General features: G+C 39.8%; 1 protein-coding gene across 6 annotated transcripts; it reads right to left on the bottom strand.

The window, feature by feature from the left end:
- Positions 1-1,734: 1,734 nt before the first annotated feature.
- Positions 1,735-110,452, bottom strand: GRM3 (glutamate metabotropic receptor 3). Of its 6 annotated transcripts, none has more exons than XM_052681025.1 (7): positions 109,720-110,452; positions 83,815-83,912; positions 48,126-48,729; positions 35,175-36,030; positions 13,702-14,768; positions 7,002-7,176; positions 1,735-2,277 (listed from the first exon to the last, which is right to left on the bottom strand). In XM_052681025.1, the coding sequence occupies exons 3-7, from the start codon at positions 48,621-48,623 to the stop codon at positions 2,204-2,206; spliced, it is 2,670 nt and encodes an 889-aa protein (XP_052536985.1). In that variant the 5' UTR covers positions 48,624-48,729; positions 83,815-83,912; positions 109,720-110,452; the 3' UTR covers positions 1,735-2,203. The 6 variants fall into 6 exon arrangements, with proteins under 6 accessions (XP_052536985.1, XP_052536987.1, XP_052536986.1 ...); XM_052681027.1 differs by lacking the exon at positions 83,815-83,912 and adding an exon at positions 71,237-71,345; XM_052681026.1 differs by lacking the exon at positions 109,720-110,452 and adding an exon at positions 108,849-109,178.
- Positions 110,453-121,896: the final 11,444 nt, after the last annotated feature.

Raw genomic sequence — 121,896 nt, 5'->3', positions numbered from 1 at the left:
ACTTTGTGATCTGAGAAAGCTTGTTCAGGGATATTTATCTTGCTTAGGGATATTTATCTCAGTCTTAAGTAGCAGTCCAAGATAAATCAGGGGACTCTCCACCAAATACAAAGGGAGTGGAGGTAGACTATCTCATACACAGCTCTATATTGCAGATAGTGAATGTTAGATGATGCAGATCTGACTCTGCTTGTTGCTTTCCATACAAATTGATTAGAAATTCTCTCTGGCTTGGGCATTTTTAAGATATTCATAAAGATAATGTTGATTACATTACATTAATATTACAGTCAGATACTCTGACCTTTTGGCATACTATAAACAGTTTCTTAGCACACAAAAGAGCTTACAAAAGTCGCATGAACATCACCGCCCAATCGGAGATGCTTTAAGGGGTCTTGATTGAGAAAGCCAGTGTGCCAAACCATGACCCCTGTGTCACGTATGTGTCATGTAGGAACCAAGCCTGAAGCACTTGGCACTTTGGAGCTTGTGGAGAGAAAGAAGCTGACTCTGTGGGCTGTGCAGTGTCTGTTCTGGGCAAGTCACAGAGATTTGGGTACTGACCAGCTCAATGATGCAGAACCTGAAGGTGTGTAGACATCAAAAGATCTTCAGTGGTGAACACATGGATCTGAAATAAAAAAATAAATTAATCTACCTACGGGCAGGGATTTTAAGAATCTCTTTCATTTTTGCATTCAAAACAACTGCTTTCTTCACCAGTTCAGCCCTAACAACCTGCGCCTTTCCAGAAGTGTGTAAAAGCATCTGAGATTGGCCTTGAGAGAACTTCTGCATCTAACAGCACATATCTCTAGTATCTGCCTTTCAAGCCTCAGTGGTGTTGCCTTTGAAGTCAGTTTTGCTATTGACCTCAGCAGGAATGAGATCAACGGGAACAAGCCCTTAGGTAAATATGCCCAGGCGCATTAATCAAAGGTGTATTTGTTTCCTTAATGTCTTATTGGACTGGAAAAATTGACCATTTCAGATTGTTCCAACTGACTGAGGGTGGCTCTCAGAGAGCAGTTATAAAATCAGGTATTTTGCAGTGGTCAGAGTAGCTGCTATGTGTGTATTGAATTGTTTGATTTGAATGCAAAGGTCACCCCAGAGACAGGTGTAAATGTCTCCTGGATTGCTCTTTTGTTATGTTTTTAGCTTCTGTGTCTCTGTGGTGCTCCAATTCCTCTTACAGCACTGGTGATAGGGAACCAGCTTTGTTTTGGCTGGAGGTATAAAACAGTCTGGGCTAATTTTCTGACACATCTTCTTCTATCTCTTTGCCAACACAATCTAAAATGTCTTAGCTTTTTATAGGCTACCAGTCTACAGTGCACATGGCAGGTTTAAATCATGCCAAATGGGTGAACCTGTGATCAAAGTTTTGTTGCTAATGTCTCATTGAGATGCAATTAGACTTTTTCACATTTGAAAATTATCCTGCATTTTATTAACAAGAGAAGCACTTGAAATGCTTTAATAACATGCCTATTTTTTTCAGTGAGAGGGAATTTATACTTGGCCCTGATAAAGCATTCATCAGAATCACCTGTTTTGTGACATGGATTTTGTAACATAGGTACACTCCCATACATGTGTATGTGTGAACATACACAAACTATTCATGCAGGCTTTTTACCCTTTATACCTGCCCTGGTGTTAAAGGAAAAACTATCAAAGATATAATGACCTTGAGGGAGGAACAAACAAAAATGAAACCATGCTGGAAAACTTTTATCTTTTTATTATTGGTGCCTTTACATTAATACTGCTGTTTTGTGCTGAGAAAACCAGTCTGTTACATGTAAGGTAACTGTAATATACAACATAGAAATGCAGTCTAAGTTAATTACAACAAGGAACTACAAAAAATATCGTAGGAAAGAAGTCACCTAACATTGCAACTGTGCTTGCAACAAATCATTCCCTTACTTTAGGACTATGCACATTGTGAACCATGGGTATTTACATGTCCCTTATGACCATTAACAACAGAAGGGCTAAAATCAGTCTAAAAAGTTCCAGAACGTCACTATATACTGTACAATCCTCAAAAATAATTTATTACACTGTTTCTAAAAAAAGGTACTAGTTTTCTTTTGTTTTCTTTTGTTTTCTGGTGTTTTCCGAAGTGCACAACATGTGCAAAATGTTGCCTAACAGTCTAAAAACTCAAGAACTGAACCGCATGTCACAATCACAGAGATGAGGTGGTGGAGTCCAGGACTTCCCTTCCATTGCAGACCGTTGGTACATACATACTGGCAGATGCTGAAAGAGAAAGAGGGGAATATCAATTGATGTCACGAGGGACAGAAAGTCACAGCAACACACAGGATTAGAATTTGGATGATCTCAACCATGTCACCCAATTTAACCAAGATGCCCTATGGAAAAGTGAGGACAGGTGACACCAGCAGTGGAGCTGGTGGAGGAGTGCTAGCACCTCTACAAGTCATTGCAGATCTGAGGCTGAGACCTCCTGGAGGAACCTGATTTCTATTTGCTGAGTGTTATGAGGGGTTGGGATGAGTAAGCGTGTCTATGAAGTGCCTGAATAAAATGCATTTTGGGGAGGATTTTGGACCATTGGGCCTCACATAATAGCATTTTGCAAGGTAGCGTGAGCCAACGTAGCTGGAGTGGAACAAAGATGCCTTTGTGGGGTAAAAAGTGAACCTTTGGGTTTTTCATTCATAATTGGCAGAAAATTGTAAGGTCTGATCCCACAAGCTTCCAAGTATTTGGAATAGCCATTCCTGAAATAAAACATATACAATTTTAAATCCAGGTGATAATCTACCTCTTAGGACTGTTTGCTAATCTGATTTTTAATGAAAAAAAAATAAGAAATGATGTGTATATTGGACAGAATGATGAAACATTTAAATAACTGAATTTTAAAGCAAAATTATCTGTCACCCAATCCCAGATTATTTCCTGGCCATAATCCCCTGGATTTCTGGGAGCTCTGGACCAGGATTCAGTAGGTAGGTGCAGATTCTGTTACCCTTATCTGCATTGCCTAATATTTTATTCAACAAGTTTTCATTGCTTCAATGATACGACAATTGAATCTGAGTATCACAGTTTGCTTCTAAATGTGTTTGTGTTTTCACTGTAAGAGATATTACCATTCTGCCAAAGCCTTGTGGTTTTTAATTTAAAAGCAAGCTAGTTTATCCATCTTTGTAAAAATTATCCACTGAGCATCAACAATGTGTTTTCCAATACTCCGTGACATCTCTGCTTACAGCACCATAAAGCAGCTTTTTTGAAAGACACATTAGGTTAATGATAACAGTGACCCAGAGAAATGTGATGCCTTCATCAAAGAAAACACACAGCAAGCAATGACTTGGTAAACCCAATCATCCACTGTAAAAAGCAATTTATGCAGCTGACAAGGGCATGCTCAGCCTTCCAAAACTGGTGCTGGCTGCAGTCCCTGTTGCAAACTGGTCTCTAAATACTCTCAGCATCATGTTCAAAATTGATCATTATTTCTTCAGATCAGTTACTATTTGCTTTCTTTTTTTTTTTTTTTTTTTCATTAGCTCATTAAATATCTCATCTGGAAAATACAGCTATTTTAACAAGATGAATATAGAGGCACACCTGGATTAACCTGCTACCCCAGGAAGGGGTAATGCAGAAGAATCTAAAGTGAACTATTGCTATGAGTTAGGTAGATGGAGTTTCATCTTTCACAACCAATATACATGCTGAAATCTGATATTTTAAAGTGGAAAGGCTTCAAGTCTATGATTTTATGAAGATTAACTGTCAGGTTCTACATTCAGTTTTCAGCTGGTTAATATTCTGGCAGTACATTGATCTGAAGGTTTTATTATCAGTTTTTGTATTACCACTTACTGTTAGCAAATAGAAAAATCAGTACTGCTTGGGAGACTTGTTTTGAATCCTTGTTCTTCTGCAGTATGGCTACGGGCATTTTGCTTTCGTGAGAATCACACACCCAGAACATTTTCAGCATCTGGGGTTCTTTGAAGTCCAACCCACTGAAGGGTATGAATAGCTTGAATACGACTGGATCAGGAGGATGCCAGAGAGTTGGACAAGAGGAATCTGGTGGTAGCTGAGGAGTGAATGGCTTTGCCTTTGGGGTTCCCAGGCTCCCTCCTCAGCAATTACTTGTCTTGTAGTGCCGGGAGGCAGTGTTCACACTGAGAATCCAGCTCTCAGTACTCTCAGAACAAAAGCTTTGACTTCCCCCTACAAAGCTGAGCAATGCTCTGCACTGGCACTGGACAGCTCTGAGTTTCTCTGTGTCATAAAGCAGCAGCCTGAAAGGCTGCTGGACCTCCTAGAGACACCTCAGCTCCATTTCGCCATGCACACCTGCATAGGCAGGCAGACTCAAACTTGTGTGAAAAACTTTCTCTACTCATGCTCACAGGAAGACAGATGTGAGTTAATGATGTATAAAAGCCATAGTTTGGAGTTAGGGCTGGGCAAAAAAAAAGTACTGAGAGAGAAAATTAACCAGCTTGGCTGTAAACAGTTCTTTTTCTGACCCCAATAGAGGACACCTGGAGGAGCTCATGTCTGTGTGCAGCACTCCATGTGGACAGCACTTGAGAGAATGACATTCTGTAAAAATAAGCTAGAAGAGAATAAAAGCTCAGCCCAAGTCATGCAGGTGCTTAAATCAGCCCTGAGCAATCTGGGAAGCTGTATAAGTGCTGATCTCCTGCCTTATGAGAACATCTCTGCCATGCCCATAGAGCACACCCCACGAAAATGGGACAAACATCTCAACAGGTGAAGCAGCAATCTGCCAAAGGTGAATTTTTAGACCCAAACAAATAAGTATGGAAACAAGAATGTCGTCTACCAAGGTAGACATATATCCTGCTTCTCTTCAGCTTTGAAGCTCTGATCTGTATTCTCCTATAGTCCAAACTTCAGCTGTTCTGTGATCAAAGCTTGGTACTTTTAAATCATGTTCCCTCACTCAGCAGCATTCACTTCTACTGCATTCTGCAGTTTGCAGCAAGACGTGGAGCTGGATTCAGGTAACTGCATTTGGTTTAATTAGCTCTAAATTTGACTACACTGATGATTATATGACTCACTAGATCAACCCTCCCTCCATGTCATTGTGATACACATTTAGATCTTACAATTAATAATCTCCAAGAGTGGTTGTGAGATATTTTTGTTTTTCTCTCAGTGCTTGGCCAGTTTTCATGACTGGCGAAAACACTATCGGCACAAAAAGAAAACCAAGCTGACAGCTCTGGGACTGGTGAAAGGAATATTTTAGATTTCTTTTCTTTTTTTTAATAGATGCAGTATGGTTATTGATATTCTCTCCCTGTCTTGCAGCCATTGAGGGAATGTACCACATGATAAAGTGGGTGCAGATAGAAGTGGGCTTGTAGCAGTTTAAAAAAAAGAGAATGTATTTAAATCATTTACAAACAAATGGAAGGGTGAGGAGGAAGGTTTTGCTGTGATTGACAGTGAGCTCTCGGTGTTATTTTTCTAAAATAATCTTCGTAAAAAGAAACAATGCTTTTGTTCCATTGTACTGCATGGGACTTTTACTCTTTCTTCTGTGTCCTTTCTGCATCTCATTGCAGTCCAAAAAGATCCCAAAGATGAGCATATTCAGTTTGGTGTAAGCAGGAAAAGTAAATGACTGAGGCCACCCTTCTAAACTACAAAGTAGCAAGATGTTTGTAAGGCTTGATTTTTGTTTCCCTTAACTCCTTAAAGACATTCCTAAATTTGAAGAGGTAGACTTTTGATCGAAAGGTATGCACTGAGGATGTCTTTCAGTTGCATACAGGCACACACCCACAATGTATTTATCATCCAGCCATTATAATAAAAAAAAATCAGTCCTGTACAGAAGTATCCATGAATCAAAATGGTTTCTGTGTTAGCTGATTTAATAGTAAGAAGCAATTAAAAAAATAAATAAATAAAAGGAAAGATTACCTTTACAAAATTCATAAGGGACAAAAAAATCATGAGACTTACCATTTTGTCAAAGGGCGAAGCTTCTAAAAGTTATAGAGAAACCACAGATTTTGGAAACCCAGCCCCTTTGAGAGTGCTCTGCACTTTGGACACTTAGGGTCATCTTATCTCTCTTCATCTAAGTGTTCCAAAATAGCAAACAGTTTTGATTTCTGGAGTGTGCTCTGCAGCTCCCTTTTCCTCTCTTTTGTATTCGTTGTCTTTCTCTACCTGTAGCTTGTATTTCAATTAGCTTCCAGGTTAGACTCTGTTGGCAGAGCTTTGTGAACAAGGTGCTGTGTGTTCCCGTCGTTGCTTAGTTAAGCTTGACAAACAAAACACTACAGGTGACCTTTTTTTTTTTTCCCTTTTAATCCCCCAAAAAATCTTTGAGCACCTCACCCAGAAAATGAGCAGCAGCCATCTAACAAAATCACAGATGTGATTCTGCTTGGGATGAAGAGAATGACAATGCAGAGAAGGCAGAGCAAGTGAGCTGTGCTTGCCACACAGCACTGTGTCGTTCCTGCTTTCAAAGAGTATTGCTCACACTCTGCATACAGAAATGGTTTATAGCATTCTCTCTGTGTGTTTGCTGTAGAACTGAGCTTTTTCTTTATAACTGGCAATGAGATAGAGCCGCATTTTGGCCCAGGTCCTGCCAGTGTGTCTGTTTGACAGGAGTACTCCACAGCAATCTGTTGCTGCACTGCTGTCAGAGTGACAGCAAGTGGAGGGTCCTCCTTGCTTTGTGCTGAACAAGCTGGAGCCTGCTGCAAGCTTTCTGCTGGCTTAAATGAGCTCCAGAGCAGGCTCTGACCTCATTCCCATGGGAGGAGAATGAGTTTTTTCCTCTAGTCACAAACGATGTGATGCTTCCATATCAGCCCAGCCTACAAAAGGGCTTTTTTTTTGCTGGTTAAAAAAAACCAGCTTTGCCTTTATTTATCCAAATAAACTGCATCCCCACGCCCTTATAACAAGGCAGCAGTTTTGCTACTTACACTGGGAGTATGTGGTCCCAGTTCCACTGACACTGAACCTGTTGAGATGGAGTCTGTGAGTGACCACGTTCTTCTGGGGTTGGAAGAGGATGATGTGCACCTTGGGTGCGAAGAGGCAGCCCAGCACCACGAAGCCGCTCAGACTCACGGAGATGCACATAGTGGTGGTCTGCACCTGGAAGAGAGCAGGTGCAAAGTGCTGTGTTTTTGTATGGAATCTCTGAAATTCAGAATGTCAGAAGCATCATAATATAACAGTAGGAACCACAATCCTGGGCTGCACTGATGCTAGTGGGCTTGAACATCTGTCTCATTCCTACCTTGTTGTATGGTTGTATGAAAGGTGTGTTATGTTGGTGGTACACTCTGTTTCTCTGCATATCACAGAACTGTAGAATCACAGAATGGCTTGGGTTGGAAGGGACCTCAAAGATAACCTAGTTCCAACCCCCCTGCCATGGTCAAGCATGAGATCATGCTGCTCTGATCATTTCTGTGGCCCTCCTCTAGATCTTCTCCAAAAGCTCCACACCTTTCCTGAGCTGGGGCCCTCTGACCTGGATGCAGTACTCCAGACGGAGCCTCGTAAGGGCAGAGAAGAGAGGGACAATCCCCTCCCTCTCCCTGTTGGCCACCTCTGTTTTGATGCAGTCCAGAATACTGTTTGCCTTCTTGTCTGCAAAAACACACTGCTGGCTCATGTTAAGTTTTTCATCTACCAGGATCCCTAAGCCCTTCTCAACGGGACTGCTCCCAAGAGATTATTCTCCCAGTCTTGGAATTGTCCCGATCCAGGTGCAACCTTGAACTTGGCCTCATTAAACCTCATTGGTTTTATATTGGTTCACCTTTTGATTTTGTCAAGGTCCCTCTGGATGGCATCCCATCCTTCTGCCATATCAGGGTGTTGTCAAGGGGTATTTGACTGAGTATGATCTCTCTCTGCTTAACACAGGAATGAGAATGCTCTGTTTCTCTCACCCCTCATATACTTGATTCCTAAATTGGTCAGGAAGTCCTCTGTAATGCAGCAGCTGAGCAAAGCTGGCTACAGTGGAAACCAGGCTGTGTGTAGTGTGCTTTACATTGCAATTAATGCCTTAAAGCTTCCATGTGAAAACAAGTTTAGCCTCCAGCTTCAACTCTAATCAGAGAACTTTAGCAATCTCGTGCAGAGGCATAGCTGTTATTTTGAGTAAACACAGCAGCTGGTGACATTTGTCAGATTGACCCTGAAAAGTGCCCTGACTTTGAGATAGAAGGACTGAGAAATAAATTGTTTGGAAGTACAGGATTTTGGATTCATTGCCTTGGGCAATTTGTTAGTGCAGCTTTGCTGTCAATCTATCTTTCTCTTAGTTCACTCATGTAATTAGGCACCAGTTTACTGGCTCATTTTCAGTTTATTTTCTTCCAAGCAGGTTCCTTAATTAAGATGTTGAATTAAAGTGCCTTAAACTCTACTACTTAATTTAAATGATCATACATCCATGACTCGTTTTGCCTTAGATGCACTCCTGCAGTCCTTGGAGATCAGCCTTCTACCATGGAAATGCTTCTCACATCTCCTTGTCAGAAATAGTTATTGCAAAATGAAAATCGGAATAAGGAATGGACTTTGTCTCTTTACATATCCTCAGAGTGCCACGTGCTTTGTCAACTGTAAGAATAATTAAGGTGACCATATAACTGGTAATCACTCTTTACCAAAGGTGGATGCAACAACTTTTGACACTTGACATCACTATGACCAGTTTAACACCCAGACTTTTCCCATGTTACCTGCATTTCTTGAGGTGATCAAGTGAAGAAAAAAAAAAATTCCTTAAATGTGCTAGGTATTAGAGCTGCTGTGAATTTGTCTGTGCTTATTTAGTCACAACAGGTTTCATTTTATCTTTGATTCTAGAGAACTCCTATTTGAAATCAGTGTGGACCTCTGTGTGAAAATTAACAGTATCAGAGAAGTCTGTATTATCCAGAAGCTCTCCTTTAAATATTTGACAGTGCAATTAAGAGATACAGCTACCAAACACAGCAGTTTCTGGGCTCTGCTTCAAGATCTAGACTATCTGGGAACTAGTTTTTGGATTGCTAGAGGACTCAAGGGGAGTCTCAGAGGAACATCAGGTTGCCCTGCTGCTGCTGGGAAAAGGATTGCTGTTAGGAGGCTGTGACTTCTAGGAATCTACTTCCCCAACCTGATTGTCTTCCAGGAAGAAATAAATGGCATTGTGGATCATGTGTGAGTAGCTGATATTTGACACTGCCTCTCATAACTTCGTCATTGACAAGCTGATGAAGTAAGAATGAGAGAAATGTACAATAAAGGTGAACTGAAGATTATCTGGACTACTTGTTCATATTCATTTTAGATAATCTTTCAGTTTTGTGCTCCTCACTAAGAGAAAGATACTGAGGTCCTGGAGTGTGACTAAAGAAGGGCAGTGAAGCAGAAGTCTTACTGGGAGTGACTGAGGGAACTGGGACTGTTCAGTCTGAAGAAGATGAGACTCAAGGGAGACCTTAGAGCTCTCTACAGTCACCCAAAGGGTGATTGTGGCAAAGTGGGGATCAATCTCCTCTCCCATGTAACTATTGATAGGACGAGAAGGAATGGGATCAAGTTGTGCCAGGGGAGGTTCAAGTTGTATATTAGGAAGACTTTGTACTAAGGAAGAGTGTTGAAGTATTGAAACAGGCTGCCCAAGGTGGTGCTGGAGTCACTGTCCCTGAGGATGTTCGAGTAGAAGATAGATGTCACACTGAGTGACATGATTTAGTGGACATGGTGGTGATGGTTTGATGTTTGGAGATGATGATGCTAGTGCTCTTTCCAACCTTAATGATTCTATGAATCTATGCAAAGGCCGTAAAGATGATGAAAGGTCTGGAGGAACTGTCATATGAGGAGATTCTGGGTTGCTCAGGGCAGAGAAAAAAAGGCCAAAATGGATATCAGGTGTATATGTACCTCATGATGGGAGAAAGAAAGAGGGAGCCAGACCCTTCCCACTAGAGCCCAGTGACAGGACACTGGCAGAAAATGATAAACAGGGCATTGTTTATATATAAGAAAACCATGAAGATAGTCACACTGGCACAGATTCCCCAGAGAGATTGTGGAGTCTTCACCCTTTGAAATATTCAACACCCCACAGGACACAGTCTTGAGCAGTCTGCTACAAGGGTAATACTGCCTTAAGCAAAGTTGAGTTAGACAATCCACAGACACTGGAGCCTATGGAAAAATGTGGGCCTTCCTTCCTTCCTTCCTTCCTTCCTTCCTTCCTTCCTTCCTTCCTTCCTTCCTTCCTTCCTTCCTTCCTTCCTTCCTTCCTTCCTTCCTTCCTTCCTTCCTTCCTTCCTTCCTTCCTTCCTTCCTTCCTTCCTTCCTTCCTTCCTTCCTTCCTTCCTTCCTTCCTTCCTTCCTTCCTTCCTTCCTTCCTTCCTTCCTTCCTTCCTTCCTTCCTTCCTTCCTTCCTTCCTTCCTTCCTTCCTTCCTTCCTTCCTTCCTTCCTTCCTTCCTTCCTTCCTTCCTTCCTTCCTTCCTTCCTTCCTTCCTTCCTTCCTTCCTTCCTTCCTTCCTTCCTTCCTTCCTTCCTTCCTTCCTTCCTTCCTTCCTTCCTTCCTTCCTTCCTTCCTTCCTTCCTTCCTTCCTTCCTTCCTTCCTTCCTTCCTTCCCTCCTTTTTTTTTTTTTCAGGAGGGAGAATCCTAGAAATTAGTCCCTAATAATAAAATCTCAAGCTGATCAACACTTTTTTTTTTTACTGCTACTTTATGTTTCTAAGATAGGTCATTAGTGATGCCACCAGTGTTGGAATACATGAGGATGGCACAAGTTGATGTCACAGGTTTTCATGTGACACTGCATGGAAACTAAATATAGGCTTTTCAAAAGAACACCAAAATTGTAGACATATACGATGGGATTTTCAAAAACCTGCTAACGTTATGAAAGTGTCAAAAAAGTGTCAAAATCTTTTTCTGTCCACTGAATAGGACTCAGATTGGCTTATATGGAGCTTTTTATTCAAATTAAATGCTCACAGTTGCTCTGAAAATCGCCCTCAAGAGATGAGGTTTAAAATGTTACTTGAGCAATCAAGTCATGTCCCTCTTGGCCATTAGTGCCTGTGCTGCCCTGTGGTGTGACAGTATGAACCAGTATTACTCTCCTTTGTGTATGGCTTCCTGATTACTTTGAATGTCAGGAGCTTTTCCCCAGGGCCTGCCTTAAGCTTTTCCTTCATTAGCTTTGAGCCATTACTCGCCATTCTAACTTCCCCTGAGACTGAATAATTCTTTTCTTTTTGTTGCCTTGAAATTATTTGTAGTCTGCGATCACGTCTCCTTGGGTTTGCACTTGTCTAGACTAAATATATTTAGCTCTTTTACTGTCACTCTCCATGTCCTATTGTGTCGTTTGTTATCTATTCTTGTTTTCTCAAGGTTTTCAGTACCTTTTCTATGCTGAGAGAACTGGTCCAGGATGGTCACACTAGAAGCATGTTAAGTGGTATTATTAGATGTCCAGTTTTCCATGCTAAATCTTAAGCATAGTACTGCTGATAATACCACCCTAAGTCTTCTATCTTTCTTCTGGGCAGAAAGTTGAACTAATTCAGTACAATTTACTGTAAGGGCCAACTCCAGCAAGCACTTCTCACATCATAATAACTGTGAGATTTCCAGTTGAGTAGACCAGTCTTTTTCTGAGATAATTTTCTTTGGTCTAGAAATACAATTTTATTTAATCTGAATCTTTTCAAAATTGTGTGACAATTAAATCAATTTACTATTTTTAAGGTTATTTACTAATGTTGACCAATATTTTCTGCTCAGTGATATACTTACCTTCTACAAAATGGAGAGAGAATAAATTGTTCTATATTAAAACATAACATCTGTTGGAAAGAAAAAAAAAAAAGGAGACTAATTGCTTCAGTTTTTAATTTAAGGCCTACCTCTACCAAATAACTCTGTGACTCATGCATGCTCATGATCATGCTCATGATCTACTATTTTGTTGTTGTTGTTAAGACTATAGCTTCATATACTGATGTACTAGTGTGAATACACCTCTGTCCTGGGGAAGATCATGGAGCAGAAACTCCTGGAAGCTATGCTAAAGCATGTGGAAGAGGCAGAGGGGATACAAAATAAGCAGCATGGCTTCAGCAAAGGCAGGCCCCACCGGAACAACCTAGTGGCCTTCTTTGATGGCAAAACTGCATTAATAGATAGGGGAAGAGCCACTAATATCATCTGTCTGGACTTCAGTAAGGTCTTTAACACAGTACCCCATATTATTTTTATCTCTAAATTGGGACAGTATGATTTGGTGGGTGGACTGGATGGATATGGATGGGTGGATATGTGAGTAACTGGTTGCAAGATTGTATCTAGAGAGAAATCATCAATACATAAATGTCTGGATGGAGATCATTGATGAGTGACGTCCCTTTGGAGTCAGTACTAGGATTGATGTTCTTTAACATCTTCATCAATGACACTGACAGCAGGGTTGGGTGCACCCTCATTAAGTTTGCAGATGACACCAGACTGTGTGGTATGGTCAACATGCCCAAGGGATGGGGTGGCATCCAGGGGGACCTAGACAGATTTGAGCAGTGGGCCCAGGTAAACATCACAAGGCTCAACAAATCCAAGTGCAAGGTCTTGCACTTGGGTTGTGGCAACATCCACTATCAGTACAAACTGGGGAATGTAAGGATGGAGCACAGCTCTGCTGAAAAGGACTTGGTGAGACTGGTGGATGGCAAGCTGGACATGAACCAGCAGTGTGCCGTTGCAACCCAGAAAGCCAACTGTATCCTGGGCTGCATCAGAAGAAATGTGGCCAGCAGGGTGAGGGGGTGATCTTGCTCCTCTACTTTGTACTGGTGCAACCTCACCTGGAGTGCTGCATCCAGATGAGGAGTCATCAGTATAGGAGAGATGTGGACCTGTTGGAGCACGTCCAGAGGAGGGCTTGATTCAAGTGATTGCACGCCTCTTCTACAAGGATGGGCTGAGAGAGCTGGGGTTGTTCAGCCTGGAGAAGAGAAGGCTGCAAGGAGATCTGAGAGTGGCCTTTCAGTATCTAAAGGAGGGCTGTAAGAAAGAAGGGGACAGACTCTTTGTCAGGATCTGGTGTGATAGGACAAGAAGAAATTATTTCAAAACAAAAGAGGGGAGATTTAGAAGAGATATAAGGAGAAAGTCTTTTACAGTGAGGGAGATAAGGCATTGGAGCAGGTTGCCCATGGATGTAGATTGTCTGTAGATGGTCTGTCTGTCCCTGGAAACAAACAGGGCTCTGAGCAACATATAGCTGTAGATGTCCCTGTTCATTGCAGAAGAGTTGGACTATGTGATGTTCAATGGTGTCTTCTGACTCAAACAATTCCATAATTCTATGCTTCTAGTACTTAATCTGTGTGCTTTGCCCCTATCACAGTGAGGTTGACAGTACTAATCCCTTACACCTTCAGCTATACCTTCACAGTTCAAATTGAGAACATCTTTCTTAGAAATGAACTAAAATAAGCTAATAAGCTTAGTTGGACGTTAACATTGAAACAGTTTGTGAGGGATCCAGGTGACAAAGGAAGTGAGAGAAGCTTTTAGTGAATGATGACAGGGTTCTTTAAATTGATGCACATGATTTATGGAAATATATATCCAAAGACTTACTCTGTAGTCACTGGATGTCACATAAAATATGGGGAGAAAGGCCAGCCAAATGATGCACGTTGTGTACATTGTGAAACCGATAAACTTGGCCTCGTTGAAGTTCTCTGGGCATTTCCTTGTTTTGAAGGCATACACAGTACATAAGACTACGAGGATTACATCATATGTTAAGGAGATTAACATACTGGAATCTTTAACATTGCATTTCAATATGACAGTCTCTCTCTTCTCAGGAAGAGTGTACCTCCTGGTGCCAGGGGCCTCCAAGATGAGCCACACGGACACCATCACAATCTGTACCAAAATGAGACTCAGGCATATGAAGACCTGAGAGCTGGGGCTGATGAACTTAGGCCTTTGAGCACCGTTCTTTACGCCATCAAATATTCTAGCTATGCAGTTTGTTTTTGTCAGGAGGGCAGAATAGCAGACAGCAAAGGAACTTCCTAGCCCCAAACGACGCAAGGTGCAGATAGCTGGAGAAGGCTTGGCTATGAAGAAGAATGTCATGCTGTAAGACAGGAAGACCCCAAAGAGCAATATGTAGCATAGTTCACGGCCAGAGGCTTTAACTAGGGGAGTATTGTTGTGCTTGATAAACACTGCAATGACCAAAAAAGTACAAATAAAGCCCATGCATGCAATGGTAACAGGACCTATTGCCCAAGCATCTTCCCACTTGATGTAGTCTTCTGGTAGGTCATAGCAGCCAGTCAGATCAGCCGTGGGCCATTTTCCTGGCCCACAGTCTACACAAGTAAATTCATCAGCCAGGTACTCGTATGTTTCACAGGGAATACAAATCCAACAGCAGACATCTCCTGGTTGCATATTCTTCATCTCATTGGGAGCACAGGGGTCACTGCACTGGGAGACAGGGATAGAGCTCTTCGACCAGTGGATGGAGTCTACCTCAAGTGACAGGGTTTCTGCCCAGTGACCAACCTTCACGTAGGAGTATCTGTCTCCAGTGTATTGGAAATTAAATACATTGTAACGACCTATCCCATCTCCATAGGCATCAAACTTGACTGTGCTGTCAGCCACATTGGGAGGATTGAATGGAGCTGTGAAAAAAACAGAAATAGAGATTTTATTATCAGAACAGAAGATGACCTTATTAACCCTTTGGGAAGAACAGCCTTCTGACAGTTTATACAGTCCAACTCAAGTGTCAACAGGTAAGTCAAGATGTCTGTATCTGTCCGAGATATTTTTGCCTTGTTCAGAGGTGGAAGACCAAAAGGGCTAAAATAATTTCCCTTTACTGAATGAGAAATAGTTGTAAATGTGGAGAGCTGTGTTACCAGTATCCTTATCTTTTTACTCCAGGTACTAACAAATTCTTTCCTGTTTTCTCACAATGTGTATAATTGTGAATTTTCACATTCTTTCTGGGAAGAAAGAGTTCCACTATTAACTCAGAGTTTTTTGACGAAATTCAACTATTGTAAAATAAGAAAAAATTAATTGTCAGATCCATACATACATCAGTGTTTGGTCCAACAGTCTGGAAGTAAGCTGAGTAGAGGATCCATTTTTATGATAATAAAGTAAGTCTGAGGTTCTCAACAATTCGTATTATATCTTCTTAATATCTTCCTGTGTTTTAGGAATTTAAGAAACCCTACTGCTTTGCTTCAGTTTTCCCATTTTTTGATCATTTTTAAAATCTGGTCTGATCTTCCTAGAATGTGCTGCTTTGGTCTTATATCTTGTTTGGGGAATAGATGAAAAAATCGCAAGCTGGATCTGTGACCTTCTGTGGGAAATCAATATTGTAACACTTCCAAATGATAAGCTCTAGAGAGTTTTTGTTTTCCCTCCACCCGAGGTTCATGCAGGGAATGAAGAATTATTAAAAATGTGGGAGGAAATTGCATTTACTATGTGCTATGTGATTTATTGGTCATTTGCTATAGCATCAAAGGTGAATGTCTTAAAAGGCGGAAAGAAAATTTTTTCCTTTTTTTTTTTAACATTGATGAGCAATAAAGGTGATTTCATTCCCCGTGTCTTTGGTTACAGAAGTGGTTCCATTGTCATTGCTGGAATAAATCTTTTCCCCTGCATCTATGCCCATGCTGTGCTTGAGCACCAGCAATATTGTATAAGGATGTAATATATTCTTCCACTTCAACTTCCAGATACTCTAGATTTGTTGCAGTAGATTTATTTTATTTATTATTCTATAAAGCACTGAGGCCAAATTCTTGCACCTGTTTTTTGTTGTTGTTGTTGTTGTTTTGTTTTTGTTTTTTCCTGCAGAGCACATTGCAGCACTTCCACTAAGGTCAGCAAAAGGAACAGTAATTTTGGCACAGAAGCACTGCTTGGAGGGTTGATGCACAACCTGAACCTCTGCAGGAACTAGACCTGAAAGCACATTTCTTCCTCAACCTTTTTCTTACCTTAGGGCAAAGCAGGAAGATAATTTAGTTCTACATATAGTCTATCCTGGTTTTGAGCCAAGACTCTGTTCTTATCTCTGCCCTCTGCTGTGTTTTGCCCCCTTACCTGCATCAATTACAGTGGTAGACAGCCTTGGTTTGAAGGATTACAAGTCTGTGTGGACAAGAAATGAATATTTTTTCCCCCTTTTTTCTTCAGTCTTGGCATCTAGTTGTGCTACAGTCCCATCCAACAAGACCTCTGAGATCACAGAAATTAAGGGTAATGTAAGCCCTCCAAATGGCCAGTCCTCCTGGACATAGCATGCTCTAAATTAAACAAGTAGCTAGATTAAAAATATAGGCCAACAAGAAGAATACTAAGCAGCTCCCTTTCACTCCCTCTTCCTTCTCATACATAGGCACGCAAGCTCTCTCAGCCAGAAACAGCATTAAAATGAAATCATAATGCAGCACTTAACAGTTCTCCAGTACTGTGTTGTCATCACCAGTGTCTTATTTCATTATTCATAACACTTACATAGATTGTAGAAGTTGTTAATATAGCAGCCCAGTTTGACGATCCAATTTATTCACTTTAGTGTTGTACAGGCCAAGTTCTGAGGTGTGATGACAACTTGTGACGTCTACTGGGACCAGTGGTAAACAAGACAACTTGCAAACTGGTTGCAAGGCTTAATCTTCTGTCATGTGCATAACTTCAAGTACATAAGTACCCCAGTGGAAATGAAATGAGGGTCAGAAATATCATCATTTTGCAGGAAAGAATTCCCTCTATGTAGCATGAGTAGCATAGTTCTAATAGAGTATTTATCATTTACATAGAACAAATTATTTGCCTCGGACTTTGCAGCTAAGTCCAGATGGCAAATAAGGTAATCTCATATAGAGTTAGCTCGAAACTTATGTGTATATTTCCTTCCACGAGGCTGTTCCCACACTACAAATATGACAGAAAGGTTTTTGTCAATTTGTTTTAAATCAACCACAGCTTGTAGTCGGAAACATCCAATTTTAGTGGTTGCTGACGGAGGAAAATAAATGGCACCCTTTCAAATGGAGAGGATGAAGTCATTTAGACAAACAATGATGTATTAAATTATACTATGGTGAGCCAAAGCATACAGATGAGCCCAGTGGGTGGCAGCAATTAATATAAATACTGATCAAAATACAAAATCGCTGATGCATTTTAACACATATTTATCAATATACTTTAGACTCTGTAGCATCACTCCCAAAAATCAGGTTTTCGGAAAAGGTGATCTAATGATAATAATGAATATAAGATGCTTAGAGCCAAGTACACAGCATCATAAGAAAAGAAGGCATTATTTTCTAGAGTAAAAAGAATATTATTTGCCTATTGGCAGATGATTTTCCCAGAGATGAAATGTCAAATTCATGTCAAAGAACTCTGAGAATTTTGCCATAGTTAAATTTCAGTTTTGTGAGTACACATATTCACACTGGATATTAGGAAGAATATTTATTCTCAGAAAGAGGGGTAAGGCATAGGCATAGGCTGGTTAGGGCGGTGGTGGAGTCACTGTCTCTGGAGATGTTTAAGGAAAGGGTAGATGTAGTACTTAGGGATATGATTTAGTGGGTTATAGTTGGTGGATAGTTGGACTAAATGATCTAAGAGGTCTTTTCCAACCTTAATAATTCTCTGATTCTCTGGTTCTATAATATGGTCATTAAAACAGGTATTTCTGGCAGGCCTTTTTCAGAGTTGTGGCTGCACTGTTTTGGATTCTTCCCTCAGGAGATGAGAGACAAGACTCTCTAGGTCTACCTGTGTTATATGAATAGCTATATGAACGACAATGCATACTTCATCTCCTCTGAGCTGTGTCTTTGACTCTTTTCCTCTCCTTGCACTTCATGAAGTGAACTGTAATACGCAAAACAGTTATCTGAAATTCCATAAAATAAGGAAAAGGAAAAGAAAGGGTAATTAAAAATTATTTAAACCAGCAATGATTTGCACTCCAGCTTGCAGCAGTTTAGCAAGGAAAATACAAGAGCAGTGCCATCTAAAAGTGGAGGACAAACTCCTCTTGGTTCAAATAACAAAAGAAAGACTGCAGCTTTATGACTATTTTAGTATCAGGAATAGATAAGCAGATAGCACAATTTTCATGTAGTGAGTTATGTAATTTTGTTTCTGTCTTCTTACAGTGGGATCATCTTTTCTAACAATCACATAAGTCACTAGTATAAAGCTATTATATTTTTTCTTATATGCAGTTAGAAATAGGTGAGTTGCTTTATCATTTTTTTGTATCAGTGCTATGCAACTCTTGGTGATATGAAAGTATTCAGAAGGAAGTTTCTGAAAGGAAGATTAGTTTAATTATTGATCAAAAGCTTTATTTTAAACAGTGGTATAAGAAATCCTTTTTGAAATCATTTGAATCCACACATTGTGTCTGTTAGGAGAAAAATACTTAGAATCATAGAATCGTAGAATCATGCAATCACTAAGGTTGGAAAAGACCACTAAGATCATCCAGTCCAATAATCATCAAGCCCTCACCATGACCAATAACCATGTCCCTGAGTGCAACATCTACACCTTTCTTGAACACCTCCAGAGACATTGACTCCATTACCACCTTGGGCAGCCTGTGCCAATGCCTCACCACTCTTTCTGAGAAGAAAGGCTTCCAAATATCCAACCTGAACCTCCCCTAGCAAAACTTGAGGCTGTTCCCTCTCATCCTATCACTGCTACCTGGAAGCAGAATCTGACCCCACCTCGCCACAGCCTCCTTTCAGGCAGTTGTAGAGAGAAGTAAGGTCTCCCCTGAGCCCCTTCTCCAGACTGAACAATCCCAGTTTCCTCAGCCACTCCCCATCAGACTCGTGCTCCAGACCCTTCTCAGCTTTGCTGTGTTCTCTGAACACTCTCCAGAGCCTCCATGTCTTTCACGGCATATGCGCAGCCTTACCACTTCAGGATCTTTTAGACAGAGGTGAATAGATGTAGAAAGCAAAGTGGTTTAAATCCTATTTAGGCAGAGGGAAACTTTTAAAAGACAGGGAGAAAATGAGCATCATCTTACCAGACTAGGAATTAGATAGTTTTATTCGCCAGCAATGTCTTTCGGCCTGTTTCACGTACACAGCCTTGCATGTGCCTGGCACGGATCTGAGTGTATAGGTGTTATCTGATAGAAAACAACATCTGTAACACTTCCTGGAGGCAACAGTGACGTGCATGCCCACATCTGAGAACATCTTTCATACTCCTTAAAACATGTATCTGTGCTGTGCTAGCAGCATGCATTCTCTCAAAGCAAGGTGCAGATCAGAGGCATTGTTCACTAGCCATTTTTCACTAGAGGTTCATTAGGAGGTAATTCATTAGTATCAAGGCTTGATGAAGGCTTGGCAGCTAGTGAAGCTGTGGGATTTCATGAGGTAGAGAAAGGAATGTGAAAAGGAATATTGCGTGCCTTAAAGATTTTTGGCCAATAGCCTGTAAGGAGATCATTGTGTTTTAAAAGAAACACAAGAGGGAAGGATGAGAGTTACTGCAAAGTTCAGTAAAACCTCTTTGGTCACGCTAGATGGTGCTGCAAAAACTCTGAACTTCTGATATAAGAAAAAGAAGCTATTTGTTTATGTAATGGAAAAATATAGGTTTTTTTTTCAGTGCTCCACGCTCCTTCTTGTTACGTATCCTGAGCAATGCCTTATTACAGCACTGTAAGGAAGAGCTGAGATAATAATATAAGAACAGGATATGTTGTGGTTTCCCAACAGACTCATCTACGTGTATGATGCCTTGTTTTGAAAAGTATCACAAAGAACCCTGAGAATTCACATATATTTTCATTTTCTTTTCATCCTATTTTTTAGCAAGATGCTCTTTGCTGAGGTCCAAGTGACTTATTTCTGCTTGGTTGAACATTCAGATCAAGTTATGGAGACCTGATCCATCCACTCTTGTTTCTCTCTCAGTAGAATGTTGATGGTTTCATACTTGATTGGCAGGAAGGACACTGAAATTTGACAATTTGAAAGTTAGTATAAGGAATGCTTGCAATGAAGTGTTTCTGGATTGCACCTCTCCACAATTAGTAACTAGTAAATGGACTTAAATTATCACACAGACAAGTAATCACTAATAAGCTCTGCACCATCATTTCTGGATGTGCTTGGGTTGTATGTAACACTGATTCTTCTCTTTCAAAAAATATGCACAAACATTTGAATAACTTATCTGTTGGCTCAGTTTGACTTGGAAACATCTTAGACAGGATGGAGAAGTGTACTACATGAAAATGTATAGCAACATGGGCAATGTAAGGATATTTTGTGTGGGAGAGTTGTGGGATTGCATCTGGTTACAACCATCCCTGATTAGTTTTTTGTAAATCTGATTTTTTCCTATCTATGTCTATGCATTTTCCATTTAACTCTCTATGGTTCCTCTTCCAGGTTAGAATATCACTTGCTATGGGGAATCTTAAGACCTTATATACCCTCAGGATTAGCAGTAGTCAGGCATGGAAAAGTTTCTCCAGGACTAGCTGCAAAGGTACTCCATGCAGCTATCTGGTTAGGCATACAACAATCCAGTCCTACAAAAAAGTGACATTTCTAGGGTTCATCTTAAAGTAAGATAGATAGATCAGCTGAACTTTACCTGTGTTTTTGTTTTGGCCAACCGTAATGAGAGTAACTAGCTCAGATACATCTAATAAAATAAACGAAGGGTATAAAAGATTTGAGAATTTTATTCATTCTGCCATTTTTCTCAGTTTAACTGAGTGAAAAATTTCTTGCCTACCTACCTGCCTTACAAAACACTTGCCCTGAGAATAAAGTTTTGCAGTTTTAGGTGTGTACTGCTCCCTTGCTTGTGTAGCTCTTAGACGTGTGTGGGAATCTTAAGGTTTGGAGAAAATAAGTTAGATTCTAAGCTACAAACATTCATCAAGGGGATGTAATTTTCATTAGAAATTCATTCTTTCTTTTAGGTAAATGAAGAGAATTGAAAGGGGACTTCTAATTTATCAAAGACTTTTGATTTTGAAAGCAAAAAGATGTGCATATTTTTCAACCATTGTATTTTACTATTAAAATTTACAAAAAATAATCCCCTGAAATGAAGAAGATTTCTTGAAGTTCTTTGGTAAAATTGCATTAGAAAATACCTAACCATTTATGCAAAAGTATTCAAGCTTTTTATTCCCTCTTTTTTCTTTTTTTTTTCCTCATGTCTATTTGGTTGATAATTGATATGAATGAACTGTGAGATTCCAATGTAGCAATGCCTTTCAACTGATGCCACTCTTTTAATTTAAGATTACCCACGTTAGGAAATGGCTGGCACAAGACACAAAATGCATGCAAGGTAGTTTATACTAGCAATCAACTTGTAATTGCAAAGGAAATTAAACTGTAACTTTAAACAGCCTAACTCCTCCCGTAGGCCAATTAGTTATTTCGTAGACATAAGCAAAGATAACGCAATCCTATTATGAAGAATTACGGCCAATGTTATGGTGACAGTACAAAAGCTTGGGAGCTGGAACTGTAAATTCTGGGTTGGCCTGAAGAGCCAGATGAGTTTCCTGGTGAGTTGTCTGGCATTTGCTAGACCATTAACATTTGGGGGTCAGGCTTTCCCTGCTCCGGAGCTGTATGAAGGACATTCTCATTTAACCTCGGCAACAGGAACCTGAGCCATACCTTAAACATCGATTCATCTCTGATGTAGCTGAGGCTACATTTAATTTTTTGTTGTGTTTTTTAAATTCACTTCCTTTTGGACTAAGAGAGGGACTACATTAAGTCACAGGAACACAAATCTAGCTTGTTTTGGAGGCACCATTTCATGATGTGTTGCATCCCCCAGATTGCATATAGTAGCTGATGGCTAAGGAAATGTTGAATAGCTAGCAAATTCTTTTGTCGTTCTTCCTTTTGGCCTAAAGGAAACATGAATAGATTAAGTTTTTTTAAGATATTAAAGGATGTTGGTTAAAACATCCTCTCCTCTGTGGGGATTTGAGGATTAGAGAGGTGTTTCCAGACAGTGCTCTGAATAATTCAGTTAGATCGTTCGCCCTTAGAGATCAGAACCAAATGAACCTTGAAATAGACCCTCTGGCAGTTATTTCCTAATTGGCAAGATATGAAGACACTCCCAGTTCAGGTGAGCTGACAAAGATTTAACTGTATAATATAATAGCATTTAGTAGTAACACTGTAGATGTGATGGTCTAGGATTAAACAAATTCCAAGCTTGTAGACAAGGCTTTTTATTAGACCAGTCTATAGATGGAAGAAGTGCAAGAAGAACAAGCTTTCAGGTACAAGGCCATTTCATTTGGTCACTGGAAAATTTGCTCAATAATTTTGACCTTCAAATGTTTTGAAGGAACAGCTCTGCTTGGTTTTCAGTATATCAGATTTTTATTTCCTTCTGGAAACAGTCTCACTTTGCAAAGAGCCTCATTACTATCCATTTGCAGAGCGATCGCTGAGAGGTTTTTTTTTTTTTTCTTCTTTAAAGATATGTAGTTTGGAAACAGAAGGCCCTGATGAAGATGCAAGACAAGATACAAAAAAGATGTATTATGCCAATTTTTTTTCCCAGCTATGTCGGCAGTTTAATAAAGGTATTGATTTTTTCTATGAATCCCATGACTCTATGCTGTTATTTTTGTTAAGAAGCTGCTGCAAACTCTCAGCAATCACCCTAAAAATTACTAATCATGAGGAAATTTGACAAGTGAAATTGTATTTCCAATAGGAGAAGAAAGCAATGAAGTAGTGAATTCTAAGGAAACCATCTTTTTGAAATAACCAAAGCTGAAATTTATAGAACCTTTTGTGGAGATAAAGGCATCATAGGATTGTTCAAAGTTTGAATAAAGAAATAATACTGTAATGAAACACACATTGCAATCTTTAGCTTAGGCACATTATGCAGCTCAGTTATAGCATTTCATATAATGTTGATGGATGACAAAGAAAACTTGGAGTTCAGCTGAAAGCATAAATGTTCCATGCATTTTATTTTATAAGATTCTGCAGAGGAGCATTTTTCTCTGTGAATACAATATGCATGCGAAAAAAGTGGCTGATATTTATTTAACTTAAATTTTGCCAGGGCATCTATTCTAGGCTTGTACATTTCTTACAGAACTCCTGTACTGTGTGAAGAAATAGGTTAAAGAAGCTGGCAGTGTTGAATTTTGGCCAGTGTGAAGAAATCATCAAAGTAGTACTTTCAGATAGTCCCCTGCATACATTAAGTGTGACAGCCTTTGTAAAAGGTTGAGTCTGGATTATTCTTTTTCCTCATGTCCATACAATAATACAATAGCTAGAAATGTATATCTACTAAAATGGCTCGTTAAGTCAATATTCAATAAAGTATATCTTATGAATGACCAAATGCTGAGTCAATCAATCCAGATGTGAAAGTGGTTTCTCCCAACAACAAATTTCAGTAAGGAGATAGTGAGATGAAGGGTAAGAACACTCCTCTTTTTGTTTTTTTTCCCACACATATCACACACCAGCTACAAGAGCAGCACATCACCTCTCCCAGCATCCTCATTGTTCACTGGAGCGCGTTATTCTGCAACATGCACGCTGCATGTCCTATTAATACTTGCAAATTCTTCTGCTTTCAGGTGGAAAAGATAAAACTGGGAGCACAAAATAATTTTTGCTCATGTTTTGCTCCAATGAATCAGTTCAGCAACAGCAGCAGCAATCACTGGACCTCAGGGAAAGATGTGAAAAGAAATGTTGATTTGTTTGCCTGTTTAAAGGTTGAAGCAGAGACTCATTGATAGGCTCAGACTGATAAAGTATTTCAGAGATCTAGAAGGCTCACTAACAGTACTGCCTCAAATCCTCTTCTGACTTTTATAAAGTGCCCTTAGGATGATTTAAAAAAAAATCTTTCAGTTACTACACCGTTTATTAGCCTTGATGCATTAATTCATATACACATGCAAATGCAATAGGAGTTTAACATACTTATTTCAGAACTTTTTTTGTAACAAATCCTGACAGCGTCATACCTGTCTTATTTGGCACCATCAGGTGGAGGTCTGTCATTGTCCAGTGGGCCTATGTACTGAACTGGCGTCAAGATCTCAGTGCAGAGATCAGCTGCTCCACCACTTAGAACCATGCACAAATATTATGGAAAAAATCAACTTTTGGAGACTCTATAGGTAAAATTTACTTGGTGCCATGTTTTTTATTTTCAAGAACATTAGGATCACAGGATATATAGTTACTTATGTCTTTGCTGCCTAGACTGGCAGAGGCCAGCAAGTCCACCTAATACACTTGTGCATATGAACAAATATTTTCTCATGTTCTGTAGTAAATTCAAGACCAACTGTGAAATGTAAAGAATCACAAATAAAGTATTCCCAAAGGAAGAGAGTAGGTGAGATCTGTAGCTGAAGCAGAGAAAGATGCTTGAGGCTCTAGATATACAAGCACACACAAAGAGTCAGTTACTGATCACTAAATGAATTCAACCTTGGAAACAAGAGAAGAGAAGGCACAATCAAGGGAGAGAAGTACATTTATACAGCATATGCAAAACATCCTGTGTATGGTGAAATGATAAAGGAGATAATGAGTAGTTACAAGGACTTTAATGGCTTCTGCAAGAAAGGGAACAAAAGAAAGATGGAGAAAAGAAATACTCTCTCCTGTGGCTGTCTCCTGGCCATGGGTGCTGTAACTGATCAGTGCTGCTACCATAACATTATGAGATTATCCCCCCTCTTCTGTAGAAAAAAGATTACTGCCTTTTGATTTATTGTTCACTACATTCTGCTAATGTGAAATCAACAATAATTCATCAAGTAACTTTAATTAGGTGTAAAAACAGTGAGTTTTTTTGAGAGTATATGTGCGTGTATGCACGTGTGTGTGCTTTTTCTGATCCAACCTTCCCATACAGGAGTGTGGTTGATGATGTGGCACCGTATTGAAGAAATACTGATGCACCTATTACAAATCACAGTCCATCCTTAAAATCCATATGCTCTCAGCCATGGCATTACACAGAATTTCTGTGACAAACACTTTAAGTGTAAGGACTTTCTTCAAGTCTGTGTTTCACCCAGTTTTCTCATTCTGATAGTTTCCCCGTTTCCACTCAGCACAGAGCTTTTCCTCCTCTGGCTAAAATTAATGCATTTTCTTAGTCAAGCCTTGTATTTCGGCCACAGAAGTGGCAACTATTTCATACGTACAAAGGAATTGCTGTATTAGCTTATTCTCTCGTGTACTAAATTGTCAGGAATCTGTGTAACAGCAAACAGGAACATGTTCTTCATGAAACTTCTACTGAGCAGAAAAAGGATTGCACATTCAAATTTAGTGACAGTTCCGAAGTACTTTTGAATTACTCCTATAGGAAAAGTGATAAATATATGTGTGCCATTAGACCAGAAGAGGTACGGTAGATAATTCATGTATTGGCAAGTAGGAAGATGGACTTGTAATGACAAAAGTAAAACTGTAGGAGATGAAAAGTGAATGCAAGACTGAGGGGCTTGGCACTTTGGAGCACCTCTGCTTTCTTTTTGTTGAGTATTGGCAGCCATCATTCTCAATACCACCACTCAGCTCTATGTTGTTCTTACGGGCTTAAGTGTAAGGGAGTTCTGCTACGCAGACCCTACAGTCCAACTTAAAGATTTTAGTAATATTTTATGATTCATATACTTCAATTTTAAAGACTTATATTTAGAGAAATCATCATTGTGACTTGCAACTGAACCTCTTTATGTCCCAGTGGTGGGCAGCTGAATGGCTTCTAACTGCTGCTGCATGGAGCAAAAAGTGAGAAAGCAAATCAAAGGATATCTCCTGTGACTGAGACATGCTCTAGGCAGAGTTCTGTGGACAGTTTTTTATAAGTTTCTCTGATTCTGATATCCCTGTTCGTGAATGTGTGTGCTCTTCCTGCTGCCTCGGAGAATTTTAACATTCTTTGTATTCATTTTGTATTCATCCTCAGACAAAATATGTTTTCATGGCAGGAAGAAAGGAACACAAGGAAATGACTCACCCAGATAACAGCATTGAAATATCTTTTTACATTATATCCTGTATCTGCTAACAAAATAGCCATAAATATTGCAGTGATGCCAAAGCAGACATTCTCTGAAATGTTTTTAGAGGTGTTTAGAAATTTGGATCTAACAGATGAGGAAGAGAAAGAATGTCACCCTTGAACACATTTCTCTGCCAAGTTCATCCAGTTTGCAGCTGATGGGAGTTACGTAGAAGGTCAATTTGTGAAGAGTGCTCTTACAGAGTTTTTTTGGAAGGTATACTTTGGTTTGGATCTGCAAATCCTTGGCTCAGCCATTGTTTCTGCACTGGGAGTTAGAAATAAGCAGCATCAAAGTTGAAGGCAACAGAAGAAAGCTGAAATAGGTTCACATGCTCATCTGGACCGCAGTTTAACAGGGCCAAATACAGCAGTCATCTTGTGGCAGATTTGCTTGGAAATGTGTTATATAATGATTTAGAGTTCAAGATCTGCATCTACATTTCTTCACTGGAGTGGGCTGAAGGCTGTGTCATGTTAGTGCAGCTATACTGGTTTGGTATGAGATCCCATTAAGTCAGTGTTAGCCTGAGAATATCTTTGCAATGTGCTTTCTGTGAAGAAAATGTCTTCAGGAATGAAATGATACGAAGGAGAAAAAATATTTTTCTATGCAAGATGCTTTCAATGTTACCTTTCTAGCATAACTATTAGCTGCCAAGAGAAAGAGAGATTTGGTAAAAAATTATGTAGCATTGTGTTATTTTTGGAACTAGCTATTTGAGTGTATGATTTCTGTGGGTTTTTTTCTTTGTTTGGTTGGTCGGTTGCTTCTTTTTTGCATTTCCTTTTGCAAAAAGCATTTTCTCTGAGAAGTCCCGGACACACCTGGATTGCATAGAAGGCTGTTTATTTTCCCATTATGTCGCACTGTCCTGTTGCATCCCTATGCAAAGTACTGTGTCCTTGTCCTCATCCTTATTAATACTGAGTACAGCCTCTCACCATGTGCATGAGACTAACTAAGAATACCTCTGGAACTGCTCTGTAGAAATTAAGAGAACAGAACATGGTCATTCTGTTGGCTTTTCAGAGCCAAATTAGATATTAAAATGTGAGAAGAAGGAATCCTGAACAAGACTCTTTCCTCACATGATATCTTGCCCTTCAAGGTGACAAAAATTAGCAGCTTTCCAGTTGCATGTATATTCTTGCATAGGTCAAACTGTGTGAACAATAAGAATGGAATTCTATGGTATTTCCAGAGCTGTCCCCTGTAGAGACTCATGGGACAGGAAAATGAGTGTGCTTGGCTGGGGGATGAAGAAGCTGCCTGCATCCTCCTGCCCCTCCAAGCGCTTTGACTGTGCCCAGGTGTTTGGGATTCACATGACATTTGTCAGTGGAACAAAAGATGAAATAATAACTATTATAAAACTAACAGTAGGCAAACACAGAAAGTCTGTGATTTAGAGAAATTAGGTTACCGAGCCTTCTGTCTCTCAAATATGTGATCTGAATGAAAATCGTTGCTCAGTTTTTAAATCATGTGTTGCTCCATAAACATGATGTCTAATCTTATCCTCATTTATACACCCCCGTGGCACTGTGTGATATATAGATTTGTGAGAGGTCTAGAGGCTACTTCATTAATATGAATGAAGCTGGCTAGAAGTCAGATGCAAGGCAGTACAACAAGTTGCCCAAAGAAGTTGTGGATGCCCCATCCCTGGTGCACATGACCAGACTGGATGGGTCTCTGGGCAGCCTGAACTGATGGGGAGCAACCAGCCCACAGCAGGGGACTTGGGACCGGCCTTAAGGGCCTTAAGATCCCTTCCAACCCAAGCCATTATATGATTCTAGGAGTCTATGATTTGGTGGCTGTTTATGTTCAGTTTTTTCATAGAGAAACTGAAGTGATTGTATGAATAACAGATTAGAAGAAAAAAAAGAAATGAAGAACTGCTTGTTATTTTAGGGATGTGAAGGCACTTTCACCTAAGTATGCTGTTGTAAGGATTTAGAGGCCAATCTGTATGGTGGTTTCTGCAGGCTTTCCAGAAATGGCAGCTAGCTGGGAGAAGGTCAAATCTAACATTCTTCCAGAGTCTTCCTGGAAAGTTATTTCTTCTTTGTGTCTTGCTAAAGCTGCATTTCACTTCTTGTTCATGGAAGCTCAGTGCCCAGAATGGTGACAACAGGCAGAAATACTTTGTGCTTGAATCAGCAGGGAAGTAATAGTCAGCAGAATTCAGCCTCTGCTGTTGGAGCTCAGCTGAGCTCATCTCAGGAGGTGAGAATGGAATTCAACCTCTGCCCCTGCACTCTCAGGCCAATTAGTGTAATTAGTACCAAATAAAAGCATGAAAAAGAAGTGTTTTATGATGATCTCTGACTAGATAATAGCTCCCATTAATAGGTAGGTTACTGGCCTACCATCATGGCAAGAGAAGTTACAATAAAAATTTTATTTGGATCAGAGAGCAGATCACATTATTTGCCGCTATGATATCTAAAACCTAAGCTAGAGGATAAAATGGTTCCATATCAAAATGGTGGTTTTTTTTAAAAATAATTTCAGCCCATTTACATCTGTTAAGCCCTGAGCAATTTGATCTGATCTTGCAAGTTACCCTGCTTTGAGAGAGAGTCTGAGCTAAAGACCTCCAGATATCTCTTCTGACTTGATTTATTGTTCAACTATATCACTCTAAAAACTATGGGTCTATAATATACACTTATAATTAGATATGCATGTATCATAGAATCATTAAGGTAGAAAAGACCACTAAGATCGTATAGTCCTACCACTGAATCACAGAATGGCTTAAGTTGGAGGGATTCTTAAAGATTATCTAGTTTCAACACCCGTGTCATGGGCAGGGCTGCCAGCCATTAGATCAGGCCATCCATCACTACTCATCCACACCATGCCCACTGAACCATATCCCTCAGTGCCACACCTGTCCTTTTCTTGAGCACCTCCATGGAAAAGAGTCATAGAATCTTTAAGGTTGGAAAGATAAGTGTGTATCCATGTATATAAACAAAATCCGTACATATGTGAATATATAAACATATTAAAAGACTTAGGAAGAGCTAAGCAAAAGAGTTCTGCACAGATACCTCTCGGAGTCATGAAGTTTCTGCAGAGAAAGACACTGCAGATCCACAAGAGCAGCTACATATGCAGTGTGGCAGTTGGAGGAGGGAAACAGCAGATAGGGATATCGGAAAACCATCTTGATATCTGTCAAAATCTCACTAGAACTCCATGCATATGTACCAATCTAACTCTAATGTAGAGAAAAGTATGGGAAAATTCTCTATGTTCAACTGCTCTTTTACTCTGAAACAGCACATCTCAAATATGCTTTTAGAGACTTCCCTTGGATGCTTTCAAGTTTTTAAATGCTATGACACCTTTGTGGTCCCACAAGGTGGGAGAAAAGGCAGTAATTTTTCTTGCAAATCCTAGACAACATTTCACATATATTTTTAATGAGTATCTTGGGGAATTCACATTATTTTTGCTTTGATTTATTGACCTCAAATCCGTCATGTATTATACTTTGAAAACTTTTATGATTCAGAAGGAATTGGATGCTTTTTCCTATGAACAATTCATCTTCAAGTGTAAGTGTTGATTTGGTTTATATTACATACAAGCATCACAGGGAAGTTCAGCAGGACCTTACAGCTGACAGAGTGCAAAGAAGATCTGACCTGATGAGCAGAAGCTCCCTGGGGAAGAAGACAGCGGGTCTGTCTGCTGCACGGCCTGGGATATCAGATCTAGCTTTATTCTGCATGTCTACCAACGGGTATTCTGTGCTGTAAATTTATATCTGGCCTTTGAAGTTTCTGCATCTGTACTCTGCTGGTGACAGCACTCACATCATTTGTTCATGCCAGCCTTGTAGGACACTGAGCTATAGAGTGGACCATTTACAGGAAATATTTATGACTAAATACCAGAGCAGGGACCTTGCAGTGCCCTTGTGCTCAGAACTGAAGTGACATCAGCCTGTTACAGAACATAAATTTTTAAGCTCTTTCCTACATAGGTGGGATGCATATTGCAGAAATGGCCTGTGAATGTATTTTCCCACTGCAGCAGTGTGCAAGAGAACATGTGAAGGCAAGTTCACATTTTATTTTCATACTATATGGATGCTGACTGAGGCAGAGAAAGAAAAATTAACCACACAAAGGAATGTAGGGCCAGATGGCAATAAAAATGGTGTCATAAAATCCAGTGGATGAAAGGTAACAAATCAGACCTGAAATTTTCAACCTCTTTTTCATATCAAATGATCATTCTGTTCACCCACAGGACAGAATTTTGCCGAATATGAGCAATGATGTAGACTTTAGACTGATGATGTAGACTTTACTACAGCAGCAGAGCAGCATGATTAACATAATATGGGGAGGAACATAGAGTAATACAATCACTAAGATTGGAAATTATCTCTAAGATCATCTAGTCCAATCACCAACTCATCCCCACTATGCCCATTAACCATGTCTCTCTGAGCCACATCTACATGTTTCTTGAATGCCTCCAGGGTTGGTGACTCCACCACCTCCCCGGGCAGGCTGTTCCAATGCCTCTCCACTCTTTTTGAAAAGAAATCCTTCCTAACATGCAACTTGAACCTCCCCTGGCACAACTTGAGGCCATTGCCTCTTGTCCTATTACTGTCACCTAGGAAAAGAGCCTGATGGACTCTCCTTTAGCTGTGGAGGATGAAATAAGTAGGACAAGACACTGAATGCTATAAATGTGGGTGTTGCCTAAAATTGGTACCAATCTGTTGTTGTAGTTCTTTTCTGTTTGATCCCAGTGGCTTAAAGGAGTTGAAACATTTAGCACTGGTTGCTGTACTGACATCTCTATCTGTCAGAGAAGGTGGGCTTCTGGATATGTGGAACTTTGCCTTCTGCTGGGGCCAGTCCCCAGATTCACACCTTCCTTGAGAGTCCGCTCTGAGTTTATTCCTCACTGTCTTCTATGGAGCTCTTTGCTTTAGTCTGACACTGTTGTAGTGGCAATAAAAGCTAACAGCCTCTTGAACCACTGTCTCCTTATCAGCAGAATAGCATCACGATTCGTAACGTCAAATGCTGCACTTGTGTTTGTTCTCAGGAAGGAACAAAGAGCACAGGAAGGCCAAGTGGATGAACCAGCATATAACTCCTTGAAAGCCCAAACAAGCACTGAGATGGTGTGGCTATATTTACTTGTTGGCCGGTCTTTGTATTCTCAGATCTTGCTGCTGGAACTGGGTACTGGGAATAAACAGCTTTCCCTTAGAGAAAAGATTCAGGATAACACATTTGTCATCTACATCTTATTGACTTGTAAGAGAAATATGTTCTCTGTGTATGTCGCAGAAAATAAGGAAGGAAATTTCAACTTGCTTGCATGCCACTGCATTCAGTTATTTCAGTTTAAGGAACAGGGAGAAATAAGTAACCCCCCAGAGGTGTTTATGAAGTACCTGTCACACAGCATGTCAGTAGCAGCAGTGGCACGGGAGTGCACAAATCCTGACCAGTCCTCTTCTCCAACCATGCTATCAGCTGGTGCCTGAGTATTTCCCTACAGATCCCATTACTGCTGTGCCTGGGAGGCTTACCTCAGGCTTTTAGCCAAACAGCAGGTGAGAATCTCAGTTGCTCAGCTCCTTCTGTTGTCAACTGAAAGAGATATAGGGGCAAATCATATCTCACGTGGTCTGAATTGCCCTTTGTGAGTGCTGATCCCCTCCATTAACTATAATTGATGAATGGCTGAAACTAATTAACACATATAAGGTAAATGTCTACAATTGCACAATGTCACACTAATCACATAATCGAATCCTGTCATTTGCCCAAACTGGTGTGTTTGAATGTATTGGGAAGATGGGAGAACACGTTCAGGGCCATTTGTCAGATGTTTTCATGGTAAGTTGCAAGATGCTATCTTCTGCATGTTTATGCATGCAAAGCTCAGCTATCTATGCCTTTCAGCACTGAAGGCATCTCTTAAATAACCATTTGTGTGTGTGAGCAAACATGGTTGTCACTTTTGTTTATTGCCTAATTCTTTCATTGAGTGTGTATCGCTATCTAATGCTAAAGAAGTGAGAGGTCAAGGGGAAAAGATTTCAAACCAAAAGAGGACAGGTTTGCACTGGATATAAGGAAAATATTCTCAATGATAAGGGTGGTGAGGCACTGGAAATGGGTGCTGAGAAGTGGTTGGTGCTCTATCCCTGGAGGAACTCAAGGTCAGGCTGGATGGAGCTCTGAGCAACCTGATATAGCTGTGGTACCTCTGTTCATTGCAGGGAGTTGAGCTAGATGATCTTTAAAGGTCTCTTCCAACTCAAACCGTTTATGATTCTAAATGAGAAAAATCAGTCTGACTTGACTGTAGGGTAGCTAATGGGCTGGTGGCATCCATGCTATCCTCACTCTGGACTGAGTATGTGTTCTCAGTTTTGGAGCTGGAAATATGAAAGCATGGTTGATCAAATGTTTGTTGCATTAGCAACACACCCAGAGAATTTCTTCAATCAGAAAATAGCAAAAATGAGTCCTTGGTCCTGTGCAAATCAATGACAAAATTTGTATGTATTAAAATTTCACGTTATTGAAAAGAAGTCATAGGAGACTTGCTGATTCTTTCACTACTTAAAAATCACTCATCTGATTTCAAAGGCTGCAGACAGTACAAGTGTGAATTAACATCATAATGGGAGAACTGATAACAAGGCAACCAGGGATGAGCAAATCATGCTGTAAACTACCAATAATACATATGGAACAAAGCCTTTGGAAAAGAACTCTCCATGATTTCTAACAATTTAAACTGGAAATCAACTGAAAGCAGGGTTCTTCAGAGTTTGAAAGACTTACTCACTGACTTTTAAAACAGCTCATTCGATTCTAAAAAGCTATCCTTTTTAAAAGTTGCAAAATGACAGGCTTTGAATGTTTTTTTTTTTTCAGCTTGGCAGCTTCAATTTCTAATTCTTAAGTATAAACTATTTCAGTCATCATGACAGTGAAATTTTCTGTCTGTATCTAAATTATTTCTTTTCCTGGAGTTTTGGTCAAATAAAAAAGTAGATATCTTGGCTTTACATCTAAATGCTGAGTGGGAAAAAGTTTGAGTGCTTAAAAATATATGCACGACAGAAAAATTTTTGGGAATCAACCAATGGAGCTAAGAATAGTTAATAATGGACTGGAGAATGTATGTACTTAAATCCAGAAAAATCAGATTATGTTTTCAAATTATTGATGTTCAAGTTATTGAATTGAATGAATGCACTGGGTGAGTACATTGGGGTAGGTTGTTACTGTCCTAAGTAACCTCAAGATAGTCAGATATCTTTGGGGATCAATGTAACCAAAATATTTTCTATGTTCTAAGTGTGATATGGAGAGGGAGGAGACATGGTGATTATTTCTAATTTTCCATGGCTCTAATGATGAAAAGACTTTTATGCTGTTTTCTGTGAGACACAAAATTAATAGATAAATCAAATACAATTACAGCACTTCATGTGATATATGTACGTTGACTATACCTCCATATATGAGATGGTATGTGACTGTTCTCACTGACGTAGCAGTCTTTAGGAGGAGACAAAACAACATAACATACACAAACATCATGTGGCTCTGGTCACGTGTGTTGCTTCATCTGAAGTGCATGCAACACTCAAATGAGAGTTTTAAAACATATCAAATTCCAGCTGCTCTCTCTGAGAACATTATTATTCCTTATGATTGAACCTATATTACCAGAGCATGTCTAAGCTCATGCCCTTTCCTGAATCACCTCCTGTGGAATAAGGTAAGATGCAGGAAATGACCAGTCCCTTCTGCCCTTCCTTGATTTCTGTGGTAAAGAAATCAAGGCATGTGGGATTCATGAAGCCTGGAATACTCTAAACAAATCAACTAGTAAGATGCTGGGAGGCCATAGCACCTTATAGTGAATGAAACACTGAGTTCCAATTTGACAGTTTCACATAATTTCTAATATTACTGTTGTACTTTTACTGATGGTCTCTTGAGATTGACCATGTTGTATGATGTGTATTTGCCCTTCTATACCTCTTGGAGCTAGTTCTCACAGAAAGCACCGTGTGATGTTCCCTTACTAGCAGTTCGTCAGGCATATATCAGTTTAATAATACATAGAAATGCAAGCTCAAAGAAAATGCTTCAGCAGAAAATTGGGCACATAACAATTAGAGGGCATGATGCTTGTGACCTACTTAGCCTTGTATGGTGTAACATTAAAAGCAAACATAAACCCAGTCATTTGTGATGGCCAAAGCACAGACCTGTCTTATGCTGCACAACCAGTCCTTGTGAGATTTGCTTTTATCATTACCAGATCACCCACTCTATGACTCTTTTGTGCACATTTAATCTAACTTTTGTACTTGGTCATAAAGTTTGAAGACCTTTAGCACAGATTATAACTCTGTCCCACAAATTTAGATATTTTTTACCTATCTGATTTTAGAGCAGGAATCGCTGTTTTACTGTTTCAAAGGCATTGGACATTGTTTAGGGTCCAAATACTAGAAGGCCAACTCTTGGCATAGTCGCAGTGGCAACTGCCTAATGTAGCAAGTGGTGAAATGATCACTGACCCTGAGACATGCCCAGCAAAAGCCAAACTGGCTATGAATGAAATGGAGACTGGTGTCCAGAAGTGTATGGGATGGATGGTAACATTTGCAAGACAACTGTTGCCACCTCCATCTCATCCTATTGCTGAAAACAACACCAACCTGATTTATATTTTTCAGGTTCTCATCGTGCTTTCTTCCTGTGACAAGAGTAGCCTTCCTTAAATATAACCCTTGTTTGAACCCTAATTAGTAGCTAATAGGGAATTTAGCTTGCTGTTACTGTGACCAATGAATATTTCGTTAATTACAGTGATGTTGTGTGTGCACTGAAAGCAAAGTTATTACCTGTAAAGTTTACTTTCAGGAGATAATCTTTGTACAGCTTCTTGCCATCCAGATGTTTCATAGCATCACACAGTTTGGTGGTGTTTGGACACAGAGTCCGCTGCATTTTATGCAAAGCATGGGCCATCGCATACACAGCATTCACAACAAACATGATCTTGGATTCTTGCTCATAATTGGAACTGTTGATGGTGAAGTGCTTGTCACAAGTTTTTTTGTGGGGCTTTCGATTCTGGAGATTACACTGGAATTTTTGCTCCCAAAAGTCCTTGAACCAGGGGTTTCGTCTGTTATTGTATGGACTGAGGCTTTGGAAATACCTGTCAAACTCTTTAACTGGATGGGAAGCAAGCTCCAAGGTTATTGCCCCAGAGGCTATATGCTCATTACCTTTGACAATACTCTCTTGTGCTCCCCATCCATCACTGGCAATCCAGGTGAAGGAAACATTAAAGCGATTGGCAGCTGCAATGAGCTCCCGAGAGTCATCGCCTCGCATGAACAGCACCACCACTCTGGCATTGGGTTTCTGCAGCAACTCTCTGATCACACCATCATAGGACTTTCTGATGTTGGATCGTCCCACTTTCTCAGAGGTGGCAATGCAGATGTTGCGGAGGCGAGCTTCCTGCTCAAAGGCTTCAATCCCCGTCTCCCCATAGTCTCCTTCTGAAGCAACCGTTGACACGTAAGTCCAGTTGAAGAACCGTAAGATTTCAGCCATGGCTTTTGCTTGGTAGAAGTCAGGGGGCACTGTCCTTGCAAAATAGTCATAACGGGATTTGTCACTCAGCTTGGCACTGGTGGAGGCATAACTTATCTGGGGGATCTGGAAGAGTCTGAGCAAATTTGCCACCTGCAATAAAAGAGAATAAAATATTTTTAAAGGATGATATCTATATAAATATATAGGGGAAGTAATAAGTAGTGATTTTTAATAAGACGTGTTCGGACAATCAAAGGTTAAGAATGTTGATAGAGGATACTGGTAATATTCTCTTGTGACTGCAGTATACTGCACATGTGCTAAATATCTGTTCTGCTGTCCAGCTGTCTCCTCAAAATCCTTTTTGGGCTGCATCTGCAACAGAACCTTTATTTCTGTCAAGTTGAGTTTGTTTAAACCAACAGAGAATTAAATAAAAATGGCTGATAAAATTCTGTCTCAGCTTATGCTCCTTACTAAGGTGTGGAGTTTTGCATGTCACCTGTTCAGAGCTGTGATTCTTCTTCTCCAAAAATCAAGGCAGTTGATGAACAGATACACTTAGAAAATATGCAAATTTCTGATTTATGTAAATATCATGGATACATATGTACAGACTTCTTTCACAACACTTTCTGACCTCGTTTATTCACATATTGAGTCACTGCCTCTCCTACTTTTTACTTTTTAAACAGTCTTCTGAGCTGTTCTGACTGTAGTCCTTATGCGATGGCAAATTTGTTGTGGGCTAGTTCTCCTCTTGTGATGCACTATGTAATATTGAAAGTAACACTTCCAATTTTATGATGCTCGCCTACCATGACAGAAGCAGATGTCTGTGATATGGAAGTAGAGGTTGAATCTTCCTACCAAAATTCCATCGCATTTTGTTGTGTGTGACAAATGACAGCAGAGGAGTGGTCTGACAAAATGGTATCTGACATGGAAGTGTGGAAGAAGCAAAGATGTGTCACTGAGTTCCTCCATGTGGAAAAAATTGCACCCACTGACATTCACTGACACTTGCTGAATGTTTACGGAGTCCAAACAGTAGATATGAGCACAGTGAGGTGGTGGATTGTTTGTTTCAGCACTGGTGACAGTGACACAAAAGACAACTCATGTTCTGGATGCCCATGCATGGCTGTCATACCACAAAATGAAGAGCATCTTGATCAGCTCATCTATGCAAATCAGTGGAATATGACCGGAGAACTGTGTACAGAGTTGAATATTAGCTTCAATGCACTGGGAATGGTGGTGGCAACATTGGAATATTGCAAAGTTTGTGCCAGATGATTCCCTTCAATACTCACACAGGAACAGGAAGAACACTGTACACAACTTTGTCAGGACTTATTGAAACAGTATGAAGCTGAAAGGGACAGTTTATTGGATCACATCATTATTGATGACGAGGTATAGTGTCACCCTATGAGCTGAGCCAGACTAAAGATGGCAGTCCAAAGAATGACAGCATGACAGTTCCTCAACAAAGAATAAGTTAAAGATGCAGCCCTCAGTGGCTGAAGTGATTTGCACTGCTTTTGGAATAGGAAAGGAGTGATCATTCTGGATTTGCTGGAACCTGAATGAACCATCCACTCTGACCACTACATCGCAATACTGACTAAGATGAAGTCTCAAAATCCCAGAGTCAGACCAGAGAAGAAGACCGTCTTTCTATTGCAACACGATAACTCCAGATCCCATACCAGTTTGAAGACCATAGGACACATTGCCAATCCTATCTCGACTGTCCTACCACACCCACTGTATAGTCTGGATTTAATGTTTTCTAGCTTCTATCTGTTTGGTCCCATGATAGATGGGCTGAATGGGGAACATCTTCCTAGCAACAGTGGGTCACCTTCACTGGTGCAGATTTTTGTGAGTGTGGCATGCAGTCTTTCGTTCATCACAGGAGAAAATGCATAGCTAATGGTGGCAACTAAGTTAAAAAATAATATTTTATAGCTGAGAATTTTCTCTACTGAATAGTGTTATTGTGCTCTTTGTAGATGTTGTTGTTTCCATAGAAATAAATAGGAGGCATTACTTTTGGAGCAACCTCCATAGAACAAGGCAAATTTTAAAAAATAAGTTGTCAGTAGCAAAACAGACAGCTCAGTAAAAATAGCCTAAATAATTTTTTTGCTTTCTGGTGTCCCCTATCTCTTGAGATTTTATAGATGTAAATTTTATTTTAAGATAACATTGCAGAAGTCAACTTCCTGCTGTAGTTCAGACTCCCACTGCAAACTGGTGTTTTCCAGATCAGAATCTGCTGCCTAACCATATGTGCACAGTGACTTTCACAACCCCCTGAGCTGTCTGAAACATGGGACCTAGGGAGACCTTGTCCTTGCCCCTCCTGGGGCAGTAGCAAGAAGCAGGCTCAGGTCTGTAGGTGTCTGTGGCCGGGTTGCTGATCCATGCCACAGTAAAATAGATATCTGAGAGAGCTTTTCTTTCGCTTAAACTAATATAAAGCCTTGTCTACTCTGCTTGGATAGTTTATTCTCAAGGGAAGCATGGGATATTGCCCTGTGGTGTTGCCTGAGGATGTAGGCCCATGTGGGAAATGCTGTGGCTAAATAAGTTATTGTCCTTCAGGTAACATCTGACACAGTCTTAACAACCTTGCTGGACGCTAACATGCAATTAACTGCCTTATACTGCAACAAAGGGATTTAATTTTTGTTGTGGACATTTAAAATAACAGATATAAAGCAATTGGGTTGGGCCAAGAGGCTTGTTTTTTTCCACCAGTGTGCAATGGATGGTCTGAGTATTGTCTAGCCTCTGTGAGTCGTAACTTTTGATTATGTGCCCATATATTCAGATGCTCATATGTCCTCACTCAAAAAGAGCACTTTGATTTGGTGATAAGAATGTCCTCTGTGCAGCTATTCAAGAGCATTTATTGCAGAACTGTGTGGTCTGGCATTGCTATTCTTGTTTCAGCTTATCCTAGCAGGAATTATTTTGTTTTAACTAGACCATAATAAGAATATATACACAGATTGTTATGCATTTTTCCCCCAAATTGGCCAATTTTGTACATAAAGTAATGTTATTCAGTGTGTAGTCAAGCCTTCACAGAAAGATAGTCCTAAGAAATACAGCATGTTATTTATTTATTCATTTCTATTAGTTTAAGCAGCAAAGCTATTTATATACAGGGAAACAGAACTACTGCCTCATTTCATAAGCTGTCTTGCACCCCAGAGGTCACTTTTCTAGCAATTCTGCTTCCTGTGTTACAGGGACAGGAAAACTTCTCTAATGAAATGCTCTTTGCTGTAAAGCTCTTCAGTGATGTCCAGATGGTAGATTTTTCATGGAAGAAAACAAACAAAGAATAAAAGAAAAGTCTGACTATTCGTAGAAGATGGTGACCCAGTGATTCCCAAGAGCTGTGACTGATGATGGAGGTCAAGGATGCCATATCTGTTATTAATTCAAATCAAGAAACTACTCTGGGAATTTTGAAGTTGCAATATTCCGACACTTTGATTTTAAGGACTAATTTTTCAAAGGAGCTCTGGCTAGTTCCAGAATAGTCCTGATTTTTAAAGCTCTTTCTGTGCTGACCTGAACATCTGATTCTGCAAATCAGGTCTTGACAGAATGAACAGCGAGATCAAAGTGCAGGCAACAGATTCAGAAGGAAGCTGATATTCTAAGGCTATGTTATGTTCTACAGTGTTCCAGTGTTGTGCTCTGCTGTGTTTAACTGTAGTACAGGACAGTGTAATATGAACCTGGGTTATGCATACTGTAGTACCAAGTTTGCACCACCTGAGGCTGCCTTGGGATGTGCACTATAGCTCGGAACTGCAGTGTAGATATAACGTTAGCTAAGTGAAATAATCTGTTTTGGCAAAGCTCCAGGCAGCAGTTTAAACAAGACATAGGGCATGCAATTAGAGGCTGAAATTGATATGTTGGCACTTAAATTGCGGTAGTAGCCTGTTTTTTTGGTTTTGTTTGTTGAAACTGATGGGTTTTGCACCTTTGAAAATGAAGCTGGATAGTCTTGTTGCAATCCCAAAGCAACAGCTTTGCACAGTTTGCTGTGAACAAAGCATGCCAGCTTCCAGAGTGACAGGAAAACTTTATCTGCCATCATGCTGCTGGATTTATTAGCATGGAGACTTTCCTGTGCTGAAGTGTCCAATGCATGTGAAAAACTGGTTGCTCTCACTCCATTGTCATAAGAAGCTGCCCAACATGAGCAGGGCAGAAAGTCCCATATGTGCCATATCTCTTGGCAGGAGCAGACAGCTATAGAGCTACAACTGTAAGGACCCAGCTCTGCCCTTGTTTAATCTCTGTATTGCTACTGCTCCATTCTGAGACCCTGTACATCAGGGATCATACAAATACTTGTGGGAAATGGGCAGTCTTGTTTATAACACTGAAAATGTCTTTGTAATTACTACATGCAAGGAGCAGTGGATTAGGAGCAGCTCTCAAGCACAAGAATTTGGCTTCCCATTGTGTTTCTGGCCATTCACTAGTCCTGATGATAGGATCAGGTAGGTAAGATCTGTGTGTATCAGAAACCCTGGTCTGTCTTTTAATTTATTGAAGGAGATTTACGAAGTCCCATCAAACATTTTGTCTATCACATGTAGAATTTTTTTTTTTTCCTGGTAATAGGATTTATTTCATTTTTTTAATTTGAAATTTTCCTTCTTCTTAGACTGTTTTAACGTGTATATGACCGGGGAACACAGGAAACACTTTGGAAAAAGAAAAATCTCTGAAGTGCTAGCACAGAAAATGTTTCTTCACAAGCATGTATCACACACTGGTTGGACAGAGGAGGTCACTTGTTAGATCGCAGTGCTCTCCACTTCTGAAACATTTTCCATGTGAGAATCTCATGATACTTAGCAAGATTTAATAAATCTAATTTCACAAAGCTCCTTTGAGACAGACAAGTACTGCTGATGTTGTTTCAAACGGATTGCAAATTAGGCTGCTGAGCAGAATGGGAGTGAGGTACAGGTAGATAGTGACTACTGAGAGACTGAAGGAATCACCATTTCACTAAGCGTCGGTCTGTCAGACTCATGGGCTCTACCATAACTTTGGCTGTTGTCTTGGCTTTCTGTAGGCTCAAGGTCATGTCTCTTACTTTGGGAACAGTTTGATCCATCCACATCAATACTTTCTAAACACTGCTAAAATCTCTCATTGTCCAATTTCTTTCTTGCGTTAACCATGGGCCAACATGCTGTAACAATCTATGACACTAAGGGAGGGAATGCCAGAAGCTGAAAGATGAAGGAGCTACAACTTGATGCAGTCTTTCCAATCTCTCAGAACTAGGTAGAGGATAGACAAGATGCCAGTAGCATAACAGTCCGAGAACTCACCCTGGTGAGTCCTTAACCAGCAGCTCAGCTTGGCCATTTTATCACTTACATGATTTATCACTTACACATGATTTGAAACTATTTGAGATGGGCAGGTTTCAGTGATGCAAATGTAGCCACCTAACTCAGAAAATATGTAAGTCCAGATTCTGATATGTTTTCAATAACAAATTAAAAGATTAAGTGCTATACTGATATTTGACTTGAAATGCCTCTATCAGTCTAGAACATCTTCTCTACAGTCTCCATCTAAAACTGGATATCACAGTGGTCTGGAATAGTATAAAAGGCACTATGAAATACAAACTTTATATGGGGGTCTTGTCACAACCTACAGAAGAAAATATTTAGATTCATCAGTAGCGCTGATATCCCTGTCCTTTTAATCATTAAGGGTTAATAGCCAGAAACTGAGCCAGAAGCAACCAACTTATTTAGGAGCGCCATCCCAACTTGTATTTGTGTGTAATCTGATTCATTACAGGACAGAAGCAATAGTTTTTATTCAGATTTCTCTATTTTTGATACTAAGAGATCTGTTTTCCAGTGCTAGTTTTTTTGTTTTCTAGCAAAATTCCTTCCAAAAAAAGAGATAACACATAAAATAAAACAAACATGAAATCCAATTTCTTTTTTTTTTTTCAGTTAACAGGAAACAGGAAAACTGTTTGTCTAGCTCTTCTGAATATTATGGCAACAAAGATAGAGAATTATAACTGAATATTTGCAGTGGACTCAATATGTGTCACATCTAGAGAAGCAGCGTTTGAACAGTGAAATAATTGCATCTATGAGAAGAACACTAGATATTGGCAACACTGACAGAATAATGTGTAGGACTTCTATGGACAACCCAGGAATATCTTTCTATATGCTTGTCCTGTGTAATCAAAAATAAGGCAAGGACATGCAGAGAGATGGTTTTCTCTGTGCAAATAATTGCTTGGAAATTGTTGTTCTTTCTGTACAATGAGCTGTCACGTATGCACTCTGCCTATGTGCAGCATTAGCTGTTGAAGTGATGTAAGCTTAGCACTAAGCTGGCACTCTGAGGAGAGAGTCTTGCAGAAGACCTTGATCTGGGCAAGACAGGTATTTGATTATGATTCTACTTAGAGACCTTGTAAACCTGACTATGAGTGACGCATGTCACATTTACAGATAATGATTGCCTTTGAGAAAAGCCTGATGGTTCAAAAAACACTAAAGGCTGGTGGTTCAAAAAGGATAAATGCAACCCTGGAGTCAGAAGTGAATACTGTTATTTGAGACGCATCATCTGTTGCATAAGTCCTACTAAGAAGGAGCAGAATGAGAGTTGGTGACACCAAGATGTCCTTAATGCATTCCTGTTCAGTTTCTCCTGCAGTTACATCATCCTTCCTCACATGGAAAACTGAAGGGCTCCCTTTTTACCTGAAAGTTCAGGTTTACACATTTCCACTTGCAATAGGAGAAAATGCTCACACAGAAAGAAAATAAACAAAAACAAATGAAAAACCAACCAACCAACCAACTGACCAACCAAGACTGCAGAGGAATGAATTAGCTTGTGATTTTCTAGGAAGCCATGGAGAGGAAGGTACCTACATTTATTTGGAACCGTTAGGGAACACACGTCTGGTGTAGTCTAGGCACTTTGAAAATCTCAACCCAGTGGACGCTCATTTTCTGAACGTGGAACAGAAACACTTAAAGGAGCAAACAACAAGAATCTGGCTGGGGGATAGAGGAAGGAGAGAAAGGACCAAGATAAAAGAGGGCAGAAGTTTGAAGGAAACGCCAAAAAGTTAGAAAGTGAATATATAACTTAAGTATTAGTGGCAGGTGGCCCACCTCACAGAATAGATCTTTTAGTAAGGATTTAGCCTTACAAGCGCAAAATCACCTCAGGCTATTGCACAGTTCAATGCAAAGCTATTCTGCACAGCACAAATGGCAGATGTGTAGCGTAGTCGTAGATGACCCCAGCAGCCTCTAGCACATGACCTGCCCATATCCTTATTGAGTCCATATGCAGGGAGACTGGACTCCTTACATTATAAGATTATTTCCTGCATTTAGTTTTTCCAATGCATTATTTTCCATATTGTGAAAATCACATGCTGTTCTCTGAGTTCTCTGGTTGGTGGACGGTTTATTCCTGAAGAAACAAAACAAGGGTGGTTTGTTTCACGTTCCAGGAGTCCCTGACAGAACAGTGTGGCTAAAGAGAAATGATAGCCAGGGAAATATAGCTAGTAAATGAGTACATAGTCTGAATTTACCACCAGATGGTCACTCACTTTGGAGAGAGACTTTATCTGTTTTGATAACAGTAATTTAACTTTAAATCTTCTCTTGTGGTTGTTGCTAGTTTACTTGAGACACAACAAGGATTCACAGGAAGACAGCTGGGCAGTGGTTTGCACTCTGACATTTTTTTCTGGACGAATCTTTAAATGGGAAATAACCTCTGTGACTGTGATTTGGAGGTCTTGTGCGTCAAGATCAGAAAGGAAACTTCCCGAAGGGCTGAAGCCCTGTATAAATAGGAAGGCAGTGGATGCACAGTTACAAGGCCCTAAAGGAATGTCTTAAGGATTTTACAAGTGCTGGCTGTAGGGAGTGCAGCCTGATCTTCACTTTGAGAAGACAAGACCAGGTTGTAGAAACAGAGTATTGTGTGTGGCCAAATCTAGGACTCGAGTACTCATATTGCTGCTTACACATGCATACTCCCCACAGAGCTGACCTGAGTATTTTAAACATGGCATATGGATTATCTGTGCAGGTGCTCCCCTATGCAAACAAACAATGCTTTTTTTCTCATCCTTTTTTACAATGTCATTGAACATCCCTAAAGAAAATAAGTCTGAAATTTCTGTTGTCAGATAGGAGATGTGAATAATTGGACTTGATTAAAAAACTATTTTAAAGCAAAATTAAGTTCTCCGAACTTTAGAGAATGTACCTTCTGATCCCAGAATCAGCTCGACTCAGATATTTTTACTGGGAAAAAAGCTTTTTTACATGAGCCTTTTCAACAACTGAGAAGCCTGGCTTGGGTTTTGAGGGATCAAATGCTGTGCAGATTGGGCTCAGCGCTAATTTAAACACATCATCTAAAAACTAATTATCCAGATCGTCATTAACGATAATAGCCTAGTCTGACCAGAAAATAATTAAGCATTCTGCATTCTCTTGTTTTTCTCTCTGCAAAAAGTGCCTATTGCGCATACCGACTCAGTGGGGAAGGTGTTCATTGCTGATTTACCAATAAATTCTTTTTTCCTTGGTGAAAGGATAATGAAAGAAACAGAAATCAGACAGCAGGAGCATCATGAAGTGATTTTGCAGACAGCTGTCCAGACAGAAATCTGGTGAGGGAAGGTGAAAGAGGTGAAGAGAAGGTTTTGAAATACAATGACAAATTCATTGTATTGCAAAAAAATAGGAAAAAAATAGGAAAAAAAAAAAAAACCAAAGAAAAATAACAGAAATAATTTCTTGTCTGAAGAGCTCAGCACGGTATATTTTCAAGCTGAAAAGATGTGCAGTGGACTCTAAGATGCTTACAGCTCTTGAGCAAATGAGAAGTACTCGAGAGGGCTACAATGGAAAGCACTCAGCACCCTGAGGACAGCCTGGAAGTGGGGGAGCAGGGAGGGCTGAGTCTCATGCTGCACCTTCTAGATGGAGAGTTCTCATGTTTGATAGGGGAGTGATGGCAGCTGCTGTTGAAGCTGCGGTATAGAGGTGACAGTCAGAAAATGTGATAGTCTTCTGGCATACTATCAAAAGATTTGTTTTTAGTGCTCTGAAGTTCTTATATCTTCAGGCTTGAGTCTGCAGTACCTGCTCCTTTTGATAGGGATTTTTTCTTTCGAAACAGAAGTCATGACTGGCTATCTTAACAACATGAGCAGCATTATTAAATCTTTTCTAGGTAGTTTGAGTTCTAGAGGAAAGCTAGAAGAGATAGACTGGAGAAGAGCCAACCTAATCGATGTCAAGGTGAAGTAATCTACTAAATAGTTCTTTTCTAGCTGGAAACTTTGGCATACTGAGTGATTTGTGGACCTATTTATTTTTCTGAAAAGATATGCAAGAAAGATATTATGTTTGAACAACTATTGGCAACTACACAAAGCAAAGCATAGCATAGGTGTTTCTGTTAGATATTGCTGTTGTTTCATCCTTCTTAATAAGTTTCAAAAATTGGGTGATATACAGGTATGCATTGCTGTTTTTCATGCGAACTGAATGAGACAGTCTCTTATTAAGACTTCTGATTTACATGTGACAGCTGTTCCAAACCCAAGCTTTTGGAATATGAGACATTGGTACATATATAATGTATTCAATGTGCATCGCATCCAATCTGCCACTTCAGATATGGATTTAATCTTACATCAGTGAGCACCAGGGACTGGCTTCAAAGAGACAGACTGACAGATGTTGTGTAAGAAGTCCCAGGACATTTTAAGAGTGTGGTGTGACCGCCTCAGAGCTTCTGGGAGGGAAGCTCTCTTCCATTCCCTCAATGGTAAATATTTCTATAGAGATGCCTTTTAGGCTACTTTATGTCTTTTTGACACTGTTGAATTTGGGGTGGACTGAGAAATACAGTCAGATGCAAGGTACAGTGAAGCCACTGCCATCTCTATACCTATGGGATCATGCAAGCTTATTATGTTTCTTCTTCAGAATTTTTTACCAGCCTTGAGATACTTGCATTCCTGGGAATTGATAAACCAAGGATGATATCTATACAGAATATCCTGGCTTTTCCTAGTCACTTCTTCTGTTGATTTAGTTTTAACATCCACAACAGCCTGCAATTTGCTGTTTCTTTTCATGTACCCTAGTCTGATTATGAGAGACATTGAATAATGATGAATTCTGTGTTACTCAAGATTTTGTAGCCACCATTTCTCTTCTTCACCTATTTCTTTTCCAGCCCTGGCTCTTTGCTCTTGAAGCAATCATACCTATGTAACTGCTGACATACATTCCTGACATCCAAGCTGACCCACAGTGGGACAAAACCACTCCTACTGAAAAGAGGCTGAGCTTTTTCTCTGCAAAAATGGTTCTCTTACAGCTAAACATCTTCCTACTTACTGCCTCTTGTCTATGAATACACAGACAAGCCATGCACTGGATCAAAAAAATGGGAAAAAAAGTGGTGTATGTTGAGATGCTCCTTCTGTAGTTATGCATATTCTATGGAAACAGGACATACTCTCAGGCTGATGTGAATTAATGCCTTGAAAACAGAAGCAGCCAATTGCTTAATGTAATTCTCACTGAAACAAACACTGAGAGAAACATTGTCCTGGTTATGAAAGAGGTAAATCCTTGAGCTTTCTGTCACTGCTGAGATGGCCTGTAGCACTGAAGAATGCTTTTTCTTCTTTGACACTTATATAGTAATCAGGTCTTGTACACAGACTGTGAAGTCATATTTCTCATAGTAGCCCAGTGGTCAATTTCTCTTGTGCCCTTTAGTCATAAGGTTTGTTGCCTTTCAAAACCCACAGGTGGCATTCAGAAAAAAAAATAGCTGCAGGGCTTAGCCTATATGAATCTGAGCTTAAGCCATCATTCAAGACGGCTATGAGTTATTTGGTCTGGCTTATTTAATTTAATCAAAAATAATCAGTTATATGTTGATTTGACATTGTCAGTGAAACTAGAGGATATTTTTGCTTGTGACTAGCAATCACTGGCAGGGGTGGGGAACTTTAGAATATCTGTGTCTTCGCTGCCATACAAATTCCTGGGCTGGAGAGCAGAGATGCAGAGTAAATGGGGGCATATGTATTCTTTGTGTTTATTCAGTGGAACAAAATGCCAAAGAGTTTAAGCTTTATCATGGGTTTCTAAAAAAATTGGAAGAACAGGGGCAAGAAGAATCAACATTCATTGCAATTAGCTACTGGAGACCGAGGACAAACATGAGAAGGAAGCATAATTTGAAGGATATGTGGATCATTTATTCCACCTGCAACCTTACACCGTTCCAAGACATTAAATACCCTCCAACACCCTACTAAGAATCTATTTGTGATGAATATTATATAAACCAAAAGCTAAAGATGCAGTGTGCCGGAATAAGGGAGCAAAAGGTACTGAGGACATCTGTCTTCTGTGCTGGACTTCTGAAGTGCTTGCACTGCATTCTGTCAGGCAACATTTCCTGGTAAAATTTATCTTAATATGAACAATATATGAAAACAAAAGCAAAGAGAGTAAATTTTGGAACCCATTCAGAAACTGCTGTCTGTAAGCGATATTTGAGAATTTGTTCATTGAAGTCAGCAGAATAATTTTTACTGGCTTCAGCGTGCTTAATTAGATGCTAAATTCTTGTAATCCTTTGGGTCAGGTGCAATTTTAGTTTCTGGCAATATGTCATTTTCACTTTTTTTCAGCCTGGAAGTAAAATAAGGATTTCTTCTTTTATTTTACATCTCTATTGTTTACATAACAAATAGCACATAAACTTGGCATGTTGAGCATATATATATATATTCAGAAATATAGGCAGCATAATTTATTATTGATCTGAAAGTAGAGATCTGAAGATAGGTTTATAAAAATGTCATGAAATCTACAGTTCAAAATAAACACTAAGACTTTTGGAAACTTCAGCTGCCCTCAGGATACACCATGACTAGAGGAAATGAGCAGCAGAACTAAAGCAAGTGTTTTAAAGAATGAATAAAACTAATACAAAAAAAAACTACACAGTAGACCCACCCGTAGAATCAATTGATTAATCTAAGTCTTGATTTTTGTCCATCCCATATGAGCAGAATTTGCTTAACAGGAACTGCATTCTCATCTGATGGAGCTACAGTGACTTACCTGTATGGAGACGCTGCTATAGGAACCACCTATAACTCCTGCGATGAGTAATGGTAAATTCTCTTGAATGGCATATGAGCCATCTGGGCACATATATTCTGTTTCATCCACTTTAGTTAAAGATGCCCTGACAAACTCCAAAGACTGTTCTAAGGCATATGTATCCCTGGAACATGTGTCCAAGATGTGAACTCCAAGTTTAATTCCTGGCAGCAAATAGTTGTCTCTGTTGATTTCATCAATGGCAAACAACATGGCCTCCAAGCGCTGGATGCCTCGATCTTCATTGATTCTCCCACATTCTTCTATCCCAGTGCCTTTTTCATTGATTGGGAATAAGCCCCCTAAGACCAGGTCTCCTTCTATCTTAATTTCTTTCCTTACAAAGCTGTGGTCACTTAGGGAAAGGAAAACTCCTTTGGAAAACAAAGCTAGCGCAAGGACTTGCAATCTGGTGAACATCTTCACTGGTCCTGCTTTAGCAGCTCTAAGAAACATTGGTGGGAGCAAAAGTGCTCTTCATTCCTTCTGATCCATTGCCAAAACTGAAGTGTTGTCCCACAAGTCAGTGAAGAACGAGCAAGTAAGACTTTCCGCTGGATTTCTAAAGAAGAGATGAAAATAATTAGAAAAGGCAGAAGTGAGTTGTTACAAAGATTCATCAATAAAACATTTGAAAACAGTGTTAAGGGAATATGGACAGTATGGGTAATAAGAAATATATTTGTCTTGTGCTCTGATAGATTACCTTATTCCATTTGCTCCATAACTGATTACAGACTAAGCATTTCCTATGACAGCTGTGTGAAGGCCACAGACATGCAGGGTGATATACCTTATGTTGACTACCATTCAGCAACTTTTTACATTTTACAAAGAGAGAAAGCACTGTGGTTTTTTTTTTTTTTTTTTCTTTTCTTTTCTCATAGTATCTTTCATTTTCTTTTTTTTTTTTTTTTCTCATAGCATCTTTTATTCTCATAGCATTCCATGATCTCTCTATTCTGGACTCAGTCTTATGTGTTATCATTCACTGCATCTCCAGCTGCTTCTAGCCTTCCCTTAGTAAGCTTTTTTCTTTTTGTTGATTGCACCCTACTTAAAATTCCTTCAGCTATAACTCTACCACTGAGTTTTCTCCTTGCTGGCAGCTTTTGCTGAACCCACCACTTGGCCTTCACTTGGCCTACACATCCGAAGTCTCTTGCTGAAGTCTACCTACCCTGCCTTCCTTTAGTGGACTGCTCACCCGTTGCGAGCAACGGGAGTATGGAAGAAATCCATTGTGGTTTCAAGTCTATTTTTTTGCTGAGCATGTTGTTTGAAACACAGGAAGTGCCTATTTAAACAGGTGAGAAACAAGGGCTGTGTCTGTATTGAAAAAGTAAACAAGGCCATACCACACCAGTTATCCCTGCACAGATTAGACTCAGATCAACTAACGGTCTTTTAAAAATGCCTGGGCAAGTGATGACCAGGAACTTTTCTCAGTAGATGATTTGGTTGTGCCCATAGAGGCTTGGTCATTTTGTACTGGTTTGTCTCATCAACACAGAATGACCTGTGGTCCAATTTAGTTATTAGCATAGCCGTTCTGCATGGCACTTTACTAAGTGACCTACCAAACATATTTATTTTGTCGAAGGCCTAGAAACTGAACCTGGATCTCCCTATGCCTTAATCACAAAATCATCCCTCCTTGAGGCACAAAAGGTTCTCTTCCAAACAAATTAAGTCAAAAAAGGGAGAAAAAAATGAGATGAAAGAGAAAAAGGAGAGACATGACAAGGAGGAATCTTGTACTTGATGCCTGCTTAGGGCATGGAAATGCCTACAGCTGGACTTGCTCTCTTTATTGTTAATCACAGTTCAATGCTCAGATCACAGAGAGAGCAGAGCAATGACATATTTACATGATTTTGCTCTCTCTAAGATCAAAATATTCTCTGATGAGCTTAAAAAGAGAAAAATCCTGCTTCTAAGTGGTAATTATGATAATTTTGTGACCCATACACAATGTCTACCTATGGAGTACAGATACATGATTTATTTGTGGGCTCCCTGTCAATATCTTTTGAAAGATGTCAAAGCTGTTGCTTTGATCTCCAGCTTCTCATATAAATCAAGTGTGATCATATTCAAATAAATTAGTTTAATAATTTATTTCTGTATATACCTTTTTCTTAACAGAATATATATTATTGTAAGATTTGTAGGGTTATTAATAATTCAGAAATACTTACCACAAAGGAATTGAAATAAGCAACAATTAAGTTTTAACAGTGAATGATGGATGAGCAAGCTTACTTCGAGGCAGTTGTTTATTATGGTACAATTTCAATGTTGCTGCACCAAACTGTGCAAAATGATAGTATTTTATTCATATTTACACCTACATTGTTCTCTCATAAATCAGTAATGTGACATAAGAACAGTTAAAGATCTTTTACTCCAAACCTAGTAATACTTGTGTAGACTGAGCTGCAGGCTGTCTCAGAAGAACTTTCCATTCAGAAATAAGTGATTAATGGAAAACAAGCTTTCATTCCTCAGTGACCTACATAAGCCAGTCTGCTGATCGCATGTGGTCAATTAACCAGTTTCAGAAAAGACTTTTTATGTGTAATGTTAGGAGGAGTAATGAAGTAATTGTTCAGCAGTCATTTCTATTTCAGACTAAGTGCTATAATTTGCCAAATAATACTCAAATGTATGTAGGACATAAAATTATTGAAAACATCCAATTGAAAATAATTACCAGACAAAAGGGCAGCATTTTTCACATACATTTTTTTGTATGATTAATAATTCAATAGGTCTGTCTTCCACAGTCATTAATACAATGCATGGATAAAAACAGACCTTTGGAATCTGTTAGCTTGATTTCATACAATATCCATTCTATTTGCTTTTGTAGCTTCTGTCATCACTATATCTTGGAAACTGTTCTTGTATTTACACTTACAACACTTATAAAACATTCTTCTCTGTTTTGCACTTGGACAAAAAGAAGCACAGAAAGATAAAATGAGATTCTTAGAAGAATCTAAGTCCAGATTTTTACAGAATCATAGAATTATAGGAAGGACCCTCTGGACATCATCGAGTCTAATCCCCTCTAAAGCAGGTTCCCTACAGCTGGTCACACTGAAAGATTTCCAGAGGAGTCGAGTATTTCCAGATGTGATTCCACAGCGTCTCTGGGCAGCCTGTTCCAGTGCTCCGTTACTGTAAAGAAGTTCTTTCTTGTGTTAGTATGGAACTTTCAGACACATTCTAGTGGCACTCACTTATGCAACCAGTGTTAGAAAAGGGCTTCACTTCTCTTCAGATATTGAAGAACATGGTTTTGGCAGTGCCTTGAACAGCTTGGTTCTCTTGTGGAGCTCTGAGCTCTTCACAGAGGTAAACCAGAGTTAAGCCAGGGACTTTCATAGTTGTTTCTTTAATCTGGAAGAATCTTTGATAGCAAAACAAAATTTTCTATCTTGAAACTGGGGTTTTCTCTGGAGGTGCTCTTGGCTAGATTAGATGGGGCCTTGGGCAATTTGATCTAGTGCCTGATTTGGTGGTTGGCAACACTGCCCAGTGTGGGAAACAGATGATCGTTGAAGTCCTTTACAACTCAAGACATTCTATGACACTATGAAACCATAGGAAGACACTACATGCAGCATTCTGCTTTCCAGGAAAACACAGTCATCCCATCCTATGTGTTCAGATTCTTCATTTATATACACGAGACAGTTAAAAGAACACTGCACTAGTCACCAAATATAATTATCTTTCTGAAGTCTCAGAAGTCTGTACCCTGCTGCCCACTTAGTTGTGTTGCCAAAGAGCAGGTCAGGGAGTGGAAGCTGTAGTGTGAAGGCTGATTGGGCTGGGGAGCTTCTCCCTGGTGTTCTAATGGAGTGATGCTTCCAGGATGAACAGCTTCTCAGCAGTTTGTGAAGCAGATCAGGGTGGCTGGTGAGTAGCATCACTATGGTGACACAGAACAGACAGCTTGACGTGAAGAAGGGAGGATATTTTAAAGCAGCTCGCAAAGATGGGCTAGCATCACAGTTTCTCTCCTGTTCTTGCTGTTGTGCTCCTCCCACATGCTTTCTATGCAGCTTACATAATTCACAAATATCTATAGGGACATTTTGTACGTATTCCAGGCTAATACAGAACATGTTCCTCCCCTAAACCATTGTGAAGGTAGCACCCTGGGTCAACCTTTGCTATTTCCTAACAGAAGGAATTTCGCTATGCTGACCATTGCATTTTGTCTTTGCAATAATTCTCTCTTAAAACCACAGAATCACAGAATCACTAAGATTGGAAAAGACCACTATGATCCTCTAGTCTAATCATCAACCCAACCCCTCCATGCCCACTAACTATGTTTCTCAGTGCCACATCTGCCCTTTCCTTGAGTACCTCCAGAGCCGGTGACTCCACCACCTCCCTGGGCAGCCTGTGCCAATGCCTCACCACTCTTTCTGAGATGAATTTTTTGCTAATATCCAACCGTGTTTCTAGGAAGGTGGATTAACATTTCAGAAAGAAGCATTTGTTGATCAAACTACAATTCCCTCATTTTTCATTTATGTTTAATATTTTAACTCTGGCCATAGACAGGGCTATATTTTTCTAGGGGTTCTGTTAATATAAAAAATATTAAAACTATATACAGCCATATTGAGTTTGGATCCCTGGTGGAAACAGATGTAAAGACTAGGCATAGAAGTGATCCAAGCATCAAAATGAAAAATAAACAGAAACAAGCACAAAGAGAACAGTTTCAATGTCTGGATCAGAAAGCTTCTGTCAGCACTTCCCTGTGTGAATTCAGCCAGCAGCACTCTGTTTGTGAACTACTTTTCCTGGGCAGGCTGCCTTTGGAGCTCCTTCTTTTTCCACCAAAGGTCCACAGGGGAGAGTGACATCTGCTCTTGGAGGACACTGTCAGAACTTCCTTCAGAAAAATCAACTCACTTGTGTTAAGACAGCAGCTGTGCAGCTTTTTGTTGAAAAGACCCTTCTCCATTGGTTTGAAAAAATTTTTTATTATTTTTTACACAACATTTCAGTGCTTGTAAAAAGTTGACTGCACAGTTCAGTACATGTACATGTTCGTAGTCTTTCCCTCAAAACAGCAAGAATCAGGAAAAAAAAACGATGTCCGGGTTATCCAAATTCAGTGTTCCACTCCTATCATCTACAAAATAAAACATCTTTCATGGCTTTCTTCCAGAGTTATATGCATATGATAGCTCTGGTCTACAGCAGGCTTTTTGCTTTCAGCTCACAGAATAGAATCACCTCTGCTATTGGTTCAGAAGTGAATTCTTGTTAGGCTTGAGGTGTCACTGCAATCTCTTTTTTTGAGTGTCAAACTCTGAAAAGAAGTGCAATTGCATGTTCCATTTAGCCTGATGACTTGTAAGTAGAGTACAATCACAGATCAATGAGAAATTTGCTGACACCTTCCACCATATCAACACTGATGTCTGGCATTAGCAGTCTATCTAACAGCAGTAGACTTTCCAATTTTCCACTTACGACGTTGAGGATGGAATGAGAAACTTCATTGATTGCTGAGGCACCTGAGATCTCCTAGTAGGTTCCAAAGCCAATAGCTAACTAGCAAATGGGACAGTGTACATGGACAAGCTAAAACTATGAAGGGTTTATTTATTTTCTTTTCCTTATTCTCTACCTCTTGCTATCCTAAATTCTCTTACATTCCCCCCCCCTCCCCACCCCTCCCTTTCCTCTCTGCAGCATTTTGCAAGGCTTATCTGTTTATCCATCTTCATGAGAAAAGATGCAACAGGAGCTGACGTGGGTGCCGGAGAAGATTATGTTTAGCTTTATTGTGGGTGGCTCCCTCTTGGCAGTCATGATTTTTACTGCATTATTTGGGACTATAATGTGATATTGTAATGCTGGAGCCATATGCCAACTCACTATCACCTACCACCCTTAATAAACTTACTTTGAAGGCAAACTGCCCTCAGCGGAAAGTCACAGGGGAGATTCCCCATGCCTGTGCTCTTGATCCACATTATAGCATTGAAGCTAGTGATTCCTTCAATATCTGTCTCCAAGGGCACCCCAACTGAGATATATATCTTTCCCTGAGCCCTTGCTGTGCCTTATGAATTTTATCTAGAGAAGTACGTTTCTAAAACAATTCCAATTTTGACTCGAAATTCTCTTTCATTTTAAAGACTGACACAAATTAAATGCCAGGATGTCTTTCTCTCAGAGATCATGGATAACTTACACAGCAGCATTGCTCATCCAACATATTTGGCACATTTATATGTGCTCTGCCAGAACATGACCTTAATGTCTGATGAGAACTGCACTGAAAGATGTCTCACATCATCAGAAAAGAGTGATGGACAAGCCTGAGTCTCCTTACCAATTATAATTAGAGGTGTCATTACCTCTGGAAAAGAAATATCTCTAAGGGAATCCAAGCCTTACAGTGACAGGTATTTACCATGTACACAAATTGCTCACATTTTGATTCTGACTGGTTAAAAGTCTGTAGGTTGTAGAAGCATTGCCATTCTATTGGAAAAACCAAACAAGTTTTGGGGATGATTTCAATATAGAGTGACATACAATGCAAGACATAAAATGTTCATGTAGAGGGAAACCATTCATCTTAAAATACAAACTTCAATTATATTGGAGGAAAAAGAAAAAAAGAAATCAGAACACTGCATTACTGTTTGTACTCTGTTAACATCAATGAGAGATGCTTTATGTTTTCTACAATGTCAACATAAAACAGATGTCCAGACCCTGCCTCAGAGATGCATGGCATTTTCATCCCGTTTCAAAAATAGAACTTAAAATATTCAGTGCACGGGAAAACAAATGTCTCTGACATGATATTCTTGAAGTTTCTAGATATTAAAGGATTCTGTAGATTGCAGCAGGACCTATTAATTTAGCCCAGCAAAGAACAAGGAGACATCGAAAATTACAATACATTATTGTGATGTGAAAATATGAGTCTTTACTTCTTGTTAAATCAAGTGAATGTTTTTGGCGTTGGCTGAGTCCTTCAATAACAAATTTGGTCTCAGAAGTTGGAGCAGACTCTGAGAGCTAAAGATCTAGATTAGGCAGTGCAGTCTCTTAACTCATCTGAGTTTCTTCAGTACTTTGACAATAAGTATATTTATGTATATGAGAAAGGCCAGCCATGAGCCTGAGGCTCTGCACCATCTGGACAATTTGTGGTGTAATGATCTTGGTGTAATGCAGAGTTAGACCTCTGCATGTCCCACCATCTTCCCAACTGTCTTTTTTTGGATTGAACTGAATCCTACTGCTTTTTATCCATCTGCTTATTTCTTCCAGGCATTGGTGACAGCTGAAAGCACATCAGCAAAGACAGCAATGAACAGACAAGTGCTATCTGCTTATTGATTGTGTCCTTTTCAACTTTAGTCTCAATACATCCTATGTGGTCCTGGAAAAACACTGAAAAGGAAAAGAGGGAATATAGGGCTCTGGGGACAATGGAGCAGCTGATTTATGTGACCTGTGGATGTCACAGCATTGTTCCTGTTAGGTAGTCCAGAGACACCATTGCCATGCAAAGGTCAACAATGCTGAAGGCTGGATAAGAGACGTAAGGGCATAAATGTAGGGTCATTTCAAAGCGAACCATGGAATATTCAGTATCAAGTTCTTACATGTAGCCAAGTGGAGCTTTAACGCTTGTGCTTAATGCAAGTAAGTCTTAACTCGGTGAAGTTAGTTTCTGCCTAAGTGTAGTCCCTAACAGATATCAGCATATTTAGCCTTTGGACAAATGCTAAGCCTTTTTTTCTTACTTGATTCTTAAGCATCAGATTTTTCCACCCTCACAAAGCTCTGTTTTGTGCTCATAACCACTTTTCAGCTCTCAGGGTTTTTCAAGAACTCGGATCTCTCCATGAGTCCGTGCTCTAGCCGAGCATTCTTGGCTCCCACCAAATGGTATTGGTTCTGGCTGCCAGATTCACTCTCATTGCTCCTCTGCCAAGATATTTCCATCACATTGTCGTAACGGGGCCAAAACATGGCTGAACCTCTGTATATGTGGAGGGCAGAGTGTCCTTTCTCATTATAGCTGATGTTGAGATTCAATTTGGCTGCTAACACAGCCAGAGTTAGTCTTGTAGAGAAGTTGTGCATACCCTTTCTCTTCTGCATCTACAAAAAGGATGACTTTTGCTGTCACCTAAGCTGTTCCATTGGGAATTAATCTTGGCTGAAAGCCTCAGGTAACTGCATTCAAATATGTTCCAGTACCCCTCCATATCACCAGCCAGTTTAGGAGAAACTTTCCTGGAACAGCAAAGGGGAAGGCCAGCAATAGGTAAAGCCCCCTCCTTGGATCCTTCTCACCCACCCATGGCTTGTTTACAAGCCAGCTAAAAGCCTTTCAAGGTTGGTGGTCTCATTTCTTCCTGGTCTGAGATGTATTTCCTTGCTTACCACAGCAGAGCTAAACACTCAGCTGGGGATTTTCCAAGCTGAGATGGTTTCTCTCATTTGTCAAATGAGGCAACATTTCTCCTTCTGACATTTACACCAGAAGCTCTTTGGAGGGGGAGCTGTTGCCTTACCCCTGGCTGTTCAGTGCTGCACTCTATCTCATAACAGCCAGCCATTTATTGATGAATTAAATCTGCCTAACTTGCATACTTAGCAGATGGCAACCTTTGACCTCCCTCTAGAGAATCTCCTGATTGTTCTGACCCAGGGATCTAGTAAGAAATGCATGCAATGTCAATGGCCATGAAAATCCTTCTAATGAAAACTCAGATACTTGCTATAGGAGGACTAACTTAGGTGGCAGAATGAGATAGGGGCTAAGTGAGTAGGGTCACACTGGTCATGCATGCTTTGTTATATATTGTACGTTTTATGTCTCGTTATATTCTTGATAATAACAAAGACTACCAGAAGAGGATCAAAATGGGGAAAGATGCTGTTTAGGTTTGTAAAGAAAGGAAAGAACTGAAGTGTTTAACTATGAATTGTAGCATTTCATTGCTGATATATTTTTTTTACAACATAAAAGGATTAAAAATGTAACAACAGTAGTGTCTCTCTAAATGATCCCTTCCCCCTCATACGGAGACACCAGAGCCCAGACTGGTAACTCTTCCATCACAGGAATGTTGCCTCCAGGCTACAGCATTCATTGAAGTGTGAAATCACAATTAACAGAGCAAGTGTTTTGTAAGAGAGCAGAGACTGCTGCAAATTACATCCTGCTATTAGCTGATTTTAGAACAACATTGTTGAACAGCTTCATGATTACTGGGCTGTGGCGTGTATTAAAAAACCATTAATAAAACGTAATTGATTGTGAATTGTTCTTGCTGCGTTTATAGTTTTAATCGTAAATGTCACAGAAGTTTACTGGAAACAAAAGCTGCCTTCAGTTATTGATGGGAACTGGATTGTTCTAAAAAAATTTAGATAACCTGATTTGCAGCTGCTGTAGATCAGTAAACTGCTGCAACCCATGTGTTCTGCTGACTTCAGAGTTCCTCTTCATGTTTTTGTTCTCCAGTCAGCAAAGAAAGGTGTGAGACTGCCTTGTCTCTGCCAGAAAGTACCTCTGGGAGCTTGATGGAAACAATATCCTCAGTGTCTCAGACCTGCCATTCACTCGGCTTGCCCTTAGAAGCAGGTATTGTCACTAAGAGGGAACAGGGCCTGGCGGTTTCCAATTACTGAGGAGCAAGCAACAATACAGACATATACTTAGAAAATATTCACTTTTCTTTCCCTCTTTCTAGCCCAAATTATTTTCAATCCTCAAATCATGTTCTCTTACATGAAGACAATATTTAATTCTGATCTGTGACCCCGTCTTGGCTCATGGGTGGACACGTTGTACCACTCTAGGTTTATGGCTACATTTTTCAAATTTGGGCGCCCTGACATGAATATAAGGGTTTATAAAAGACCATTCACAGTCAGTTTAATATGGGACTTTGACAGAATTCGGGTCCCAGCCAGATGCAAACTGTCTGCTCTCCTGTACCACTTAATGCTGCTCACGCTCAGGTTGAGAACCCCCAACCACATAACTCCAGGCATTGCCTGAACTTGCTGATTAAGTGAGAGGGAAACCTAACTCCACTTATTAGCAGCCTTGGTCAGAAGGAGATAGAACTGAGCCAAAATCCCCAGAAAAACGTGCTTAGATATGTGGACTGCACTTTGCCTTATCTGTTTTCTACGGATATTAAAACCCAATGATTTTCATGAGTTTTCTGATTTCACAGAGAGGTGGGATAAAGAGAGAAATAAAAGCTTGGAGTTCTGACTGTGAACACCAGAAGTGCTAGCTGGAGGAGTGCAGAAAAATCTTAGAAGATGACCTAAAATGCAGTAATAAAATATATGCATTATTTATCGAATTTTTTGCACCCTCTGCCTTGGCAAATATTCTAATGTAAACAAGGAGTGGATTGCTGAAAAGCATTTCCTGCAAAAGAGGTAGCAGTAAGAGGTTTTATATATAAATATATAGATATATTTATATATACAAATAATTCTGTGAAAGCCAATATTTCATGTTTCCGGCAAGTTATATCCCTTAAAGAAAGCAACAAATGGGCTTCATGCTGACAGAGGGAGTGACTTGTACAAGTATAGATCTAAATATAAGTCACCACGCAGCTCATTTCTTTTTTTGACACAGATCTTTGTAGACGAAGGTGAATCCTGGAGCAAACATCTCCAGACTGCATTGAGCTGCTCCTCATCTCCTCTATCCGTCCCTCAGACCTTTTGTAATCTGCTTGTTTGATTCCTTTCATGCAGGCCCACAGCAGTGTGTATACATGCACACATGTTTTTATGTGAAAAGCCGAAACCTGATATCCCCAACACACCCACTACTTTCTCTCATTGTAAATGGCCATCACTATGGTAACAACCGCTTAACACAAAATATAGGGAAACAATCTGAAGAGGTTATAATATATGAGATACAAGTGTGTTCTGTGTAAAGCCGCAGATTGATTCCCATCATGGCTCTTGTTGCTAACTGATCCAGGACACCACGGGGTCCTTGGCACCTGTGATCTGGCATCTTCAGTTCAGTGTAGTACAGGCAATAGTTTTTTCTGACCCTGTCTTTGTCTTTATTCTTCTCTGCATTTCAACCATCCGATCAGCCTCAGAATTGAACTCAGTGGCTGACCAACCTGAAATTTTATATCTTTGGAGTTAGTGTTCTGCAACAGTGTGCCTTGTGGCAGATGAAGGGACTGTCTGCATCACAGGACAAAGTACACTACATGGTTGTGTCACTTCTCCTTGTGAGGAGCCTCTCTGTGGTGCCAAATCTCAGACTTCAAAATTAAATGGATGATGAAACAGAGGAAGAGCCACCGAGAATAATTTGAAGAATTAAAGAATCACAGAATTGTAGGGGTTGGAAGGGAACTCTAGAAATCACCGAGTCCAACCCCCTGCAAAGCAAGGGGTGCACAGGTACAGCAGGCTGCACAGATAGGCATCCAGATTGGCCTTGAGTATCTCCAGAGAAGGAGACTCCACAACCTCCCTGGGCAGCCTGTTCCAGTGCTCCATAGTCCTTACTGTGAAGAACTTCCTTTACATATTAGTGAGGAACTTCCTTAGCTACAGTTTATGGCCATTTTCCCTTGTCCTGTCCCCACAGACTGCTGAAAAGAGGTTGGAAAATAAATTCCTAGTGAAGTTAGGTGATAGCTGGTAATTCGATCTTCGACCTACTTCTTTCAAAACCTGTGCAAACTTTGTTTTTTGTTTTTACACTTAACCACATCTTAGTAAAGATCAGGTGAATGTATCCTTATTCTTTACTCTTTCAATGAATCATGTTATTCTTATAAATAATTCAGATGGATAAACTGTGGCCTCTGAAGTCCTTCTTCATAAAAAGTCTTTGGGAAATCCTATTCTGAACTCCAGACAGACAAGAAAGTTAAGCAATTTAGAACACTAAAAAAGGTTCTGTTCTCAGCTGAGCATCTTAGAAGTGGATCTATCTTCGGAAAACGGAGGTTGTACACCACTGGTGGTATGGGCAATTTGGGGATGAGTAAACCCACTTCTAAGAGGAGATCAGTAAGGTGGTCCTCTAACTCCAGGGTAAAATATAGAATAACAAGAAGGCAAACATGTAAATGTGAAGCATTCATTGCTGGCTGGAAAGAGCTGAGAGTGATGCTGGTGATAATCTACTGCCATGATTGAAATTAGTAGGTTGTGGGTGATGACTGTTCACTGGCTTCTCTGCTTCAAAAGTGACAGAGCACACAATAAGGCTGTGGGTTGCATGCTCAGAACTGATGAGGGCAGGGGATTGTCTTGCCAAGACACTTTTGAGGTGCTCAGTACTTCAACTAGGAATTAACTGGGACACAAGATATTCTGTCTGAATGTCAGGAAGTACTTGTTTACTGTGCAGATGAAGAAGCACTTGCATGGGTTGCCTAGAGAGGCTCTGGAGTCTCCTTGGAAATATTCAGAAGCCATCTGGAGGAGGTCCTGGTCAGTCTGCTCTGAGCGTCCTTTCTTGAGCAGGCGTTGGACAGAATGACCAAATGAGATTGCTTCCAACATCAACCATTCTGTGATTCCTGCAGGCCAGTGTGGATGCTAAGATTCTCTTACCCTTCCTCTGAAAGCAGAGCTGTGAACTTGTTATGGGCATAAGTTGCACAGCAGGTTTGTTAGAGCACTATGGAATGCTGTGTGAGATTGACCAGCCACTTTAACTCCCTGTGCTTTGTGGTCATTCCTTGCCTGATCCTCTCAACTTACAGTTTTGATGCCCTCTCATTTAATACTGGAAAGGTGATTTGTCTAGACAAACAGCAGAAAAGATAAAGCAGTTTCCGAACTTGTCCACTAAACACTGATTTTCATATTTAATTTTCAGCAACTAAAATTAGGTTCTTTTTCTTTTGTTTCCTTTACAATTAATGGCAGGAGACATGAACTTCCAAATGGAAATTTACCATAGAATCAGAGAACTGTTTCAATTGGAAGGGACCCTTAAAAGTTATCTGGTCCAACTCCCCTACAATGGGAAAAACCCTACAGTTAGATCAGGTGCTCAGAACCCCATCAAGCCTGACCTTGAGTGCCTCCAGCGATGGGGCATCCACCACATCTCTGGACAACTTGTGCCAGTTGCTCACCACCCTCGCTTTAAAAAATTTCCTCCTTATATCCAATCCAAATATCTCCTCTTTTAGTTAGGGGACATTTCCCCTTGTCCTGCCACAACAGACCCTGCAAAAAGCCTGTCTCCTTCTTTCTTACCCTTTAGATCCTGAAGGGCTGCTATCAGGTGACCCCAGAGCCTTCTCTTCTCCAACTGAAAAGCCCCAGCTCTCTTAGCCTGTCCTTGTAGTAGAGGTGTTCATCCCTTGGATCGTTTATGTCCAGATTGGGTTGAAATACACTCTTCAGGTGCTGCCACCACTATGGATATCCACAGGGTGAGTTTTAGTCGAGGTTAAAACAGTTTTTAATAACTTTTTGCATAGAGGTTTATTATTTCTTGAAAGGTACAATCCACATTAGGGATGTACTCTGTTTTCACTCCAAGAGGGGTTAGAACTGATTTATTTGGGGAGGTCAAGTGCTGAGTATCTTTCTGTGTGGCCTGTGTGCCTTGTAATAGCAAGCTCTCTTGTTAATACAGTTCTTATTGCAACTTAAAATTATTACTTACATCCTGAATTTCACTGAGGTCTGCATGAATGAAAAATAATCCCATAAAGAATTCAGGAGCTTGCCAAGAGTCACTACATGTGTTTGTTAACAAAACTGAACCTGAGTTGAGGATTTCTTTTCTTTCCTTGCACTTCCTTGCTTTGATCAAGCAGAAGCTCCATGTCTGCCAAGATTTCTCCTGTCCACAGGAATGTCAGCAGAATGGTCCATGCTACAGGAAGAGTGAAAAGAATGCACTGCTGTGAGAACTGCCCCAGATTCTTCTGTTGAACACTGATTGAAAAATGGGAGCTGGAAAACCACAAACTGAGGTGTGGACCAAGAAAGAAGGTTAGGAAATGCCAGATTGTGACCCAGGTTGCATTCCCCTCAAATGCACATCCTTCTAGATCCACAACCTGCTTTGTGAGGCAGGAACATAGCAGAGAAGGACAGGTGATCTTCTTCCTATTGTACAGATGTATAGGGAGTGAATAGATGGAGGCATATTTGCTCTGTGATGTGATGTGACTGGGACATGGTCCCAGGCATGGGGTGATGGTTGTTCTAGATGATCTTAGTAGTCTTTCCAAACTTAGCAATTCTGTGATTCTGTAATTCTGTGAACTGCTGAGGTCTCTTTGGTGGAGTGAGAAGAGAGGCAAATGATAACCCTTGGCATTACTTTGCTTGAGGACTGGGGCAGCACCAAGCTTGTAGCCTTAACCATTGTGGAGCCCTGGGACAGACCTTGGGATTCTCCTTGATCATGACTGGGCAGTGGAGAATTGTAGGAGAACAAACATAGAAAAGAGAAGAAATTCTGAAAGTAAACTTTGAAATTCCCTTTCTTTCTCAGGCATTGACAAAATCCTAGACTTTTAAGCGATGTGATGGTTTTGAAAAAAGAAAAAAAAAAAGAACTGTAGTTTAAATTAGATAACATTATGTGCTTCTAGAACTATCTGTCTCAGTTTGGCAATATATCAAACTCTCCTTTCAGGGCTCAGACCCAACTGCTTGGCTATGGAATATGCTGGCAGACTTTTTCTTAGGAAGGAATAAGTGTGAACAAAATCCTCTGCCTTTTCCTGTTACACATAGGAATGAAAAACTTTCATGCAAGACCAATGAATGCTGTGAAAGCAAGTGACAATACTTATATGATAAATCCCATCAACCAATTATATGAGAAACAGCCTACACTTGCTCCACCACAGGCTGCAGTTTTCAATTCATCGTAGTGCTCAGAGAACAAACACTTTTGTCTGCAGTACAAAGTTATCTCAAGCAGAAGTAGCAACTGTCACAGATAGTCAGTTGCTTGAATATAAAGATTTCTCACTGGATTGAATACACTACCAAACTGTTAAGTGTGCCTACTTGTAGGCTTTCCTCTCTAAAGCACAACTACAAGGTGTGAAATCAAGGTTCACTGAATTCAGAGCCAAATTTCTCTGACTTCACTTGAACCCTCAGCTTACGTATTTCTCTCTCACAAAATGCTGTAAGGCATTTTATTTTTCTCTGAGACAGATTAATTGTCTGGCATTTTCCAGCTGAGGTCAGATAAATTACAACACTGATATACCCCACCCATTCAAAGGAGGCTTATGGAGAGTCTATTTTCCTGTGACTTTCTCTGTGGAGGATTCTCAGATGTCTGCTGTTGTGGCTGAACTCACCGGTCAGCCCTTCCTTTTCAGTGAGATTTTAATCTTGTTCTCATTCCTTTACTCAGATACCTTTCATTTCTCAAAAGGATAACTGTAAAATATTAATATCTTGAGGTCTGCATTTCATACAGTTATGTTGAAACTGGCTAGTATTCAAACTTTGCTGGCATTGACAGTTATTGTAATTGCATAAGCTGTATTTCCTCAGGAAACCAGCCTGCAAAAGACTAGAGTACCCTATGGGGACTGTTCTATACTTGCAGTGTCCCAGGCTCTAACTTTTAAATCTAGTCTATTGCTAGGTAAATCCATTGCATAGTATTACTTCTGGAATTAGTTAATTGTAGCATGCAATTCAACTAAATATATTTTAGACATTGGAATAAGGTGAAATAAATTGCACCCAATTGTATCTGTTTCTCTCCTCTGATAGCAAAAAGGGAGATGGACAATGGAGTTTTCTACATCGATTGATCTCTTTAGATTTGTATTTAGTCAGTGACATCAGTGTAGCCAAAAGAGTTTGGCTTGTAATTCAGTTCATCAAATGCTTGCATATATTTTAAGCTGAATCACACCCTCAACTCTATTGACTATATTGATGAAATCCACATTAAGCCAAGACAGCTAGTTCAAATGCAGACATCTACAACAGAGATGTCTAGATAAGATGGATTTCCCCTTTATGCACTTTTAGCTTTTTTTGATATAGCTGAAGACCTGCCACTCTGTCACATAATTTGTATACTGTCAGACTCCTGTGTGCTTAATACTAAAAATCCCCCTTTCCTGAGTAGGAGCAATATCATATGAAATAGGAAGAACTCACATTCTGCAAATCTATTCTCTCTATGCGTAGTGTCTTAACTGCACTGTGAAATCATTGATTTGCTGGCTTTGAGCTGTTTTTTCATCAAGCCCAGAGGATAAGCTTTTTTTTTGCACACCATATTTCTCTCTGGTACGGCTAATGCTGGCTTATTTTCCTTCAAATCTTATATAAAGCTTTTACAGGAGAATGAATCTGTGATATGCTTTTCAATCTTTTATTTTTTATTTTATTTTTTTATTTTTTAGAAAAAATATGAATAAAACAGTAAACTGGAAGACTGTGAGTGTCTGTCGCAGTTTATCTGTATTCTAACGCAACTCACAGGAAAATGCAAAGTCGATTAAAACCAACCAAGCGTAATAAATACGTTTTTTGATTCTGTCAGTATGGCTAAAGATGAAAGCTAATGGCAAATCCATATAAAGTCACACAGATCAAATGATCTATCAGTCTGTAAGCTTGCATTCATGACAGATAAATGCTCTTATTATCTTCACAGTGTGCCCAGTTGGACCAGCATAATTTGGTGAGTTAACTTGGTACTTTGTAACTAGGATGCTTATATGTACAGTGCTTGCTTTTTGGAATTTTGCAAATGCTAACAGTTTCATTTCCTCAGCCTGTCAATGGCCTCCTTCACTGAACACAGTTCATTTCTGTCCCTCAGCAACTCTCAGTCTTTTCCCACTCCTTATTCTCAATCATAATCTTCTTTGGCTTTTCATAGAATCACAGAATACCTTACGTTGGAAGGGAACATAGTGATCTTCCAGCTCCAACCCCCTGCCCTGGGCTGGTTGCCCCCCACCAGATCAAGCTACCTCAGATCTGATCCAACCTGGTCTTGAACATGTCCAGGGATGGGGCATCCATAGCTTCTCTGGGTGACCTGTGCCAGTGCCTCATCAATCTCTAGGTGAAGAATTCTTCCCAACTTCCAACTTAAATCTCCCCTCTTTTAATTTAAAGTCATTGCCCCTTGTCCTGTTGTTATCAGACAGAGGAAAAACTTGGTCCCCCTTCTGCTTGTAAGCTCCCTTCAAGTACTGGAAAGCTGCAATGAGGTCTCCCCGGAACCTTCTCTTCTCCAAACTAAACAGTTCATCTTTTCATTCACCAGAAATCCCAAGCCCTTCTTCATAGGAGAGATGATTCATCCCTTTGAGCATCTCTGTGGTCCTGCTCTGTGGCTCCACTCCAACACTTTTCTTGCAGTAGGGGTCCCTGGACAGAGTATTCCAAATTGGGCGTCTTGAAGGCAGAGCAGAAAAGGACAATTCTCTCCCTCTTCCTGCTGGTCACCCAGGAAGATGCAGCTCAGAATACAGTTGGCTTTCCTGGCTTCAAGAGCACACAGCTGGTTCATATTCATCTTTTTATTCATCAGAAATCCCAAGTCTTTCTTTACAGGGCTGCTCTCAGTGAGTTCTCCCAGCCCATACATGTGACTGAGATTACTCTGACCCAACTGCAACTCCCTGCACTTGGCCTTGTTAAACCTCACTGGGTTCACATAGCCCCACTTTTTGACTCTGCCCTTTGGATGTCAAGTCTTCCAGCTCCTCATGGTAGCAACCTTTTTATCTCAAGCTATTTATCCACTCCAAGATACTTTGGCTGCCTTTAGCATTTCAGTGGCATGTTTTCTACTTCCACTTTACTGGACTACATTGATGACAGAGATAAGACTCCACTGGTGGTCACCTCAATTATGACTGGTAGATAAGAACAGTGATTGCAGTGAAATCCTGGCTTTGCTTTTGTGCTGTTGTCATTCTTTGATTCTTTGGTCCCAAGCAGAAACTGTGAAGCAATGCACATTCCTTTTCTATTGTGTGGAATTGTTCTGGAGGACACTAGAAAAGCTGAGAGATTCAAGTGTTTTGAAGGAGGACAGACTCTTCAAAGGCTTTAGCTGCTAGAGTCTTAAGAGGTTTTACCCCATATGTGTAAGCAGTGATTATTTAGAAGGGCTGGTAACAGAGCAGCTTTAGGATATTCTCAGAGGTTTAGCAAAAGTCTTGACCGAGTGGCTCTTGTCCTTACTCTCAGTGCACTGTTTTAAACAATAGACAACTGAAAGTGCTACTAAAAAGAACACTTGATACAGTTTTTTTTTTTTTTTTTTTTTTTTTTAAGCTGCCAAGCAACAGTCTCTTCATCTACATTTGTATCTCTTACAGAACTCCTATCTTGGACTTTCTCACCCTCGGTTTACTATCAGCTCACCTTAAATTGAACCTCAATCTCAGACTGGGAGAAGAACTCACTGAGAGCAGCCCTGTAGATAAAGACTTGAGACCATATCCTACATTTCCCTTCAACTTATACAGAGACCTGCTATACAGAGAATCACATGGTGGGAAATGTTCTACAAATTTAGAGGCAGGTAACACTGGAAAAGTTACTTATGTTGGGATAAAATTCACAATAATTTTCATGCTGAATTTAATCTAAATGATTATAATCTAAATGTGTGTTGCTGATTCAGCATTCATTAGAATCAAAGGGAAACTTTTGACTGACTTCTAACTCATAGATTCAGAAACATAATGAACCTAAACTATGAGTTCTGTTGTACCTACAGCTTGCTTTAATCTAAGAATATAATCATGGGGAATAAAAACTGGTGCAGACCAAATAAAGTTCCGGTGAAACAGTCCATTTGTGTGAATGTAGTTATCTCATTCTGCATCTAGCCCACTGTTAACATTAAAATTATCATTCAGTTATTCCTGAATGAATAACAATATTTTGTACTTTAACTGAATCTCAGAATGTTATTTAGGACCCCTCAGATCTTAAATTAAATATCAAAGTAATGTGGGAGGACAGACAAAGAAAAATAAAGTGGAAAAAATGAAATCCTTCCTCCTTCTCTCCCTTATTTGATGGATCTAGAAAAAGGATATTGAATTAGAATCGGTATAGTAAGAAAGTCTTTTTCTGGAAAGTCAGAGAGTTTGCAAATATATCTGCAGGCATTGCAGAACTAGATCTTGGATCAGGTATGTGGACGCAACTGCTTTCAGTCTGGGACAACAGTTTTTCAGACACATACAGAAATGAAAAACAGTGTTTGACAGATACATGTTGGTGACCTTAGCATTAAGTGTACTTAAGTCTTCATTGTAAAGAACTTTAGGAATGAACAAACTAATCTACAAAACAAGTACATGGACCATGTTGACATGATTGTTAGAGTTCCATGTAAGTATACCAAATGATTATTTCTATTTCTGATAGAAGGTGCAAACCTTCTCTATTAAACTGTAGAGATCAATGGGAGAAGCTCCCAGATTCGGTTGTGTTTACCTGTTGCATTACAAGAACAACAGAGAAGAGATTAAAAACTCATCAGCTTGTCAGTATGGAGGCTGGGAGTTTTGTTCCTCTAGCTGTTAAGCCAACTGTTTCAAAGGACCCATTTTCAACTCCTAGATCTGCTGTTCAAATCAATATGTTGGCGTTTGGAAGCAATACAGTTCTGGACAGAGTAAGCAATTTATACGTTTTCCATCAGCCAGAGTATCAATGAGGACAGGTACTCCTGAATGCATGTGAACTTTCTGCCTGATTTCAATATTCAGTAAACAATTACAGCAGAGCATTAGCTGTTCTTCAGCTCATGCCATGAGCTTGAAGTAATAACATAATCTTTGCTCAGAGACTGCTTGTTTCCCAGGTGGCTTAGACAAGACAACATGGAAGTAAATTTGCAGCACATCTCAATTTCCTCTGGTTACTTCTGTCTTGACACCTAATCTTTCCATTCAGGAATATACTTTTTTTCATGGAGCTGTGAACAGTTTCTTCCACTCCACTACCTGAACTGATACGCAAGAATATTTTATATTTCTTCCCTACATAAAAATCTCTCTATAACTGAAGATAAGTACCATACCTTTTGTTTTACCAATGGGAGGCTGAGGAGGCAAAGCATGGTTATGAATTAATGGCAGAAGAAGAAAAGAAAAAGCTTCTCACTGACACTGAAGAACAATGAAGAGACCAACAAGCTAGAAGCAGTAAGGTGCTGCTTCCAGTCTAGTCCAGTCCATATGTAATACAGAGTTGTAGGACTGTAGGAAGTAGTTCCTGTTATAAGATCAATATTGTTAGAAAAAGTAGGTAGTATTTTGGGTATGATCCTTTGCCAGGTCTTCATTACCTAAACTTTCTCTGTTTTCTCATCAGAAGCATTGATTTAACTCATGTTGCTCTTTACAAATGTTGCTTTATTTAATCAGACTACTGTGGTCACTGTACCAACTCTTCACAAAACTGTTTTTCTGGATAGGTGACCAATTTCAGCAGGGTATGCAGCCCATAGCAGAACCGAGAGAGCTCTACAACTGAACAAAAGTGCCCTGAGTAACCATTTTATTTTTATGAGAAAATCCTGAAACTATCCATGAAGGTGCCCTTCAGTAGCTTTTTACTCCATGACAGCCTCTAATTTAAGGAACTGATTTCCCCAAATCTCTTAGGAAAGCTCATGTATACTCCACATTTTCTGCATTCAAGTCACTAAAATCCATGCAAATCTTTCTATTGGCTTTGGGTTTTGGATCACACTGTGACATAAAAATTCCTCCTCCATTCTTTGGAAGGGCTCCAGCATAGTAAGTAAAGCAGTGCTCTGAAACTTGGTTCCATGCTCATCTCTGCCTTTGGCTCACCTCTCTGTGCCTATATAAAATAGGGATACTATTACTTTCTGACCTTGTGGATGTGTCCTAAGAATTAATGTTTGTAATGTGCTGTACACCTCTCCAGTAAATGGTAGCCTAGTCAGTGAATGTACTTTGTTCTTTGTCTGGAGGCAAATTAGTAAGGCCCTGGGAGCAGCTGAAATTTGGTTTCATTGGACAGTAACATTAATCCCATCTTCTTCAGGCTTCAGCCCAATTTCATTCATCTGGTGACATGCCTCAGACCTAATTTCAATACTGTGACATATTCTTCAAGGAAAGATATATTTTTTTGGGTTGTAAGAGAATATATTGGTAGGTTAAGCACGAATGAAGATCACGCATCATAGAAACACAGGAGGTGATACTCTCCAGTACATCACAGCTCCTCCATCCTCCAAATGGATCAAAGGAAGAGTAATTAAACAAGCCATGCAGAGTTCATGCTGCAAGCATACAGAGGTAAAAATCATAACCCAGATATCTTGCAAGGGATCCCTATCCTTTCTGGACATGGGCAGCTTCCTTCACAGGACTTTTAGTGCCCCTGGGTTTGGATCTTGTTCAGACTTTCTGAAGAGTCTTCCTAATGACAGTGGAGCAGTGTAGGGTAGCTAGCTAAAATGTAAGGATGTCGATAACTTCTATTGAGTTGAGTTTAAATTATCCTGGGAGAAAGTCACTGGCATAGACAGACAGCATTTAGGCAGTAATGCTTGATAGGCTGGCACTACTTTCTGAAAGCAGCCTTTACCTTGACGCTGTAAGCAGAGAATTTCCAGGAAGTCCTCCCAGCACGCCGAGAATAGACAGCTGAGAGCTAACCGTGCAAACCAAAACATGTAGTGTCTAAAAGAACATCCAGGAAACCCTTTCTTCAAACAGCTCTTACTCATGACCCCAAATCATGACAAGCATCACCAAGAACCTCAGCACACACAACTCTGGCAGGCACCTGTTATTATTGCTATTCTTTATTCTCATACTTCACTTTTATTGAATAATCATCTTACAGCTATGTTCACATTACCATCCATTGCTCCAGCACTTACATACACTCAAAGGGCAGACTACAAATGCACGTAATAACTCTGCAAATGCAAGTGTTCTTGTTTGTTTTCTGATGTTTACTTGCTTGACTGGAGCATTCCACTGAAGCCTCATATCCTAGCTAGTTAGAACAGATTGTGAAGTGGGATTCATGCCTGGATAAAGCTAGTTCATTTGCTTTACAACACCAAGACAAATGCTGATGTGAAGCACGGTCACAAAGTCAATCAGGTCTAAGAATTTAAACACCAGAAGATTTACAATTCCATTTTGACAGCTCCCTCCACTCTTTCTCCCCTTTCCCCTAGCAATAAGACTCATTTAAAGCTTTACAATATGGGAAGCAGAAGAGGTGTCATTAATTTTACTTACACAACAGCATTTGCACTTGTAAGGTTTTGACAGCTTCTCTAAACCCAGAGGAATTCAGATAGCTAGAGCAAATGAAAGTACACCAATACTTGTATGGGAAGGAGGTAGTTTTAGAACTGAATACATATTTTCTTCCTGCAGGAAGATGACAGTGATGAGAGCATGTAAGATGATTAACTACCACATTCACGTGGTGTTTATTTAGTGTTATTTTCCCTCCTGTTCAGCATATTCTCTTTGTGTTTCTAAAATCAATAAAGCTGCAGCAAGTGAAGAGATTATTTCAATATTTCTTGGGATACTGTGCCCTTATCACTCTGCTTGGTACGCATTGTTTTTGATATGGCAGACAGAGTCTTTAAATGTTATGTTTGCTACTTAGAAAGTTCAGATGACTGTGTCTTTTTGGGGGGTGAGAAATCCAATTGCAGAAAGCTGAATGTATACGCATGCAACTAAATCCTTTTGGAAACACAAGTGGGATTTATTTTTTTATCGCTGTCATGATTTTGGATGGAAAATGGAAAACTTGCAATGAATTCATAATAGGTCATTGCATTACCATCTGAAACAGAAAGAGCGTGCTTGCTCATTCAGAAGGGAAGACAGATGAAGGCAAGCAAACAGCAGAATAAAACATGAATTAAGTGATAGCCACTTGCTGATCATTGTTCTGCTATCTGTCCATTATCTGTCTGGATGTAGGTAGTAAATGCCACATGAATTTAAATAAAACCCATTACTCACACTCACTTACAGACGTGGTGATAGGAATTGCTTGACAGATCTTACATAGGGAACTTGGATGTAATTCAGCCTGTTGCTCTGTTGATTCTCCTTCAGCAAAATCCTCTACCTGTGCAGGAATATTTTAAGACCTCACTAAATTTGAAATGGTGACAGAGCATTAGGGGTTTTTGCTTATTTGTTTTTTTTTTCTCTCATTACTGGGTCTCTACAATAACAGATGGTGAAATCTCTCCTGAGTAAGCCAAATGCCAGTGCTTTTTTTACAGGATGTCATGCAAAGGCACCAACAGCTCAGCTCCTACTAGATCTAGAAATTGATGGGCTTGCTCTAGTGCCTTTTAAAGTTCCTGGGTGTCTTTAAAACACTTTGGATCACCTCCTTGAGACATGTGAGTGAGGCAGGCAATCAGTTTTAAATACTTCCTTATTATTCCCACAGCTTCCTTTGGACATGCTGGTAAACAAGGTAATAATCTCTGCTTTAACAACAATTCTTTTTTATAGCAGTGAGTCTCCTTACACATGAGTGTAAGGTCAGGACATGTTGCAAATAGATTTAAAACACTTTTTTCTTTTCCTTTCCTTGTTGAGTGGGGGGCTTCCTATTTCTGAAATAGCCACAGCTGGCAATAAACACCTGTACAGTTACAGCTGGCAGAGGTTAGATGAATGAAAATCCTTTTGACCAAGCTTGTATTTCCTTGGTCGTTTTGCTATGCTTTATTAAGGGAACATGCTCTAGTGTTTGCCAAGGGATATTAAGAGTTATTTCATGCTCCTAGAACAGTCCCAGTTCACTCTTTTCTCCTGATGGTTAGGTAATGAGCTGATGGCCAGCAAATCTCAGCTGAATTCACAATTCTATGTCAGTGTGACAGTAGGGACATTTCTTCATCCCTCTAAGTCTCACATTCTCCATTGGTGATGTAAGACTAGTCAGATGAACTGTGAGACTAAGTTGGGGTATATTTATAAAGGCAAAGAAAAGGCCAAAACTCAGATGTTGTTCTGTTTATATCTACCTTGTATTCCTTGCTAAATTTCTGGCTTGGTTTCAGCATGTATATCAATCTATTAGGTTGCTTTTGTGACTTTTTATTCAAAAATTCCTAGAAGATGCATTGCTTAGTTCAGAAAGATAAAATGAATGAGTTGACTGTATGAATATATAAAACCTGTAAAAGATAGCTGCATCTGGCATCTGGGATTTGTAGGCTTGTGTATTTCTAGCTACAAATTATGGCTGTGGCTTGGGAAAAGAAGACTGTTTTTGCATTTTGTATGTTAACAGTTTCTGGTATCTTGTTCTACTGGTTTGGGAATTCTAAGTGGGAGGATGAAAGGCTGGAAGAGACTCTTCTGTTTCTTTGTACTCCATGGCTTCAAACCCTCTCTATGTGTGTTCTCTCCACCTCAGAAATCTTTCATCTTCTTCTCTTATTTCTTCTTAGACACTATCAGAGGAGGAAGAACTGATGGTGGTCTCCAGACAAGATGGTTTTGTATTGTAGAAACTAAATTCAGAATACATCCCAAACTTGGGACCAGGTCTGAGTCTTTCCTTTGCACTTAAAGAAAGGGATAGAGAGATGCTCCACCCCCCTTCCCTAATCCCTTGGTTAAGATAGCTAAATTTGTCAGAAAAATTGTGGTTTAAGCATTTTGTAAGTATGAGTAGGACTCCTATCCTGGCAAAACACTGCACTGGGCTTTAACCAAAAGTGTTATGACCCTAGTTATGCACAGGTGTTTGCTGCTTTGTTTTTTCCTTATTTGAGGCTCCCTTGCATTTCATAGGGATAAGCCCTGAATTTATCTACTTTGGCACTTTTCATGAGACAGAAAACAGCAGAAGGATAGAGGAAAGAGAGGGATTCATGTGAAAAGTCTTGAAGGACAGTAAATGTCTTTTGACTGCTGCCTGTGGAATTTTCATATTTACTGGGAAGGAAATCATGCTCAGCAATTGTCATTGCCTCCCAGAGAAGTAGTGCATCTGTTTGAAGGTACATATTGTACTTTCAAAGCTCACTGTCTCTCAGACAACATAGCCTGTGACAGCTGAAATCATTTGGGATGTTCCATTTAAAGGGATACAGGACCAAATTCCCAGGGGCTGTGGATGGCTTCTGCACATAAAACTGTCATTGAGTATGAAGAGGAATTTTCAAAAGCATTCAAAAAGTTTTTGCCTTCTCTCATGAAATTAATTCTGCATTATCTTGATCATCCAAATAGCTCTTTCTGAATCTGATCAGGTTTGGCTGTGATTATTTTAGCAAATATGATGGGTTGGGGACCACTCTGGCCAGGACACCACTTGATTCAGCTGCTCTGCACACCCTTACAGCCAAAATCTCTGGCATTCCAGAACTGGATGGCTACATCCCAGCAATCTGTAGTGAATGCCATTACGCCTGAGCCAGTTTTCAGCTTCTTCCCAGGAGCTGTTCTGGGAGACTTATCTTGCCAAAAATCAAGAGCCAGGGAATGTGTTAGCAATTAAGTGATATGGATGGTCACATTCAAGTGGATGTTCTGTCACTCTTGGCTTGAGAGCTGCAGTTGCATTCTTCAAGCTCCCCTGACGTGAATACAGATGATCACAGAATGGAATTATAGAATCTTTTGAGTGAGAAGGGATCTTTAAAGGTCAGGTAGTCCAACCCTCCTGCAACAAACAGGGATGTATGCTAGATGTATGCTAGATCGGGGCATGCAGAGCCGGGTCCATATCAGAACTGTAAATGGTCATTTCAATGAGAAGCTGTATACCAGCAGCAACAGCTATATCTCATATCATAAATTAAAATTACCTGGGGAAATTCTTAAGCAGTGGGATCAGTAGGTACACAATGGTGCATCCTCATTCTCTCAACAACTGGAACAGATTACTCACACTGAGAATGCTTATGGTGAATGGTCCTGACCATGCATGAAGTATAAGGCCATGTCTAGGAGTCATGTGGGACATTACCATGTCTCTAAAGTTCTCAGTGACTCTTGTCAGAACCATTCCAGGAATCTTTTGATGTGGGTGGTCAGTTTATACTGCATGCACCTTTTCATTGGCACTGATTATTTTACTAGTAATATACGACAGACTTCACTACTCTTCTGGAGAAACCTTGATGCATTCTAGTACTGAAGACTAGTGCAGTAATCAGGGGACTGGTGAGCCCCTTTTAAGGGCTGAGAGCAATGTGGCTTCACTTATTTAGGTGAGTAAAAGGAAAGCTGTAGAAATTTTTGGTAGCTCTCTGTATTTACCTCAGAGAGGTGGGTACTCAGCAGGGAGAAGAGACTTCAAAGATATTTTTGGCGCAAAAACATGCACATATAATCTGGTCCTGAATAAATAGAGATGAGAAATTAGAAATTATGAGGAATTTTCTAAATAGTAGAGGAATGTGGTTTTGGAAAAGCCTTCTGACAACAGGAGTAATTGCCAAAATAACCAAAATTGAAGAGAAAGCTAAGAAATCCATGGAAGGGATTATATGACCTGATAGCACTTGACAACACAAACTGAACTCAGTGACTGAAGAACTCCCTTCAAGTCTTATCTGTGATGATCTGCAGAACATAGAAGGAGACCATGTCCCATTGATTTGCAGTGACAGAGAAGGAAAAACCAAGTCTCAGTCCCTTCAGAGCTAAATGTGGAGTTATGTTGTTTAGCCCTGTTCTGTCTTTTTAATAGCAAAAGAGCCCAGAACTATCTCCTGCAGAAACACACAAGGCAAGCCGATGTAACACAACTGGGGAAGAATGTACTAGAAAAGTTATTTATCCTAATCTGTTTGCAGTATCTTCCATCCTGCTATAAAAATGGAAAAAATAATAAAAAAGGAAGATATCTAGATACTAACTATATATCCAACATATATTAAATTCAAGAACATTTATATCTAAATGGCTCCTTCATGTCCTAAATTCTCAAAGTTGTGCTTAATTCTTTGAGCACATAAAGGAAGTAAAAACCACCCACACACTACTTCAGAGCCATTTTTCTTCATCTAAATGAAATTTCTTTAGTTCCATTCATCTTTACAGCTCATTCAACAGGTCCCTCTGCAGCAGTGAAGGGAAGCGTGTTTCAATGTGCTAATCCAGCTCAGAGATGGATTAATTGACTCACAGGTCCCTCTGATCACTAGCCAGATGTCTTTCCCCAGCTGGCAAGCCTTACTTATTTTCTTGTTGTTGTTAATTCTGGGGTTCAGCCAACAGGGGCCCTTCTCCACTCAATCAAAGGCAACATACCCTCTGCCGACATTTTGTATTCTTGCCTGCTTTCCCTTGAGCAATGATATTCAACTGTAAACCTCCTCTCCTGGCTCTTTTTAACCTGGCTGTTGGCCCCTCTGGAGAGGTTTCTTGGGGCAATTGCACTGGTGTGTCTGCATGTTGGTCCACTGTGGGCTGGTGCTCTGCATGCTCAAGGTGGATGATGGAGAAATGTGGTGTGTGGAGCATCACGTTCAAGAAATTTCAAGTGGGAGTATTGAATTTTGGGGGGAAAATAAAGATTCGCAGACAGTAGAAGCATTTCCTTCACTAGGGTGCTATGGAATGACAAGAGAGCAAATCTTTCAGAGTGATTAGAATGACTGAGCAAGACTAGATCTATTAGGAAAGTAAGTTGTGAAGAAGTGTAATAGAATGGATGTTTCAAAGATAGGATATGTGAGGAGTCCAAACTCCTCTACTAATTCTGTCACTGGCCCTGATTCCTGAGCACATCACTTCTCTGGCACTTCTATTTTCTCATACCTAGCAGAGAATTAATTATAATATCTTTTAAAGTCTTCTGCAGTGACTTGCAGTGATTTGGTTAAAACTTTATTGATATTGATTATGTCAATTTTGGCCAGACAGTAAAATATTACTTGTTCTTTCCAAGTGTTCTGTTACACTATTGTGATCACATTGAGTTGAAATTTAATCTACAACCTACATTCATCTAGATTCATCTTTTTCCCTCTCCTCTCATTCTCCTCTCCCTCTCCTCCTATAATGAACTGAAAAAAAAGAAGTTCCCCAGAATAGAAAAAAGAAAAACAAAAACACTTCTCCTTGTCTGCACAGCTGTTTTATTTTTTCATTAGAATTGAAGTTGCAAAATATTTTTTTTATGACAAGATGAAGAAGAACACAGCTTGAAGAGAGAGAAGTAAAAAGTTCATCTAAGGTGTGAAAGAAGAGTTCAATTGCATTTGCTATGGATCAAATGCTTCCTATTCCATCTAAAATTAGGGAGGAGGTCATTCATTCAGTATCAGAGCTGTTGCTTACAGTTCATGGAGATATAAATAAGAAGAGAGTCTAATTTAGCATTTTGGTCTGTTTCAGCTTAGGCAAATGTCTTGTATAAATCTCACCACTAATTTCTTCTCACATTAAGCATAGCCCCAAGGAATTTGTTTTACAGGGAGTTTAAGGCTTTGAACTTTGATCACTGTCTGGAAAAGTGTCTGAAAAAATGAAGAGTGAAGAACACGCACTATCAGTATCAATTATTGCATTGTTAGGTGGTGAATTTTCCCCACAGAGAGTGAGCAGTTCACTTGACGTGGTTGGTACAGGGCTCGATCCTCCTCCCCAGCAGCAGTGATGGGAAGCTGATATTTCCCTACACTTCAGCGGTGAGCAGGGAGAGTAACTGCATGCAGCATCAGACCCAAAGCCTCTGTGAATGCAGGGAAAAGAGATCTCTGTCAAGAGAGGCTTTCTGTAGTTTGAACAGTGAGCTGCAGTCTTTGAAGAGAAGACTTCAAAGGAAACAGGAGAAAAGAAACAATGTCTAATCTTCATATAAATGCACTCAAGGGTCTCTGAAACTCAGACGCTTCCAAGATTTAAGAATTAATTATCACTTGCTAGAAACAAGCTTTATTCACAGGTAACTGGTACATCAGTCTGAGCCCTTTAGGTGCAAAATTCATGGTATTATATTGAACTGATTAAAACTTGACAAATCACCATATTTCCCTGCAGTGTACTTGCACATTTTCCAAATGTTTGATGTTATCTTTCACATTGTTTATGTGAAATATCTGACAGTAGCTCCCCAAATTTTATCTGTCAGAAGAGACACTCACAGAAATAGCTTGGTACAATTATGACTTGCAGGTTTTTATGCAGCATAGTGGGATGAGCGGATTCTTGATTTCTGTAGAGCAGTGCAGCTCAGTTGACTTCTACTTACTGTAGCAAAGAAGAAGACTCTAAACCATTTGTCAACTCCACAAATGTATAAATAGTGTGGATCACTGTGAATGACTAAAACCAAAGCAATGCTATTCTGATTTCTCCTAGCAGAAAGATGTCCTCCAAGCCAGCTAAGGTATCAGGATCATAGAATCATTAAGGTTGGAAAACAGCACTAAGATCACCTAGTCCAACCATCAACCCAGTCCCACCACTCCCACTAACCATGGTCCTCAGTGCCACATTTAGCTTTTTCTTGAATGCTTCTGGAGAAAGTGACTCCATCACCTCCCTTTGCATCCTGTGCCAATACCTCACAAGCTTTTTTCCACTTGTCCTATTGCATAACTATTCCTGTTGTATCCATTTTACACCTGATGTTTGAAACTTGAAGAAGTGGTATGGCCCAGGGTTGTGGGGCAAGCTAATGGTGGAATAAGAAATTAAACATTTACGTGTTGGAGAACTCATGTGATGGAGTTATTGTGCTCAACAAAGTGAATGATTTATTGTGAAAATCTGATCAGAAATCTTGCTAGTTCATGGCAGCATGTGAAGCTGTGCTGATCACACTGATAACTGCTGATCAGCTGGTAGTTGATTTCTGTGTTTACAAGCTAAAAGTTTGAGCCGAGCTGGCTGCTGAGGCCCAGGTGCTGCACAGAGCATCTTCAAACCTGATTACTTGATTGTGAGTCTCAGCCTTTGCATCTGTAAAACACTGCCTGCCTCTTGCCTTTAAACCTTCAATGAGAACAATTGCTGCAGAGCCTCCTGAGAGCTGCACCACTGAAAGGAAGCAGTTTTCTGTCATGAGCAAGGGTTTTCAGACCCACAGCAACTCTGTTGGGTATACAATAAGAAAAAATTTCTTCCCTTATAAAGTCAGTGAACCAAGGTAACTGTACAGCAGAGAAAGAGAATGAAAGGCAGAGATCAGGTCAGACACAGCTACTTTGAGAGAATGAATCTCACAGGCAGGATTGCAATTGCTTCATTTTCTGTTTATAGCAGCATGACTTTTGAGGTTAGATGGAATTTGTCTTGATATTTGCCTGGTGGCAGTCAGAAGGCATCAGAGACTGTTATCTCCCCATACATATGAATGCTTTGCATCTTGATAACAAACAGATCCAGGCACTGCACACCACCAGCACCTTCAGATTTGCTGCTGATGGGAGTCACTGGAGATCACAGAGAATCCAAATAACACAGGGGCATTGCATTATCCCTTATTAGCATCCAGGGGGACGCAAAGGGCAGAGATTGACCCTGGTGTTACATTATAACAAGGCTGTGGGTGTTTGTTTTGCAAGGAAATATTCTTCTGCAAATATTCAGAAAAAAACTCAGTTTCCTCTTACTGACTGTTGCAGCTCCCAAGACAACAAAACCTAATGTAACGGGTGCTGCCTCTCCCTCCCAGAATGGGAAATGTTGACATTTCAAGTATTTGTTTAACTGCAGTTAGTTGACACAGCTTGTGAGAAATTATGCTGGGAGGAAAGGAAACCTCCCAAATTCCTCTGCTTCCTGCTGAGTGTTCTGAGTGACCCCACCAGGAATGTCCTGGCCCCATAGCAGGTCCTCCAGCCTTCCTTGGGGCTGGCACTGTCTTGCAGACTTCCAAATTGAAGTACATACTGGGATGAGACTAGCAGTGGCTCTAAGGGGGTGCAGCTCAGGGTTTGAGTGGTATCTTCCAGGGTTGCATCGTAGTACTGGTGATCTTCAGTGTCTTAATCAATGACATAGACAGCGGGACTGAGTGCACCCTCAGCAAGTTTGCTGATGACATGAAGCTGAGTGGCACAGTTGACACAATGGAAGGAAGGGATGCCAATCAGAGGGAGCTTGGACAGGCTTTAAAAGTGAACACACAGAAACCTAATGAGGTTTAACCAGGACAAGTGAAAGAGGTTGCACTTGGGACAATCTCAAATATAGTACAGAACGGGAGAAGTGCACACTGAGAACAGATCTGTGGAGGAAGACTTGGGGGCTCTGGTGGATGAAAAGATGAAAAGACATGAGCCAGCAGAGACTGCTCTTGCAGCCTGAAAGGCCAAATGTATACTGGGCTGTACGGACAGAGGTGTATGTCTCTCTTTGCTCTGCCTTTATGAGGACCTATCTAGAGTACTGCATCCAGGTCTGGGTCCCCTGGCACAGGAAGGATGCAGAACTGTCGGAGTGGGTCCAGAGGAGGGCCACAAAGATTATCAACAAGATCACATCTCCTATGAAGAAGGGTTGAGGGAGCTGAGCTTGTTTGGATTGGAGAAGAGAGGGATCCAGAAGATCTAATTGCAGCCTTTCAGTTCTTGAAGGGAGATTATAAGCAGAAGAAGGAAAGACTTTTTACATGGTCTGATAGTGATAGGGCAGTGAGGAATGGCTTTAAACTAAAAGAGGGGACATTTAGATTAGATACTGGGAAGAAATTTTTTACTCAGAGAATGGTGAGGCACTGGCACATGTTACCCAGAGAAACTGTGAATCACAGAATCACAGAATCACAGAATTGTAGGGGTTGGAAGGGACCTCCAGAGATCATCGAGTCCAACCCCCCTGCCAAAGCAGGTTCCCTATAGCAGGTCACACAGGTAGGCATCCAGGCAGGCCTTGAACATCTCCAGAGAAGGAGACTCCACCACCCCCCTGGGCAGCCTGTTCCAGTGCTCCGTCACCTCACTGTAAAGAAGTTCTTGCGCACATTTGTGCGGAAATTCCTATGCTGCAGTTTCCGGCCGTTTCCCCTTGTCCTGTCTCCACTCACCACTGAAAAGAGTCCGGCCTCGCCATTCTGCCCCCCACACCTTAGATATTTATAGACCTGGATCAGGTCCCCTCTCAGTCTTCTTTTCTCAAGGCTGAACAGACCCAGTTCACTCAGCCTTTCCTGTTCCAACCCTGGAACAGGTTACCCAGAAAAGCTGTGGATGTCCATCCCTGTAGGTGCTCAAGGCCAGGTTGGATGGGGCACTGGACAGCCTGATCTGATAAGGGGCAACCAGCCCACAACAGGGAGTTGGAGCTGGGTGATCTTTAAGGTACCTTCCGACTTAAGCCATTCTATTATTTTATGATTTTATGATTTCTCTTGGCATCAGTGGGCTGGGTGGGGTAAAGCAGGCAGTGCTGGTACAAAAAGAAGCAACCCTGCATTGAGTTGTTTTTCCCTCCTGAAGATATTTTCTATGTTTCTTGTAAGATTCTGGTGTCACTTTCTGCATGCCTTGCTATAATGCATTGCCTGAGGCATAATTAAATTCAAAGGGCATGTCTGTGTTGAAAGGGAGGGCTGCAATTTGTTGGTGTTCAGATTTTTCATTAAAAACCAAGCAGATTTTCTGACTGGCAGGAACAATGGTTACAGAATAAAAATGCTATTAAAAAAGAGGGGAAAGCAAATGCTTTTTCTCTTTCTTTCTCTCTCCCTTGTTTAACAGCTACCTACCTGACAGTCCCACACTGAATTGGAAGAAAGCCCGGCATTTAAAAATAGTGGGATTTTAACAGAAAAATAAGGCAAAGAGAAAAGCCTTGGTGCAGAGAAAGGTGTGGCAGGTGTTAAGTAAATTCATATCGATCTATCTGTCTCTGTGCTCACAAATATCTACAGCTATGCACAAGTGAATGTGTGTGCATGTATGTGTTTCATTATCAGATGAGAAATTTGCCTTCCTGCTGAATTTCCCCTGAAAACTCAGCTAATTAGTTCTCATAATGCCCATGGAGGCAGACGTTAGTATCATCCTTATCCGCAGATGAGGAGATAGCAAAGAGCACAGAGAGAATGGAGCACAGAGAGATTAAGGGATTTCTACTACAGCAAATTCAGGGTGGAGTTAGGAATTCAGTTCAGCAGGCAAAATCCTAACCCCATTAAAAGCAATGGGAGTTTTGCATAAGAGATGCCTGGATTTGACAGTTTTGCTGCTTTGTTAAAACTGATTCATTCTATGCAGCTTCATGTATCTTGATGCTTTCTGATGGAAACCACACCTCTGCCTGTTTCCAGGTCTCGATTAATCCCAACTGAGTCCCTTTGTCCTAGACTTTCAAAGCAGGGACTGAATCTTTCTATGAAGAACTCTGCACCATACACTTACCTAGATAGAAAAATAGTCGGGAGTGAAAAGTGGAGTAATTTAAAATCTACCCAAATTGAGTGCTATATTCTCCCAGGCCACCAAGGTCACAGGAACTGAAATTTTACATTCCAAGTTGCTATGTTCCACAGCTTGGTACTATCAAAAACTTGGCTGGAGGGTTTCAGATATTCAGATGAACTAGGTTTAAAATAGATTGGACAAAGCCAGCTCATTAAAGAAAAAAAGGGTCCTCATTTATCACGGTATTCTTGCCTTCTTGTTTATATTCTCATTCCAGGGGAACATTTCCATATTATTAGGGCATTTTCAGCTCTTATTTTTGAGCTTACTTTGATAATATTGGTAGAACACTTTGAAGTTGAAAATGTAAGTGCTAAGTGGTATCACTGACACACTTTCCAGCCAAAGCTTTTTCCTTCCCAGAGGTCATGTGAAGCAAATGTGTCACACCTGCAAATGTGCATAAATTGCTGCTGGCAGCAGAGGGCCAGATTTCCCTCAAAACTGCTGTAGCAGCTGTGCACGGGCTGAAAATGCCTAGAAGAAAATTCCTCTTTTTGTCAGAATAATCGTTTGCTTAGTAGGGGTTCGCTGCTGGAGACCAAGTCCCAAACCTGGCAGTGAAGCATCTGTAAGGCACAATTTGACTGCAGGATAGATATCCCTAGAAGTCACCCAATGACCTCCTGTTTGCTGTCAGTTCTTCAAAGTTTCTTATTTACAAGTGGATGCTATGGTTCGAGAAGAGCTGGGAGGGGTGCAACATGCTGGGCTATGTGGGGTGGGCAGCAAATGGACCTGCTGTAGTGCCTTGAACATGGGGACTACTTCATGGTATTATCCACTGCTGCAGTGCACTGGACTTCAAGCTTTACTGCTTGCTTGCCTTCATCCTGCAGGATCTCAGGGCAGGAGAAGGGTCACCATGGGCTTATCCATGGAGAATAGTGCCTACAGAGTTTTATGGCCTGCTTGGGAAGTCAGTGACATCTGGGTTAATTTTGAAAACCTGCAGCTGCATCTGTGTCCCGGACACTTGCAACCCTTCCCCATCATCCGCAGGGCTTGTGAACACAGGAAGGATCCTGCCTAGTAACTTCAGGGTATGTACAACAGCTGCCTGTGGAGAGCGAGGTGGAAAGCTGTCATCACACTGCATATATGGCTGCCTTCCTGCTGAACCACAGCAATACAACCACCCTGCTCACCCCTGCTGTGATTTATTACCTTGTCATATTTTAAAAGCTAAAGCAGGTTGAGCTCAGTCAGTGTTTAGATGGAGAAGCCTCCAAGGAAAACTCAAGAGCTAGAGGAAATGTTTCCTGAGTAAGAGCTGGGGCAATAATACAGTGTGGTGTTAAAGACGTTGCCTTTGGACTGATTGTAAAATCAAGGTATTGGCCACTGGTGGGTTGTGGGGAGGGAATGTAATACTTGACGTGACCAGACAATGGCTGACAGGCATTTCTCTTCCTACAAGGGTCAGCCCTACAGCAGGTGTAAATTGGATGAATAGAAGATGATGAATCTAGCTGATTGCTTTCTCTGCTGTGTCTTGTTATAGGGACTTAGAAGCTTGGTTATTTTCCTTTGACCTCTTCCTTTGTATGTTATATAGTTCTTCAAGTTGTGCAAAAACATACAATAGCATTCAAAATTCAAGAACGTGGAAACATTTCATGGTATGTACATTTTTTCTAATAAATCCCCTACCCATCTTCTGGAAATCCACATCTTGCCTATTCCATTAAATCTGGTTCTGCTTAACACTTGGGATTATACAGACTTGACTTCTCCCTCATCTTTCCCACAGAATTACCTGGAAAGCTCATGCTGTTCAAAGCTATCTGCAAGGCTGGATCTATAATCTACCAGCTTCTTACATAGTACAACATCTCCATATGAAGCCCTCAAAGGACAGCCAACCACATCTGTTCCCATTAGATCTGTAGATGTTGTGGTTGAAGTCCTGGATTCTGGGTGCTGGAGCTGTGGGAAGATACATTTTTTACGTTTCATTTGCTAATCGTTTCATTACATAGTTCACATGAAACATCTCCAGTCAAACAATGTGAACATTTCTCTTCTGCCATGTGGGCTACATGCATGTAATAAAATACATGATGCATTTTCTAAATATGAAAAGTACATTGAAAAAGCACTGATCTGAATTCAAAGAGATAAAAGAAAATGAACAATCTCATCCATGCACCAGTCTAACCCCTCTGGTTTCTAAACAAATACATTTCCTCCACCTGTAGCACGTTTTCCCATGGGACTGTGGAATTCAGATTCAAAAGCTTTGTTTTCATCTTCTGTTTTTGAGCCCCTGGTTTAACAAGCTGCAGATTGAAGTAGGAAAGGTGATAAATAATCCCAGAATAAAACCAGAAAAGCAACCAGATTATTTCTACCAACTGTTATTTTAGGTGGCCATTTAAAGAGTGAACTAATTGAACAGCAGGTTGTGTAGGAGACACTGCTGCAGATGCTCTGTGACTATAATAATTAACTGTTCCTCTCAGCTACGAGAGATTATGAAGAGAGCACTGAAAGGAATTTTCTTTAGAATACAAAGAAGTATGTAATGTGAGATTTTTTTGAGGAAAAGATTACGATTTATTTGGACTTCTCTAGACAGACTCAGAATGTGAGATTAGTTCACAACTTACTTAGGAACAAGGACATTTGCAGGATGGACTGCACCCAACCCAAGGTGCTGCAGGAGATGTTACAAGAGAATTTGTGGAGGCTGTTATGTTTTCACAAGTGGCACAAACATTGTCCTAATTTCTGTTTATTTCTGTTGCTGCTATTATGGATAGATTTAGTTTCTATCATAAGCACAAAAAATGAACAAAGATGTATCTAGTTCAGATATCCTTGTCCAAAACATAAATTCTTCATTCTAATCTATGCTGAATGGCAATAACCAAGAAAAAATCTCAATTCCACCCATGTTGTTAGTCATTCCAGTCCAATATAGACACACATTGCCTCAGCTTATTGTTGTAAAAATGATCACCTTTCTTCTGGCCACACAGTATGCAAGGGACATGGGAATCTGCCTGGTGGTTGTGAATGCAGTGCAGACCTTTTTCTGTCTATCATGCCATCAGGCAGCACCAAAGCCCCCAGCAGGTTGTTTTGCCTTTGTGCAGTGATGCTGCCTCTACAGAGCAGAGATACTGACACTTACCTTCTCTGAAAAGCAATTTGACTGATAGCAGTGGCTAAAAAATAACCATAGAAATAACAGGAAGGATTGTTTAGTAGGATTATCAATTACACCACTGAAATTGTGTGAAACCACCCACAAATCTCCTCTTTTGACAGAGAACACATTCACCTTCATGAAAAGCTTCTCCTTGTGTTCCGCCTGCAGAATTAGGTTGAGCGTTATATTTTTATTTCTTGTCATTGGCATTTTTTTTTATTGTTAAGAGTTAAAGACACCCTCTAAAACAAAACAAAGCAAACATATTCACCTAAACATAACTGTGGTCATATCCCCCTTTGAGCTGCACTGGGGACAAGTCTTTTGCACTGGAAATTGCTATGGCTGGCATTTTTGCCTTGGCTTCAAGGACAGTGTTTTCATGTTCTTTTCCTTTCTTCATCAGCTTTCTTCTCTTTTGTGTCTGCCTGCCTCTTTCCCATGCCTTTCACAGTTGCTATTTTTGCTCTGAGCAGAGAACTCAGCAATGCTCTCACCCTCTCATGGGTTCTGTGTACCCTTGAGGTCAGGCGAGCAAACCTGACCATCTCTTGAGCCAAACTTTACACCCTCCCTGTGCTTTTCTTATACCCTCAGCTTCATCACACTTTGCTAAGGTTTTCTCTACTCTTTCCCCTAATTTGTCATGCTCCTAGCAGTACCCAGCACTAACACATCTGGAGTTAACTTGGGTGCTGTTTGTGGCTCTGATGCAGAGATCTTGATGGACATTATGTCAGTCGTTCCTCTCCCCTCTTATTTATTTTTTTCATTTCAACCACAAGATTTTGGGGGAAAGCGACAGTCCAATACACTGTGCTATTACCCACTGTGGCACAACTAATGTCCTCCACAGCTCAAGACACTACATTCTTCTTTAATATACACAGTCGTTCTGATGTATCCTCACATTTCTCTGAACTCATTTCACTTTTCTGCCTCTCTTCCTCCTCTGTCTATTCTTTTAACAGAACTCCTGTGTTCTTCTAATGCTATCTTTCTTTTAGGCTCTGTGGTTCTTCTTCCTTTTCCCCACGCTCTCCCTGCCCTCCACCAGAGATGTACTGCCAAGACTTGGGCTGTTGTACTGGGGCAGGAATGGGGCTGGGGGCCAGCAAGGGGCTGCCAGGAGGGGTCAAGACACTTTGCACCCTCTGCTTTTGTAGGCTTTTCTATGCCTGATACCAAGTGGGCAGAGAAATAAAAAGAAGAGGTAGAGCTGACTAAAAGAAGTGACGTTTTGTAGAAAAAGCTGCATGAGCAATGGGGAGAAAACCTTGCATTTAACATCTGGCTTGCATAGCCTCTTTCCTTGGAGATCTATAGTTAGTTATTCTTCCTGTCTTACATTTTCATATCTGCCTATTTACTTGTTTGTCATTTTCTCATTTTCTGTTCAACTCTTCTTCCTACCAATCTCATCTGCATGGCCTATGGGCTGCTTCAGTCCAACCAATGCTCCCAAAATCCCTTGATTGGGGTGCTCCAATAAGGCAACAATTAATTCCTGTATCTGTAATTTGTTTATCTTCTTCTATAGAGTCTCAGAACAAGCCTCAGGAGAGAGATATAAATGATGAATGCAAGTTAATAGTATGGGAGTCTGAGGAAAAGTACATTAGGATGGCACAGCAATAATGGGTATAAAAACAACTGAAGCATGTGGGTGAAGTCTCTTCTATATCATAATATTTTCACTGGTATTATACATGGTAGTTTGTGCTAAAAAAATTTGAAACTTAAAAGTGGTAAAAAATTAATGTCTCCACACTGCTACTGAAAAGAAAGATGGTTAGGCAAACTATTCCCAGTTGTTAAAAGGGGAGGCTAGGGGGTTGGGGATAAGCAGAATAGGTGAATTTAATTCAATTTAATTTTAATCATGCAGAATACTGCAACTTGGTGACATATACTAACTGGTTTCCCTCTATCACTAGGGCAAAGGTGTAGAGCTCCCAAGAGAAAAAAATTCCCTTCTCTCAGTGAAAATATTTAATAAAGGAGGAGCTAAAGAATCTGCCTCTCCTGAAGAGAATGTTTTATCAAGACTCATTTAGGCAAGATGTCTAACCCTTCCAAAAGCTACACTTTGGAGGTTACTGCTTCAAGACATATTTTAAAACTTGGTCTAAAGCCATAATGACATGACTAGGAAGGAGTAGCAACTGTGATTTCTGATACAATGAAATGCAGATGAAACCATTTTTATTTGTTTGATAGAGATAACTGATAGATTTCACTAGATGTACTACAAAGTAGTACGAATATAACGAATATGACGAATATAAGATAGAAGCAGAAATACACAGTTGTACTAGCTGCTCAAGAAGCTCAAAGATGTATATATCATATTTGTAAATATTTTGTGTACCTGTACAAGCCTAAGAAGTTACCCATATGAGCTATTATCACACAGGGGTTTGAGAACAGCTGGCACAAATCTTCCAGCATGCAAAAAAATGGGAGAAGTCTTAGACTCTCATGAACACCTTATCAATCTGTTTTAGTACGCCAAAAAGATCTGTGAAGGAACGAAGTAGGAAGCAGCCATGCTGATACAAAAAGTGAGATCTGCTTCAATTTGTTCAATAACAAGCCAAAACAATGAGAGCTGAATATCATCTTCGGAGCATAAACTGTCCAAGTCCATAGGACATCACACCAGCAATCATAAATCAGAATAGCCCATGTGTCAGGATATAAGTGTTTTGGAAATACAGGGTGTATTTATCATCATAGGATATGTTTCTATGGGATATGATAAAATATTTTAGCATAAATTGTGCTAATGTTGTATTTGAGAAAGATTACACAATTATGAATTGTGTAAATCCTTGGGTTAGATGTGCATTCCTAGGAAGTCAAGAGTACATAATCCCGCTTCTATGAGCATGCATGGGATAACATAAAAGAAAACTTTTATGTTATTTACACATAGTTATGAAATCATAGAACAGTTTGGGTTGGAAGGGACCTTTAAGATCATCTAGTTCCAGACAGCTGCTATAGGCAGTGATACCTCTCAGTAGATCAGGATGCTCAAAGCTCCATCCAGCCCGGTCTCAAATGTCTCCACACTGGTGGCATCTACAACCACTCTGGCTCTGGCTCAAGACTCTCACAGTAAAGAATTTCTTCCTAATATCTTGTCTAAATCTACCCTCATCCAATTTAAAACCATTTCCCCTTGTCCTATTGCTATAAAATCATTAAAAATCCCTCCCCAAATTTCCTGTAGGCCCCTTTCAGGACTCCCCTTTCCAGCACTACTGGAAGGCTTCTATAATGTCCCCTGGAGTCTTCTCCAAGCTGAAAAGTGCTGACTCTCTCAGCCTGTTCCCATAGGAAAGGTCCTCAAGCCCTCTGATCATATTCACTGCCCTCTTTCCCTTCTTCCTTCTTTCTTTCTTCCTTTCTTCCTTCCCTCCTTCTTTCCTTTTCCTTCCTCCTGTTTTCTTCCTTCTTTCCTAATTCTCAACAACAGTAAAACTTCAGCTTTCAACCTGTCTTCTCTAAATCCACATGAGTCTGAGAACTAATTTCATGACACTCATGCTGTTCTACTTTCCTGAGAAAAGCAACCATAAAGCCAACACACTTACAGAAGAATCTGCACTCACAGTGGTCAATATAAAAGGTTTAGTGAAGAGGAAAATAATGAAAACCACTGATGCAAAAGAACATTTTTTTAACTCAGGAAAAGAAAAAAAGAATCAAGATTTGCATGCCTTAAAAAAAAAACAAAAAAAAAACAGAAGCACCCTGGTTGATGGAGGACCACCTACACACATGTCAAGAAAGACTGAAAAGTAAAGAAACGAGATGACAACAGACTGACACTGTCATTGCCCAAAGAAAGTAGCACAGAAAGTGCTGAACTGAAGTCAGACGTGCTAAATTGATCACTGGGAATTGGATATCTTGACTGTGGCCTAAATCTCTCACCTGGTGCATGAGTCATGGCCCTTTGCTCTGAGAAATGGGAGACCTGAAATCCTATCATCACCCCTGATGACAGGGAGAAGAAAGTAGGGGCTGGAGGGAGGTAGCTAGAAGATAAAAGTGCTGAAGAAGCTGGGGGCTGGAGAGGGGCAGCTAGAAGGGGAAAGTGCTGATTTTTTCTTATATTACAATAGAAATTAGCCCAGTAATAAGAAGAGAAATAGCAAGAATCTCTGCAAATTGCTAGCGGCTCCTTTTAGATTACCACGGTACCTATTTTTGGATAGTGTAAAATTTGGGTGTATTTTATTATACAAAATGACTGGTCCATAGAAGTTGGATTTACTACAGCAATATGTCAGATACGACATCACCAGCTAAGTATTGAAAGTCTGAGCCCATTAAAAGTATTGAGAATTCTGATTAATCCAGTGATCTATGCAGATAAGCCTGCAAAGTGCATTTTCTTTCACCTGACTTGAGTGTACTCAGTGAAATAACAGCCTGTGAGCTAAAAATAGCCTGTCAACAGCAAACAACAGCCAGCTTTCTGCTCAGCATTGTCTGTTCTCTACACTTGCTCTGCACATTGAACTGCTCTTTGTTTCTGTGTCAAATATCCAATGGAGAGTTATCAGGTGGATTGGACATCAAAAGTTGTCTGCACTTCTTAATATCAGTGGCATTTCTCAACTCACAGTTCTGAACCAAATAAAATCAAATCACTCAGGAAAAAGATGCTGACAGAAGAAAACAATGACCTGCAGGAACACCTTCGGATTTTGGAGGGGGGCATTAAAACAAAAGAGCTCAGATATATGGTACAAGACAAAGACAAAACTTTACAAAATGACGATCTTTGACATTGTCTTAATTACATTTATCTGCTTGTTCATTCGTATATTATAGAATATATAGAATATAGAATTATAGTTTAGTCATACTTTTTTTTAAACACAGCTTGATATTGGAACTGGATGATTTTTAGGTCTGAGTTCTGTACCCCCACTGACAGTTGGGTTTTATTTAACTCTGGTCTGGAACAGTTCAAGAAATGTTTGGACCTAGTAATATATATGTCATAAAAAGATTTGTATCTTTGAAGTGTAAAATATTTTTGATGGATTTAAGCCATAATGCACAGCATTATGTATGACATAAATGTTTATATAAGGAAACAGCCCCTTCGGTCTATTTAGATATATCTGTGACCATGAGGTGATTAACACTGATGGATTTGAGAATTCAAAGAATGTAAAAAGGTAAGTTGAACTGCTTTCTTGCTGTTTAAGGTGCTATGCTCAGAAGTTGTTCGGTGGTAATCAGTGGAAATTCTTCATGTTTATGTCGGAGAGGCAATTTTGAAGGCAATGACATTAACACAAATGAACTCTCTGGAACACAGCAGAAATCTGCTAATACTAAATTCCAGTTTTTGTAATTATGTCCTAGAGGAGGAAAACTAGATCATCAAACCCACCAGTGCAATAGAATCATCCTTGAAGGTCAGTACTGGGGACCAGAACTAGCAAGGCAGGGCTATGTGCATTCCTAGTTGTAGGCCTAGTAATGTCATCAGTTTTCTGCTTCATTAGATGTTGGCTGAAAAGTGTGTGTTTGTGTGTGTATACATATCCTTGTGTGTTTGTGTGTGCGTGTGTGTGCATTACAGACTCTTGATACAAGAACAGAATATAGATTTGTGTAGTGAAAAGGAGAAAAAGTTCCCAAAATCTTGAACCTTAAAGTGGAGCTACAACCTACTTCACGAGAACTGAGTGGTTACACATCCTCTTGATGTTCAGCAGGCAATTCACTTGTAGTTGTTGCTAATATCTGATTATGCCAAAGTCAAAAGAAACATGTTGAACTAAAAAAGTGGTACCATTTGAATGTATGTTACTGAAAAATATTGACCCAAATCATGCAAAAGAAGTGATTCTATTTTTGACTCTGATGAAGGCACATCTACCTGATGATGGAATGGCTCAGTTTTGATCCTGCTTATAATCTTGTCCTCGTGGTCTTAAAGTCATTTTGCTTAGTTAGAGAAGTGAAAATCAAGTGAATGAGGAAATTTCTGCAAGATTATGGGATATGAGAATCTTGAAGAAGCCTTCAGAATCCCCAGAAAGACTTCTGCTAGCTCTATATGAGCCAACATCAGAATGAGAGACACAGAGAAGTGCAGCAGGGGAATAAGAATAAAAGGTAGCTTTGAGGAAAAAAAGGTATGCACAAGGGAAATAACAGTAATTCACTCTTGGGGCCAAAAAGACTCAGATTCAGCCTATTTTATGCAGAAGGGGCAAAGCACAGTGTTTTATCAGAGAGTTTCAAATACACGACAGCTTTTAAAAGAGAAGACAGCAAAAGCTTAAGTTAAAAAAGGAAAGACTTCAACCCACCAGTCACTGAATTTAAACTAAACTAAACTCTCGTGAACCCTGTCACGGAATTTGTGTTCAAAAATGAAAACAGGAGACCTGAGGTCTCTGGATCTTCTGACACAGGGAGGAAGAATATGTATATATGATACCACAGAGGCCTCTACATGAAAACCTTGAGTCTAGCAGAATTCACTTTCTGACAGCATTACTTGGAAGAAAGTGTATTTGCTTTAATTTGTGCAGGGTAGCCTCCTCCACACTCAAATCACAGAAACTCTGAGCCTAAATCAGCACTATAAACAGGAAGCAGTATTTTAGTTTAAAAGTATTAATTTTTTTGCTTAGTGAATCATTGGTTTAGTTTTTAACATAACTAAAATGAAGGTGATCACATAAGCCTAGTACTTAAACTGAGAAGAATTTTCATATTTGCATACTTTAATATTGGACCAAAGTGTTGACAGCATGAGATTTTTGGAAAAATAATATTTTCAGAAAATGCTGAAATGAAATCCTTTCAAATTAACAAGATTGAGATGAACAGTGTGCCTAGGCTTGAGTACTTGCCAGGTTTTCTAATAATACCTCACTTCAACACAGTATTAATTTGGAAGCCCCGAAGATTATGAATATCTAATTCAGGGATCAAATGATTCTAAAGGCATGCAGGCAATGTTGACCTTCCAGCTGGATCACTTGCATAAAGCAAGCAAAAGGACTTGCCTGTAGTAGTTCCTACTCTGAGTCTAACAGACTAGCACAAAGAACTTAACCTTTGGATAGGGTTAAAGCAAAGGTCTCTGTAGCCCATGTCTGACAGTATTCAATCTCTGACAGAGGTCACCAGTGTACGCATAGAGAAGCACAAGCTTAACAAGGGACACAGAGAGAGATCCTTTTGGTAACATCCTTTTGATGATGCTTTAGGAAGATCACATCTCTATTTAGAAGTTTCAGAAGGTAGAAAATCTCCATGATTAAGTTCTAGCTTACACACGTAGAAAAGTTAAATCTCAGTGGAAAGGCAAACTGAATTCAAGAATAGGAAGTTCTTTTTGCAAGACAAATGTATCTCCAAACAATAAGGATAATATCTTAGAGTATTTTGCCCTCATTGTATTGTACTGCAGAGAAATTTGCTTTTTGGCAGAGATGTAGAACAGTCTCTTGTGGAACTAAATGAGGGAGGACAACTTAGCAAAGATCAGAGGAAGAAAGAGCACAGGAGTTTTCCTCTCTTGCTGACATGGCACTTTGTGTAAGGTCAGCCACAGAGCAGACTGACCAAAATCGTGACTAAAGTTTCAAGCATGCAAGAAATGTTCATAAAACTAAACTTGATCTGCCAGAACCCCACACTAAACATTTAGGTGAGATTCTTTTAACCACACAGTCACATCACATATTTCTACCTCTGATTACTCAGATGTCCTGTTATAGTCAGTTTATAGACAAAAAACCCCACAATTTTGGACATGACTCCTGTCCTCCTACAGTAGGTGACTGAAATAGGTCAGTTGAGTCACTCCTTAAAATGTCATTGTCCTTCTTATCACAGAATCATAGAAACATAGAATGGTCTGGGTTGAAAAGGACTCAAAGATCATCTAGTTTGAATCCCACCTGCCATTACAAAATGTGATTATTTACAGATGTAGGTGCCTCACATTGCAGCTGTCTGTCTTCATTCTATGTCTACTGAGAAAAATCCCATTCTTAGATGCTTCCTTTCTTTGATTTCTACACAGGATGAAACTTGTGTAGTGAAGTGACTGAAGGCTGATTCCCGGATAGCCATGGAAGTGGTGAAAGGCAAGTGCAACAAATGACTAGAGATATTCCTGTCCACAGGGAGTACAGAAATACAGATATTTATTTACAGATATTTATTTATTTTACCCTACTTAGTTCCAAAGATCTGTGGGAACAAGATTCCCAGCACTATTGACAGTGGGAGGCTTTTGGGCAAAAATGAAGAGGCAACTGCCTACATGCAGATCCATATTATTTTGTACTCTCTGCAGACCTAAACGTGCTCCAGTGCAGGGTAATTTTACTCCAGAGGAATGTATTTGAGCTGAGAAAATAAGCCTGTTTTCTAATTTCATGTTGTCTCTGATGACATCCTGAAAGTTGACATGGGGGTTATAAACTTGAAAGCATCAGCTCCTGACAATGAAGGAGACTGAAAAGAACTTGGTAGGCAGTCTGTGTATAGACTAGAGGCTACTTCAGAATTTCAGGGAGGCAAGTGCTTTAGAAGCATCTGATAGATGTCTGTAAGCCATGTGCCTGAGTTCTGCAATAATGTTTTTGATAAACAGTTTCAGGCCCTAAAACACGGCTAACAGCCACAACGAGGGCCAGAGGTATGGAAAAGTCTGCACAAATCTTTGTCCATCAAGTAGTGCAAAGGTCTTTCCCTTCCTCTCAGCAAAGAGAAATGACTTATGAACCAATGGGAGGCTGAACATGGTCCAGGAAACTAATATATATGTTAGTGAGGAAGTATCTGATGGCCTGGGGTTTAGTCAAGGCTTCTGCGTCCAGCTTCTAAAGAATCATAGGATGGCTGACCTTGGAAGGGACCAGAGGGTCCATTTGGTCCAATCTTTTGCTCAGGCAGGAACACTCAGATCAGGGTGCCCTAGACCAAGGCCAAGCCTTAGTGAGGAACAGTGAACAAGGTGGAAGAATTGTTACCAGTGACTGTGTACTCATGAAAGTGTGAGCTGATTCATTTTCTTTTCAGTAATCAACTTAAAGAAGAGCTGTAACTGTTAGACCATCTGAGTCAATCTTGGAGTTTTAACTACAATTCTTCTTCAGATATTGACCATAGCAGCTTAATTCATTCATAGAGAAAAGAGTCTCTGAAAAAATACTTGTTTTTTCTATTCACATGACTTCTTTTTAACACCCGCTTTTCACCAGTAATAGCTTTTACTTCCATTCAATTTTCTTTTCAAATCAGTGTTGTTTCTTCCACTAAACATCGAGTCCTTTGGTCTACTGGAATCTAAGTATTTTCTTTAATGAGCATAAAAGATAGCAATGAATCATACTAATCATTTGTTGGAACCATCATGCAACTAGTATTCTGTGCCATGCAAAAAGTACTTACTGCACAAGACAAAGTTTGTTATCTCACTAAGGAGCAGAAGATTATTTGGTGCTACAATTTAAAAAAAAGTCTATCCCACCAGTGGTGGTTCCAAAAAGCAGAAAGAAGTGCTTTACTTTGGAACATGATTATTCTTGGTAGCACACTGCACTGATTGCACAAGTGGTTTAAAACATGTCTTGCTCTCAGATTTTCATTTCTTATGATAGAAGAAATAACAAAATGTCCCTACTATCGGTGACAAAGAAAAAAAAAATCTTTGGACTCTTTTGTTCCACAGTCATTACTTTCAGTCTTTCCAGGATCCAGTGGGAATGAATTTTTCATGGTTTAATGGACAATTCTGAAATTCGAGCCTACTTCAGAAAACTGCCTGAAACTCAGTTTTCCAGAACACATCAGCAGTTTTGGATTCGTCACAGATGTGGCCAGGCCAGATTGTAAACTGAATTGTTATCAAGCACAGGAGGTGAGAAATTAATTGGGTTGTAAGGAGAATATTGGTTGCAGACATTAGCGAAAGAAGCAATGAACTTCAACTGAAAAAGAAAATTAAGTAGAGAGCAGATGTTACTGAAAACTTTCCAGTCCTAAAGGTAATATGGCACTGTGATAGAGAATATTAATTAAGCTATTTGTCAGAAATCACACAAAAATTCTTACTTTAGACTGGGGCAGGGGACAGATATCTGACTTCCTGTCATCACTTCCAGCATTCTTTATGTTACACACCCCTTGTATTTCCCATATTTACAATCTCTGTGCATGGAGCTTGTAGCAGTGCAGTTGCATTGATTTACACCGCTATGATGACTGGGATAACATGCTGGTGACTTGTGTTCTCACACCAGCTCCTCAGCAGTTTACCAGTGGTGATGACCAAGCTCAAGTCAGAATGTACTATCCAGTCTCAATCCAGAAAGATAGTGAACATGGCTGAAGGTAATACTTTATTGCAGTGCAAGGATTTTGCTGTGAAGTCCTACTATTGCTTGAGTAAGCGTATGGAACATGAGTAAGCTGACATTTGAAAACCTGAAACTACAGACCTTATTGATCTCTTGAAGCTATTAAGTGATTGAAGCACAGTACACTTGACAAATTGAACAGCATTGCCAGTTGGTGTAACACAGAGCAGCTGTACTGTCTTTGTTGCTAATTCATCACAGTCTAGGGTCTGACCCACTGAATTCTGAATTAAATTTTTATGTATTTGTGAACTATTTATACTGCATGACAAATCAATATTTTTTTATTGTTCACCTGACTTAGGCTACATACAAGCATTATCTTGGGAATATCTCAGTCTTCTCCAGGGTCAATGCAGGAGGGACTTAAATGATGAAAGATACAGTAGTTTTTGAATGGAAGAAAAATTACAGGACAAGAAATTGAGAGTGTAATTTAGGCTAAGTATTAATGATATGAATAATACATTTTTCACAAACTGAAAAAAACTGATGAAAAAAATAACGTCCTTTTAGGAGAAGACATATAATTCTTTATCTCTCTTTAAGAAGGAGTTTTTTTAAATTTGAAAAATCTTCTCTTTCTGAATTTCTTTGCATTTTGTATGAGCTATAAAATCTCCAAGGAGTTATTTGAATTTCAATACTGTCTCACAATTTTATTAAAATACACTCTAACCCTGCTTTACTAATTAACATGAATATAGGGCCAATATTCCTAACAACTAAAATCTCTCAGTAATTTCAAATTTTCCTTAAGTGTATTTTTGATTGAATAATTGCTGAATAACAGTCTTAACAATTTATTCAATATAGAGAATATATCAAAATCTTTAATTATATTTTTGCAGCTTATGCTTTTGCCAATGTGTTTTATGTGTATTTATTAGAGATGATGCCTTGAATTAATAATATAAAATACCTACTAGTTTCATAACCATTACTGCAGTGCAGGAAGCGTTAGAGTTACAGTAGTTCTGCACTGATGATGTCAATAGAGTTACTGCATTCATTTCCTTATGCAAACATTCAAAAAACATACATTTCTTTATAACATTATATAGTGTATTACTTACTCATGATGGTAGCAAAGCCTTTGAAAACGCATAACTAGGCTTCAAAGTTTAGAGTGCTAGTTGACAAGACATGTTGTTCCTCCTGTTCTTGCTTGTCTGTTGTCCTAATATCAGAACTCATTTCATGCTGTATTCTGTAGACGCACACTTCTACACAGTACTTATAGAAAGAAGTAGGACTGCTCATGTACTTTACCTAAAGGACTAGATTGTCATATATAATGAACATAATGCATCAATCTGCTGTTTCTGGTATAGAGCAGGACTGAAGAAACATTCATAATGAGTTTGTGTACAAATCAAGCAGAGATTTATTCTCTCTGCACATATGCATGCTCTTCCTCTGTGTGACAGAGCTCACTTCTTTCCTGTTTGCTAAAGTTTCTCCATTTTTCCTCTCTTCCCCAAGACAAACCTGTCACTTTTTGCTCTTGGGTTATCACCTAGGTAGAGAGATTTTTGTCATACAGAATGTTCTAATGTAAATCCTGGAATAGGAACCTGAGGTAATGTTCTGGTCACCATCAGAAGTAGGTTGGAAAGGACCCTGAAAGATCAACCTAATCTACCTTTACCATTATCCAAACATGGGCCAACCCTCATCTTTTTTAAGACCTATCTTGGCTAGCTTATTTTTAAAAACTCTTTGAGGAGGCACTTTCTAGTCATCCCAGCAATTAATTCTGGGATTGCATCCTGTTGTTTACCAATGAGAAATCAATATTTCCACTCCTCTTTCTCTTGCAATTCTCTGGAATCTATCTCAGTGCTTTGTGTTTCTTCATGAAACATAATGCTCAAAACTGGGCTGCATACTCCAAATGTATCCCTGACATTGAAGAGCAGAGGATGATGTTTACACTCCACATCTTACAGACAATATTCCTGTTAATTCAATACCAATATGAAAATCATGTTGGTAAGTGGTCAACTGAACACCAAAATAAACAACAAATATTGCATAGTAGCAACCAATTTTAGAACAATTCTTCTGTGTCAGGTACAATCAGGGCTACTTTCACAGGACAATACACAGAACTTTGCATAATTTTGCAGAAGGATCTTAATTAATCATGGGTAGTATCTGGAATCAATACAGATGGATAATGTATTCACATTAATCTTATTGAAAGAACTTAAATTTTATTTTAGGAAAAGATCAGTACAGAGAGTTCCAGTCACATCTTGAAGTCCTTCTGCTACTGTTGTCATGAAAGTTTTGCTTCTGAACGGACTTAAGGATTCAAGACCTGCATTTCAAGCAAATTCTTTTATTAATAAATAAACTTAGGTGATTCAATACATGCAAAAGGATTTTGGCAGGGATAATAATGGAGAAAACTAGAAAAAATATTAAATGGATTAACACATTTTATCAGTCTTAGGTTGGCTAATGAACAATTAGCTTAGTATTTAATCCCCCTCGATCCATTTATTTTTGCAGCTTTTACTCTCTAAAGATAAACATGGATGATTCTAAATGTACTTTTGTTTTTTGAAACGACTCATATTAGCATTACATTGCAATCATTGGCATGGAAACTGTGTTACAAATGGAAATGGACAAAAATGGGACATCTCAAAGCACTTACTACTTGGAGCTTTAAAAATATGGTGTAAAAAACTTGCAGCACTCTAAGATACGACTGAGATGGCTACTGATGATTAAATATGGATGGATCTTCAAATGAAAGCTGTTTTTTAAGGTCTTGGGAACACACTTGACCACCTAATTTTTAGGTACTTAATGAACATAATCTGTGTTCAAGAAAGAACAAATCAGAAAAGTATCCAGGATTGCCAAACTCTAAAGCTGTGTTTTTTTGGTGGAGTGAAAGTATATCAAGAGGTGTCTCAGAGGTTGTTCCAGTATGGCCCCCAATGGCTTTATTTTCCAGATAGTAAAAAGTTTCCTCTTGTGGAGAGAAAAAACTTTCCCTTAAGTCAGTACACTCGTGTAGTATTTATTTAGCATCCCTAATGTGACTTGGTTAGATAGAGAGTGTAGGAAAAAGTCTGCTATTACATGTACTGGCTTGTACTCTGGTATAAAGTCATGCTAGTTAAACCTTCAGAGCATGTTCAATGAGAATTCAAGGTTTGAAAGCTAATAGACAGGAACTAATGAAATGGACAGAATGTGTTTTAATTTACTGAGATGTATTAAAATATCATGTTGATTGATTTGAAGGCTAGATGGGATATTTTTGTGGCGCTGTTAAGGTGCTCCATGAATTGTTGCAGAAACTTGAGGTTTTTTGGTAGTAATAATGACACTCATACACATGAACCTTGCAGTTGCAAAGGGTTCTCTAAGGAACCCTTGGGGTATGTACTTGTGGCAGCTTCATCAAAATCCATGTGATGCTATTTGCGTCCTAGCTGTTCTGGGATCTGTTCTAAGTTGGCTAGGGTAAAATCTGAGTTTTAATAACAGAAGAGAAATTAAAGAAAAGAGGCATAAATTGTGCCTAGGGGGCATGAGGATCTGGATTCTTACCTAATGCCACACTCATTAGGCTTAATGAAGAACCCTGTGTGGATTTGCCAGAAGCAAAGTTGAACTGCTCACATGAGGCTTTCTGATGCATTGCTCTGTAGTTAGGATCCTGAAAGCATGAGCAATTTCTGCCTTTTCATGAGTCTATAGATGGAATATCTAAATAATTACTGGCCCCATATTTGTATCCATCATTCAGCTCTGTTGAATTCATTGGTATATTTTATGCTTGAAGCTGGGTTGGAGACTTCCCTGGTACTAATGGCAGCAAAGGCCATTAGTACTACATCATCACTGATCCTCTGATTTTTCACAGTGCAGAAGCCCTGATGGAGCCTCTGACTTGTGGATAATCAGGCTGATATCTCAAGTCAGTGACCATGACAGCCACTTCATACTAAACAACTTCATGCTAGGCATTGCAACAGTTCAAAATCCTTCTGCCTGGTAATGATTGCATCAACATCACACACATAAAGCCCTCTGGCAAAGATAAAAGAAATAGTTCAAACTACCCAAGAATTGTTTTCCTGAAATACGTATGTAATTGTGAGGGCTGACAATTGCTTTGTTGCATATGTTTGTGAACTAGAAATGACTAGGAGCAGTCAAGAAAAAATGTTATAATTTGGGAGATGACAAAACAAGGACATCATTACAGCCTGATAGACTGCTTGGACTGAATGTTGTCTGGAGTGAGGCTTAGAACATGGAAGAAGAGATGTCAGAAAGATTCTAAAAAAGTGAATAATACTAAAAGAAAATTAGTTGTTTCATGGAGTCAAAAGGTAAGAAGACAGAGAAACATGATATAAATGTGAGTTAAGAAGCCAAAACCCAAACATTTCCTATGTAAAAAGCAGGAGTGGAAGGTACTAAATTGCTTCTAATTTCCATGGTAGAAAGGTGAGTAGAGTCAGACTCAGCTGCAGAAAGTAGGATTTAGTTTAATTTTGGAGAGTTTCATTTCACAGGAACACAGATGCACTGGCATGTGCTGGTGGAGAAGCCTGTGAAATTTCTCTTGTTGCAGATTTGATGGGTGAGGTTCAACAAAATACCTGTTAAGAAGGACTTGGAGTATTATGCTGTCTTTGGAGGGGAAGGTGGATTAGATGAAGTCCCTACCAATGTCTATCTGTGGAAAAATGTTCAGGAAAATAAAATGTTTTGTATAAGTCTTTGAAAATGAAGAACCTTACATCTAAAAGGCCTTTTCCTACCATTTCTATTGTAATGGATAGAGCTCCTGTTCAGGATAGGTTCTAATTGGGACCTAATACCCTTGCCAGGAAATTGTAGGAACTAAGAAGCACCACTATTCTCTGCAGCCACTCCCTCAATATTGATTTAAGTTATCTTAGTCTAAATGAAGATATTTTTATACTTCCTGCCTTAAAACTGATGAATGTAAAATAGGCAAATTGAAATGAGTATGTGGAGTCTTTACCTCCTTACCTACTGCCTGAAACACCAGGATCAGAGAAATTTTAAGGAGCAGAAATGTGCCCCAGAAATAAGCAGGGAAGAGGGCACTGCTGGGTCACGCCACTTCCTGCTGTTATGTCTGGATGCTGCAAATAACCATTTCACCCTTTGGTCTAGAAGTCTAGGCTGGTTTTCCCCTAGTTCCCAGGAGCTGGTGTTATTTCCAGACTAAGATTCTTCATAATGAATAATGCCACTAAGAATGTGCTTGTATGAGAATGATACTGAAAGGATTAAATCTCTACCTCTAAGGATGTTGGATATCTGTTTTTGGGAAAGATTTTGATCAGATCGAGCTATATTATTGAGAAATGCATAGTGCTTAGAAATCTTGAAAATGTCAGTGAAATGATGAAAAGAAATCAATCTTTCCTTTTTCCTCAGAGGATTTATTACTGACGAAGTACTGATATTTCAAATAAAGACACCTTTCCCACATTTTCCTTCTCTGCCTTTCACAAATGATGGTTCTTTTAACATCCTTCTCTCCTCTTTGTTTGCTTAGAGGATCAAAGCTTTTTTTCTTTATTTCCTTTTTTTTTTTTTTCTTTTTTTTTTCCTTCCAAACAGTTTCTGGAGTGTTAAAAAGCTCCACCAGTATACTGAGTTTACATTACAAACAAGTTAACATTCCCAGTCTGTCAGAGCTTTTCTCCTAGGATACCAAGGAAAGCAAAGTTCAGCTGAACAGCACAATTAATCTGAGATCACTTCTGAGCAAAGAAAAAAGGTTGTTTTAAGCAGGGCTATTCTCTTCTTGGAGATTTAATGTTCACTTCAGAAAGGAAAATTATTATTCTCTGAAAGTTATCTTGCTTTATTTGTATTCCAACAGCTATTCCATTAGATCATCTTCCCTTTTCAGTCATAAAATCATCTTAATGAATTGACTGTGGGATTAGCTGTATGTAAATAGATCCTTATTGACAGCCCCACTGACAAGCAATCAGATGGGAAAGGGCACAGACTGCATGTTGCTTTGCTAAAACATTCATTTCTGTGCTGCTATGAAGACCCTGAGGCAGACAGCTTATTTTTGGGATGCAAAGAAAGCACTCTTCTTCAAAGTAAATGTACCCTGTAACAATGGTTAGATAAAGAAGTGGAGTTTTTGTTGACATACCGTTCCCACAGAGGCAATTTCCACCCTGTTCTCAAGTTTTGAGAGCAAAGAGCATAACCAGATCACTCAGCGTCATCCATCGGTCCTAAGTAGGCGGTGCTTGCACCTTCTTATGAAAATGTTGTCTCTAGCTCTCATTACCTTTTATCGGCAGGGCTCCTCTGAAGCTCTAAAGGTTTCAAGGAAGAAGAAAGTGAACCAACATTTATAAGAGCCCAGGGGAATACACAGAAAAGAGTTGGAGGGTAGATTTGACAGATGCACTCTTACAATGTAAAGAAGAATATACTGAAAATATTCCTGTAAAACTTTGTAAATTTTCTATCTAAATGAATGTTCTCTGGTAACGATTTGCCATCAAGTGCTTCAAAATGAGGAAAATCAGCCCCTTATTACAATCTATGCTGTATAGATTGGAATTGTAAGATACTATTTTCTCACCATTTTGCTAAATTTTAATCCAGTTTTGCTACACTGATGTCACAAGCAGTTGTTGTTGTTGTTTCTAGATTTGTTCATTTTTTCTTATTGCTTCTTAAAAGGAAAATGTTACAACATTTGCAAAATAACCAAAACACTTGTTAGAAGGTAAATGCATTCATCTGTTTTGTACTGAAATGTCTGGATCAAATTTAGTGTCAGGTGACATACAGTAAAGATGTCTTTTTGACTGACTGCACATTAGTAAAGATGCAATTAAAAGTTTATGACAAAAGCCAGAAAGCCTATGGCTATATTCCTAGATTTTGGCATTCAATACTCAGGTAATTACATATTCTCATAAAAATTTATGATCTGTTTTTTTTAGGAAACTGCCTCATCATAGCAAAATAAAGTATATTTTTGCATAAAATATCAATTTTAAAATACTCATACAGATTTTTTTTGCATCCTTTGGCCATGTTATTTGATCCAAGCAAACGAGCATGATAGCGTATCAGAACTGAAACCCACTATGTCTTACTACAAAAAATGTAGTTTTCTCTTTGCTTCCACCATTTTGTCTATTTGTCTTCTCAAGAAAACACATAGAAACTGAGAAATTGGAAAAAAAAATATATATATCATTATATGGATTCTGGAAACATCTATAAATTTACTTTATTTTTTTTTTTATTTTTTTTTTAATTTTTTAATCGGATCTCTTGGGTTATGTGATCCTAACAGTAGGACACTCAATTTCTGCTAAGCATCCCTGTGGATTTAACTCACACTTATGGATATGTGATATTTTCAAACACTATCAGAGCAATGCTTCTCGTGAATCCCTAATAAATTCCTCATTGCATGATACAACCGCTGTGAATGAAATTAATAACAACACTACAAATATATATTAATTGTAGAATTACATAGAAATCCCTAGGCAAGAAGTAGCATATGAAGAAACAGTTAAGACACAACCCTCTTATAAAACATACATGAAGAAACATTCACAAAAGCATCACTGCAAGTCTCCCACCAGGAAGACATGGTCCATTCAAGATGGAGTCCATTCAAAGATCCCACAGTGCAACTGCATGAAAGAGATGGCAACCAACTCAACTCTATGAGCTGAACGTGCTGATAAGGAGCTGCAATGTGTACCCTAAACAACTTAAATGTCAGCGAGGCCAAGGATGACCTAGGAGCTTCTCAGAGCACACATTAGAATTGTATAAGGTTGTGTTCCACATCAGAGAGGAATAGTGCACCTGGCCCACGGTGTCCCTTTCTTCCCACAGCTGAAGACTGGAGGTTACCCAATAGCTCCAGCACCATCACAGCTCTGCTGTTTTTTGTGCATTAATGAGACAGGGAGCTACATTTGAATTGATGGTGATATAAGACACAAGTGGGTAAAAATCTCAGAATATTTACTTTTTACTCTCAACTAATGAAATAGTATTTAGGGATGGGCTAGCAAATATCTCCCAGCCAGTGATTAGGTAACTATTGTAAGCAACTTTCAGTATCAATTTATATAAATGCTTAATTTGCAGAAGTTAATAATGCTTAGCTTTTGAAGAAGGGGAGTTGTAAGATTTCCAAGCCCTTTTCAAATTATGTAGCACCCCATACTTAGGTCATACATAGGTCACTGTAGAGGTCATTGGTTTGATCTGATCACAGAGTATTTGGTGACAGTCATGTAGCACCAGCATCTCTGAATGCTGGATTTGACATCATACACTTCAGTTTTGCTGGAAGAAGAATATGGGGTTGCTCCATACAATCAGGCAGACTCTTGTTGCCCACATATCTCTAGACTCTGTACAAGGCTAACTGCAGGGAAAAGTCTCAGCACTGCCAAATCCCACACTCAGTAAATTGCCTGCAGCATACTCCTTCGCAGACTGCAAAAGTAAACTTTCAGTCCGCCTAACAACATGTGCTACCGAGGACAAACAGTCACAAAAGCAGAGAGACTGAAGCTGATTATGCAGTTTATGAAATAGCTGATGGGCTGTTAACTTCCCCAGATGCAACATATGGGTAAAAAGTATTGTCCCCAGTTTGAGTATTGACTAATTAATGGAGATTTCCACGGAAATGGAAGTTAACGTGTAAGTCTTATTGTATTTCTCAGATGGGGGGTGCACTCAGTCACCATATTCTGCACAACATTTTCTTGCTCTGCTTTCCACCAACATGTCGTCTTCTAAGGAAAGTCTTTTCAGTTTTTGGGTTCCATTAAGTTCCTTACTCCTGGCTAGCCTTCCATCTCCTCCTCCCTTCTGTACCAGTTGTAAGTCAGTTCTCTGTATCATCCAGTGCCCCTGCTGCTCTTTTCTTTCTTGTGTAATTTCTGCTTTCCACCTTTGTCTGTGCTTTTCCTCTGTTTTCACCTCAGTCCCCCCTCTTTCTCATCACTTCCCTATTTTATTCTTCTCCTTCTTCTCTCCTCAAGCACTTTCTCATTTTCATGAGGGAAATCCTGCTTCTCACCTGCAAACTTTGCCTACTTTTCTCAGCATGCTTCTTCTCTGCTTGCTCCTCAAGAAGATAGCCTAAGCTAATTAGGGTAGTTCAGTTTGAAGTGACCTAAAAAGATTGTCAAGTTAAAATGCTATTCATCATTCTTCTCCTGAATACCTTACTTTTATCACGCTAATTCTCTTTATATAATCTGATCCATGAATTGATTGACCTTGTGGTTGCCCATTGAACTTTTGTCTTCATTCTCCTTCATGTGTGCTTGCTTTATTCTTCTCAGTACTCTATTTCTCCCTTGAATTCCTAAGTGACCCAATCCATCTGCTTCAACTTTCTTTGTTTTTATGGCACTATCTCTGGATCTTACCAACAGCCTATATACAACTACAGGTTTCCCCTTCTTCCTTTTCCTTGATGTGCGTTCACCTATGATCACTGCATGCTGATATCTTGTAAGACTTCTTGGTTACTGTGGACTCCAAAATTCTTTTACCTTGCTCCTTTCTAACTCACTTCTTTATCTTGTCTCAGTGCTTCAAATTACTGTGCGAAAAAGTTACCTCTACAACATTTTCTTGATGAATCTACCCTACCCTACTCCAATGCTGTCACCTTCCTTAATCAATATGCTTGAATGCAATTCTCTGCTATACTAATTTTGCAATTCCCTTCCATAACATGTGAAATATGTTTGTCCTGCTAGTTGGGTCACAGGATACTTTCTCAACTCATCAGTTTGGAGTTTCTTTTTATGAGTTTCTTTTTTATCATCTTTATCCACATTCAAATCTCCTTAGCCCACAGTTGACTTACCAGTCCATTTACTTTTCTCCCAGCTTGAATAGACCTCTGAATATCTTTACTGCTCTTTTCTACCTCTACTCTTCTTTCCTTTCATATCAAGCTATTTTAGTCTCTTAATTTTTTCCCATTTTGTCTCTTTGTCTTCTACTTCCTATTTTTTTTTCCTTCTCTACTCACCTTCCCATCGGAGCATTCAGGATCTAAAAGCATCCACCAAAATCTGCCCCAAGTTCCTGTTTCATCTATGAAATGTTCGTAATACGTTCTCTCTGTACTCTCCATCCTTGATGTGCATTTTATATTTCATATGCTTGATCATAATCCTGTATTCCTCTGGATGCACCAGAAAAATGTCTTTCAGGTTCAAGGTTATAAGCACTGTCAAGGTCAAGCCACATACTAGACTTTAATGTTCTCTGGACAAGGCTGCCTCAGTAATGGAGGTTAAAACTATGCCTTTGCATCTGGTTAAGCTGAGTCTTTGAAGTTTTGGGAAAGCTGCTACACTGCTGCATAGTTTTTTGATACAACCTATTGATTTACACAAGGAGTCTATAAGAAGCAGTACAATCACTGACTATACAATTGCTCCCATAATCACAGCAGAGCTACCAACAGTAGCATGATAATAGTCCCAGATACATCATTTTATATTTGAGAAGAGCAATATGAGATAAAAGCAATATGCAGCCTTTTTTTTTCCTGTGTATAATTTTGTATAGCTCTTCTTTTTTACTTTGACAGGTTCATAGTGATTTACACCCATATGAAAATTTGTTGCATTGCTTAGAAAAGCAGCTAGATAGCATATTCCTTGGATTACAATTTAAAAAATGAATGTTTCTGAAATAAAATGCTAGAAAAGCTTGTAGGACAATAGATAAGCCAGAAAATTCATTTAGGTCACCCACTGGATTCTGGGCTTACTTGAAAAAAGAACCAATTGGACTAATCTGTAGTGTTTAAAACACATCTAACAAAGAACTGTGTTTTGTCTCCATGGAAGTATTTGACAGTTCCACAGAGGCTGTCCCAGGCATCATTATATGAAGGAGAAATTCCTATTTTTTTTTGTTATTTTACTCCTACTAATAAGATTTTCAAGCCAATTTGTATTTTCATGAAAAGAAATGTTTCCCAGATCCTTCTGACAGTTCAGGGCTAGATTATCACATTGAAAGTTGGCCTTATTAAGTTCAAAGAGTCAGCAATGGCCAAAGCCAGAGATTTTGGAAGATGCTACCAACTGAAGACTACACTTCTTCCCTTCCATTTTTGGAGCCCACATCCACCATCACTGAGTGCAGAGACAGAATGGCTGCTCACTCTCCTCCTTGCCCCTTGGATCTGGTTGTGGTATCATTCCTTTGCAAATGCAACCCACACAGGTGTAAAGTACAACCTTATTCTGTGCACTAGAGTGGAGAGCAAGAAGACAATCTTCTCTTTGACTCTGACCTGGAACAAGCTACAGAGTGCTTTAAAACAGCTGTCAGCTGTATCAACAAGCAGAAAGAAAAGCTGGTCAAGATTGCAAGATCTTTATGGAAGTGAATGTAGCTTACTGTAGGTTGTACATATTCAAACATAAGAATAATACTTTCTGATCCTGTAGCATGTCAGTCATCTCTATTTTGTTCTGTGCACCTGAGACACAGACAGGATGCCTAGCATTTTATTAAACAGAAAAATGCCTACTAATTGATCAGTAACTATGGAACAAGTCATAAGAAACAAATGGCAGAAATCCTAATAAACATTCTATACAGCTTGGGAAAAGTTACAGCAAAAGCTGAACTGAGTGAAGTGTGTTCTATATGAGGCTATTGACAAGTTCAGTATCCTCATAGGGAAGATCCTGTGCACCATAAAATCTTTAGGCTTGATTCTCCAGTCACATTGCTAACTTGAATTCTATCTAATATAGAATTTTGCCTACAAGGTTTAAAAGAAAAATTACGGAATGACCCCACCATTACAACCAGGTTGCCCATACCTTAAGGTACTCTGCATTTTATATCTATATCTAAATTATACAATCCCATGCAGAGTATTGTAAGATAATTTATCTTCTATGGGACACTTCCACAAGAGAATATATTTTCACAGAGGGCTGTTTAGCTCTGTTAAGTGCCAGCATGTCTCCTTACACCTTGTTCATTTCCAAATTCAGCTCCACTTGTGTAATTCAGATCTCTGAGCTGAATGATGCCACTGTTTCCAACGCACCTCTTTCCTTTTGTCTCTCCAGTCTGATTTACTACCTTTCTTCCTTACACTTTAAGAGTGAAAACATTAAGTGAATCCAGAAGGAAATATCACCCCCGTATCTTGTCTTAGATTCACTCTCTTAATGGCAAAATTAGAAACTTACTCTTAGATGAGATGTCAACATTTGCCTAACTATATTCATAGAAGCTTATAAGTAGGTCATCTGCACAAGTAACCAAAGATCAACCGCAATTGCCAAAGTGTCTCAGCTCAGGAATGAAATTCTTGTTTTAATGTATTTGATAGCACTGCAATTTTGCTTATTTTAAAGCTGCTGAATGGTAGAACATTTGGTGTGTTTTCAATTTTAAAGCATTTTTTATTTTTTATATATAATACAAGACTTTGGAATTACAGAGAGCAACAGTGCACAGTGTCATTCTTAAAAGAAAACAGCAACCTAAGGAGCTACAGAAAATAAAACACAAACTATTCTAACAGAAGACAAATTAACTTGCATTCTTTAAATAACCAATTTATTAAGAAGGATTAAAAGGGACTGTTAATAATTTCACCCAAAGGGTGAACAGGAATGTTACAAACATATAATCTTCCTGTTACCCTAAGTGTGAATAGAAGTGCCTTAATGTATATTTTTTTACCAGTACACCTGAAGAAGTTCCATTCTTGTAATAGCTTGTATTTATCAACACAAACAACAGCAGAAGAACTCATGAAGATTTAGATGTATTTGAAGAAAAGGAAAAAAGTATCCTAAAATATGCATTTAATCAGGTGGGTTGTGTGCTTTTCAAATTGTTTTCATGCATATTTAATTGACCTGAGACACATCTTATGCAAGATGAAATAGGTACCAGTCTGTGTCCCAGGCTGTTCTGATTCACAGTCTTCCAATAGAGATTTTTTTTTTTACTTGAATTAATTATTTAAGAAGTTCTCTAAAACCATTTTCAGCAGGTGGCATAAACAAAGAAAAAGCCAAAGAACTCACATACTATCAGCAAATCCTTAGCTCCGTTTGATTCAGTATCAGTAAAATACCCAGTTTTTCAAGATTCTTTTTTTGTTTGCTTGTTTGTTTATAGTTAAGACTGCTGAAATATATTGATAAAATAATTCATGGAAGTATAGGAACAACTCAGGGGAGAAGTCCCCTAGATTTTCACCATTCTCCTAAACCCCATCTGCACAGTGACAGAGATACTCTTTCTCACACCCACACGTGTATATCTCAGTAGCTATGTATGCCTGATACACATACAGGCGAAATGTATGTACTCACACACCTGTATGTTCTACACACAGATAAATATCACCTAGAAATAAGCATACATTCCTATGAATCCATGCATGTATACACCATTATGCACCTAAGCACGCACAAGCATGGGTACACACAAACAGAAACCCAAAGACACAAAAATATAAGCAAGGCACACACATAAGCACAGTCAACTCCAGAAGCACACTATATGCCCATACAGCTATGCATACTCACATGGACAGATAGATATACAGGCATGTATATAGGAGAGTTTACAGTGGCTCAATGATCCTTCTTTGTCCTTTCTTTTTGAAGCCTTCCAATTTTAGGATTCTGGGATGAGCCAGATCCCTGTTGTGGACACACCTCTGGAGAAGACAAGCCTTTCCAGTTTCTTTAAGATTCCCCACCTCTCTCCCAGCATCAGATCGGGAGATCAGCTGGGTACCAGCACAGCTCTCCCAGCTGCTGGCTTTGCACTTTCCACCAAATCTTAAGGAAGGATAGAGACAGCAAGATACCTTCCCTTCATTCCCAAATCCTGCCTCTCTGGGAGCAGAAACCTCTGAACAACATTTGGACACAGCTGCTTTACCCTGGACAAGCCAGCCCCTTAATGCTCCCCTCCCTCCATCTATTTGCAGAGTACTGGGGTCCCCCTGCACCCTACCTCCCCTCCAACCATGACAGGCATAAGCCTCCCTCACACCTTCTCCTGCTCCCCAGCTCCCATTAGCAAACCTCTTGCAAAATGCCACTCTAAACTTTTTTCCCCTGGCTGCACAGCCTGCAGTCACTTAGGCAGAAGCTGCATCTCCCTGGGAGGGCAGGGAATGGGATGCAGGAACTAGGATACAGGGACTGGGAGTGCGGGTATCTGGGATGAAGGACATGGGATGCAGATATTGGGATGCAGGGATCCAGGATGAAGGGACCGGAATGCAGGAATTCAGAATGCAGGGACAATGGATGCAGGGATTGAGATGCAAGGATGTGAGAGCTGGGATGCAGGGATTGGAGAAATGGGATGCAGGGGTCAGGGTACGGAATGCAGGGGTCAGGATGCAGGATGCAGGGAGCGGGATGTCGGTGCCTAGCTTCTTACCGTGTGGTGAAGGTAGGTCCCGGTGAGGGTCTGCAGCTGCTCCCGGTCATCACGAGCCTCCCGATGTGCTTGTTCAACATCCACCGGGGAGTTTCACCCCCCGAAACTTGTGTGAGCCGTTTCCTTTGGGAGCAGTCACTGTTCGTCCCCCCCCACTTTGGATCGGATCCCGATGGAAACTCATCAAGGCCTCCTGGGCAGTCGGGGATAAGGCTGGGAAGGAGAAAGAGGAGAGAGGGACAACGGGAGGGAAATACTGCTATCACCAAGTAATCGTCCCCTTCCCTTCTCTCTGGAGCACCTCCTTCCCGTTCCTCCGAGCAACTTTGCCTCTCCTCGGCCAGGCAGCACCCGGCACCAGCGCTGTTAACTGGGGTCTCTTTTGGCAGCCTGGCATCTTTCTAGAGCTCTTCTCCTCTCTGGGCAAAAGGGGGTTGATGCAAAGCTCTAAATTAGAAGGCGACTTAGAGTTGCACAGACACGGAGGGAGAGCCGGCTGGCATTTGCCGACTGCCTCTCCCGGCACTCGGGGCGTGCGCGGAGGGGTTGGCTGAGCCCTGTTCCTATCATTTATTCATTCGCTGCGTTTTCAGTTCTAACTTTGAAGCTGCCTAATCGCTCGCGGCGCGGCCGGGAGCGGGGCGGTGGCACGCAGCCCTCGGAAGGGCCGATGTCCCCGTGCTACAGGGCTGCGCTGCCCGCGGCTGTTTAACGGCGGGCGGGAGCGCAGCCCGGCCTCGGGGGGATGACACGGAGTAAAGAAGGGCGGGGTGGGGGGGGGGGGGAGGGGGGGTAGGACACGGGGACGCTGCTGTCGCCTGGCAACCCCGCATCCCTGCCCCGAGCATCCCTCCCCCAGAGCCTGGATTGGTCGGGGCCGGAGGTGACGCCCCTCCGAAGATGCTGCGTTGTGATGCTGAGATTGTCGCATCCTTAGAGCTGGGAGCGGGCAGGGGGCTGCGAGCTGCCGGCTGAGAGCCGGGGCGATCCGGGGGCTTTATCACCGTCCTCCTGCCTTCTGCCTTCCAGCTGGCTCTATAGATTCGCTTCTGCTCTACATCTCCTAGAAAAAAAATGCTTGTATGCATATTGATGCAGATACAAATATGCAAATGTATGCGTTTAGATATAGTTTATATAAGAAAACATATTCTATGTATTCGATCTGCATTGTCTATATTCTGTATGTTATCTCTCTATATTCTCTCCCTGTATTTTAGCTCTCCTCCAAGGAAAGCAAAAAGAGAGATAGTTACTGGGGAAAGAACACTCCAGTGTGCAGCAAAGCTGGATGGAAAATGAGAACAAAAATCACATTTTGTGGTTTATATGTTTGAAAAGCCTCCTGGAGTGTTAATGGGAGGTCATGATCCGAAAGAGAGCACTGAACACCATGAGGTGAGTGTGCTGTAACAGGGAGGGTGATGACTTCAGAGAGAGTGAGTTTAAGCCATGCTGCTTGGGGCAGTGCTAGCAGTATTACATGAGGCTTCAGTGCTTTCTGCTGTGTGGAACAGTGAGCAGCTGTGAGCTGTGTGGAACAGTGAGCAGCCTTGAGTAAAGTATGGAAATGGTGTCTGTAAAATCCCAATACCTCCCTCCCCATCTCAGCTTCAGTTGGGACACCACGCATTTCTCACCTCTGACTCTTTCAGCAGGGAGAAAATCACCACCCACCTCTCCCTGAATGCTTCCCTGTGCTGGGATATGCGCCCAGCCCAGCTCCCTGCTGGTGCACCATCAGTGCTCAGGTAGAGCAAAAGAAGAGGCACTGCAGTCAGAAGCTGCAATCCTGCAGCTCACGTGGGGCCACTATTGTTCCAGCAGCCCTGGTTCCTGTGAGGAACTGAGCCAGTCCAAAAGAAAATGAAATAATGCAACAAATCTGATCCCGCTTTTTAATATTTTTTGTTATTAAACATCTGTTTATTTTGTGCTCTGCCCACTACGTTTCAGCCAAATGGCTAATTTTATGAGTGTTTCTCTTGGAAGACAAGGACGTTTGCTAAGACGTGCAGGTTAAACAGCATCATTAAGGACTTAAACAGGGAGCATAATTAAAAAGTCCATCTTCTCTCAGGGTTAGTCTACTGTACATTGCATTAGAAGTACATGAGGCATTGAAATAACATCAGGGTAAACTGCGATGGATAAGAAATTGGTCTCCTATCTTTTAAATCACAGCAGAATGTGACAAACAAGTTTGGAATACTATTATTCTTTCCCCACACTTTTGAAGGCTGATTGCCAAGAAAGTCAAGTGGAAAGGAAGGTCTGATTCTGCATTGTCTTGTACACATTAGCAAGGGCGCAAAGTGGGTAGGAAAGTAACTTTTTGGTTGAATAGGAAATAAAACCCACTGTGTCTGAAATTGGTCACCATAGGCACCAAGTGGAATTTGGCTTAAAGATATTGTGTGATGTGCAGCAGACAACTTTTCTAGGGGCAAGACAACCTGTTTACTCATTCCTGTGCTTTGAGAAGCATCTCTAGCACTGCTGGCTTATTCTTTTTTCATACCTGCTGCTGTGCAATGTCTGATAAAGGTCCCTGGTGCTGCTGCCCCTCGCATTTGCATCTGGCTACTGAGAAGCAAGAGAATGAACTGACTCAGCTAACTGAACTGTGATCAAGAACATATGGGTCACAGTCCTACTTTCTGCCACTGCTCTTTTACTGGATCTCCTGGAATAATAGGGTCTCTTTTCAACCATGAGAACACCTATCCCAGTCATTCTGGGATCTTATTTCAATGTATGACTGGCAGAAACACTTTATTTTTATTTATTCATTTATTTATTTTGTAAAGGAAATTCATGTTCTGCTGCAGTTCTCTTCTGGGAAAGCATGTGCTGTATGCAGGTGTTGTGAAAATGCAGTCCCATAGTAAGCATCCCATACTAAGCATGTGTTATCAGGCAGTCACATACTGAGACTTACGAGTACACACAGCGTTACAACACAAGGCAATTCAGAGCTCTCAGAAAAGCTCTGTAATAAGCTGTGTTTTGGTGTTACTAGGCAAATTGCCCACTTGAGGCTAAATTGTGCACCCTACAGTACACTTGAATGTAGATACACCCGTAGTTAGACACAATGATTGGGCAGTGCAAGGCTTGTCAGAAGACAGCTTTGAGAAAGGAATCAACAGATTTCAGTGCCTTTGACCTGGATGCAAAGAAAGAGTCTTAATATGAGATGTATTTATGACTTGCCACGCCTTATTACACTGAGTTGAAAGGAAGGTTTGAGCTCTGTTTTGGGAATCTGTTTTTATAAAATTCATGAACATATTTAATTAACGGGCTCACCACCACAAATAAGCAGGTGCATATCTTTTTTCTTACCAGGAATTACAGCACGAGCGTCAAAACTGCACATCTGGGAACTTTCCAATTTTACATTAGATAGCAAGATACTGTACCAGAAGAACACTTTGTAGGGTTCCCTAACTTGGTATAAGCATCTGCTTTCAGACACGCTCAAGTTATTTGCATATTAAAGCCTAAAGCAGTGCTTTAGGAAAATCACAAGTGTGCATGCGTAGTCACTGAGTGATCTATGGATTGGACCCAGCCTACCTGAATAATTCATGAGCCCTGTGATCTTTCCTCCTTTCCTGCGGACCTTACAGAAATGAACAGGGAATATGGCCACGGATCAATGAGCTATTATGGCAAATTTCTCCCACTAGCAGGTTTCCAGCAGATCTGCAGCTGCTTTATTTCTGTAAGACTGGACATAATCTCATGCTTTGGCCAGTCACTCTGAGCTGAAAGTGATGGTCTTTACTTCAACACAAAGCCTACATATCTCAACTTCTTGGGGCACACATCAGCACCTTGAAAAGGCATGGTGTTCTTCTGAGAGTTATCATGGTGTAAAACAGAAGTTCGATGGAGCAGGAAAGTACTCTTCCATTTGTGGGTAGCTGTAGGTGTCCAAATGTATCTTTTTAACAGTGTGGCCCAGCTGGTCTCCATTTCTGGAGATGCAAAGGCAATAAGCTAATGGTGGCTGTTGTACCTGCAAAGTCCCACACTATTTGGCTTATCTGTACCTGTCAATCTTAGGTGACACTGATAGAGTGTAAAGGAGCAGGTAACAGCACAGGGCTTTTGGAGGGACATATATTTGCATCTAGTTGTTTCAGTGGGAGATCTGCAGATATGGAAAGTGTGAGGGGTGCCACTCTGTCATACCTAAGGGCCTCATGGATAACCAAGGACAGCTCATGCCACCAAGAAGTGGCAATCTAAAATCCCAAGTTTTTCCCGGGACAAATATGCACTTTCTTCTCACTTAAAAATACATTTTTAACTTCATTATTAAGCTCATCTTCAAAATGTAATGCCTTCTTGTATTGTTAAGGGATTCTGAAGAAATTTTTGGTCAGTACACCTACTGCTAAATGCGCTCGTGTACATTACAGCTTATAGCACTTCTGCTGATTAGCATAATACCCATTTGGACTTCAGTGACATTGTTACTTCCTGTTGTTTCCTGGGATACTGGCTGGATGACAATTTCCACAAGAATATGCTATGACATGCTCAGGCATTTCTCGGGCAGAATGAGCATTTTTCAGCCAAAACGACAGGGAAAACTTTGAGTGTAAGGCTAAACCCAGCAACAACTTGGGTTTCAAGCGGCATGGCACATGAACGAATGCTCTGTTCCACATGTGTAAATGCACCAGGCTTTACATTTCATCCTTTTTTCCTCTACTTCCCAGGATCATCAATGCTTCTACCAATGGCTCTCCTCAGCTTCTCTTTCCCCAGCCAAATTTCCTGTAGTTTTCAAAGTGTTTTCCTCTCTTTTTCTTACCCTTTCCACTCTGCAGTGTTGGCCTATTTTTCCAGCTGCCAGTGATGACCCTTCAGGTTCTTGCCAGACACACAAGTGCACATCTCTCATTCGCATCCCACAGCCCTTCCATACCCAAAATCCTACAGCAGACTGTGCAGGTGCAGGGGTGAGAAGAATTTGGGCTTTGCCTAGTGTATGCCTGGTATATGCAGCACATATTGAATCACTTCTGATATCCATTCCTTATCAATCTGCAGTCAAATTCCACTGTCAGTTTGCATCTCCTCCCCCTGTTTTTACTATGTTGTATAGGAAATATGTTGTATAGGAGGCAGTATTTGTATTCTGACAACACAGGAACAAGCTGAACAGAGAGGTGGGGGAGTCACCATCCATGGAGGTGTTTGAGAAGCGTGTAGAAGTGGCACTGAGGGCCACGGTTAGTGGGCATGGTGCAGATGGGTGGATGGTTGGACTGCATGAACTTAGGTTTTCCAAGCTTAATGATTCCATTCGATGATTATATGACACAAACCTTTTAGAGAAAGAGCAGAGATGTTCCTCACAAGGGCACAGGGCATGGCACAATAGCGGATGCCAGTTTCTGTCATATGTATTATTAAATTACTTCAGCCTGCCCCATTCTACAGAATCCTGACTGTTACCTGTTTTCCTACCATGTGAGTAACAGGGTATTGAATCTCAGAACCGCCTAGCACATTTTGCTTTTGACACGAATCACCTTTACACTCCTGTGCCTATTTTTATTTTCCTTTTTAATTTGCGAGCTGTTTGCAGTCGGATTTCTGCATACCATTTCTTCCCCCCCCCTCAAAATCCCCTAATAGCATCTCCTTTCTTCAGAAATATTGTCCCCTCCCCCGTTTCCCTTCTCTGTAGGAATTACTGCATTTGCATATTTTGTTTAAGGTGCTTAGGAATTATTGACAAGTTTGCTTTCCCCTGGGGGGTTTTGCGACACATTCAAGCTGTGAGCCACTTAAAGCATCAACTGGCTGATAGAAAGGATTGCTTGTGCTTCTGAATTAGGGCACGGGCCAAGAAATGCAGCACAGTGCTGTCAGGGACTGTGGCACACAGATCCATTTCCTTTATAATCCTATCATATCTATGACCTACCACATACAGAGCAAGGCAAAAGATCTACATTTTCCCATTAGCTCAAGAAATCAGCTTCCTGTGAAATAAATTTACTCACAGTCTCTATGCCACTGCATTGCAAGCCTGAAAACCCTGGTTTTATTATGTTGGTGAGTGTATTTCGGACTCCCTTCACACTGAGAATCCATCTGGATATACTACTGCCTAAATGTCCTGCTGAGATTCTATTTTGCCACTGGTTAAAAAAGGATGGTTAAATTTATAAATAGGAAGTTTATTGTGTTTGCCTGTTGAAAGATATTCTGGGTTTTATCATGGCTGGGATAATTGTTGGTAGTGGCTTTTCTCTGAATTATTCATTTATTCCCCCCCTGCCAACAATTTAATCTTACTAGCACTCCTGAAAGGAACAATGAGTCCATAGTTAGAAAAAAAAATAAAAGAACTGAAGTTCCTGGAGATGAGATGGGGGTTAAGAATCATGGGCTAAGGACCTTGACTATCCCTCAACAAAGACAATGCATTTCCCAAGAAGGGGGGCATATCTGCACCTGGAAAACTGCTGCCAGCACAAATACATAATTGTGCAAATGGTGACTAATGTAGCATTTGGGTAGTTTTAACACGTTTTGAATACTTTTTTCTTTTCTGTCAGAACACTGTTATCCTCTCTAATTTAAAAAAAAGAGAAAAATCGCAGACAAACTGAGAGAACTGTACATTTTTATTCAGCTTGTTCTATTTAAATTGAACATCAGTAAATGTGGTTAGGAGAATAACTTAAGGTTGCAAAGCAATCCAGATTTAGTAAATATGAGAATTAACATTGACAGTAGAAACTAAATTTGGCTCCCTTGTGCATAAGCATGTTGATACACTCTTTAATTGGTTTAATAGCCTTTCTTCTTTTGCAGAGAATTCTGACACATTCAGCACCCTGAAGAAATAGGACTTTGTCAGTAGTTTGATTTCTCTGCATTACTCATTGACTCTCCCTTGTAGTACTGTGTACTATCCACACTCTGAACTATAGAAAGAATCATATATTCTCCAGTAAAACATTGAAGTTTTCTTCATATATCATTATCTCCATTTACTTCTATTCCGTTCCTGACATTTTAAAGGGGGAGCAGGTTAGTTGACTTTCTCTCACTGTTCTCATACAAGCTCTTTTCCAAATACATGTTGTTTTCTAACTTCAGAAGGATGTGTATCTATATTTTTTTCCTCCCTGCTCCCCGTATAAAGGAAAGGGTGGCTCACCTCCAGATAGATGCTGGAGATGCTGGTCTTTGCTCAGATTTTCTATCTGAGGAGCTTGCCAGAGTTGGCTCCTACATAACCATAAGACTCAGTCTGTGCACCAGCATTACATGGTCTGTATCCATCCACAGTATCCATTACTGTGGATATATAACAGAAATTGCATTTACACAATTTTCCATGCAAAGAGTTAAGGAAGGAAAAGCAAAATACCTTTAGTTTTCCAGCTAACAAATAAATCATATTAGTCCCTTTCATTGTAGTATGCCCTTATGACACCCAGCATGTTCTAAAATGTCTGAACTTCAGTCTATCAAGACTGGGGAGGGAGAGGGAATAAAGAATAAGGAGATCCCAGAAGTGCATGTCCTCAATGGATAATGATATAATTCTTGCTAGAACACTGAAGAAAAAGCACCTCAGGTGACAACAGTTATTGGAGCCTTTCTTCAGAGCAGAAATGACTTCCTAAGAACACTGTTATGAGATCACACCAAGTATCCATCCAGGACAATATTTTACCTCTATTCGTGGTCAGTAGTGGATGCTGAGAATTATATGGAGACTAGACTAAGCAGAACAAAAATGATCTCAACATATTACTTATGGCTTGAGTAACCCAAGCTTTAAAGAATTTCATGTTCTTTTTATTCCGTTATTCTGTTTGACTTTACAAAATCCTACTGCATAGAATTCCCTTACTGAATCATGTGGTGTATGAATAGCACTTTCAATTTGTGTTTTAAGCTTGCCTCAGCAAGAGAATAGAATTCCTGCATTCTGAGAAACCATGAATGGTTTTCCTTCACATCCTCTTCACACTACTCATGGCTTTAGACATTTGCTATATCCCTCTTTTGCCTGATCGTATTTCTGCCAATTTCTGTTCTCCTTTTGATTCACAGCATCTTCTTCTCAAAGATGAAGGTTAGCATTTGTGCCCCTCAAAGTGTGGGAGCAATATCTGTTATTACAGTGTCATAATAATGATATTGGTTTTCTTTTTTTTTTTTCTTCTGTTCCTTTCTAATGACTCCTAACATTTTCTTTGTCATTTTGACAGAAGAGTTGGCTGTTTAAGAGAACTATCCTAAGCAATAGCAGTTAATTTAGAGTTCATTGTATCATCTGCAGAGCTGGAACTACTTTTCCTCTTTGTAGTGCTTTACGTTCATTGATAATGACTTTCATCTGCAATTTTATAGACCAGCCAATCAATATTGTGAAATCATTTTGTATTTTGTAGCTATTAGTTTTGTTTTTTACTACTCTGAATACTTCTATACAACAGGCATTTGGGGAACTCACTGGGAGCCTTGCTTCATCATGAAAAGTGAGCACAAATTCCTAACCTCTTAGTTCCTCGTTTTCAGCTACTTTCTACCCACTCATTTAGTTGCTAATACTTTTGTGAGAATATTTGTCAAAAACTGTTTCAAAAATCCAAATACTTTTTTCTAATGGGCTCCAAATTGCAATTGCAACATGGCTGTCTCTATATCAAGAACTTATTCCCAACAGATTTTTCCATGCTTTAGTTAACGTCATTCCTTGCCATAGTTTCCTTAGCAATTTTCCAGTCTGACAGACAGATATATTGGACTGTATTTCTCCAAATGCTTTTAAACAACATCTGATGGATTCTATTCCTTGGGTAACAGAGCTGATCTATGAAATAGATTACAGACCACAGGCAGTAGGTCAGCAGTTTCATATCTGAATTGCTTTATCACTTCAATCTGACAATTTTTGTTATGATTCATTTTATGTTTGTATTTTTTTTTAATATCTCTTCTCTTGACAACTAGATTTAAGACAGTTCTTCAGACTTGTCACCTGTAAATTAAGGCTTTGGCAAATACTGATGCAAAGCATTCATTCAGGTTTTCTGTTATATCCTTGAGTGCTTCTTCAATGCCTGGACTATTTGTAGACCTCATAAGTCTGACAGATTTCTCCTGATGTAGTAAAGAAACGAAATGCTATTTGCCTTTATGATATTTTTTACCTTGCCCCTCAAAGCATTTTTTTGGCTTAACATATGGCACTGAAGATTTTATAGATCAGAAAGTAATTGCTTAAATCCTATCTGCAAGACCAATAGGCATCCACTGCTGAAAAAGGAAAATGTAAACAAACTATGGTAAATATGATTTTCACAACTATTCATGAAGATTGACAGACTTTTGGCCATGTGTATGATACCTAAAGCCAACTTGTAGAAGTATGAGGTCAATTTAGAAGAATCTAAAAGTATGCATCTATCTGCTTCTTCCACTGGTCCAACAATGTAGATTTACTCTATGAACTCTTTTCAGACTGTCAAAGATGATTTTAGAAAGCTGAAGAAAAATAAATAGGAAATACTTTGCTGACCCTGCTCAAACTAATGCTCATTATTTGGATGGGCTATTTATTTTCTGACTCCCTGAACTTTCTGGTCATACTTACAAACATAAAGAGTGTGAGAGATCATACACTAGCAGTAAAAAAAAAAAAGGTTTTGTTTTTTTTTTCCCCCATATTTCCTGAATTGTTTTTATGAGAGAAGAAAAGAGATCATGAAATGAAATGGTCAGCTTATTACATGAGGTGGATCAATATATATGCTTTTTCTACCACAGTAAAAAGATGGCTTAATTGGTTTTATAGCTTGCAACTAACTTCACTTGGGGCAAGGCAGACCCAAAGGAAACTTGCACATGTTAATTAATAAAAAGGTTTGAAGATGCCTGCAGAGAAAAGGCATTTCCCTCTGATTCCAGTACAATGTGGATCTTGTTGATGTTGTTCAACTAGAGAAAGAAGAAATTGGTACCAGATGCTTACAAAGGCCTGGCAGGATTTACTGCAAACAGTATCTTACAACTACCCATACACGCACATACAAGAACATTCTCCTCAGTGCTTGAGATGGCCTTGTGTTGAGAGGTGATTGTTGGGATGTCTGACTTTCTAGAAGATTAGTTAGGCTAACAAATAAGGTACTTTTCAAACATATAAATGCAAGTAAATACAAGGAGACTTAGAAAAATAATTTCTGAAGCACATGCTGGTACTCCTACAGCAGACAGGAGTATCTCCAGGTAGAATTTCATGCCAAAGAGTTGACATTATCTTCAAACAAAAGCACATTAAAGGACAAAGTGCGAGTTAGATCTTCTGCTGATGTAATCCTGGGTAAGGTTCACAATAGTTCCCAAGCTTTTGGTATTACAAACTTTGCTAAATGTTTTATATATACACATAATATGTAATGTATAAATGCAGTGCACAGCAGTTTTAGCTGAGATGTGGTGCTCATGAAAGGATTTATGTGTTACTGGGATTTGTCTTTTCTAGTTTTATTGTCAATCAAAGCATATCAATACTACTGTGTGGAAGCATTAGTGTTTATATTTCATTTTTGATAGCTCTGAAGAGGGACAGACTGCAAAACATGTGAGTTCAACTCCATATATGGTATCACAGCTTCTCAATATTCATAGGCCTTGGCTTGTACTGCTAAAGCAAGTTAAGCAAGTTAAGGAACCTGCAGTTCCTTTACAAGATTACCTTCTGATGTTCCTAAAAAGTGCATGGCACAAGTCATAAACAACATAGCAATATTGAGAAGCAGGGTTTTTGGCTCTCAAAATGATTAGCGCACACACCAGGAAAAACAATGTGAAAATGCAAGTATCAAATCATGTGTGGCACCTCCCATCTGGGTGGGACACAAGAAAGGTGCAGTTGCATCAGGTCTGCTGCAGACACCATAGCAGTACATCCCTGCCACTGTCACTGGTGAAGTAGATAGACAAGCGGAAGAATAATTTGATTTACTGTAGATTACAATCTGAGGAGCAGAGAATAGAGATGTAAACAAAAAGGTCAGAATCTCAGAAGATGTGTTAGCTCTGAATTATAGTCACTAGACTATACTGACTATAGATCTCAAGACTGTGAAATATCTATGGCACAGATAGGTACTGTGGACGAGACACTTTTGGATCACTGGATAATAAGTGGAGAGAAACAGCACATAATTTTTAAAATGTTAAAGAGTATAATTGATTCTGTTCATTTCAGGCATATCACTTCTTTGTGTAGAATGTTATGATTCACATCTTTCAATTGCTTATTACTCTATGTTAATTGTAAAATGAGTCTTAGGGCCAACACAAATAGAATTACACTCTGGGCATTTCATCAGATGAATATTTCTTTAATTGCTGTAGTTGATGTGGTGTCTGTGTCTGAATTATTAGGAAAGCCCTGAAACAGGTGGGAATGAATACAGTGAGGTAGCTGGGGAATTCTTTAGTCTCTTTGCTGCAATGCTTGTCCTCTCTTCACATCATGCAATCATAGTGTGGATGGGTTCAGGGACACATTCACAGCACATCCACAAAGCACCCCTTTCCTCTGCAGTGCTGCTAGCACTGACACTGATATTTAGAGAATTAGAAAAAAATTAAAAAATGAAAGAAAGAACACTCCTAGTGCTTTTTCACCTTGGGGAAGCAGAGGACCACAGTAACAAGCACGCCAGGATCACCTGATTTATAGAGTGGCATCCTAGACAGTCTTGTATAATTTATCGTTCTGTGCCAGGAGGAAGTTGAAAAGTCTGGACTGCAAAATAGTTTAATTACATATTCTTAAGGCTAATTAAAAGAAGAAATGGCAACAATCAACAACAAAAAAACATTTTAAGGATTTATAAAACCTTACCAAATCTAAAAATTGTTCCTGTGCAGCTAAGGGCATTCCTTTAGTAAATGTGAGGAAATAACACCAATGGGAGAAATTAAAAAAAACAGTACAGATCATATTTTTTTTTTTAGTTTACGTTAATTTTGCATTTATATGCTATTTGCCTTAGAGACAGAGCAGCAAATATTTTTGTAGCAGGCAAGTATACTGTTCTGATTTGAATGATGCATTCATGTTTTCCAAATTTTGATGTTGCTAACAGCTAATCTAACAGTGAAAGC

Source organism: Tympanuchus pallidicinctus, unplaced genomic scaffold, assembly GCF_026119805.1.
Source record: "Tympanuchus pallidicinctus isolate F22 unplaced genomic scaffold, pur_lepc_1.0 scaffold19, whole genome shotgun sequence".
Classification (NCBI taxonomy): domain Eukaryota; kingdom Metazoa; phylum Chordata; class Aves; order Galliformes; family Phasianidae; genus Tympanuchus; species Tympanuchus pallidicinctus.
This window is presented reverse-complemented; position numbering and strand designations above follow the sequence as displayed.

Bases quoted from the DNA above. Each gene is read 5' to 3' on its own strand.
- GRM3 (XM_052681025.1), bottom strand. From the start codon at position 48,623: ATGTTTCTTAGAGCTGCTAAAGCAGGACCAGTGAAGATGTTCACCAGA. The intron at 14,769-35,174 runs GTAATAACTTTG...TTTTTTTCACAG, and splicing joins CCTGAAAGTAAACTTTACAG to CTCCATTCAATCCTCCCAAT. The intron at 7,177-13,701 runs GTAAGTCTTTGG...GCTCTCTTCCAG, and splicing joins TGACATCCAGTGACTACAGA to GTGCAGACCACCACTATGTG.